Here is a 144,179-nt window from a genome sequence, read left to right as displayed (position 1 = left end):
GAAAAAAAACACTTATAAATAAATTAAATAAGGATCTGTTGGATAAAGAAAAGTCTTGCGGAGTCCGAATATTTTTCATGAGGGATTCACAAATACCTTGTGTCTTCATCAAAAATGACATTTCAGCATAATGTAGTACAAACAACTATCTACCAGCAGGCAGAAGCCAGCCTCCTTCTCTGCTCAGTGCAGCTGCAGAGTCATCAGAATACACACGGAAACACAGGCATTCTTTCATTCACCGAAACCGCTCAGGGATCCCGCGGAGGGTTACACCCTCACACACCTTCCAGACTGGAACACATTTAGGAAGAGTCATTTAAGACAGGGCTATTTGGAACAAAAGAACATTAATTAAGTTCCTGTGGCTCCTCTGGTGTGTAGCTTTGTCTGGTCCCCCTCTCCTCTCCTCTCTCTCTCTATTTCAGTTTCTCCTTTTGTAGCCTTCCAACTAGTTGGTGTTCCTCCTGCTACAGTGAACAGTCCCCCGTTCACTGGCGCCTTGGGGATTAGAATAGTTCTGAAGACGAGAGAGAGGTAAGAGTTGACCTGTCTCAGCCATGGCCATCTATCATCGTCTACATTTATTTGTCAACAAAATCCAAAAATGTCTTAGTGGAAAAGTTGTATTCCATTTTTTATTATTATCGTTTTCGTTTCAAAATGTAAAACCAAAAATGTTGGTTGCTCCATACACACTACAGAAAGTGTAATTACATGAAAAGATAATCCCGGAAAAGAACAAAGCATTGGTATATGACAACACAGCAGGCAGTGATAGCTTCCCTATGGGTTTTAACTGTGAATTCGGGTACAGTCAGAACCAGGTTTTACATTTCCCTCCATTCATTTGGCCGTTATCGTGTGAAACCTGATTGTGTTGCATCATTACCTCTCAGGGTGTTTCATTCCCAAGGGGAAATAGAGCTCTCTATCTCCACATTCTACACCTCCCCTACATGCCTTCCTGGGAGAAAGAGATCATTGTTCCTCCACCGACTCCAGAAGTAGCAGAAGGTAACCGTCAAATGCATCCTCCCGTAACCATGTGTAGCATACTGAAATCTGAAATCCAAGTTGGCTTATAGGAACTGATTACCTGGGTATGGTGCAACAGCCACAGGAATCCCAGCTAAACATTGGCTAATACAGACTGAGGCTGGTGGCTTGTAACAGACAGATGTGTTCTGTGACTGGGACTATTTAAAGCCACCAAGGCAGTAATGGTTCACCTTTTCCGGGTGCCTCTGCCTGCTGCCAGCTGTCATCATTCTCTGTATTTCTATATTTTCAATGTATCAACCCGGCATACTATATAAATAATACATGGATTGTATATAGCTAGGAAATAATTGTAATGAAATCCTGATGAATATGTGCATGGTGAAGAATTTCCTTCTTCTGTCCACTGTGAAAGACAACATTTAATGTTATGCATTTGTATCTAATACAGGCATTTGCCTGTTGCCTGCCCTTTTTCACGTGTTTCTCTATAAATATGACTGTCAGTCAATGATCCGATTGATACACTAAGGAGGATGGGGGATGGGGGATGGGGGGGTTGGGCGACAGTGTGATGTCACAGTTTCTGTGTTCTGAAATGGTTCTGGAATGCAGGCACTCAGCAGCTATCAGAGGACCAGAAGAGGTTAGGACAGGAGGACGATAAGAGGTACAGGGGTAGTGGTGGGGCAGACAGGCTCTTAGAAGAGAAATGTTGTTGTGTTCTGACTCTGGACATCACGTCCTCCATCCGTGACCCCACTCTCAAGTTGTGAAATATCGTATGTGCAGTCAAGCAGGGACTGTGTGTCCATGTCTTTCATAGTTCTGTAAAATGTTCATGTGTAAAGTGAGGTTCAAAGTGCTAGGACAATGTGTTGTGTGTTTTTGCTCTCTGAATACAGTTCCGACTGTCAGATTTAATTTAATATATCCGTCCAAAGATGTTAACACTTTATGTGCGTTGTCTCCACATTTTGGAACTATAAGTATTCAGACCAAATTCAGACCAAAAACAGATGTGTTCTTGTAGTTAGAGGTTTAGATTTTGGTCACACATTCCTAGAACAGAATCACATAATCACATAATATTTTAACTGTACCTACTTGTTGTAGGATGTGTCCTAAATGAGAAAATTCATGATTTGCCGTTCATTTATATACATCCTATAGAACTGTAGTGACTCCCACAGATACCTTCAAAGCTATCTGAGATGTTCAGGTGAGTGAGCATGTCTTTTCACACATCGATGCATGTTATTTCTTAGCTTGAAGAGCAGTGTGGGGAAAAGGCAGAATGGATATGCTTATGGAGATGGCTTGCCATGATCTTCAGCTCTGCCAAAGCAGAGATTGGGATTTAATGTGATAAGACAGGGCCGTGATTCAAATTCCATATGGAGAAATTGAGGTAGGGAGAACAAGAGGTTCAGTTTACAATCATCAAGATAGGAAATGTATCACGCATTATGTACCATGTAGTAATTGTATTGTAGAACTAAGGGACCACATACAAAACCTCTGACTACTTGAATACACATATAGTGACTTTGTCCAATGACTTTATGTCCCCTTAAATGGGGTGACTGTACCCTTTGTCCAATGACTTTATGTCCCCTTAAATGGGGTGACTGTACCCTTTGTCCAATGACTTTATGTCCCCTTAAATGGGGTGACTGTACCCTTTGTCCAATGACTTTATGTCCCCTTAAATGGGGTGACTGTACCCTTTGTCCAATGACTTTATGTCCCCTTAAATGGGGTGGCTGCACACTAAAAGTGCTGTAATATAAACCGTTGACCCAGTGTGGACTGTTAACCACATTGTCAGTGGGTCCAACCAAAACCACCAAGAACTGTTTTAAAAGTAGTTTAAAAAACATTGGAGGCACTGCTGGGGTTTTATGGGGAGGCGAACAGACATAGAAATAGACTAACCCGATGACACATTCTAATTCAATGCAAATGGCTTGTGGTAGGTTTCTGACTGACAACAAGAGGTGCCGGGGCCAGTCCAGATAGACTGATGGCTGGAAATGGCGAGCCGGCCCATGGGTACTGCCATGATGATACATCATGTGATGTCCATTTTTATTCCTGTCTCCTCTACATGCACCAGCAATGTCAGGCATGGAGGTGTTTTTGTTTATGTTTTCAAATCAACATGTTGGTTCCTCTCTGCAGGTGAACCCCATTCTATATTATTTAACTACGCTTCATGTCATTGCGACCAGGGGTTATGTTTTTCCTCTGCGACACTGTAATATTTAAAACTCTGTCTTATTTTTGGGCATTTCCCTCTATTTTGAATCTCATTTTAAACACCAATCGTTGCAGCCTTCTCAATTACATTTTATATATTAGCGGATCAGATCCTATGCCACTGTAATACAGTAAAATATGTCAGTGTGACATTTCTTTCTGCAGTTTTTGTTTCCCTTGGGCTCAGTGTTATTCTCCAGAGCTTGTCCTCTCTTTGTCTGGTCAGCAGCAGGGTGTGTGAGGCCCAGGGGCACAGGGCAGCTAGGTGACCAAGGTCTGAGCCCTGACACGGTCGCTGTGAAGCTTGGATTCTGAATGGTCCCATTATCCGGTCCGGGGAGAGACCTGGCTGGCGACACATGTACAGGTGTTGGAAGACATCTAGGCTACTGTATATGGGACAGTGGCTGCACAGCTCTCAGCTCACCGGTTCTCATTCATTGAATGGGATGAATACAATGCATTGATAAATTCATTAATACAATACAATCATTCCAATTCAGTGGTCCCACACTTATTTGCAGGTTCATATGATTTATTTCTCTGTTTGTTCACGCATAGGTCTCATGAGCTTACATTTGGTGATTTGATTATTGGTCAGCATATTTATCTATAAACATATTTTCTATATTTGTAAAAAAAAAATTTGGATTAAATTCACTGGTGAAATTATTTTGAAATAAATGTTCTATCTTTGAACAATCTTTCTATCAGCATAAAATACTAAACTTACAGTATTCCTCTGTTAGGCAATATACTGTATGTGCTGAATTGGTTATGATTATAATTAATACATAATAGCTGAGAATCACTGCTTTGTAATAAACAAGGCAAAGCCCAATAAACCCAACAGGTTTTCAAGGGAAACATCTTAATGTATCTGTTCTCTCACACAATGTAAATGAATACAAATTAAAACCGCCCACTGAGTTGAGACAAAAACAAAAAGTGGCTATGCCGAGAAAGTAATCACCTCATGATTCATAGCTCCAACAGAATAACAGACCCCAGATCAGGCTACGCTAATGGCCCACAGAGTTAAACAATTTTTTATATATCTATGGACAATAAATAACAAAGCCAGAAAAAGCTCTGCAGCTCACAGAAGAGGAAATGTTTGACACCACAAACGATCCCAGGATGGATGAAATACAAAACAAATTAACATGGAGAACACTAAACACCTCATAAATCAACGCCCAAGTGGATAAATATGTGCATACCCACGCCAGTAAATCTCTGAACAAATAAATGCAAATAGTAAGGGACTTTTGAAGAATCCTCGCTAGTCACATTGTGCCGTAGGTATTTGAGAAAGGAGTGTGAGAGAAAGAGTAGGCTAAGCCTGGCGAAAAGTGAAACAAAAGTTCTCAAAGATTTTTAACAAATGGCTCCATTTGCTGAATGAAAAAAAGAAAAGGGAAAGAAAACAGTGACTCAGACTGTCTCAGACCTTTGGTTGAGAAACATTTCTGATGGGGAGACTTGATCACAGGATTAGAGTTCGGGCTGAGGACCAGTGTCCAAGGAGTCGCTAGAACATCAACATTTGCCTAATCCGCTAGTAATGGAGGTTATGGGCTCCTGGGCCAGAAAAATACTCAGAGCCCCCTCAGCCTAAAGCAATTTGCATAACATTAGGGCTTTCCAACAAAGTGCATTATGCTCTTATTGGTTTAGTTTCTCACCAGGTCTCGTGTAACTTGGGTATCGCCCACAGAAGAAAGCCTCTAAACGTCAATGTGGTTGTAGGTGTTTTGTCTTTTTTAAGATGGCTGAGCTCTATAGGGCCATTGAACTGAGTGAGGCTCTACTCTACAGCTTTTTCAGTGGTAGCCCGAGATTCCATGTGCAAATGCCTCTAAATGCACATGCCCCTAAATGTCTAATAGAAAAGACCTGTGCTGTACTTTAAATGTGCTGGTTTTGTGTGTATGTGTGATTGATATTTGGTGTGTGTGTGTGTGTGTGTGTGTGCTAGGCTGTGCGTGATTGTGTGTGTTGTTTTTATTAAGCCCTTCACCAAACACATGATACCAAATGAATAGTTCAGGTTGTTACAGCCTTTTGAATCACTGCCGTAGTGATTTTAATGAGGTCATAAACTGTATTAATACTAAGTTTAAATCTTAACTCCACGGCAAAACAATTGCTTGCTATACATATGTCAAGACTTATTTGAATCCTTTATTTGGATGGAAATGTTTTTTCCTAATTCATTTATCTTTATATGTATTTTCAGTACCTATTTTGATGTCAAATTTTGACTGTACTTTATTTTTAAAAGCCTATTTGCAATTAAAACATAGTGAAAATTAAAAACTGGAATCTGATGTTTTCCCTCAATTATCTTAGTTCCAATTGTAGTAAAAATAATTACACAGCACAAATATGATGTGCATTTTGTTAAAATAAATAAATTTTGTTCAAACATATCTCAGTCATTTGATAAAATGCAATCTTTGGAATAACTCAACACTGTTCATGAATTCTCCTCTGTTTTATCAGCAGAATATCCCTGAGTAACTGTAAGTCAGTCTAAATGAAAATGCAGTAAGAGATGTTAGCCTAAACAAAGCATTGCTTATTTGTGCCATGTATCGAAAGGTGAACTGCACACCAATGGGACTGAACAGGAGCAACATTATTTGCGCTTCTGTGCCTAGTTTTAGTTTCCCATGGCTTTTATCAATTTTTTTAAATCTGAGAGTTTCTTCCCTTGGTTCAAAGACCATACTGTGCACAGTTGGGGGGCATCAAAGCTCCAAGTCGACAGAATTAGGAAAGAAAAGCTGCATCTTCAATGCCTTGGCTCACAAATATCACAAGAGCACGCAACCAGACACCCAATATTCCTCCCCTGAACCTCTTGCTTGATGATTTGGGGTTTTCTTACCTGAGTGAGTTCCATTTTAGCTGAGAGAAAATGGAGACACTTCTTTCCTCCTCAGTGTGGGCCAGCGGACATGTAGGATTTGGGATCTGAGCTGAACTGAGTCGGCCTTACAGTGTGGCATCCTGTTCTTTAGTGGCATTACAGCAGCGCTGGGTATGTTGAATCAATGACTTACTTCTGTGTTGCTGAGAAGGACATGCTCTGTCCGTCCATCTATTCTACACCACACCTAACGACCCACAGTCTCTAATGGCTCTGACTACAGGTAGGGTTACACTGTGATCTGTGCTTGCTTGGACATGCATGACTTATGCCACTGTATCCTACTACTGAGGAGTGTATGGTAAAAATATGTGACCCAAGTTAAGGTTAAAAAATGGGAACTGGGTGTTGTGGTCACAGCCGGGGAACTATGACATCTCTCAAGTCTTGATGCTTCTCTGTGACCCGATGCTTCTTAGGCAAGCTAGGACTTTCTATACATTTCTATGTTCTGGTTCTCTCAGTCTGTCAATAATACACATTTAGCGGTGGTGGGAGCAGGTTCATTTGGGAGGTGGCTGTATGAATTAGTGGTAATGCTTGGCTTACTCGCCATGGCACCTTGGTATATTGCTGAACCCTGTAGCTCATAATTATGCAGCACTGGTTGCATTGGGGGGGGGGGGGGGGGAGACGGGACTGTGACTGATGTCAAATAATTAGTGCAGTGAGATTCTGGCTGTATTTCCGCCAGCTCCGGATCAGTTCTAGCTGGGGTGTCGAAGTAGATTGCTACCTGACGGAGTCTTCCCTCTCCCCTGCCTGAATAATGAATGCAATCTGTGTCTGCGGTGTGTGTGTGTGCATCACAATGGCTCCAACACACTGACGACCCAATTATATGATCGTCATGACAATTTTACCTGCCAAGGTGACACGCCAGGCTAACAGTAATGGCGGCTCATTAGCCCTGATCTCTGTGTGTTCTGTTTTAGTCGGGGCGAGACGGCGGCATTAACAGCTGGAGGATGAACCTCTGTCAGAGCTGTTTAGTGGCAGCGGGATTAGCACTGTGCCACACTCGTGATGGCCAAATGAGGAAATACGATTTTCATGCGTAATAAGCTTCCTCAGACAAAACACGTACTATGACAAATTACTACACAAAAACAAAAGATTTGCCCCAGAAAATCATTTTAGGGACAAGCTTGGCCATGTGATGGTGAAATAATTTTTGAAATAATATACTGTTATTTAAGATTTTTTCAGAAACCTCAGGCAAACTTAATAGCTATTGTTGAAACAAAAATGGATTTAACAGAACATAGTCAACTATAGTCCTTTTTTCTCAATAATATAGTAAATAAATGTACAAATATCAAGGATTCATCATATATTAAACACATTATTCTTTCTGAAAGGGGGGAGGGGGGTTCAGAATGAAACCTCTGTAGCCATCCTATAATAATAAATACAAATTATCCAGTAAAATACATGTCAATATTGTCTGTCATTTACATTTTCCAAGTGCATTATCTTATTTAGAGATTTAATTCAATATCAAATTTAGCTTGGTTAATAACTGCACTTTCAAAAGTCTTTCTCTCCAATGTAAATATATAAAGTTTTCTAAATTGTTATGCTAGATTAATTCGTATCCAGTTTATATTATTATGGCTCAAATAAATTGCTGACCATTCTGCTCATTTATCTGTATTTGCTCTTCAATACATATGTGTCAATAATTCCTATGGCAATGTACATAAGGGACAATTATTGTCTCTATCTGTAATAGTACATTCTATTACTGTAATAGTACATTAATTAGAAATACTTGTTATTTATATGTTGTGTTATGTTAAGAAAATTGTTTTTATATTGAAATAGAATAACTATACTAAGCATAAAAAATGATAGACTACATTTCATATCCATACGTAATACCTCTAAGTAGCCTCATAACAACGTTATGAACAAACATAACAACGCTTCTTTGAAAGCGTTTATTTTTTTATTAATGCCGTTAATTAAGCCTTTTTGCTGTTGGCCTTTTATGCACCTGGTTATAGCTGACTTGGGTTTGGCTGCTCAGCGCTGACAGCCTGTGACATTACGACGTCAGCCATTCTCCATTATGTACTCTTCTGTTTCTCATGCTTTGGTCTGAACACACATGCCTGACTAGTTATGGTTGGATTCAAATTGTTTTTTTTGTTTTTTTACATTTGAAAGTGGAAGCGTGCAGTGCATCTGTTCACTGTAAGGACATTCAGTCTCAACATTTCAGGAGAAGCAATTTCTAAAAGTTATGTGCTGTTTTCTCTGCTATGTGTTCCATGAAATAGCACGGGCCATTGAAATAGATACATTAAAACACGCCTGTATTAAATCTGAAAATGCATAATGCAGTTCGTGTATTAAGTATATTTAAGTGGACACCACATGAAATAATGTGAACAGGTATTAGAACGAGTGCAGAGCAGTAGGGCAGACATTATGACGTATCAGGAGCTCTGGCCAATACATTATTCATACAATTCTAGATGATCATTTCACACATAAATGTCCTATGAGAGCTACAGGAAATGTAAACACACTGTCAAGAGGGCCTCTAATAAAAGATTCCAAATGAGATAATATAAATGCAGAATAAGAAAGTTGACTAAATCTGAGATATTGAATGTAATGAGATCTTCACTCTGAATCTACAATGTTGCGGGCCTAACAATTATGATTGTTTAGAACAATAGTAACCAACTAGTAACAAAGTACTACAGTCATAAACATCATTAGGGTTATAAGCATAGCTGAGGTGCCCTATATGTTGTGAAATTCATCACCACACCGTGAAAATAAATTATATATAAATTATATGTTTTTGACTGTATAACGCAATCAAAAACGATGTTTTAGTGATAATATTATCACACTATGAAGTTAATATAACACTCTGATATTCAGAAAATGAATACATTGCCCTTTATGCCTGTTCAGGTAGGATGGAACGTTTCCCCTACTTTGTGATGTCACAAACAGACCAATGACTGTTCATTGGTAAGGGGTCCAGTTCTACACCATCTAATCAACCAATCAGGGCATTTGAGGTAAATATCTTCACATTGGTTTCTAATGCCCACATGATTACACTCATGGCAGAGACTTATAAAAAAAAAAGAAAGAAATAATAACAAAACCTTATGTTTGGGTTTTTCATTTTAGAATCAATTTTCATTTGATTGAAAACGAAAAAAACTAACAGCGTATGGGAACTCTAAATATACTTTGGCTAATGCAAGAATACAAGCTGAATGTGTATTGTATATTTAAATGCATGTTATGCAAGGTTTATATTCCAATAGTTCTAATGGATGTTAAAAATGATAAACTATTTGGAATACATGTAAATTGGATGAATCGATGCACAACAAAAAGGCACCTTGCCAGATTAAAGCAGAATGGTTATTTAGAGCCTTACCATACTCATAACTGTCCCGTTCCTATCAGTTTCCCTGTCTTTCCCATCTTCATCTCATGTTCCAGCTCTGCTGCTTCAGCTCTGCCTGCTCTCTATTTTGGAGAGGCATGAGGCAAAACAGTGAATCAATACAGTAGGCTCTAAACTAACTCTGGTATTCTGAACCCAGCGAGCGGCGCTCCCAGAGGGCCTGCATTAATCAGTGCCCCTCTCCCTCCATGCGTGGAGGTACACAACCTTGGTATTGAACAAACAGCACACAACACCAAAGTCTTTACTACATACAAGTGTGTGCAAGCAGGCCTGTATGAGTGTGTGTGTGTGTTTGTGATTGTGTGTGGGTGTGTGTTTTAATGTGCAGTGGTGTATGGGTGTTTGTGTGTGTGTGTGTGTGTGTGTGTGGGGGGGGGTTCTTACTCTAATCCCAAGGTAGCATGCATGCAGAATGAAAGCAGATTACAGTTGTAGAGTGACCAATTCCAGGCATTCTAATGTTATTGATTAAAAACAGCAGGCGGTCCAGACACTGAGCTGGGCTGATACTTCTCTCACCTGCCACTACAAAGTCTGTCTGTATAGATACCATCTAATTTGCTTAGAGGTCTGTATGAAAGTGGCTTGCAAATTGGCTTACGGTTTTAAAGTCTGTGTCTGGGTTTAATTTGAATTTCTTTTCACTTCTCCATAAGCATATATATATCTATTTGAACTCACATATGCCATACAGTATTTTTTATTCCCCATTTTTATTCCATAAATATCCCACTATAGCAAGGACATAACGCATTATTTAACAGTGATGATCCTGCTAAACCCGTTAGGATCCCTCCATGTAATGTCTCAGTATGATCTGGTAATGCTGTATAAGTGTGAGCGTGTGTGCGCATGCTTGCGTGCATGCACATGTTTGCATGTGAGTTTCCGTGTGTGTGTATGTGTGTGTGCACATGCGCCATGGCATCTGTTCCTGTGAGGAAAGTGCATGGGGGTTGGGGTTCTGTTGGAGCGGCTGCTTGCGGCCTTCGCTGTGTGAGCAAACTCACTTTGAGGTTAGTGTGAACGCAGCAGGGAGTCCCTCCACAAAACCCATGGACAAATGTCATCAGTCCTAAAGCCTCCCCCCGGCCTCCCCCGGCCTCCCCCTTTCCTCCCCCATCCTCCCCAGCTTGCGGGGAGGGGGGTGGGGGGGGGGTGCTCCTGCTTAGAAAGGAGCGGCTACAGGCGAGAGACACACATGGCAAACCAAGGGGATTTGTGTTGGTAGTAAACAGCTGCGGAGACGATAAGTGAGATGGCACGTTGCGTTCAAGGAGAAGAAGCAATCACTGTAGTTATGTTCAAATGTGGCCTCTCTTCCTTCCCTCCTTCCTGGTATCTTATCTCAGAAGACCAAGACTGAGGCAGCAACAACAGGTGGAATTAGCTCTGCTGCAACAACCACCAACTCCAAGCTCCAAACTACTCCTCCATACTACAGTACACACTACTCCTTCATTCCACTCCCTACTACTCTATACTACTCACTAGTCCTCGCTACTATAACACTACTCATCCATACTAGATACTACTACTCAATACTACATATTACTCCTCTATACTACTCGCTGCTGCTTGCTACAACAACACTACTCCTCTATACTACACACAACTAGTCCATACTACATACTATTCCTCCATACTATATACTACTCCTTCATACTAGATGCTGGTTCATACTTGTCGCTACTCCTTTCTACTATAACACTACTCCTCTATAATACATACTACTCCTTGATACTGCATATTACTAGTCCATACTACAGACTACTCCTCCATAGTACATACTGATCCTCCATACTACATCCTGTTCCTTCATAGTACAAACTACCCCTCCATACTACATACTACTCCTCCATGCTGCATACTACTCCTACATACTGCATACTACTCCATACTACATTCTGTTCCTCCATACTAAATACTATCCGTCCATACTACATACTATTCCTCCATACTGCATACTACTCCTCCATACTACATACTATCCGTCCATACTACATTCTACTCCTCCATACTACATACTATCCGTCCATACTACATACTACTCCTCCATACTACATACTACTCCTCCATACTACATACTACTCATAATAGACACTCCTCCGAAACCACTCACTACTACTCGGTACTACCTTCACTGCTAGAAGGAAAGAATGTTGGCTAAACAGATACAGGGATAGAGGAGGAGTGCTCCTGGTTTTTACTTAACGATTATCTTTCATGTCGCTATAGCTAGCTAGCTAGCTGGCTGAAAACCCCAGTTTTCCTCTCTGGAAGCCAATTAGATTTCTGTTCACAAGTGTGTTTTAATCAGTAGTGGTGGTAATTGGGAACCCCTGCTGTGTGTATGTACGGCTGGGGAGAGAACAGAACGGTAGAGGCACAAAGCCACACATGGATGTGCAGGCGGCCATTATTGGCTTCAGATGGGAAAAATGACATGATGCTTGTTCACAAGAGACTTTAAACAAACGGCTTAGCTGTCTATAGTCAGATGGTTTGGTGGACATCAATAGAAGAAAAAATTGATGTTGTTGGCAAAACTTTCACAGTTCTGGGTAAAGTTTGAGAACTTGTGCTTGGGTTGCAAAACTGAAGTTACTTTCAAAAAATTCTCTGGATTTTCAGAAATAAAGATTGGTAGATTGTTATTAGGAGGAAATCTGCAGGAAATCCATGAATTCGCCATCTTATATTTCTGGATAAGATAGTCATTTAGGGATGTTTGCCAGTATTTTTCAAACCTACTTAAATTTTTTAGGAGGTGAAAGTGCCAGAGACATTTGATATTATGCTACTCTAAAGATGCTCACATTACTGTAGTATGCAAATTGGATGTATCCAAGACAACATTTTTCAATTATTTTTGTATTAGGAAGAGTGTAAGGGAGTGAATGTGTTCATAAAATAGTATTAAAATGAAATTAATAATATAAAGAGTGCGGTCCCTTGTCCTCCTACTCATACTAATAAATATTTACTATTCATTATCATGTTAGATAGGGTTAGAGAGAGGGTTTATCATGATGTTAGGGTACATCCCCACATTAGTGTTTATCATCGCTTTAGTGTTTATCATCATGGTTGGGTTATTTCATCATGTAAGGTTATTTCATCATGTGTTTTTTTTTTATCATGTTAGGGTTTATCATACTGTTAGGGTTTATCATACTGTTAGGGTTTATCATACTGTTAGGGTTTATCATACTGTTAGGGTTTATCATACTGTTAGGGGTAGGGTTTATCATACTGTTAGGGTTTATCATACTGTTAGGGGAAGGGTTTATCATACTGTTAGGGTTTATCATACTGTTAGGGGTAGGGTTTATCATACTGTTAGGGTTTATCATACTGTTAGGGGTAGGGTTTATCATACTGTTAGGGTTTATCATACTGTTAGGGTTTATCATACTGTTAGGGGTAGGGTTTATCATACTGTTAGGGTTTATCATACTGTTAGGGGTAGGTTTTATCATACTGTTAGGGTTTATCATACTGTTAGGGGTAGGGTTTATCATACTGTTAGGGGTAGGGTTTATCATACTGTTAGGGTTTATCATACTGTTAGGGTTTATCATACTGTTAGGGGTAGGGTTTATCATACTGTTAGGGTTTATCATACTGTTAGGGGTAGGTTTTATCATACTGTTAGGGTTTATCATACTGTTAGGGGTAGGGTTTATCATACTGTTAGGGGTAGGGTTTATCATACTGTTAGGGTTTATCATACTGTTAGGGTTTATCATACTGTTAGGGGTAGGGTTTATCATACTGTTAGGGTTTATCATACTGTTAGGGTTTATCATACTGTTAGGGGTAGGGTTTATCATACTGTTAGGGTTTATCATACTGTTAGGGGTAGGGTTTATCATACTGTTAGGGTTTATCATACTGTTAGGGGTAGGGTTTATCATACTGTTAGGGTTTATCATACTGTTAGGGGTAGGGTTTATCATACTGTTAGGGTTTATCATACTGTTAGGGGTAGGGTTTATCATACTGTTAGGGGTAGGGTTTATCATCACGTTAGGTGGAGGGTTTATCACAATGTTATAGGTCTGTCAATCATTACACTAAGTAATGATTCATCATTATGATTCACCATTAAACTAATGACTCAGGGAAGGTGATATCTTTGGTCTGGGATTGTAAGCAGGAATGCACATGTTACTTTTTTACACATAAATGTTCCAACAGACCATTTGGTGTCATGGTGACTTGTTATCAGATGTTCTCAGGTAGAACACATTTAAACCTTTTTTATGCAGAATTTGTATTCCTTCCTGAGTTTTTTAACCTAAAGTGTAACGCACAGTGAGAGGACAGTGAATTAAACGTTAAATGTTCAAGACCTAATAACAATGGCAATATAAAGTATTGAATAGAAAAACAGAACCCATACAGGCCATTCACACATGCTATCGTCCATCTTATAATTAATGTAATTTCCTCTCTGTTTCCTTCAGCTGTTCCTTGCTGCAATTCCTTACAACCCCATTTCATAATGGTATTAATAGTTAGTTGTTTGGAGAGCTATACAGCTTTGCCATTTATAATATTCAAGATTTAATTAGTTATACTCAACACACAATCATTCACCACTTGTTCTCTCTGCCAATTATGTATGTCACAGAGGACTTTGGACTGATGTCTGTGGCAGAGGGGGAAAATCAGGAAATCATATTATCACCTGTTTAGTTTTCACATTTTATTAAAGTATGTGAGGCCCTTTTACATTCATATGTTTAACCTAAAGCAGGTAAACAGTGTTACACGACCTGAATTTTACCCTCTATACCTGTACAATTTCACACAATCAAACGACATGAAAATGTAACATGATGTGTTATTTACAAGTAGATAGTCTTATGCATGTGAAAATAGTTACCCAGTCTGGTCAGGTCAGGCCTCGAGCCTTCCACACTAAAAACGCATACAGAATTTGTATTTATATGAAATTGTCTGGAGAGTAAGTATTGATTATATACATTTTTAATAAGAAATGGGCCCAGTTTTGAGCCAGCACTGCAGATACATTCTGTGTACTGGCTTTTTCAGGGCTATTTTGGTATGCTTGAAATGAAAGAGATGGTTTCAGCAGGCCCTTGTCACCCTACCCACTCCCCCACAACCTGCCCCCCTCCCCCCCCCAGGTCCTCACCCCCTCACACTCCAGGCCCTCCAAGTCGGGCTGCGTTGAACCCTTTATGTTGGCCACCGCACCATGTCTAATGGCCCCTGCTGAGACGAGCGTCCTGCTCCCTCCTGCTCCCTCCTGCTCCCTCCTGCTCCCTCCTGCTCCCTCCTGCTCCCAGGACCACTTGTCATCAAGAGGATTGCGGCTAAATAAAAACCATAGAAACTGGGACTTGAAATATTGGGGTGCAGCCTCCCCCAAAAGCCCCCAAAACCTTGAACCCGCATCTGTTGCTTGCTGTTGTCATGTACATGAAAGTTGATCACACAAGGGATAAGATGTGTTGCCCTCAGCTCCTCTGTGCTGATAAAACCTGTGTTTCCACACAAGCGTGGCAGAATATTTTCTTTCTTCAATCTCTTTATTTTATTTGTTTTGCCTTTGAATATCTTTTTTTTGTGTCCACACTGGAAATAACGCTGAGGTTTTTCAGGCCTTGGTTTGACATGCCTAATGGTGGCTTTCTCACTTGCCGGTAACATCCTGAAGAAGGTGAGCGTAGTCTTTAATCATTGTAGCATGTACCTTTGTTTAAACTGCACGTGTTACTGTTCCACCTCATTGTACTTCAGACATTGTATGTATAGCGTAGGTGGGGGCTGTACAGAAGAAGCAACAATGCTGCATTACATTGCTACTTACGCTAATCAAAATGGTGGCAATTTTATCTAATGGTCCTGCCTCCTTGTACCTCTCAGTATGAGACAATAGATAGGAACCTATTTTTAAGGGATTTCAAGAAGGGAATGAAGGCACGTAAATTTCGTGTCTGGCGTGCATTCTTGTCTGTACTATTCCGTCGCCTGCCAGCCTGTTCAAAGACTGTCTGTCTAATACAACTATACTGGCCTGCAGGAAAACAGTCATTAAAATTCTTGCAAGAACATTCTGATTCCGAATCTAGCTGAATGTCTCCTAGCATATAGGTTTTTATTTTTTCATGCAGGAGGTGGGTGAAGAGAGAGAATGCTGAGAATTAGACCCTTACTGCTGGCAGACAGGATCCCTCCTCCCCCATCCTCATCCCTAAACATACGTACACAGTGAGCTTGGAAGATACGTCAGACGGCTTTCACCCTCCGCTATTTGTCTCTTTGTCTGCCTGTCTGAAAAATTCTTTTAATTTTTAAGCGAGAAATCGCCCCACCGCTGAAGCGGTTTCAGTAGCCCAGCACTTTATTGTATGTAGTTCTTTAAAAGTGAAAAACAGTGTTCACTTTTCCTCAACGTTTCAGTTTTGTATCCATGTCAATTTTGCTGGCTAATCTTTGTGTGTGTGTGTGTGTGTGTGTGTGTGTGTGTGTGTGCGCGCACGCGTGTGCATGTGTGTTTGTGTGTGTGTGTGTTTGTTACAGACAGTAAAGGTGGTTGAAAATAGCCCCATGCAAATGAGGATGTCACACTCTTTCAATTAGCAATCACAATAAATCTTGAACCACAGTATGCAATTTACAGAATAACAACAAAAAGACATAAGTTAAATGTGCTATTTCTCTTCGGTATTAGAGGAGAACAGGAATGAGTTGATTGGAAAAGCTGTGCATTTATATACACAAATAAAGAAAAAGAAGGCATATAAAGGGTTGGGTTTTCTCATTGGATGAAAAATATAAACACAGATGAGTTCTGTCTTTGATTTGCTCGTGCTTTTCAGTCGGCACAGCAGGGATGTGCCCTCTTTGCATTTTGGGTAAATAGGCACCGTGGACCCTGCATGATGAGATTATATTCCCCCGTCTCTCTTCACACCTCGCCGTTTCTCTCTTTCTCTCTAAACACAAAAACTGCATTTCTGTTTCTCAGCACCGTCCCCGTGCTTCTTCTACCCCCCGTCATGCTTTGATACATTTTTTGGATGCTGTGCCACTACACAGCAAAATGTCATTGTTTTACTACTTCTGTCATGTACTGCAGTGGCTCGCTGCTGCTGCCTGCTACTGCAGCTGAGGGAAGGAAAAGATTCACTTTGTTCATCAATAGTCAGACAAATGTCTCCTCGATGCTCCAGCTTTAACGGCACTTAATCTAGTCAATCTAGCGTGCACGTAGCGAAATAACAATGTTGTTTCGAAGGAACAATGGAATTGGCGAGTCATTAACGGCACCAGCAAATACAATAAACATTTCTATTGAAATTAAATATTGAATGAAAAAATGCTTTTCAAAAAGTTATGTTTCTATTTAGAAGTTAGTAGGTCCAAATCAAGATCAAGTAGCCCCAGAATGTGCCATACCTATGTGGGTGAATTTCTAATGCAATTCTAACTATAACCTTCAGAATGGGACAAAAAATAAATAAATCACTTGAGACTGAAATCTAAAGGAAATAAGGAGTGTTTTGAAGCTCAAATCTCTTTTACGACTCAAACCACGTTCTCAACCAAAACATAAAAGTTATGAAAATATGGTTCTGTCATTGGCCTATGTTTATTTTTCTGTTTCACAATTCCAATCATGTTGGTTCCAATTTGTTCGCAAATTGCAGTGTGTAGTGATTAGCTCCAACAAAAAAGCACATAACAATGGATGTTCTGCATCACTCAGCCATTTTGTTCCTTCTATTTAAAGACAGCCTTATTGTGAATCTTTTGTTAAGGTTGTTGTCAATAGAGAAGTACAACATTAAAATAAATGAAAGGGATTTGATTTCTCAGAATGTGTTTTTGTTTTATTTTTTTTTACATTTGATCATTCTGCGTAATGGTAGAGCACATCAAGCATGCAGGTTTGAAAAAGTATAGGCTATTTCTTTTCTTTTTTTAATGCATATCCTGTGTCTGTCTAAGAAAGTGTAAAAGAGGTCTTTAAATAAGTAATAAAGGCCAGTCTTTGTCCCTTAAATGGATTAAGAAAACTGGTCAGACAGACATTAGAAGGCCTAAACTCTACCATTGTTTACATTGCTGCTCCATTGTAACCTCAGCCAGTTGTAAGCAGTGTATAAAAGGTACATTTTCTTACTGGAAACCCTTTACAAAGGATTCAGAAAGAGCCAATGCAGGGAGATAACCGTGGAGACAACTTCTTTTTAGAAAACAGTCTGATTGATACTTAATGAAGTTAGGCATTTGAATACCATACCGTAGCCTTACTAAACAAAATATTTAAGCGTATCTGTTAAAATATGCCACAGTCTGGTGATTTTGTCTGATAGTATGGGTTATTTTTCATTCAGAAAGATAAGCGTATCAAAAATAGCAACACTAAAGTAAATGTAATATTGAATTGCTGCATTTTGAACAATCAGCCATGTTACCTATATGGTGTAAAGAATAAATATTTAACTTGCTTATAGGAGAAAACAATTACAAAATTACATTAAGTTCAATTTTAACCAAGTTAGAATTCAGAAAAACCTAAGAGAAATTAGACCGGGCATTGACTTATAAACTGGTACCTATATATACACTCCTTTCTCTGAATACGAAATAATGTACCTTAGAGGAGTCAACCAGGTTGTAGGTTTCTTTTATATTCCACATTCGGGAAAGATATCTCTACTGCAACACAGGCTTGATTGAATTCAGTTCCTTAATGTATCATTTATTTATTTTTAACACGGTGTGGTAGTGAGAGTGACAGTAGAACAAATCAGAATTAATGGCATAATTGCAATAGGGTCATTTGAGTGCCATTTCAACAATATCTGTATCTAAATATGATAACTCCACACCATAGAACATTACACATAACAGTAATAGTTTCTCTCACACAACCAAACACCTTTTCCTCTTTATTTCTAATAATAATAATTATATATACATATATATATATATGTGTGTGTGTGTGTGTGTGTGTGTATATATCATGTGGACATTTCTAATTGAAGTGTTAGAAATCTTTGTCAACAGCAGGTACATTTTAAAATGCCACTTTCAGGGTTCATGTAATGTTTTAAAAACAGGAAAATTATCTCAATTTCTATCCACAGTTCCCCTAGAAACCAAAGCAAATTTCCAAGAATTATTACGGTTATCAATATCTGAGTGATACAGTAATTAGTATATTGTTCTGGTTCCGAATGCAGTTGAGATAAATATATAATTATTCACAAAAAAATGTGTATTTGTTATTAAGGCAGGGCGTCAATCAGGCAAAAAACCGAGCAGACTGGCTGACCCACACTTTAAGCCGTGGTATTGAATGAGGTTCAACACACAAAAGGATCCGTCCACTAGTCTGACGTTGGCGTTTAAGTAGCTTTACAAAGAAATATTTGCAGAGACTTTTGCATCTGATTTGTCAGAGGTGATGCAGTGTATCAACACTAAAACACTAACTGTGAAAATGGTAGGCTATTACGAAGAATGTAGTCATGCTGTGTTTGACAAAAATCTGAAACTATTTTACATTTTAACACAATTACTACATGGGAAATAATAGTAATGTATTAACAAGATAAGCATGTGGATAATACAGCCAGCTGCATTCAATGTATTTCTAGCTAATATTAGTTTTTCATTTCTTTCCCATATAAATCAATAGACTAAATAACATATATAGTATTGTAAATCAAATATTTACCTAACATTTTGGGTATTTTTAGGGGTATTTGTCTCAGTGCTCCTCAGAGGAGTAAGCTATTATGGAGGATAATAACTGGCTGGTTATGTTCGATGGAACCCTTAATATATGGACTAAGTGGAATACAAGTATTTTCTGATCACAGATTGTCTTTATAATTACATTCAATCCAAACAACAACTTTAGTAATTATGGACTTACCGGAACATTCACTGATGCAAGTCATCAAATTATAGGTTACCGGTGCTACGCATATTTAATAAAGACATGCTGTATTTAATAAAGACATACTGTATTTAATAAAGACATACTGTATTTAATAAAGACATTCTGAGGCATTACACTTTATGTGACATTAAAGGCCACATATACATGGTATTAAATGTGTGTTAAATTATTAAAGAACTTGATATACTATTATAAACAATAACTACACATTGCTAGCAGCATTTTCCCCAAAATGTCTAATGCATTGTAATTGGAAGCTGGCAATGCATTACAACAGTGGTATCAATGGGTTGGGATGTTATTCATTATGTACTGTTCTCAACCAGGACATACAATCAATTCCTCTATGTGTCAACCCGGCAACAGAACAGGTGAAAGCGGACAGTAGCAAACCAGCAGGCCCCTCTTTCAGCTCTCGTTCACTCCGAAGGACAAAAAACCAGTGTCCTGTTGGATTGAAACACTGAGCGATTTTACTGGTTTTTTTCATATTGCATGTAATATATTATGTTATGCTTGTCTATTTGTAGACTACCTTCACAAAAGTGAAAAGCAAACACTCAGTACTGTATATATTACTTGTATTATATTTTAATGTTAGGACAGGTAGATAGGTATTGTGCTCTCCTCGTGTCTTACAGAGGAGCCAAGGCCCTGATGGCTTGCCTTGCACCTATTACTATTGTCTCTCCCAGGATGTAGGATCAGGACCTTTGGCTGAGTAGAGGTCAAGGGACACAATCCTATGAGCACACAAGTGGGTTTAGAGAGCCTTCTCCTTTCACAGAGGAAGAAAGGAGCCCCTCCCCTCAGCATACAGCATCAATTCCATCAGCTTCCCAAGGGAACAAGTGCTTTCTCTTACATCCTAGTAACATTACTGTTTCTCACTTGCTCTCTCTCTCTTTCACATACACACACACACACTCACAGCTCAATGTAACCAATCATAACAGAGCCTGATGAGTAACCCCAGCCTTTCGAAAGCTCGCCTGGCAATGAGCGAGACCTGTGACTTCCCCAGTACTTGTGAAACCACTGGGAGGTAACAGGCATTGCATATATAATCTTGTCTCTATGTTTATCCCTGTTTTACATTGAATTGTTCCATAAGCGGGCAGAATTCCTGCTGATACACTATAGTTATTCTCAACCAAGGAAAAGCCTTATAAATCTGCACTGTGTTTGTGTGTGCATGTGTGTGCATGTGTGTGTTTGTGTGTGTTTGTGCACGTGTGTGTATGTGTGTGTATGTGTGTGTATGTGTGTGCATGTGTGTGTATGTGTGTGTTTGTGCACATGTGTGTATGTGTGTGTTTGTGTGTGTTTGTGCACGTGTGTGTATGTGTGTGCATGTGTGTGTATGTGTGTGTTTGTGCACGTGTGTGTTCTCAGTGGTAGGGTGTGTGAATAATATTGTTTTAGCCTCGCATAGTCCACGTTTCTCAAAATATGCCGTATGATCATGATAAAATCTCTCCCAAAAGGTATTATGTTACTTCGTCTTTTTTCTTTCTTTCTCATTGCACTGTAATTATATTTTCAGTTTCATTTTCACCTGATTTTTTTGAATAAAAAAGGTTAGTTACACTGAGTCAAAAAAATAATAATTATTACATGGAATGCAAACACAAACCACATAAAAAATGTCAGGGATGGATAATGCATCTATTGGCTCTTTAATCAATAATCATCATAGTATGTTCTTTTTAAAATATCCTCTAAGTGCTATTGTTTCCTCCAGAGTATAAACAACATTTATTTAGGTTGGTATTGTAACAAAAATACATTGTGTAGTTCTGATTTTTTTGTGTGTTAATTATAGATGTTTAATTTTCATTGTTTATTTCAAAATTCATGTAATTATTTATTATTTTCATTGCATAATTTTGTAGGCGTGAATCTACAATTACAATAATGTATTGTTGTCTATTTGGAATGTGCACACTTACTTTAATGCTGAATATAATTTCACACAACCTTGACTATTCACAAAAATGTGTTGATATAAAAACAAATATGAAAAACAATGTTGGAACAAATGTAATTTACCAGTGAAGTAGTTCCAGAATGATATTAATGTAAAATGTTATTTGCATGTAAAAACAACTGAGACTTAGTGTTGATTTTTCCTACAAATACATTGCAGTAACAATATTGTAAATAAATTGGACAATTCATGTCTATGTAAAACAAATGTGTTCACGTGATGATGGCACCTGAAGGTTACCTATGAGAGAGAGAGAGAGAGAGAGCTGTTTGTAAAGTAAAAACATTAATGTTTTCATAATTATTTGATCACTTGCAAACATCTGCTTCAAGCCAACTCTGAGACATTGCTTTCTATTCTGACAGGCCTGAGGTCTGACAATGGACAGTTTGATAAGAAAGTCTGGCACATTCCCATATTGTGCAGAGAGTAATGTTGTTACGTTATATGGTTATGTAACTATCAACTCCCTACATTTATAATTTAATAAATTCATTACTTATATTTGAAAATACTTTTTGAAAATGTCAACATTTTTAGTAAGACTGTATAACAATTTCTTGCATTGAGATGAAAATGACCCCAATCCTATTTCCAACCATGAAAATAATGCTCTGTTTGACATAAACAATCAGATATATCTTACTAATTTAAATATTGCATTCTCAGTTGTGAGAGTCTGGTCCACTAAAACTATATGACATAGTATTAACAGATAAAAAATACAAAATGAAATAACAAAACATTATCAAGGTCATTAATGCATACTGTGAGTAATGACCTATGCTTCATTATATAGAATTTAGTGAATCATTTTAGTTTTCTTCTTGGGGGGTCAGGGGAATGCATTTTCAAAGTTTCCTCACACTGCATTTTAAAACCATTTTGAGCAGTGGAGTGCTATTTGCTTGGCAAAGAGAATGGATTTTCAGATGAGTTGATGCTTCTGAGAAAGAGTTTTCTATACCATCCAATGACTTCCGTTTCTAATGTCTCTGTTGTTTATTCGGTTGAAACTATAATTGATGTATGCAATAAAAAGTCAGTTTAGAGATTTCTTGCAAACAGATACTGCAATTCGTGTTAGAGCATTATGTCCTTTGAAGAACTCTGCAGTCCAATCCATAGATGCATTCCTGGTCTTCGTCACAATTTATGGAAAAGGTACATGCCGGACCTTCATTCCATCTGGATACATGCGCATATTTTATGATCGGGATCTAATGTAAATTTGTTTATTTTATTAAATACAATAACTTATACTTTTCAAAAATGTTTTTCAAGCCTATTCATAACATTTTATAAACGTAGATTAATTTATAGTTTGATAAAGACTATTAAATGGTATCTATTTTATTCCAACACGCGGCAGGATATAGTTGCCACAAGAATTGTAATCCGGTCCATTACAGTGCGACGCCATCTTAAATCCACTGATTCAACAGCAGCAGTAACCAAGTTGTTCCTTGACTGCGGAGGGGGTGGTCGAAGGACTTGCTGGTGATTGTATTTTAACGTATTTTTCCCCACGAGGCGTTGGTTTTATCCACCTAAACGTGAGGAGGCGGATTTGTGGCTTTTGACAAGGGTAGGCACCTTCGTTGAATAACCTAATTTTAATATTTATTTTTATTTGGAGCTCATATCGAATGGAATGCGTTGTGTGTGGTCATTAGCTTATATGCTATCGTTAGCTAGCTAGTTTGTCGGCAGGAAAATGGTTTTCGCTCTCAATTCTGATTGCTTGCCATCGCATATTTAGCTACGATATTATAGTTGTTCACGACAACTAACTTAGCCGTACCGAATTTGTGGGAATTAATGACAAATGTGATTTTAGCAGTAACTTCGGATCCCTTGTTGAAAGCTAACGTTAGTGTAGGTGGATAACGAGCTAGTCCATGGCCCGGACACTCCCCACTAGTCTGCCAGCTAGCGCTAGTTGCCCTACTAGACAGGCTAGCTAGTTAAGTCAACATTCCAGCGCTCACTGGAGCGAGTAGTTGTGGGAATAAACTGGTTAGTTACTAATATTGATACACTTCTTTGAGGAAGGTAAACGCGTAACTAGCTTAGTAACGATACCTGGATAAACATTAGTGAGCTGCTGTATTGTATTCAGATTGCTCAATTGTTTTGAACTAGTACTCTGCCACTTAAGCAGAGTAAATGAGCATGGTTGTTGGTCAACTAACGTAAGATAGTAGGCTAATTAATAATAATCCTATTTATTTACGGTCAAGCAGATGTTGGTTGGCTACTTAATGTTTTCATTAGTGTCCAGGCATTAACAAGTTGAACTGCTATATGGTCTCGTGTTCACCTGGTATTAATTTATCAACTGTCCCACGTTCAGCAGCTTTGTGCTAATTTTCACTACTTTGTGTACGTAAATAATAACGTAGCTTCCTAGCTTGGCTCAATACAATATATGAAACCTAGTTGGGTATTCTAACTATCGTAACTTTTTGCGCTAACTAGCTAACATTAGCAAAGTTCACAAATGTTTCCTTTCAACAAATTGTGTAGCTTTGCCATAATTAGTTAAACCATCGTTTTTTTTCCGAGAAACAGGCTAGACAGTTTTTTGGTTTTTTTTAGGGGTTCTTTTAAACAAAGACCGACAAATTCCTCGGTCGTTGTGATTTGGAGGATGTTGTTGAGGAGGAGCTTGACTGAAATTTGAGTCGATGGTGTGTTGCTCATCGGAAATTCGGGCAGCCTCAGCCTGGAGTGGACTTGGTGGTATGTGGGGGTGGGGAGCTAGCTCGCTGGTGGAAGATTGTTCTGCGTTTGCCACTGATCTTCAGGAAATCAAAGCGGGACTACTCCGGAAATACCCAATACAGACAAAGCTACTTTGTTTTTCATTCGGAATCCTCTTACCACCCATGCAATGGATACGTTCACAGAAGACTGTTAAACGTGCCGAAAATATTTTGGTTAGACATTGCCCGTAGGCTCTTGCATTTTCCGTGATTTTGTTTACCACTAACATTTGCATAGTTTCCTAGAGGGTTGTTGACGTGCTAACTAAATAACAATCTGTTTGTGAAACGAACGACAAGCACCGACAATTTGCTAGAGCAGCAAGGTATGTAAGTTAACGGAGTACGGTAATTTCTGAAAGACCCGTTTAAGAAGTAAATTATATTTTGTATTTGACGCCTTGCGGGTGTGGGGCATTTCCCAGTATGTACAGAGAACGAGAAAACTGATGCTGGTAATTGAGAAACACTAGTATTTTTGTTCCCACACAAATATTGGGCTCCGTTTGCAAGTGTATGATTGAATCATTAGTTCTGATCTGGCTAGAGCTGCTCTGTTTCTGTGGTCATGTGGAGAAACGGCCCGGTCCTCTAGTCTTGTTTTTGGTTCTTGCAACACAATTTGAGGTACACGTTTAGCTATGGTTTGCTTTTGGTGAACGTGTCAAATTGTATTTGTACCCGTCTAACAGTTTTGGCGATATTAACGCCGTTAATGTTTTTAAAATGCCGTTTTATCTGGGTATGGTTTTAACGGATTAATCACCCTTTCAATTAGTCAGTGTTATTTGCTTCGATTCTACTAAAGTTGATGCCAGCGTATTCTAACGTGATTAAAATACTTTTCTAAAACATTGCCTTGATATGGCCGGCAAAAATGAATTAACTTAGCCTTATTCTTGTGTTCGGTTAAATAGAACATGCCTTTATAATACAGCTTAAGCCCCGTAAACTTGTTTTGTGTACCGTAGTCGAGTTGCGCTGTTTGTGCTGCCAAACTGCGGGCTAGGATTGTTATTGACTGCTGACCCTGCATTGGGGGGGAGGGGGGTTGCTGGTCAGAATTCCGCTCACAGTACAGCAGCAAGCCTGGCTGTTGAATGGTTGCACCATTGAAAATGTATGTTTAATGTGGAATGTGTAGCCTAAAGTTTGTGTTAATTGGTATAAGGTGGTTTATTTGTGGAGCTCAGTGCATCTATCTACTGGTGGTTTATGAATTATTGCCCCTTGCAACTATTCCCGGTGTGTGTTGCCCTGGGCAGTAGTGCAGTGTTTTGGGCCAGACTTGCACTACCACAGATGTCTGCCATTTTGCCTACTAGCGTCTGCCTCTTACTGCATGTCTTGCAAGCTGATGTGCTGAAAAATCGTATATGTGGGAAAGACTATTTCTGTTAAACATCTGGCTGTGATACAAGTATCCCTACCCTTTTACCAGCACTGCCTTCAAAGTGCTACATGAGTGTGCTCTGCATTTTAAACTGAAATTGACATTTAGATTGAATTGAAACAAGTGTTGATTGGTGCGCTTATCGCATGCTGCAGTTTTGTAACCAGACTCATTGTCTGCTGCATTCTAAATGACGCAGATTGATAATTGAGCTTGAGCGCGCAACCTCTGCTTGTCTGCACCGGTCTAGTGTTTCCCCTATGATCATTTTCTTCACTGGTGTCAATGGGGGTGGGGGAGGTTAGCTTTGCTTACAATGGAACTCCTTTTAGGTGTTCCCATAGACTACTTCTGTAGTCCTTGTGTTAAACGTACCAGGAATGTTGATTTATGGCAGTATTTCTGTACTGCTGTTTTCTTAAAAATAGTTGTATGACTGCATATTGGGTTAAATGATGGATTTAGAGGTTTCTTCATTTTTGCTGCTACTGGCCATTTATACTTTGGTGCCATTTATGAATGAGCTGCTATAATAGCATTAGTAATCCTCTGACCTGGTTTGTCCATGGTGGTGTACATTTAAGCTAGTTAATGTATTTGTTTAAATTAGTTTATTTTGGCATAGCTATAGATTCCTTGTTATGATGACCTTTCTGATTGTGAAATGTGGCTGTGATTTGGCTGGGTCTGGCTATAGGGCAACTCTAACTCAGCATTTAGTCTTAAGCAGAGGGCTTTCATTTTATACTGCTTACTGACCCCATATTGGGAGCATATTTTCTTTTGTCTTGATTTAAGAATTTGGCTGATATCTACCCCAAAGGTCTTTCAGATGACCTGTATCCCCTCTAATTCCTTGCCTACTCCCCACTGTTAATTTGGCCCCTGATTTTCATTGACATTTGGCCTCTAAATTAGCGGTTCATTTGATGTCTGATAGAAGCAGCTCTGATATTATAGTCTCGTCCCCCCTGCTGGAATTTATCCGGCCCGATGAAAGGTTTCTTTGTGGTGTATTTGTTTTTGGCATGAGCTAAGGTGGAAATGAATGTATGAATGAACTCTGCTGTTCTGTTGCTTTCAGATCTGGAAGCTGTGCAGGCTGTGGTTTTTGAAAGGAACATGGCTTCCCAGTGTAAGTATTTAGTGTTTTAGACTTCTTCCTTTTTGAATAGCTAACTTTCTCTGCCCCCCAGTTTAATTCCTGATTGTCTAATGCTCTTGGTTTTCTCTAAATTCCAGCTGATCTGATGGAGCTCGACATGGCCATGGAGCCAGATCGTAAGGCTGCCGTGAGCCACTGGCAGCAGCAGTCCTACCTGGACTCTGGCATCCACTCAGGGGCCACCACCACTGCTCCTTCCCTGAGTGGCAAGGGCAACCCGGAGGAGGAGGACGTGGACAACCAGGTGCTCTACGAGTGGGAACATGGCTTCAACCAGTCCTTCACAAATGACCAGGTGGCAGGTATGGAGATGACACTCATCCTTACTAATGTATCATGGAATCTCAGGGGTCAGGCTGGACCTGAGATTTGGGGGGGGGGGGGGGGGGGGCTGGACAAATGGTATGAAGTCAGTTGGTTTTGTGGTGTCTCTAGTTCAGTGGAACAGCTTCTATTATTGAAGATTAACCTACTCTGGTCGTCAATGCTGTGCCTTCACTGCCATAGTGGTTTGGCTTATTGTTGGGATACATTATGTATGGTAATAGAATACATTACCCTGTGTAAAAATCTGACTATGAAAACAAACTATTAGAATCAGGTGTGAGTCGGAAAGAGTCGAATTGTAGCTTTATAGTAAACCTAGTTAGTGAACTAAGGCAAACTGTTTTGATGAGGTTTTCTTTTTGACGTTTAGCTGCACAATACATTCCAGCCTACACAATCATGGTGTCACCAAGTATTCTTCCTAATCTTACACAGTGCTCTTTTCAAAACAACTTTAGAAGTTATCCCTAATTCCGGTGTGCTTAATAAACCTGTGCAATCACAATCTTGTAGCAGTTAGCTTGAACTGATGTACACTGACAACATTACTATTAAAATTAATGGATTGACTGGATTTCTATTGCAGAGTATATTATAGAATTGGTAAACCCTACTAAATGATCCATCAATAAGAGTAGTGCTGTAAGTTACCAATTGCTGCTTGACTAAACAACTCTAAATACACCAGTAGGGTAGGGCTTGGTGATATCAACAATCAGTGTCGCAAATAAGTGGACCCAATTACCTCTAACAATATATCACAATAACTGTTTTAAACAGCTGAGTACAATTGTGCCATACTCCAATGAGGGTAAGACATTCTGCTAACTGAGTGCAATTAATATTAAGTTTCTCTAGCGACGTATATTGTTATCGAGGTAATTGGGTCCGCTTATCACTATACTTTTATCGCCCAGCCCTTCCAGTAGCCCACCAGTTTGGTGGCGCTAATGTTCCGTTAATGTACATCCCTAGGCTGGTCCCAGGGGAAGACTCGTGTTGGTCCTTGTGTTATTTGACAGACAAATTCATTAGGTATGTTTCATTAGTGTAGTTAATGTAAAGCTCTACTGTGCCTTCCAGGTGAACCATGTCTCTGTTCAGAATGCAACTCATGCCATGAAGACCAACTGAAACTGTTTGAAAGGAATACAATGGCTCACTTGTAGACTGATGTATCGCGCTGAGCCCTCAACCTATATTCTGAGCTGTCTCTGTTCTGAGGTGTTGAACGCATTACTGTCAAGCTCCTGTGCCATGAGAGTTGAGCGTTGCTGCTTTCCCCCCTGCAAACTCAAGTCTTCAGTGTAAATTGCAGATTTCAGTGGTTTGTCTTTCCACTGGTGTAACTGCAGCCTCTACTGTCTAAGTCTTTATTTATTTGGACCTAACTGATCGATAATGACATTTGTTGCCAGCTATTTTTCATTTGGGATGTTGCGAAGTTGTTGATTCAGGCCCTAATGTGAAGTGGCTGTTAATGTCATTAGATTCCAGTCTCTTGTAGCTCAGTCCCAAACGCCAGCTTTTTGGACTCCTGACTGTCAGCTCTGACCTCTGACCTTTCCCCTCAGATATTGACGGGCAGTATGCCATGACCAGAGCCCAGAGGGTGCGTGCTGCCATGTTCCCAGAGACCCTGGATGAGGGCATGCAGATCCCTTCCACCCAGTTTGACGGCGCCCACCCCACCAACGTGCAGCGGCTGGCTGAGCCCTCTCAGATGCTGAAGCACGCCGTGGTGAACCTCATCAACTACCAGGATGATGCTGAGCTGGCCACACGCGCCATCCCCGAGCTGACCAAACTACTCAACGATGAGGACCAGGTCTGCCCGCACACTGCTTTTAGGATACGCACCCAGCTTGTTTGCCTTTCAGTCAGAGTTTTTGTTGCTGCCTTGGTTTTTGTGGGCCTGACCTCCTTCCCTTCCTCCTCCAGGTGGTTGTGAACAAGGCCGCGGTGATGGTCCACCAGTTGTCTAAGAAGGAGGCCAGCCGCCACGCCATAATGCGCTCCCCCCAGATGGTGTCGGCCATCGTGCGCACCATGCAGAACACCAACGATGTGGAGACGGCCCGCTGCACGGCCGGCACGCTGCACAACCTTTCCCATCACAGGGAGGGCCTGCTGGCCATCTTCAAGTCCGGGGGCATCCCTGCCCTGGTCAAAATGCTTGGGTATGTCTGTCTACCCCTGGCTTCAGAGACCTGACCTGGGCATTCATGACTGACTTTGTCGTTCTTTCCTTGCATCTCAGTACTCCCTAATTACAAGTTGTTAGTCTCTGACAGTTGTCACTGCACTGCCTACCTTTGTTTCCAGTTGACCTTTTGGCTCTTGTAAGTCAGTATTTTGTTTTAGCTTGGCTCTGCCATGTAGTGAATCTGTCAATGTCCCTGTCCTCAGCTCCCCTGTGGACTCTGTGCTGTTCTATGCCATCACCACCCTACACAACCTGCTGCTCCACCAGGAGGGAGCCAAGATGGCTGTGCGCCTGGCTGGGGGCCTGCAGAAAATGGTGGCCTTGCTCAACAAGACAAATGTCAAATTCCTTGCCATCACAACAGATTGCCTTCAGATCCTGGCCTACGGCAACCAAGAAAGCAAAGTAAGGAACTTTTGGGGATTTTAATACCATTTCGATTTACTTGTCTGTTTAATGTAAACATCTTAGCCGCTGCTCTTGGTTTTACTCATGAACCGCTCCCCCCCGGTCAATCTTGTCAGCTCATCATTCTGGCCAGCGGAGGCCCCCAGGCCCTGGTGAACATCATGAGGACCTACACGTATGAGAAGCTGCTCTGGACCACCAGCAGAGTGCTCAAAGTGCTCTCCGTCTGTTCCAGCAACAAGCCCGCCATCGTTGAAGCCGGTACGGTGACCGTGAACCCCTGTCTGAGGACATTGTACTGTCTCTGGGAATAACGGGCTGGCTAGTTTCTGACGCTCCCACTGGGCTCCTCCTTGCTGTGTTTCTCCAGGTGGCATGCAGGCCCTTGGGCTTCACCTCACAGACCCCAGTCAGAGGCTGGTCCAGAACTGTCTGTGGACCCTCAGGAACCTATCAGATGCTGCCACCAAGCAGGTGAGGAGGCCCCGCCCCCACACTAGCTAGCACACCTCTAGTCCTCTGTCCTGCGTCTTTCCTGAATTCTTCCTACATAAGAGCTCTCTTTCTGTCTCCCTACCTTTTCCATGGAGAAGACGACCTTAGCTGAAGTAGATGTGATGCAGGTAAAAGTAGTCATTCCTGCCTTTATCTGTGTTGGGAGCTGTGGCTAGTTTGAGCCAACTTCATCTACAGCCAAGCTCATCTTACCCGTAGAGTTCAGCTCTCTTACTAAAAGGCTCTCATTAAAGGCTCAGTGCACTCAACTGTTTTTCTTATGCTATTACACAACAGCTACCACTGAAAGGGTGTACACTTGATTTTATTTACTGATAGTTGCTTGCTAAAATCTATTCAGCTAGTTTGCATGGGTCGGTGTTTTGGCTTTTCATGATAAAGCTCAGTTAGTGGAACTCTTATTGGTCTTACCTCCTCACCCCCCCCTTCCCTCAAACAGCCCTGCAAAATCCTTGCTTTGTGTTAATAATTTTGCTGTTATGTTAAAGATGCATTTTAGTGGACATTACTTTCAGGGTTCTGTTACAGTACAGTAATTGCTACCCAGAAATTATTTAATATTGGTAGAAAAACAGCTGCTTTGGGCCTTTAACCTGAAGGATGTCTTGTCTCTAAAGGGTTGAACTCAGCTAGTGTGTAAGCATCTTCCCCTGAGAAGGAGACCAGTGTAAGGCTTTGTGGTGTTACAGTGTGATAGCTGTGTCCCCTTCCTCCTCTAACAGGAGGGCATGGAGGGTCTGCTGGGCACCCTGGTCCAGCTCCTGGGCTCCGATGACATCAACGTGGTGACGTGTGCCGCTGGCATCCTGTCCAACCTCACATGCAACAACTACAAGAACAAGATGATGGTGTGCCAGGTTGGGGGGATCGAAGCTCTGGTCCGCACAGTGTTGCGTGCCGGCGACCGCGAGGACATCACAGAGCCCGCGATCTGTGCCCTGCGTCACCTTACCAGTCGCCACCAGGATGCTGAGATGGCCCAGAATGCAGTGCGACTTCATTACGGCCTGCCGGTGGTGGTCAAGCTGCTGCACCCCCCCTCTCACTGGCCCCTTATCAAGGTTAGAGCCTGCTTAGCGCCGGCCCAGGGCACCCGGGGGCTGTTCTAGTTCATTTAGTCAGGGTGGATGGTTTCACGGAAGGAACCCAACTTGTCGAAAAATCAACAAAATATTGGAGTTTTTTTGTCCGATAGGTGTGTGAGAACGCGGTCTCATTTCCCTCTTTCAGGCCACCGTGGGACTGATCCGTAACCTGGCCCTGTGCCCGGCAAACCACGCCCCTCTGCGGGAGCAGGGAGCCATCCCCAGACTGGTGCAGCTGCTGGTCAGAGCCCACCAGGACACCCAGAGACGTACCTCCATGGGGGGCACTCAGCAGCAGTTTGTGGTGAGACCAGAACCCTTAGGGCACCAAAGCCCCCCAACCCCCCCTCGTTGCACGGTCTCCGAATGAGAGTTGTTCTCCAAATGCTGTCTGTGGTTTCTTAACTGAGTTGTCTGCTGTAGGAGGGAGTTCGCATGGAGGAGATTGTGGAGGGCTGCACTGGAGCTCTGCACATCCTGGCCCGAGATGTCCACAACAGAATCGTCATCAGGGGACTCAACACCATTCCACTTTTCGTCCAGGTAAACCCACTTCAACACCAGAGTCTTGATGTGGCTGGATGTGGGATGTGGGAGACTCATTTCCTGTCCTCCGTGTAGCTGCTGTACTCTCCCATTGAGAACATCCAGCGTGTGGCTGCAGGAGTCCTGTGTGAGCTGGCCCAGGACAAGGAGGCGGCTGAGGCCATTGAGGCGGAGGGAGCTACCGCCCCGCTAACAGAGCTGCTGCACTCCAGGAATGAGGGAGTGGGTGAGTCAACAGGCCTCTTCCGTCCGTCACTGCGGAGCTCTACGAAAGCCCCAGTCAACACTTAATTACCAATGCACCTCAACCCTTTTTACCCGTTTCCCCCTGTAGCCACCTATGCTGCTGCAGTGCTGTTCCGTATGTCAGAGGACAAGCCCCAGGACTACAAGAAGCGCCTGTCTGTGGAGCTCACCAGCTCCCTGTTCAGGACAGAGCCCATGACCTGGAATGAGGTACCCAGCATTTTCTGCTGCCATCGCACCTTAGCATCTAGTCATTCATCCAGAGCCCCTTACAGTAGTCAGACACTCTGGGACTACAGAACAATGGCACCCTATTCCCTGTAATGGCCTGCCATGCCTTTTGGGAAGAAGCCTGGGTAACTCCTTTTGTCTGATTGCCAATGGTTAGGTGGTGGCAAACTAAGAGCATTTAAGAACTGCATGTCAGTGGAGCACAGGTGCCCTGTAATTTTCAGATTTGAGTGTTCATGTCACAAGACTCTTAGGGACAGAAACTCTGCCGTTTGGGCTGTTCATGATGTTCTCCGGTTCCTCTTTCAGACTGGCGATCTGGGCCTGGACATTGGCGCTCAAGGAGAACCCCTCGGCTACCGCCAGGAAGGTAGGCACTGAAACCTGGTAACCCCCGGGTCTGCTGGCTGCTCTGAAACTGCAGCTCACGCTGAACACAACCCCCACAGCCGGCCCCTGGCCGCCACACTAACTCCTTGCCACGCCCCCTGGGGCTCGCTAGTAGAGACCCTGCAGTTGGTCATCTGCTCAGCAGTTGGTTTCTGATCGCAGACTGAGTTTTAGTTGGCTGTCATGAATAATTTGTGGATTGGAACCAGGCTTGGCTGAGCTGTTGAGGATGGCTTTAATTTTCTCTTCCTCCTACTACTGTGTGGCGCTTGTTACTGGGCTCTAACGTGCGTGTGCCCTCCCAACCACTCATTTGCAGACCCCAGCTACCGCTCCTTCCACTCCGGAGGATATGGGCAGGACTCCATGGGCATGGACTCCATGATGGACCATGACATGGGTGCCCACCACCCCGGACCCGAATACCCAGTCGACGGACTGCCTGACCTGGGCCACGCTCAAGACCTGATCGATGGGCTGCCCCCAGGCGACAGCAATCAGTTGGCTTGGTTTGATACTGACCTGTAAATAAACTACTTTTTAGGTAAGACTAAACGGGGTGTCTGTGTTTGGGGCTTACAGGCTGGTGCATGTTTTCACTGACTAATGAGTGCGTGTGTAGTTCAAGGCCCTGGTCCTTCTCTTCATGCTGTGTGGTCTCATGGTAATACTGGTGCCCTTCTCTTCTGCAGCTGTATCGTCTGATCTGAATGAACCTGCATTGTGATTTGGCCGGAAGAGTTGCTGAGAGGTTTTTGAAAGTGGGCTAGTATCTCAGAAAGTGCCTGACACACACTACTAAAAGCTGAGTTTCCTATGGGAACACGGAGTGGAAGTTAAACTTTGTGCTGGTCTTTGTCGAAGTTAAAACTGCGTTAAAGGAATTCCTGGAGTTGGCTACTCGAAGAAAAGAATGCTCAAGAGGTGGATCTAAAGATGGAATTTTAAACCTTTGTCTGTATTTTTTTACATTTTATTTTTTATGATTCTTCAGTCTCTGTAATGGTACTGATCTAGCTTGCTTTATTATACTCATCTTTTTTTTTTTCCTTTGGCAGTGATTTGTATACCTTACGTCTCATAGTGTTAAGTTATATAGTGGCAATGCTCCATCAATTAACATTTTCACGTTATGGTGTAGAACACTAATAATCAGTTGAATTGTATTCTGATCAAGTGTAACATTGTGTAGCTTTTGTATAAAACCAAGAATTGGAAATGGTCCAAATATCAAATATTTTCTTGCTTTAATGAGGGTGCACTGTTTGTAGTGTCACAACTGTTCCAAAGGGTCTGTAATTGGTGGGTCGGGGGTGGGCGGGCAGGCAGGCAGTTATTTTGATCTGTCTTTTTTTTGATGGTAGCTGTTAAAGGTAGTGAGAATAATGCCTAATTATTGTAGCCTGCTGTGCTTATTGGAGACATGGTATGACATGGCTAAACAATAAAATGGACTTTAATTTCAGCTGTCTTGGTCGTTTGTCTGACCAGTCCTTGGTTAACAAATCTGGGCATGGTTGCAATGTGTTCGCATTTGTTCCTCTGATACCGATTGGCCAGCCTAAGTTGAACTATTGTTCAGTGAAATTAGTGGGAAGTAAAACAACAAGCCTGGGTGGAATACATTTTATTATAAATAAAGGGATATAAAAAGACAAGGCACAGGAACACTGGCAGTTGATGTCTCCTGATCAGGGATCCTTCCAAAATCCACTACCTTGTTGCTGTGAATTAACCAATGTTCAAGAAGCCAATCCCAGTCAGGATCTCTGCTGCCATGGAAGTCACAGCATCATCGGCATGGGACCTGGGATGACAAAGATACCGGACAGACATGAGGTCTCTTCCTCAGACCTTCCCTAACCATTAGTCATTTGGCCCAGTGAAGAGCAATTGTCTCATAGTGATTTCTGTAAATTAATTTGACCAGCCGAATATCAGTCGCAAAGTCAAAATGATTGTATTGTCTTTCTCCTAGTAATTGCTATTTTAGACTGCTGTTTCAAACACTGTTCTCTCATTAAAGTCTCAATGATGAAGCTTTGTGTTCCTTACTGATTTAACCCATGTTCTAAAGGCCAGCCAACTTGGACATCAATCTTTGCATTTGGCTATTTTAATTAGCCTGACAACTGACTTGGTGAAAGTTACTCTTGTTCTTAAATGTGTCTTCTGCACTAATAAACATGTTCTGCCCCTCCAGTTCTCTCATTCTGTCACCCTACAATATTCTGTTGCTGTAAACAATCTCAAAAGAAAATAAATTCCCCTTAGTTGCCATGGTGAGTGAGGCCGTGATCTAGTCAGTCCTACATGGAGAGAAGTTTAGAATTTCACCACTTCGCCCCAAACCTCAATATTGTCAAAGCTCTGCTTCATAAGCCTGGCTAGGCAACTTCAAAGGGATTTTTTTTTTTTCATTTCAGAAAGGGGAGTGGGGGGGGGGGTGAGCAGAACGAGAGGGAGGGGTGAGAGGCCTCTAGCAGCCCAACAATGGGCCACTATCCCCGGTTCCAGACGCAACGGCTCAAGGAATCTTTCATCGCACAACCCTGCCCTGGCCTCCCACATGAATGGATCAAAGCAGAGCCCCGATGACAAAGCTGCAGATCTACAGAGTGAGGAGGGAGCGGGAGACTGTTGGAAACACACCTGGCAGCGTGACTCAGTCTCTGAAGAACATGGACCAGCTCTTGACCCTCCGCCGTGCCGCACCACAAACTGTCTGTTGTAGCTGTGATCTGGGAAAAGCAGACAGAAGGACAATGTTTTAGAGCCAAAGCCCTCAGTAAACACACACACAAACACAGGATCAGGTTTCACAACTCGTTCTATACGATGTAGCCCGGCCTAGCTAGTACTACCGCGCAGATCATTTGCTACTGGTGCTTAAAATGCTAGCCTACTTTGGGGCACAGACAAAATGGAGTCCGATAAAGGAGGAATGTACTAATGGAAAACAGGTGTTGTGTGTTCCCCTCCCCTGCCTACTGTGCCATTTGAGGCTCTGGTTCTCCGCTCTCATTGCTCCACAGACGCCACACCAAACCTGGGCTCAAATACTGTTTGTTTTCTTTCAAATACTTCAGAGCACTCGACTGAGCATGCCTGGAGAGCCAGATGAGCAGGAGTATTCCACCAGTCGCATTGCACCAGCAAGCACAGCTAGAATGCTACACAGTGAACCAAATCCTATCTGGTCCAAGTTCTGGGAGTTAGCAAGACTAAAACAGACACCTGGCATTCAGTGGAATACCAGCAGCCACAGTTCATCAACGAGCGGCCCCTATATTTGGATCTGGGGCCTTATTACAACAAGAGTCTTTCAAGTGTAATACCATCTCCTCAGTCCAGTTGGGAAACAAAGAGGGGGTAGGTTACCTAGTTGACAGGAGAGGTGCGATACGGTTTAGTGTTTCTGCCTGTGATCTCCATCTTAGTGTGTACACTTCAGTTCTGCCAGATTCCCATCCTGGAGGACGGTGACACTTGCGTTTTTTGTTTCTATCTGGTGGTAAATTGTACTCACCTGGCATCCCAAACCTTGAATTAGACCCCGTTTAGAGGAAGAAGGCAACCAGAAGTTTCTGGGCCCTTCAGGACTGGAATGGGAAAGCCCTGGTGTAAGAGTCTGGGTCTAGGCAGGCAGACAGACAGGCTGAGACAAAGGAGGCTGACGAAGGAAAGGGGGGGGGGCGGGGGTGTAACCCAGTACAGGGTTTAGGGAGTCAGGGCCGGGGGGGTGGGTCTCAGTATCATCTCTGACAAAGGAGCCTGGAGCGATGGAGCTTTTCCAGCCAAGGCAGCCAGGGTCTGAACTCTCTCCTGCCTCTACCTGTCAACCTGAACCGGGCCACCAGACGCAGTGAGTGACGCCGTCTGGGAGACTGGGACTTGAGGCTTGGTTGGTTCACAGCTTCAAACACAAGAGGGGTCAAAGAAGGTGGGAGGTTTGGGATTAAGGCTGAGCATAAATTGGAATCTGCCGCAAACTTTGCTTGAGGGCGGTTTTAGCTGCAATGGACGCTGTATGCCAGCAACCATCCACCTGAAAGAAATCTTTCTTGCTTTCCATTCTCAGTGAGCAAATCCCATTTCGCTGCATCAACACTACTTCAGTTTGGGGTTCATGTTTTGGTCTTTCTAGATGACACTCTCTACCCTCTCAGATCATCTTAACCCAGAGAGGTGCTGCAGGATGAGTGGTGAAGTCTTCCACGTGGGCCTTGAACATGAGCTGCTCCTTTTGGTTGGATGGGAAAGGCTGTGACAACGCATTGCTGTTTAAAGCGGCTGGACGACTAAGCCAACTAGCGGGGGTAATTATTACTCCGCTGAGTTTATAAAGCTGCAAATGGATTTTCATTGTAATCTCCTGTGATATCGCAAGCGCCTTCCGCTCTCCGCCAGTAAAGCACCGCCCGTTGCCAGGCAACAGGGTTACGTACCTTGGAGAAGAGACTTTCTCCTCCACAAAAGCACTGCTCCCAGTTTCCCTAATTCTATCCACAGTAATCACTGTATAATGCCCGGGTTGCCTGCAACCCCCATGCTATTCTCCACAACAACACAGTTCTCCCACAATGGATTTCATAATCAAAACAAGTTTATATTTCCCTGGTCCTTAACATCCAGTCTGAGACCTCGATCTAAGCGGTCCAGAGTGGGACCAGTACTTGGCTATAAGACAAAAACAATCCCCTCATTCCTAACAGACCCTGCCTGCCTGAGTAAGCACACCTTTTCTTTGCGTGCAATTAAACACCATCAGACTAAGTGAGTCACTGAAGAACTATGCTTGGCTAGAGCTGTCAGCGCTGTACAACAGTGGGAGAAAGTGGGTTGCGTGCAGCACACACATTGGAGAAATGCAGGCTTAAAATAGCAGGCAGTCACAGCGGGGAGCGCTTTTCAGCACCTGACAAGCAGTGTGGTCCTCATCTGAGCTGGAGCATGTTGACGATGCTGCGGCTCTCACAACCTGGGTGTGTGCGACGGGGACAGAGACAGGAAGACCAGGATTTCGATCAATTAAGAGAGGCATTAATGACCCCCCCCCCCCCCCCCCCCCCCAAAATAAATAAATAAATAAACACAGAGAAAGAGAACAAGCGGAGGGGAAAGACAGACAGGGAGATTGATGGAATGAACAAGACAGAGAAACAGAGCAGGAGACAACAGAGGAGAGACAGAGCAGGAGACAACAGAAGAGAGACAGAGCAGGAGACAACAGAGGAGAGAGAGCAGGAGACAACAGAGGAGAGACAGAATAGGAGACGAAATGGGAGACAGACACAGAAGACGGGAGAGACAGAGAATGGGGAGAGAGAGCAGACAGGGGAGACAGAAGATGGGAGAGTTATGTGGGTGGTCCCACCGTCCTGAATTCTGACTCCACAGTAGCACATTATCAGCTAAACTGGACAAACCGCTAAAATTAGATGTGTATCTGGGTGTAAGCCGCTTTGGACCACAGCATCCAGTGAGTCGGGGTTAGCCTTCCGCTAGCTCACTGTGATAAACGCTAGAGCCAAACCCCACAACCCACCACCCCTCCGCAAACAAGTGGACTCTTTAGAATGTTAAACAATTTCCCACATCAAAGTTCTGACACAGAACGGTAAAACCCAAGTCCTTGTGATTGCCGAGTGAATGAACGTGGCTGTGAGGACATTAGTAAAACACAATCAAAGATACGTTCTGAGGGGATGTATTTTTAAAGCACATGACACACTATGAAGGGATGAGAGGGCCAAGGTGAGAGGACCTGGATTTGAACCCATGACATTGTGTTTTCAACCACTGCATGCTAATGCACTGGCTAAGAACCAACACACATTCTTACTATCGTACACACTCACACAGCACATGAAACTGATTTGGAAATTAAAATGATAATCCTTTCATGAAGATGATTCGCAATCCCTGATGTAGCTATCTCAAGATCTAAGACCCCTGCGTTTGATTAGATATGTACCACAAAACGTGTTGAACTTTGTATTCCTTCGCCAGGAGATTACAGGGAGTACCTTTTTGGTGCTGCTCTTAAATCTGTGTGAAATCTTAGCAGCCTGAGTTCCGGGAGCAGTTGATGAAGAACCAGTTATAGCTTACCCCTAAACTTAACCCTAACCTAACCAAAAAACAAACCTTAACTACTAAACCGTGACCTAAACACCAACACCAGTCCTAAATGTCCTAAATTATATAGGCTGGTTCGAATCCTGAATGTTGACTGGTTAAAAGCCGTCATATATGAGACTGTATACCACAGGTACAGTAAGACATCACATAACTTTTTACTGCATCGATACGTGGTTTATAAAAGCAATACGGCATCTCATGGGTTTGTGATATTTTGACAATATACCACAGCTAAGTGCTGTGTCCAAATTATTGTTCCAATATATTGCTTTTTGACGTGGTATACCACACCCCCTTGCACCTTATTACTTGATTACAACTGTAATCCTAACTTAAAGTCTAAAATAGCCTTTACATTTATTTTATTTGTGAGGCACAATGCCCTTACTTTACATTAATTGCCATGGATAACTACAGATGCTACAGGTTTATACACAAATGTAAAGCGTGCACACATGCACACACACACACACACACACGCACAAACAGACTTCTGTGTGTATGTTCTAAGTTACGTTTGATGATCATGACCTTAGATGCACTGAGGGGAATCAGAGTGTCTCTGCAAACACCTGACTGCTGAGAAGAGGAGGGCAGGTCAGACTCTACGGCTCTGCTGCTCTCCACCAGGTCCCCCTGCCCCAGATCATAGTGTCAGACACAAAGACACGCCAGAGAGAGAAAGGAGACACAGACCGAGTTAGAGGGAGAGTGAGAGAGAGAGAAATGAATCAGGATTCAAACACGCCAGAACATCCAATTATGGAAAGTTTCCCTCTTTTCTGAGGTCCTTTTGTAACCTCAATTCAATTAGTGTTCCAAGTCGTCGAATGAATATTGAAGCCATTTTTGGATTAAATGAATTCAAAATGCAAGGGCAGAGTGTGCTAGGGGAGAAAACCTTGGTTAGGCATGCTAATCAGCAGCAATGCTCTTCAGCCTTGGTCAGACCACGGACCCAGGGGACCGTCTGTGACCATGGATGAGCCGGTAATCACCACGTTTGGCCCAAATTAGCTAAATAAAGTCTTGTTTTATGTAAGTCCAGTCCTGACTGAGACAGAATACAGGATGTGAACTGTGCTACACACTCACGTTCTTCTTCCCACTGAATGTAACACGTCTGTCACATTCGCCGAGACCATCACAACGCCGAGACCATTCCGGATTGGTGCACTGTAGTGGCAACTAGTTATGCTGTTACATATTCTGATGTTATTTTTGGAAAACCTATTATCTTATTATTTTGACAAAATCACACTATCGTTGAGACAGCTGTACCTGCAATATTTCTCTCTGCAGAAGACAAATGAAGAGCAACGGAAAACCGAACTGAAAGAATTATTGTCATGGTAATACATGTCGTATATGCAGCTTACAGTTTGGACAATATCGTCATGGTGATACATATAGTACAGGCAACATAGAGTTGTGAAAATATCGTCATGGTAATAGATATGGTGTAGCCAGCTTAGAGTCGTGACAATACTGTTGCGTGAGGTCCCTGCCATGCCTTTACTTCACTTTGACTGAGGAGATCAAAACACACTGGAATTTATATTCGGCTACCTTGTAAAACACAAACAGGGCTGATTAGTTGTGGTCCGTCTTCATGTGGTCTGTCACATGGAAAGAATGTACTTGAAATGGTTTCCATCTGCTTCAGCTAAATGCCTGATGACATTTCATTAGCTCCTTGGATGAGTCCCAAAAATCATATGGCACCCTATTCCATTTGGTAAATCTGGTAAATTTCTTTAACAAATTCATGAAATCCATATACCTCACTGTCCAAGTGCTTACACAATAAACATAGACCTAATGCTTCCTAGGTCTAGCGTCAATGGACATTTACATCCACAAACTTGTTTGAAAACTGTGGGTTGTTGTCATGCTGAAAGCTAAATCTTAGCCCCAATCTGAGGTCCTGTGACCTCTGCATCAGCTTTTCTTTTCTCAGTCCCTGCCACTGAGAAGCATCCCCATAGCATGATGCTCCCACCACCATGTTTCACCTTTTTTACACCAGACATAGTGCTTGGTATTGAGGCCTGATTTTGGTCTCATCTGAACAGAGAATGCTCTTAGGGTCCTTTTGGCAGACTCCAGGTGGTATGTCATATACTATTTACTCAGAATTGGGAAATGCCTAGCCACTCTGCCACAAAGGTTTGAATGATGATGCAGCAGAAAGAGTTGTCCTACTGGCAGGTTCTTTCAGGTTCAATCTAAAGCTCCATTAGAGTTGTCTTTGGGTTCTAGTCACCTTCTTGACCAAGGCCCTCCTGCCCAGTTACTTAGTTTGGCCAGACGGGCATCTCTAGGATTAATCTTGGTGGTAACAAACGTCTTCCATTTCACATTGATGGGGCCCACTGTGCTTCTAGGAAAATGTTCCTTGTCTTCATGGCTAGGTTTTTCCTCTGACATGCACCATGAAGTGTGGGCCCTTAAACAGACAGGTGTGTGCCTTTCTAAATCCGGTCCAATCAACTGGAAAGTGCCACAGGTGGACTCCAATCAAGTTCTAGAGACATATTGAGGATGATCAAGGGACATAAGATGGATCTGAGCAAAGTTGGGAGGGGGTTTGATTACTTATGTATATCAGATATATGAAAATGGTAAACATTTCAAAAAATTGGGTTTTTGCTTAGTCATTATGGAGTATTGTACGTAGATTGATTGGAAAAATAAATACTATAATAATATATAATCAAACAAGTTGGTATTATTATTGAATTGAACATCCTAGGTCATCCAGGATTAACCTTGTTTTAATCCGAAATGGCAGCCTATTCCCATTAAGTGCATTACTTTTGACCAGAGGGTTAGAGTTATAATATAATATAAGAGGTTATAATAGGCTATTATTCGGAAGCAGACTGAAAGTGCCTCCATGTAAACCCAAACAAACCTTTGTTTCCCTTGACACAAACCGTCCCACACTCCTATCCTCCCTCTTTTTTGAAGCGCTGTTTGAAGCGTGTGCTGCTCGGACGCCATTTCTGACATTATGAGGCAATTAGCAATTTCTTTGATGAAGTGCAGATAAAAAGTGGTTGTGCATTAGATTGGTACAGCAGTGAAATGAATGCATGCTAATTAAGCAGCTCTTTGTTGCATAGAGAGTGCCGGGAGAGATGAGAACACTCTACATCACTCTGTTCTCTGTGGGACAAATTGAACACCCATTGTCAACAGCTCACTCAGGTGTAAATGAGCCCTCTGTTATTTGTCAACAAGATATATTGTAAAAATGGATGATGTGCAACATACATAATCAATGAAAGCTAGAAATGATAGAGAGGTTCTGGCACTGCATTACTCTGTCTGCCAACCATCACAGTACCGGCCAATAGAATGAAGGGAGAGGCTGCCACAGCGGACAGAGAAGACAGGAGACTGACAGCAAGAGACAGAGAGGACAGGGGGACTGACAGGAGACAGATATGACAGGAAACAGAGAGGAAAGAGGGATGAGGAGACTGGGAGAAGTCAGAGAGGAGACTGGGAGGAAACCAGAGAATAGACTGGGAGGAGACAGACAGAAAGAGGAGAGACACTGAGGAAATGACATGGGGAAGAGACAGGGAGGAGACAGAGAGGAGACTGAAAGGACACTAAGAGGAGACAGAGAGGAGACTGCATGGACACTAAGAAACAGAGAGGAGACTGAATGGACACTAAGAGGAGACAGCGAGGCTACTACATATTGTTTCGGATATCAACTGGAGGAGTTGTCAATAATATAGACTGACTTCACCACATAGTGAACAATACTGAACTGGCAACGACAGCACACAGCAACCACACCAACTGTTTAATGATACAAGCCTGCACAATGTAACACTTTCTATGTCTCTGCATGGGTCGTCTCCCTCTACAAAGCCCATTCCCGATGCCTCAATAAATAGCTGAAGAACTATCAAACTGTACAGACGGGGATCCCTCCCCCAGAAGAAAATGTCCGACAGCTATAAATCTTCCAGTGTCCACTGGACTGTCACTCAGTGAGGCTGGGGGCAGTTTTTGGCTCACAGTGGCATGCCAGAACCCTGCTTCCCCGTTCCTGCTTGTGTGGCACTGTGTTTCGGTGTGTGTTGGCGTGTGTGATTACCACCGCCTCTTGGCCCCTGGCCCTCTGTCAGCCCTGAGCCTGGCTGCTTTCTGTCCCAGTGTTCCTCGGTGTCCAGGCAAACGAAGCAGGACCTATCATCCAAAGTCATCTCCCACAAAGAGCTGCAGGTTGGGCAATGGACGCGCGCACACACACTCTCTATCTGGTCAGCAAGCCCCAACAAACCCCCCAGGCTCCTATGTGCCACCAGGCTTGTCCCCCAGAACACCAACAGAAAAGAGCAGTGGTTTATCCCCACACCATATGGCTTCATAGACGTCCAGCCCGTCATGTGATGGGTAGATCACTGTGCTGTCCACTACCAGACAGTAACTCTGTCACAGTTTCCCCTGCATGGCATCCTGCATGGCGTCTTTGATTATTACAACTTAACTCTTAATATGTCATCCCGGCACATCCGAAGAGGACTGGTCACCCCTCTGAGCCTGGTTCCTTTCTAGGTTTCTTCATAGCCACTGAAATTCAACACAACTGTTGTTTGCTCCTTGGGATTTAAGGCTGGGTGTTTTGTAAAAGTATTTTGTAAAAGCCAAATAGATTTTGTGACAATTGCTGATGTAAAAATGGCTTTATAAATACATTAGATTGATTGCCACTGTTGACAAGTACTGGAGGAACATTTAATGACTGACAAAATTGCTGCTAGTAAAATCCCTTTTTGCTGAGCATGTACTGAATGGCTGATAATGGAACCACAATATTGTTTTTGCAGTGATTACAACATTTTAACAAACTTTTTCATCTTTGTTTTCTCTCTTACTCTTATAGCATGCCTATTTCTCATCACAGGGTTTAAATAATGATGAACTACATCATTGAACTACTAATTAAACGTTCACAAGGACTTTGGATGACCTTAATGGGATCTAAATGCATACTAAATAATGTGCTTAAAACAGTGCAAATTGGGATACAGTATTTTGTGGTTACTGGACAGAAGAAAGGGTGTGTTATTTTGACCCAGCTAGTTGGGTTTGGTAACTTACCTAAGAGGACAGGCTGTCCGGATGACTCTAACATGGCTTCCTTTTACAGTCCATTTATTTTTTGTTGGGTTGGCCCAGCAGCTAGGCCTTTTTAAATGTAAACCAAATTGTTTTCAGAGGGCACATTGTGTTTTGGTGCATTCGGATTTTGGCCACCTACAGTGGGGAGAACAAGTATTTGATACACTGCCGATTCGCATTGTAGGATTTTTAAATAATTAATTTGCATTTTATTGCATGACATAAGTATTTGATCACCTACCAACCAGTAAGAATTCTGGCTCTCACAGACCTGTTAGTTTTTCTTTAAGAAGTCCTCCTGTTCTCCACTCATTACCTGTATTAACTGCACCTGTTTGAACTTGTTACCTGTATAAAAGACCCCTGTCCACACACTCAATCAAACAGACTCCAACCTCTCCACAATGGCCAAGACCAGAGAGCTGTGTAAGGACATCAGGGATAAAATTGTAGAATTGCACAAGGCTGGGATGGGCTACAGGACAACAGGCAAGCAGCTTGGTGAGAAGGCAACAACTGTTGGCACAATTATAAGAAAATGCAAGAAGTTCAAAATGACGGTCCAATCTGGATGATCCAGAGGAGGAATGGGAGACGGTCAGGTGGTCTGATGAGACCAAAATAGAGCTTTTTGGTCTAAACTCAACTCGCTGTGTTTGGAGGAAGAAGAAGGATGAGTACAACCTGTATTGAGGGGAGGATGGATGGGGCCATGTATCGCGAGATCTTGGCCAACAACCTCCTTCCCCCAGTAAGAGCATTGAAGATGGGTCGTGGCTGGGTCTTCCAGCAAGACAACGACCCGAAACACACAGCCAGGGCAACTAAGGAGTGGCTCCGTAAGAAGCATCTCAAGGTCCTGGAGTGGCCTAGCCAGTCTCCAGACCTGAACCCAATAGAAAATCTTTGGAGGGAGCTGAAAGTCTGTATTGCCCAGCGATCTGGAGAAGGTCTGTATGGAGGAGTGGGCCAAAATCCCTGCTGCAGTGTGTACAAACCTGGTCAAGAACTACAAGAAATGTATGATCTCTGTAATTGCAAACAAAGGTTTCTGTACAAAATATTAAGTTCTGCTTTTTTGATGTATCAAATGCTGTCATGCAATAAAAGGCAAATTAATTACTTAGAAATCATACAATGTCTGGATTTTTGTTTTAGATTCCATCACTCACAGTTGAAGGGTACCTATGATAAAAATTAGAGATTTCTACATGCTTTGTAACTGGGAAAACCTGCAAAATCGGCAGTGTATCAAACCCTTGTTCTCCCCACTGTATGTAAATGTAATTCCCAATATAAAATGAATGACAATTCATTCATTTTGTTTTTACCTTCACCAACACTGAGATGCAATGTTAGGACATATATTATTAATTGGGATTTGTAACTCTTCTTTGAAGTATGATACACTGCAGGATCTTACACTGCTACTTCTAATTTCAAACAACTTCGTGCACTATGGATTGATTAATGGAACAAATAAATTCGGCCTGGATTCGCTCAATTCGATTTGATGGAGTAACACATACATTTTTCATTCCAAATCCAAATCTGTTACTGATGGAATTCTGAAAATTGGCCAATGAGATGGATAGGAATGGCTCTGTGTGTGTACTAAAACAACTTGCAGCAACGTTTTACTCTTTCTAGTAATTCTATATGTTGTCAATTCTAGTTCACTCCTCTCCCTGTATACAATTGTGCTCAAAAGTTTGCATACCCTTGGAGAATTGGTAATATATCTACCATTTGTAAATAAAACATGAGTGAGCAGGCAAATCACATGTCTTTTATTTCTTATGGGATTCACATTCAACTGTAGGTCATAACAGAATGGCACAATCATAAAACAAAACATAGCAACAAAGAAAATAATTAACTGACCTCTGTTCAAAAGTCTGCATACCCTTAGTTCTTAATACTGTGTAGTGCCCCTTTAGCATCAATGACAGCGTGCAGTCTTTAGTAATACTTGTCTATGAGGCCCCGCATTCATTCTTGCAGGTGGTATAGCTGCCCATTTGTCTTGGCAAAATCCCTTCAGGTCATGCAAAGTCTTTGATCAACTTGTATGAACCGCACGTTTGAGACCACCCCAGAGTGGCTTGATGATATTAAGGTCAGGAGACTGTGATGACCACTCCAGAACCTTCACCCTTTTCTGCTGTAACCACTGGAGGGTCAACTTGGCCTTGTGCTTAGGGTCATTGTCGTGCTGGAAAGTCCAAGAGCATCCCATGCACAGCTTTCATGCAGAAGAATGCAAATTGTCTGCCAGTATTTTCTGATAACATGCTGCATTCATCTTGCCTCCAATTTTCACAAGATTCCGATTTCCAGATCAGCATGTATTTCTCCTGAGGTTACCTGTGAGTTTTTCTTTGTATCCCAAACAATTCTTCTTGCAGTTTTGGCTGAAATCTTTCTTGGTCTACCTGACTTTGGCTTGGTATCAAGAGATCCCTGAATTTTCCACTTAATAAGTGATTGAACAGTACTGACTGGCATTTGCAAGGCTTTGGATATATTTTTATATCCTTTTCCATCTTTGTACAGTTCCATTAACTTGTTATGTAGGTCTTTTGACCGTTATTTTCTGCTCCCCATGGCTCAATATCTAGCCTGCTCAGTGCATCCACGTGAGAGCTAACAAACTCGTTGACTATTTACACAAACACCAATTTAAAAAGCCACAGCCACATAAATTCACCTTTAATTGCCATTTTCATTTGTGTGTGTCACTTTGTGTATCTGTAACAAGGCCAAACATTCAAGGGTATGTAAACTTTTTATCAGGGCCATTTAGGTGATTTCGGTTATCATTATGATTTAAAAAGGAGCCAAAAATCTATGTGATAATAAATGGCTTCATATGATCACTATTCTTAAATAAAATAATTTTTTTGGCATGATCAGTCACATTTTCAAAATCAATGGCAAAATGTCAATTTCTGCCAGGGTATGCAAACTTATGAGCACAGCTGTATCTTACTGACACTCCACCCCCTGCACAGCAAAATCGCCCAGTGTTGATTCATCAGAGGAACATTTCGTCTACTGATTCAAGCGAAATTCACTCTGCCTAAATAAAGATAAAAAGCATGCATTTTTTAAAACCAGTCAAGATTGCTCAAGATTACTCTCTGTTCTAATCCTCTTAGATCAATCGGTGTCCAACCACCACATCCTCTTGGTGCTGGGTGTCTTAAGCCCTTAACACCCTCGGTTTGTCTCCTACTTGGCAAGCTGCTCATACCAGGTAACGTGGATTTGAACTGTAGATTTCAACCAGCTCCCCAGGGCTTGGTTTCAGGTCCTCTCATTTCCTCTCAAATCCTCACATGGTCTCCAATATCACTGCTGTGAGTAACACCCAACTACCTTTTCCCTACCCCTGACCCCCAGACAGGCCACCCGACTTCATCTCTACCTTGACAAGACGAAGCTTCCTTCTGGAGAAGGCCTGTCCACTCCAAGACAACTGTTGGCACCTCCACAGTGTCCCCTTCCTAGAATGCAAATAACTGTAGACAACACCCAGACGTTCTCCACAAACGACAAAATAACCATTGACAGCACCTGGACGTTCTCCACAAATGACAAAATAACCAGACAACACCTGGACGTTCTCCACAAACGACAAAATAACCAGACAACACCTGGACGTTCTCCACAAACGACAAAATAACCAGACAACACCTGGACGTTCTCCACAAACGACAAAATAACCATAGACAACACCCTGACGTTCTCCACAAAAAACAAAATAACCGTAGACAACACCCTGACGTTCTCCACAAACGACAAAATAACCATAGACAACACCCTGACGTTCTCCACAAACGACAAAATAACCATAGACAACACCCTGACGTTCTCCACAAACGACAAAATAACCATAGACAACACCCTGACGTTCTCCACAAACGACAAAATAACCATAGACAACACCCTGACGTTCTCCACAAACGACAAAATAACCATAGACAACACCCTGACGTTCTCCACAAACGACAAAATAACCATAGACAACACCCTGACGTTCTCCACAAACGACAAAATAACCAGACAACACCCGGACGTTCTCCACAAACGACAAAATAACCATAGACAACACCCTGATGTTCTCCACAAACGACAAAAAACCGTAGACAACACCCTGACGTTCTCCACAAACTACAAAATAACTGTAGACAACACCCTGACGTTTTCCACAAACGTCAAAATAACCGTAGACAACACCCTGACGTTCTCCACAAACGACAAAGGGTGGTGACTCACTTTGTAACGACTTAGAAGACAAAGCTTCAGGACCACGTCATTACATCCCAACAACGTAAAACATTCTCAGTGACATCCCAGGACCAACTAGATCACCTAGACTGACTGGCAGGCTGATCTCATCCAGTCTCTTCCCTACATCACCCTAGACTGACTGGCAGGCTGATCTCATCCAGTCTCTTCCCTACATCACCCTAGACTGACTGGCAGGCTGATCTCATCCAGTCTCTTCCCTACATCACCCTAGACTGACTGGCAGGCTGATCTCATCCAGTCTCTTCCCTACATCACCCTAGACTGACTGGCAGGCTGATCTCATCCAGTCTCTTCCCTACATCACCCTAGACTGACTGGCAGGCTGATCTCATCCAGTCTCTTCCCTACATCACCCTAGACTGACTGGCAGGCTGATCTCATCCAGTCTCTTCCCTACATCACCCTAGACTGACTGGCAGGCTGATCTCTCTGATAACAAGCTGCTGTTGGGGCATTATTGGAGATTGTCATGTTGAAAACAGAGATAGTGGGCCGAGTCTGAGGACTGTTCTATATTGGCACACACGACAACGTGAAGATTCAGCCGATCTGTCACAACATAAACATTATAAAGAAAATAGGGGCAGAGGAAGTGAGAACAGCTGAATGTGTGTTACTGACAGAGCTGGGTGGCATACAAACTAGCAGCTGCTGGCTGCAAAAGTGAATTGCTGGGACATCTATCTTCTCTCAAGGAGAATAGTGTGAGAGTAAGCAAGAAACATAAATTTATTAATGATCGATGAAAAGCTCCATGTGAAATTATAGAAGTGAGAATAAATGCAATGCAATCATGACCTAAACAGGCCCAATTGAAAAATAGTGTCTAACAATATTCCAATTTTTTTCATACTTTGGAAAATACATTAAATTCATACTCAAAGTTTTACTTTTGTGGATTTCTAAGACTATATTGCCATATTGCATCTTCCATTTTCCAATTCAAGACAGAAAAAAAAATGAATGCAAGTTCATGGTGCCCATGAAAGTCTGTGCAAATCCCTTGTTGTGAACCCTGACCGCTGCCCTGAGGCACAATACCTGGGTCAATACCCTCTCAGCTCCACCGCCAGCAAGTGAACAGACCCATTGTTGTCTCTGTCATGGAGAGAGAGAGAGAGATTAAGAGGGAGAGAGGGAAAGGGAATATGAGATAGAGAGAGCGAGACTCTAGTCCAGTCCGTCCCTAGGACTTAATGAGCACCAATACTGTGTCTCCAGAGAGAGGGTTCACACTGTGTCTCCCTGTCTGCTACACTGGTGCACTGTCCCTGTTCTGAATTATTCATCGGCTCAATATGGGGAGCCACTGACTCGCCTCCGTCTTCCTACCTGCGGCCCAAACTGAACCCTATCCCCCTGTATAAAGTGTTACTCTTCATCAGGGCCCGGAGGCCGCAGTTTGGGACCCCGCCTGTGTCTCTGTCCTGGGAGTTCCCACTAGGCCCGGCTAGACACAAGATGGCTGAACGAGAAGAAAGGGAAGAGGAGAAGAGAAGCGGCTAGCAGCATCCCTGGGTCACAGGAGTCAGGATGTAACATCTGGAACCAGGGACTGGGAGTTATGGAGGGAGGGTGAGACGGCGGGAAGGGAGAGGTGTGAATCCAGGACCAATCAGGAGGGCCAGCTAGAGGATTCAGACCGCATGAGCTAAGATTAGAGAGACAACACGGCGTTGTCAAAATGGCAAACAAATAATCAGCTGTGTTTTCCTCTTAGAGGGCCTTCGCTTTATTGGTTTTTCTCCGACCCAACCAGCCTTCTCCAATTATCCAGTTAAATGAATAAATAAATCCCCTTGCCAGATAAAGCCTGTTTATTCCAAAATACAGTCAGACATTTTGTGTATACATTTTAAAGAGTTAAAAAATAGATAAGATCATACATAAAGAACAGTCGCCTGGTTTTCAGGGTGAGACACACTCCCCTGTCATACAAATCCGTATCTTGGAATTGCAGTGCCAAGCCAACGGAGGCAGCACGCCGGTGGCAAACATGATGTCATAGCAGCAGTTTGCTCTGCGTTCCTTTTCCCCACAGTCTGTCATGACTGCACCCGACGAGCGGACTGGAGCGGACTCACTCGGCTGTTGCTGAATCCATAGTGGATCCTAATGCACCTACAGCTGTATTATAGGCCTGGCTGAGGTAGTTTCTGACCGTTTCAGTTCATCTCTGCCGTTGGGTACCTAGTGGATATGACCCTGCATTTCTAGACCTGCTTGTGATAGGGCGAGGAAGCCTGAGTGGGCTCAGCTAGGCTAGTAGGGAAAGCTAACGTCATTCTGTCCAGACTAGAAAAGGGGGGGGGGGTGATTAAATTCTACCCTGTAATGTACGATGCATTCAGAGCAGTGTGTTGTCCTGGATACTGGTGGTGGTTAGGTGTAGAATGTGTGTGTGTGTGTGTGGGTGGGTGTTTGGCCTGCGTGCGTGAGGAGGGAGTGAGGCCAAGTGAATAACGCCAGGTCACTTAATTCCATTAACACCCAGGTGGGAGAAGTGGCTGTGTGCTAATTAAGACAGGGACAGGCAGAGCCATGAATCAATAGAAGCTGCTTCCTAAATCCCACCCTTCTGCCCATTTAGTGCACTGCTCTTGTACAGGGCCCATAGGGTTAAAATGAATGCACAATTTTGGTAATAGGGTGCGATTTGGGAGGTGGCCAGAGAGTTCAGCCCCCCTCCATATGAGACGTATAATCCGCAGCACCCAGCTTTACACAACGCAGCGCAGCCCATCCTCCTGCCCGCCCACCCCCACGAAGCCTCACCGCCTGACGGGCTCCAGCCCATCCTCCTGCCCGCCCACCCCCACGGAGCCTCACCGCCTGACGGGCTCCAGCCCATCCTCCTGCCCGCCCACCCCCACGAAGCCTCACCGCCTGACGGGCTCCAGCCCATCCTCCTGCCCGCCCACCCCCACGGAGCCTCACCGCCTGACGGGACCCAGCCCATCCTCCTGCCCGCCCACCCCCACGGAGCCTCACCGCCTGACGGGACCCAGCCCATCCTCCTGCCCGCCCACCCCCACGGAGCCTCACCGCCTGACGGGGTCCAGCCCATCCTCCTGCCCGCCCACCCCCACGGAGCCTCACCGCCTGACGGGACCCAGCCCATCCTCCTGCCCGCCCACCCCCACGGAGCCTCACCGCCTGACGGGACCCAGCTGATGGAGTCCAGGCCACGACTATGGGGAGTAGAAATGAGATGTGCGCCGAGATTGGTAGAGGTCCTCCAAACCTGGCTTGAATAACGTCGAACACAACACCTTTTATTGACTGCACCCCTTTTAAATTGCTACAAATGTCTGTGCATACATATGCGTGCGCACGCACGCACACACGCACGCACGCACAATCGAGGCAAACCCATAGGTGCACATTCACACATACAGAAGAACACACAGCACATTCATCACAGTACTTTTTAATTGAACACTAAGGAGGTCAGACTAGCCGGGCTGGTTCTCTCTTACGCCCACCAGGGCAGGTGTTCTCAGGAGGAACATCACGACTCGGCCCAAACAACAACAACAAGAACGTCTGCTTCCCAAATGACAGCTCTTCTCTGATTCTGCATCCTAATGACTAACGAGGCTAATTAAGCTCTAGCGTTAATGGTATATTCAGCTTGTGTGTGTGTGTGTGTGTGTGTGTGTGATTTGGGTGTTGACTGCAGCAGTCAGTGCTAAGCTCAGCCCCATGATCAGACAATTAAAGAGAAAAAAGCAGGGACTTAGTGAACAACACAATGGTGGAGGACTGACTTGCCAGGGAAGCAGGCAGGGAAATAATGATGAAACACAATCTGTTAAAAAGTTTCTGCACAGATTAGACAGTGACTACCAGAGAAATATAATGATTATTTCCATGGTAGCTACATCCTTTAACTGTTTTCCAAAGGAAGGAAGGCTGGAGATAGCGGACGGCAGACCCCAGAGCTAGAACAGAGCTGGAACTAGACCAAGGGACTCGGATTTGAGCAGGAATGTACTGACATTCACTTTATCTTCAACAGAAATAAGCAGCGTGTCCAAGGTACATGACAAGCCCGACTCAGGTTGAGTAAACAAAGTAACAACCAACAGGGACACATCCAAATACTGCGTTATAGCGGTGACCTTTGTGGCGCCAACGCCGTGCTATTCAAGACAAAGCAGCGCTGGGAGTAGCACTGGGTCGAGCCCTATATATAACGGGGGGAGAACCATGATATTTAATTCACAATGATAAGAGCACACTGTAGCTCATTAGACAAGACGGAGGAGATGGCAGGAGAAGATCTCGGATGGATTTCTCTTCACTGAGCGCGAGGAGCGTCCAGAGACTACGGCCTGTAAATTGTTTATAACCTTTCATTGAGCGGGAGAGCAGCAATTGAAGAGCGCTGAGTATAGTAACATGTCGGATGAGAAATTAGCCCTGGGCCCCTTGTCAAATATTAAAGTGAGAAAGAGCCAGGTGCTCGGCATAGCTCCCGACTGGGTTAATCAGTAATAATGTTACCTAGAAACCACTGAAGGAATGACACGGAATTCTGAGATACAAATTACATTTCATAATGGATAAGAGATTGGTCCACATTACCATTGAATTACACTTATTGTTTGTCAGGTTCCTCTAACAGCAGGCTATATTCTTGCATGTTTACCTATCAAAACTAAATCTAGCCCACCTACAGAAAATTAATAACTAATAAAATGTATGTATCTTCAAAACGTCACAGACCATTAGACATATTGCATAAAATACTAGGAATATTTAGTAATATTTACTGCCAGCTACATTTGATTATACCAATCCATTATACTCCTGCATAAAAACGTAAGAGGGGGCATTTACCAGCAATACCTTGGAAGGAATTAGTGAGACAGGCAACACACAGCGTTATATTCTACATCAGGGGTGGGCAGACAGATGTAGCTGCAGGCTGACTGTTGTCAGTGTGGATGGACAGGGACTCAGAGCATAATTAGAAACATTACCCTACAATGATTTGGATACTTCAAAAGGATCACGCTAAGGGTAAGAAATATAGATTATAATACTTATAAATGATAATTATAAAGAATAATACATCATTTCATAAAGTATCAAATGATGATCAAATGTTTTTTTATTTTTTATTTGCAGGAATACTTTATATTTGCATGGAGATCTAAATAAAAGCAATTTTCAGTTCCTGGTGATAGGCTTTTTGAAGCATAATTTGAATCTCAATTATTATTTATATTCTAAATCTTTAACCGGCAGGTTTCAGCTGTACATTTTTGATATATTTAGTATATTGAGTTTGGCCTTAATGTTTTGTAAATAGCAGGTTTTGTCAAACATGTTTTATACACTGTCAGAAAACGAATCAAACTTTAATGAAGCAATCTACAACCATGTTGTTTAAAATGCATGCTAAATCAATAACAAATAAACAGTCACACAGTAACTGTATAAAGACTCCAAACACCATGATGAGAAATAAAACCAAAAAATGCAGTGCACCTACTGTTCAAATTATTTGTAAACCCAAACGTAATCCCTAAATGAAAACCCTACTGCAAACCCTAAATGTAAGTCCTACTGAAAAGCCTAAATGTAAATCCTACTGTAAACTCTAAATGTAAATCCTACTGTAAACTCTAAATGTAAATCCTACTGAAAAGCCTAAATGTAAATCCTACTGTAAACTCTAAATGTAAATCTTACTGTAAACTCTAAATGTAAATCCTACTGTAAACTGTACTGCAAGCCCTCCAGTAAACCCAAAAGGTACACTGAAACACCTAATGTGTTTTTTTAATCTGAATTTTGGTGCATGTTTTCAGGAGTGTTGTGAAAACACTTTTGGGGTTTCAGTGCATATAAAAAAGCAGCATAAAAAGTTCAGTAAAATGCTAATACAATAAAAATGTTAAATGCTGTTTATAGCCTTATATTGATATAGGCCAAGTGTTATGTTCCCTATTTCACAACACCCTCCAGAATAAAAAAACTAGAGGGAATAAAAAATGGGTTCTGGAACGGCGGGGTATCAACAGAAATTTGACTTAAAACTAATCAATATACACTAAAAGATAACCACTATGAATGCCAACTACACCTCCCCAGAAAAAGGCTAACCAAAATAAAAACCCACATGTAGGATAGGGAATCAAATCAAAAGTAGAGCAAAACAAACAGGCAAAAGGAAACAAAGGTTTCAGCTTGGGTGTGAACAACTGAAGGTGCCGCTTCTCTAGGGGTTTTCATTCCAACAGAGGCAATGTACTTGCAGCTATTAAAAATCAGCTTGGCCTGCCTAGGTAAAAAACATCCTGGCTGAAAAGGTTGACCGCACAGGCGAAATATACGCCAAACAACCAAGTGAGTCTGAAGTTAATGCTAGCAAATAATTAGACGTAACGAATAAAACCTTTCAAGTAACCACAACCCATGAAACCTTTCAAGTAACCACAACCCATAATAATAGGAGTCAAGGAGAATATTTTTGGTTAACCATAATTTTTTCAAATTATTTTTTTCTTTTAGAGAACACTGCTAAAAAATCTTAAAACCTACTATTCAAATTGTAAATAAAATTGCACCAAACCCCTCACATTGATGGCTAACTCTTCCACTATTCAGTACTGACAAATTCCCTTACAGATTTAGAGCAGCACATTCTTGCAATAGCTAGTAAAACGTCTTGCGTCTTAATTCCCTGGTCCCGCTTAGGCAGCATAACACCCAGATGTTTGAGCGAACTGCTTTGATTGAAAGGATCATGTGGTGTTAAAACGGTGACAATTAAATTGTAATGTTTGAAGTGTTATTTTTCCTGTTAGTTAGATTAACACTTTTGATGTGTTTTCTTTGTTGCATTTTTGTCCTCAGGGTAGCCTTGCAAGGGAGACCCAAGCCAAAATGTGTTTCCTATGAATAAGTGCAATGACATTCATTATGGGAATTTATTGGAAATATATATATATATTGAAATTAACCCAAGTTAGTGTTGAAATTAACCCAATTAATACGTTGCTCAAAATTTATATTTTGTCTATTGGCAGAAATAGTATAAGGCCCATAAACCTCGAAAAGCAACTCTTTGCACTATTAATTTCTTCCATAGTGGATTTTTGGTTCCACATCAAATAATGTCTGTGTTTCATGTTAGATTATACCCCCTCTGTATGTCTGGTGCATAAGCTTTCGAAAACATGTCGCTTGTAAATGTAACCAACTGGAATGACTTTGCATGGAATGGTGTAAACCTGTGCCATTTACAATTCTGCTAAGATACACCTTTTTATGCCTTACGATCCATCAGGAATTGGCAGGAATACAATAAGGTTCCAGCAGCATACCCTAATAATAAGACCTTTTCCAGTTGTACTCCAGTATGATATGTTTCAATATTCCAGCAAACATTTTAAGGTTTTATATCCTTTAAGTAGCTGGCATCTCAGATGCCACTAGTTTTGATATTTCCAAGCAGATTGAGCCTATTTAGACTATAAAAATTGTAGTGACCACAATTTAATTTAAACTTGTGACATCAGTAGCCGTGGAAGTATCTGTGTCGGAAAAGTGTCCCCATGTTACCTCGCTAAGTTGCATGTGACAATGGACTTTTTTACCCATGTATTAAATAAAAAAAAAGGTATCTCTGACACAAATCTGGCAGCAAGTCTCATTCATTTAAATATCATAGTGTAAAAACGCTCTTGGATTTAGTTGTGCAATGAGACAAATAAAAACCACAAAAACAACTGCACATGTAACATTAAATGACTACACACACATCAACAATTGTATTGAAATAATAAGCCAGCCTAACAAAAAATATTACTATATCAGTGACTTAAATATATAGAGAATATGATGTCTCCCAAGTTGGAAAAGTTTTGGTGCAGATATACAGTGTTGGGTAATGTTATTGCTATATGAAGCGGATGGTGGAGTGAGGACAGAGACGGGCTGAGGATGTCTCCATCTCTTGGGACTCTAAACTGAGAAGCAGTAGGACATCAATGAGAGAAAGACAGAGAAAGGGAAAAAGGAGAAGAGAGAGTGAGGGATGGCAGGGGTTGGAGGTTAATATAAGAGAGACAGAGAAAGTGAGAGAGAAAGGGACAGGGATCCAACAGAGACAAATAATAAAGAGTGAGGGAGGGTGGATATTTATTGGACAGTCTCTCTCCTTACTTATTTTTATTGCTTTTATTGATAGTAGTAATCAGATGGAAAGAGGTTTAATGGAGACATAAAGCTGAAGGGTGGAGACGGGTATTGAACCCTGGCCTCCGGTGGAGAGCTGTGTATGTGAAGGAAGTCGGGTTGTGACTAAGGTTTAATTTTATTAAGCCCTATACTTTAGATTTGTGTAGGCAAAAGGCTCTTGTGTCATTTAGTTTATGCTGTAACAAATAAAAAATGAATAAGACCTTAAGAGATGATCCTTGACTTTCTCAGTATAAATATCACAGATTATTTTGCCTAACGAATGCAAAAAATATAAAAAAAAACACTACTGATGCCCTTCATGGCTCTGAATCTCCGGTAGATGGGTTACAGTTTTTAGTGGAGAATAATAAAATTCCCTTTCTCTGAATCACCACAATAAGCAGGTTATCATAAATTAAGGACAGTCGCAATTTTAAAAGAGGAAAGGACAAAGCTGCATCTTTCTGTCAAATGTAGGCTCAAACTAAATTAATTTCCAATAGTCTGCATGTAGCCTAGCAACCTTTTTATAGTTTAATAGTTAAAACTAGCCTACATAACCGAAAAATTGTGTTGACTTTGAGAGAGCTCTGAGCTAAGTTAATATGACAAATTCAACTTTAGATCCATCTTCTTCAAAGTGGCATGATCATCTGATATATTTTGCTGACATTATGCTTTTAAATGGCACAGTCTTTTCATGCAATCTTCTCAGGAAACATATTTAGCCGGTTGTCTAGAAAATATGAAACCTTAGCCACAACCATGACCACCACAGTTTTTGTAAAGTGATTTGGGCAACGAGCTGCGTATCTGAGTGCTCCTGGCATCGGATTTTTGGAGATACGTCATCGTTATGCAAATCACCAGCTGTGAACGCTCCGGGATACTGGAATGTCTTCCATGTTGTGTAACCAATGTTGGATCCTAAATTACCCTGCACCATTCCCAGTCAAACGAATGAATCCCAAATCAACACAGTCCCCCCCCCCCACCCCCAGAGCTTCATTAAAAACAAATGACAGTTTGAGGGCAGGGCTTGTTTGGAAATCATTACAATACATTTTAGTTAAATTGATCAAAGTTCTGTTGTCCATGTTGTGTTTGTGGGAATAAATGTTTTTTAAAAATGCCCCAAACTATATTTAAGGGAATAATAGTATGGCTAGACCATTTTTACGTACATGATGTACACCAGGCTTACAGCAAACAACGATGCTTTGGAAGTTGTGGCAGAAATGTTTTGTGTCCCTAGTGGGTTCTATTGAATAACAATGGCTTTTCAGTACTGTTATATCAATTTGGTGGCACACGACAGTTGACATTTTCAGTTGTGTCACAAAAATGTATGGAAAACCTGTCTGAGGTCAACCAAAAGTGTAAAGAAAGATCCTTTCAAATACTGCACATATAACATTGAATGAAGTGATGATTTTCTTTAAGCCCACTCATCACAACTGTATTCGGCTCCTGTACAGATTTACCTGCAATGTTTCTCATTAATTTCCACCCAGGAGTTCTTTTGGAATGGACAGACCCACCAATTTCCCCACCCACCAGGGAGAGACACAGGCACAAGGAAGCAGGGAGGTCAGCTGGCTTCCCATTCCTCCAGGCCAAACACTGGTACAACAGCAGGGGTACATGGCCCCCAGCCACCCAACCTATCCAATATTGAGTAGAACTTGCAATTTGGAACGTACACAAAAAAGCATCTACCACAGCACACAAACACACCTCTTCGCTTCTTGCATTTTCTGGCTTTCCCTCTCCCTTTGAAAGTGCTGACAACTGACAGCAGTGTTCTATAAAAGGCTGCTGATTGCAGAAGTATTTCCAGAGGATCAACAGGTCATGGATGTATGGGGCACAGAAGGTGAGATACATGAAACTTCCTCATCTTCCTTTCCTCCTCTACAAAACCACACAGACTGCAGTTTCTGGCCTCATGTAAATGATTACAGTGCGGTGCCAAAATGAAACCAATACATAACAACTGGTCAAACCTCACTTGAAAATATGCTTTGCACATCATTAGAGTAGGGGGGATTATTTTAAGATGTGAATATAGACAATGACCCTGTTGCAAAACTGATTTTCTAATGGGGGATACGGTAGCATTAGTTTTCAGACTTCCTGCAATACTACAGAAATACTACTACTACAACTACCGTTACTATGGCTACTACCACTATTAATACGAATCCACTTGTAGTACTAGTACTACTTGTTACTACTACTACTACTACTACTACTACCACTATTCTTACTACTACTACTTCTATTGTTACTACTATTATTGTTACTCCTACTAACGTTGCTATTGTAACTATTACTATTACAACTACAGAAACTACTACTATTGTTACTACTACTACAAATGCTATTACTGCTACTGTTACTACTAAAGGAACTACTACAACAAATCCTACTGTTCTGCTCCCCAGAGGCGTGTGCGGAGCCATCTCCTCTTATCCCTGTTCACAGAGAAATGTGTGGCTATGTCTTCCTTCACCTCAGTTATCAAGTATGGAATGGTAGGCAAGACCTTAAGCAACAATATGACACCCTACAGGGCGGAGGTTAGATCCCTGCTGGACTGGTGCCAGGTAAACAAGCTCTACCTCCATATCAAAAACCTACAAAGGAGCTGATCTTGAGAGGACGACAACTGCAGGACGACAACTCAACTGCACCTCTTCAACCTCAGCCAGCTGAAGACTCCAGCATGTCCCATCAGACCACCTCAGATCGAACACACTCTGGTTCGGCAATGCAAGCGTCTTCGGTTATATGGTGGCGTCAGGTCAACTTGCCCATCCACACCACAAAGATCATCACGGACCACGGCCACCAGAGCCATGGAGGATCAGAACCAGGACTGAAGCAAAGCTCCCACCCCCAAGGGGCTACTAGACAGTTAAACTCGAGGCCTGTCTGCCCAGCACTCTGATCTGTACTGTAGAGACCTTCTGCAGATTTACACGGCAAATTCACCTCAGCTCATTTACACATGCTCAGTAGCCAAACAATCAAACACACACACACACTCTCCATGGACACACTCCGTCTCTTGTGCTCACTCACACTGTGGTGACGCACAAGCATTTAGCAGCATCTGTGACCTTTGCTAGAATGAACTTTGAATGTACCACTACTACTGGCTTAATTAAACTACCACTACCACTATTACAACCACCACTACTACTCCAACTACTCCAACAGTGGCAGCTTCAAGATGACGCCGGTGGGCGGGTCCTCTACTCACCAGGCGCCTGATGATGCGGAGCAGCAGTCTCTGCTGCCTGGGCTGTGTCTGGAGCTGTAGCGTCTGGCTGAGTCTCTGGAGGTTCAGCGGGCAGAGGGCCGAGGGGCCGTCCCCGCCGTACAGCTGCATCAGCAGGGACAGGCACTGGCTGGCCTCCTCGTACACCTCCACGTCACCACACGGCAGCTACGGGAGCGGGGGGAAACAGAAAGCCACCAACACGTTACCCTGGTGTGCCGCCGCTAAAACAAGGCAATTGTTTTGGAAAGGTGGGTTAATCAAGTGCTTTCTGCACTGCTGAGGGTCTACAAGGAAATCCTAGTGGGGTTATGTTAGGTGACTGCCCTACTGAGCTCCGCAGTGCCTCAAAAAGCGTGTTCACACTACACCTTAGCCTAGGGCTGTGAGGCTCCTAAGCACGGGGCTAAGCAAGTGTTCACACCTGCATATTTTGATGTGGGCAAGCACCACCCTAAGTCTAGGGCTAGCGGGCCCAGCCTGGAGCAGGGTTAGCACTGACTTTTCAGGGCTAGCCCCAGAAACAAGGTGACAGATTAACCAGTGAGAAACAGGGTCAAGAACAAAACCATAGAACATTTATTGCCCAATCACAAAACCTGCCCTTTCACCAAATTTATATACGCTCTTAACGTGCGCTGTTACCAACAGTTCCGTGTTTCTGTTTCGGTCCTTTCACTCTACAAACGTTTGTTGTTTCATAATGCCCGCTAAATCTTAGCAAATTAGATACTGCAGCTTGCTTTGGATGTAAATCTAGCAAATATGTCGAAAGAATGAAGGTGGACTAATGTTTTTCTCTTTCTTTGCATAGTTTTACCAAAGTTGTCAAAGCAAACACTGACAGGGTGGGCATCTTGATTAACCGATGTCATAAGGTCGTTAATAGAATCACGGTGGCGTAACATTGATCGTCAGTGATGTACTGTAACATTATTCACACGCCAGAGAACGTAACATTGATCGTCAGTGATGTACTGTAACATTATTCACACGCCAGAGAACGTAACATTGATTGTCAGTGATGTACTGTAACATTATTCACATGCCAGAGAACGTAACATTGATCGTCAGTGATGTACTGTAACATTATTCACACGCCAGAGAACGTAACATTGATCGTCAGTGATGTACTGTAACATTATTCAAATGCTAGAGAACGTAACATTGATCGTCAGTGATGTACTGTAACATTATTCACATGCCAGAGAACGTAACATTGATCGTCAGTGATGTACTGTAACATTATTCACATGCCAGAGAACGTAACATTGATCGTCAGTGATGTACTGTAACATTATTCACATGCCAGAGAACGTAACGTGTGCAGCTAATCATAGAATGTAAAATGGTACTGTGTCGTTCTTGGCAGTTTTTTGTCGTATTTGGGCTTTGGAATAGTGTGAACCCTAAGCCTGGGATAAAACCTTAGCCCAGGGTTAAGAAACTATTGTGTGAACACAGGCTAAGCTAACACAGGGCCAGTTTTAACCTGGGGCTAAGATTCTCCAGGGCTTAGAACAAAGCATTGTGAAAAGGCCTTAACAGTAATACTTGTTGTGCCTTTGTGAAGTGTCAATTCTGACTCATACACCTGCCTTAAGAACACAACTTATAAACCAGGTGTTCAAAACTTGAATGGCGACTGGCTGAAAGACATGGTTTTAAACAAACTGCATTAGCAACCATTTAGTAACAGCAAAAAGGCCCCTCAGGGGTTGTATATGGCCAATATACCATGGTACACCACATCCCCTTATTGTTTAGGTGAATAATTGTGACATGATTAGGCTGACTCATCGTCAACTGGCTCTGTTTCTGACACAAAGGCATTTGGAAGTCACACTCTGGTCGAACAGACTTCAGAGAATCAAGATATTAACAAACCAAAGAGGTTTTCTTCAAAGACATCTCCACGTGGAAATGATCCTTCAGCCAGTAAACCACCTATCCGCGTCATTGGGCTGAAGAAATATTTCCTGATAAGCATCCTGCTTTAATTTCACTGCATTCATTGGTTCAATCTGTGCTCAAACTGAATTTGATTCGTCTATCATTCCCCTGTCATCGTCTCTTTCTTCCCTTTTCCTTCATTTCCCTCTAACCTTGACAGGGGAGGTGTCAGAGGCTGCTGATAGTGATACAGACTGACGTGGCAGACAGCTCTATCAGAGGGAGAGATCTCCATGAACTGTCTCGCATTACCTCTCCACATTACCTCTCCTCTCCCTTCGGACCTTTTTAAAGCACAGCACTGGGTGTCTCCTTCACGGATAGCCCCCCATTCCCTGCGCCTCCCTGCGCCTCCCTGCGCCTCCCTGCTTTTAAACAGGGCCCTGGTGACAGCTAGTGCACTGTAAAGAAAACGCTGTTCCATTTGAGACGCAGCCTGCTGTTGTTTCATTTACATAATAGCAATTTAACAGACATTCTTGGACAGCTCTGCCCATATCGGTGCAGAATCAGAGCCTAGATAGAGATACATAACAGAGAATTGTCATAATAAGGCAGTGTGGACCGCGGTGTGACAGGGAAACGTGACAAGCACTACCATCCACCCTGTGTTCCTGTGCAGACATTACCGTATGTGAAACCGGCCGTGAGAGGACGCCATCGGTGGAACTACCCGGTAGACTGGTGTCTGACCTTATCGGGCTTCACGGCTAACTAACTCTTAAAGGCAAAAAAAAACATGTGGGACCAGGCTAGGTATAGTGGCCCTGCCCCGATGAGAGTGCCTGGAGGTCTTCGAAGCTATGGCCACAGAGAGCAAGCCACTTTGGCTCACAAGCAGTGGCCTTCCAACTCATCTCGTCACGGTGGCCCGGCGCTAAAACCACGATGCCATCCCAGGGCTTCACATCCCTCCCCTCCCAGTCTCCTGTGTCAGTAAAAAGCCAGGGGCGTAATCGCACAGGGTTTAGGATCCTTTCACCCTGATCCGTTGCTGCCCCCTTCCACTCAGCCTCTGTCCCTGGGGGGGGCCTGAAGGGCCAGGGAGAAGGGGCACACGGGGCCTAATCCTGCCCCTCTTTTGTTAGCGACGGCCACCACTCAGCACAGGCCGAATGCCCGAAAAGCCTCAACAATGATCCAGAAAGAGCCCGCCCCCCCAGCTCTCCTCCTTAAGGGCCATCATTCTAAACTCCTGTGCTCCGGCCAAACCCACCACTGAAAGGTTCTTTAGTGTCACTGTGCGCTCTTGCACTGATAGTATTGTTCACATGCCAATACCCAGTCAAAACAGACAAGGGTTAACACCTGCTTAGCTGGCTTTATATACATGTCCTGTTTACTCAACAGTGGTGGTCGATGCATCTGAAGGAGAATAAGAAATCAAATGCAATGAATCCAATACAAGGAATCAGAGGGATTAAAGAGAGGGCTGAAAGAGTGGAGGGGACGGACTGGTGGACTGACGTGAAGCAGTGCTGCCCTCTACCCCCGTCCTCACACAAAACACCCCGCCAACCCGCTGCTTCTCAATCCTCCCCCCGGGGACACACAGCTGTTCCATGCAGAAGATGTATTCCAGTGCTGGCACACGTGAATCATCTTCAAAACGTCTCGTCAACCACTTGATTCACTACTTGATTCAGGTGAGCTGATTCAGGGTCACTACCAAGAGGGTGTCCGCTTCGTTTAACTAACATTTACATACATTTAAATACTATTTTCTGTCCATACTATATAGGGGGAAAGTGTCGCTGGGCCAGAGGTTTTGCGTAGCCAGCCTCCCGTCCTGTTATTTACCTGCTAACTAACATGGCATTCCACACTGAAATGCTATTTTTCTGATATTCCAGTATTATTTCTGTTTATACATGGACCGTACCAGACTTCATATGCCATTGCTCACTCCACTCCAACACACTGAGTGACACATTGTCTGTAGACCGCTGTTCTTACCCAAGTAAATGTAGCACTGCCGCAGCAAGGCAAGCACACACACATAAACAACACACACACATAAACACACACACTCTCTCTCATAACCATGCTCCAGTTGTGTGTCAGGCTTTAGGTTTTAATATCACTGACAGGCAGTGAGAGTGAAGCAGAAGTTGTACTTACTAGGACACCTGCCTGTGTTGTAGGTGTTAAATAGGGCTTCCATTTGTCTCTAAAACATGTCTGGATGCACTGCTGGTGAGGAGCGATATTTATGCATAAACACCCATCATGTGGAGAAAATGGTAATTTGCTGATTTAGTAAAAATGCATAGTATCAGGCATAGGGGTTGGCAGCTCATGTGAAATTGTATGAGCATAAATTCACATGAAATCCTTTGCTATGGCAGTTCTGTATATACAGCAGCATTTCACTGAGGAGCTGCTCTGGTTGTTCATGGCTGGTCTGAGTTTGCTGTCTGTTTGTGGCACGGCCCTCCCCAGCCCCGCCTCTCCACACGGCCCTCCCCAGCCCCGCCTCTCCACACGGCCCTCCCCAGCCCCGCCTCTCCACACGGCCCTCCTCGGCCAGGCCTCTACGCATGGCTATCCCCAGCCCCGCCTCTCCGCACAGCCCTCCCACACCCGCCTCTATGCACGGCCCTCCCTGGCCCCGCCATTATGAATGCCCTCCCCAGCCCGGCCTCTACGCACAGCCCTCCCAGACCCGCCTCTCCACACGGCCCTCCCCAGCCCCACCTCTAGGCACAGCCCTCCTACACCAACCTCCACACACGGCCCTCCCTGGCCCCGCCATTATGAATGCCCTCCCCGACCCGCCTCTCCACACGGCCCTCCCCGTCCCTGCCTTTACGCACAGCCCTTCCCGCCCCCACCTCTCCACACGGCCCTCTCGTGCCCCGCCTCTACGCACAGCCCTCCCAGACCCGCCTCTCCACACGGCCCTCCCCGGCCCCGCCTCTACGCACAGCCCTCCCAGACCCGCCTCTCCACACGGCCCTCCCCGGCCCCGCCTCTCCACACGGCCCTGCCACACCCGCCTGGAACAAAGCCCAGTCAAACAGAAGGTCAGACTCAGAGGCCGAGTGTGTTTCATCTACGGGGAGCTGACTTCCAGGCAGGCACTTGGTCACTTTCACAGTTCGCCCATTTGTTTTGTATGCAAAAAGTTTTGACACAAGGCTAGCAGCTTGGAGGGGCTGGGGGGTGTGGGGGGGTGATTGTGGTGCCGGGGAGAGGTGGCTGAACAGACAGGAGCAGCCAGCCAGGCAGGGGGTGCTGAGCTAAGTCACTCCCCTGAGGCTCAGAGGGACAGCTTGGCTGGGCCGGGGCTGAGGGATCTGGTGGTGGATGAACCTGGGCTGTGTGTGTGTTGTGTACATAGAGAGGGCTCCATGCGGCACCACAGGGTGTTCTGGCGTGGAACAGTCACCTTCCCAACGGACCTGTTCTGCTATGCCATCTGTGTGATTTACACGGCCGGGGGGTTCGCTCGCGGAGCCTGTGTGTGAGTGGGTTCATTCACTCAGCTAAGAAATACCATCCAGACGTATGGTAAACCAGAGGAACACAAGAGGGAAGGAAATCTGGTGTGTGTGTGTGTGTGAGGCACATATGTAGCCAGTATGTGAATGTGTGTTTACGAGTATACCCTTCCTCTGTGTACCGTGCGTGTTTGTGTGTGTGTGTGACCGTGTGTGTGTGACCGTGTGTGTGTGACCGTGTGTGTGTGTATATTGCAATGCAAGACGGATACAAACTGTCCATTGGAAGTGTTGAATCATTCAAGCCCCTGGTACTTTTTAAATTGACTTACCTTCTCCTAACCTCAAGGCCAAAGTAAGCAGTGAACGAGAAATCATTCTGAGCAACACGAAGGCCTTCAAAAATCTAAAATGCTATTTCGTCCCTGTTTAAGCCTATTTCACGCTGGGATGATGGGGCTAATAATACAACTAAGTATGGAACGCAATATCTTCCCAGTAATCCCAACTCTTCATTTTAAAAACACAGGAGTCTATCTTCATCTTCAGCTATCATCATCATTCAGAATATATTAATATAGATTCTTATACAATCGCGCAGAACTATCAGAAACTGTTCATTCTCAATGTGTCGTCCATTATTGATGATTTATGTTGTATCATCAACAAGTCACGTATCAGGGCCATGATCAAAAGCCATAACGATGGAAATGCTACTTCATATTTGACTGATTCAAATTAATTATTTCAAGCAGACTATTTCATGAGTTATCGTCTGACTAGCTAACATCATTTGAAATAGAAATGGATAAACAATACCTGGGATTGAATCATGATTATTTGATAGCCTATTTGGGTCATGGGGAATACTCTCAGTATACCACTATATTATTTGGTGAATATGCTAAGAAATGTACCAGCATTTACCAAGCAGAGGCTAGCAGGTTTTCTCACCCCCCCCCATTTTAATAAGTATCTCCATCATTTGACATCTGTTATAGAGGAATGGTACAGTTTGTTGAGGTTGTGTTACACTGCAGCAATTGTAGACCTTATGACCACTGCCTTTATATGTGAGCAACCATAAAAACATACTGATTAAACACACAGTACTAATGGACAGACAGACAAGCAGGCAGGAAGACCAGTCCCGTCTTACCATCTGAACGAGCAGGGAGGTGAGTCCTGTCTTACCATCTGAACGAGCTGGGAGGTGAGTCCTGTCTTACCATCTGAACGAGCAGGTAGGTGAGTCCTGTCTTACCATCTGAACGAGCAGGGAGGTGAGTCCTGTCTTACCATCTGAACGAGCTGGGAGGTGAGTCCTGTCTTACCATCTCAACGAGCAGGGAGGTGAGTCCTGTCTTACCATCTGAACGAGCGGGGAGGTGAGTCCTGTCTTACCATCTGAACGAGCAGGGAGGTGAGTCCTGTCTTACCATCTGAACGAGCAGGGAGGTGAGTCCTGTCTTACCATCTGAACGGGCAGGGAGGTGAGTACTGTCTTACCATCTGAACGAGCAGGGAGGTGAGTCCTGTCTTACCATCTGAACGAGCGGGGAGGTGAGTCCTGTCTTACCATCTGAATGAGCAGGGAGGTGAGTCCTGTCAGAGGTCTGTTGATGAGAAGGAGTTCCTCAGCAGCTTGCGTCTCCTCCTGGGAATCAGCCGTCTGTGTCTTTAGGATAGTAATACACAGAAACACACACAGATTAGTCCTCAGCTCAATTAGATCTGCTGATGGACAACTGTACAGTTACTGTTGATATCCCACCAGTACAGAATATGACAGCATTGCTGTAGGATCCAGGCAACAGAAAGACGAGTAAAGGATGTTGAGTCAGACAGACAGAGAGAGAAGGATGGACAGTGAGACACAAACACACATACACTGACATACAAACAGCCAAGTTGAGCTAGGTTTCATCACAGCTGCTAAATAATGGCTGAGAAGAACCGAGAATAACCCAATGCAGGTGTAGACTTGGGTAGTAACACCAGCCCTGTCTGACAGCTGTAGCGGAGTTATTTAGGCTACTTGACTAGCCCTTGACAAAAGAACGACTGACTGGTCCTAAAAGCCTTCCTTAACAACACCCTCTAGGAGATTAGTTATCATTCCTAAGTCAAACTGACGGTTTACTTTGGCAGACAGAAATAGATGCAGAACAATTTAAAAATACGACTAAAGTCATTTCCAAAGTTGTGTTTTCCCCCAGAGTCCTCATGCTACTGGGCTGTGCTAGACTGAATGTGACACTCTCCGTCTGGTTCTCTGTTGGTTTCTCCCCCTCCTCCTCCTCCTCGCTCCTCTACATGCTCTCTCTTTCCTTCTGAGGGGCAGCTGGCTTATTTTAGCAGGGTTTTTCTGTCAGCACAAAACTTTGGGAAGGAAGATTGGCTGTCTGCAGTAAATGTGATTATTTTTTTTCAGCTCTTCTTTTGCTTAATTGCGAAGCATGTAGCACTTTCTCGATTAACTTCCTCATCCATTTAAAATATTAATGCTGAGTGAATCTCGGAGAGAGAGGGAAAGAGAGAGGGAAAGAGAGGGAAAGAGAGAGGGGAAAGAGAAACAGAGGGAGAGAAAGTAGCAGAGAGGGAAAGAGAGAGAGAGAAGAAGAAAAGTTCAACAGAGAGAGAGATCAACAGGATGGTTAGTGAGAGACAACCTGAAGAGGAGGAAGACGCTTGGCAGTGGGGCACGTATTCTTCCGTATCATTATTACTCAAATGATTTTGGTTTGTGCAGAAGCCCTTTTAATGAGCATTGCATTTTTTCTTCCCAGTGAGTGAATTGATTTCCATTACGTTATCCCCTCTGCTCCCCTCTCCCAATGTCCGGGCAACATAAATATGTATGCCAGGAGGTGGAGGGAGACTCTGTGGAGGACCAAAGATAATGAGGGCCAGTGGGAGACAACGGAGCGTCCCTGGGGGTGGGGGACCTTGTGAATCCTCAGTGTCAACAGAGATGAACTTCAATGGGACATCCATTCGCTGCTCAGCACTCGCCCTGCTAGAAGTTCACAAGAGGCAAATATAACTCCTTCCTCACGCGACTCACCTAGATGTGACAGACTCTCTCTCTCACACACACACACACACACACACACACACACACACACCCACACACAACCTGGAGCCCCTCCACACACACACACACACACACCCTGGAGCCCCTCCACACACACACACACACACACACACACACACCCTGGAGCCCCTCTACACACACACACACACACAAACCCAGGAGCACACACACCCAGGAGTGTATAGCTGGCACACCTGGACGGCGAGGCGCACCACATAGGAGGTGCTCTTCAGTACATTATGCAGGGTGTCCAGGAGAGCCAGCAGGAGGACGTGGCTACTCCTCTTCCCGGGGCTCTCCTCCATCTCGGCGTACAGGATGGCCGCCTGGCTGAAGACACTGCAGACCACCTCCACCAGACCTGTCACACACACAACACACAGCATGAAGACAACCAAACCAAGGCCACGTCTGAAGGCATCCTGTTGACTACACAGCCACTACACCGCCACTACACCGCCACTACACAGCCACTACACAGCCACTATGGGCCCTGCTCCAACATTTAACACTTAATAGAAGGGTGCCATTTGGGACCAGTCAGCTTAAATACTGTAGGTGCAGGATGACAGATATTTCTTTGCACACAGATGCTCCTCTTGACATTCTCCTTGCATAACACGACATCGTTGAGAAACAAATCATCTCTTCTCCATACCAATTATTAAAGAGCAGAGTATCTCAAAGATATCAACTCTTTTCGCTGACACAAAACCTTTGCCTTCTCCTGTCTAGTGTTGTTTCCCCTCGTGCCTTTTGTTGAAATATTAAGAGTGAAGCATGAATAATCTGCTTGGTCTTTTAAGGCAGAATAACCTTTTCAGACAAGTTCTTCAGAGCGTGCGTTCTGCTCCCGGTGACCTGTCACCCTGGATCGGGCAGGTAGTTGCTCTGACCCTGTGCTGCTATCTGAGAGTAACCTTCTTCACATTAAACACCTGCCTATTTCAATGGAACAGTCCAGCTTTCAGTAGACAGATACTCTTAAAGAAGGATGGTGGTGTGACAAATAGGCATCATTATGTCATCAGGAAGACATGGAGAAGTCACATGACAACAACAAAACAAAAAAAGTCCCAGTACAAATGAAAGAAGGGGCAGGACTAGACTTAGGTACAAAGTAGAATTGTCTCCAGAGAATGTCCTCAAGATCACGCAGATGTTGGTATGTGTGATTGCTCAGCAAACGGGCACCGGCAGGACGGCTGTATTAGAGCTTCCTCACAGGAAAGGATGAAAGGAGAAGACAGGACAAGCGCAAGAGAGAGACAGACGGACAAAGCGGGAGCGGGAGGGATGTAAAAAGAAAGTGATAAGACAGAAAGCTCTAATGCTGAATCAATAAACACAACAGGATGAACCTGATGCCAAGGAGGTACCTGATGCCAGGGCGGAACCTGAAGCCAGGGCGGAACCTGAAGCCAGGGCGGAACCTGATGCCAGGGCGGAACCTGATGCCAGGGCGGAACCCGAAGCCATTGACATAAACAACAACTAACAAATGACACGCTTAGGAACACGACACAAGTACAGACAACGAACAGCTGCTCCCATGCATCAAACTACCCAGAATTACTGCTAATTACAAAGTAAATTGGATTCTACACAATTCAATAGTTGTTGCATAGAGCTTTGGGCTTCGGTGATCTGGTCCAGTAGGTACACAGCCAGGCTTGTATGACGGCAGTGAGGCAGAGACCGGCGGAGCTCCACCACAGTCTTCAGTGTCGCCTCCTGAAGTGGCTCCTCTCCCATTAGGAAGTCTGGCTCTCCTCTAATAAGCATGTCTGTTTACTGTGAAATGGAAGAGGGTGATAACCATGCTAATGAGTCTTCTTGACGACCCTGCTGAGAAACACACACTCACCACGGAGCGCGTATGTGCAAACAATGTGGAAGGGCTGTATTTAAACCTCTCCACGAGAGGCAGAGGTCTGGTGGCAGTGTTGTGTGTCTGATGACCCCAGGCAACAATACTGTTTATCACCGTTTACCACTCCAGGCTTTTTGGAGGGAGATATTTGTATATTTCGTGTCTCTCCCTCTCTGCATTTCTGAAGATAACTCGGGGACGTCTCCTCCGCGCCTTGCATTATGCGCCACAGACAATATAATTACGATGGTGAATGCAGCCGGGCAGACAGGACATTGTCCTTTACAGTTCAGGGAAGCTATCCAGATCCCAAAAGAAAACTTAAGCTGCCGCAGTGAAAAGAAATCAGATGAGTGGCTGGCAGCAATCAAATGACTTGCATGGCTGAATAAAGACCCTGTGAGAAACAGATCAGGTCACTCATACGGCATGCAACATATGAAGACACGATCCTGTTGTTCACTGTGAACATCAAACCGACTCAGCTGGCGTGTTTAAAATCAGTCAGCAGCATCGCCACCTGACCCTAGGCCACGCCGCTCCGGCCCCGTGGCACAAATGCCTTGTCCCTCCCTAGTGCACTACTTATCACCAGAGTCATGTGGGGAATAAGGTGCCACTGAATAAATGACTTCAGTTGACGGGGGGGCCAATTGGGACGCGGGCTGTTGTGCCACTACTTCCTACAGCACGGCCTCACAGTGCTAGGCACCGCGCTACACAGCACTCCCAGGGGTCTCTTATCTCCTCGCTGGGAAATCTGGCCAATTATAAAACTCCTCTCATCCGCTCGCCGGCTGGCTCCCGCTCTCTCATACACACACACACACACACACACGCACACACAATCGGCCCTGCCGCGTTCCTTCCCTGTCTTCTCTCTAACAGTCACACCTTAAAGAAGCCAATTATGCCCGTTTTCCCCTGCCTGCCTATTCTTGAGCCTGATCTGGAGTGGGCCACGGTGCCAGAGAGAGCAGAACTGCTAGAGATAGCGCTAATTGCCCAGGTTATATTTAGTGCTGGGTCAACACATTCCTGAAAGGAGCACCTGATTTGTGCATAATGATGCTGACTTCATAAACTCACTTGCAAATGACCCTCATGTAATGAGAAGGGCAAAGTGGGAAAGGGAAGAAGTCGAGCCCTACTCAGAACAACGGCCGGGCCGGCCCCGGAGTGGAAGTGGCATTCCTATTTTGGTTTGTTGACAGGGAGGTGGGGGGACAGGAAGGGGAGAGGGGCTTTTGTTGTCAGACTGAGGGATTTCCTTTTTCCTGTTCAGCAGGGTAGCAATTACAGCCAGGAACCTGAAAGCTTTCTGACACCCACACCTAGAATTCAAAAGGCCCCGGCCTTGGCATGATGTAACATGCAGACAAAATACTGTTACTGACGCACACAGGGGCTCGAAACGGTTTGCCTCGCCTGCAAAGTTCCACCGCAGCGGCAGAGCAGACACTTCTCCCGTGGCTAACAGCTAACCCATTTCCATAACACTCTGCATACATTGTCCTGGGAGTAGGCGCTACATGATGTGCTGCTCCGCGGTAACATGTTGACTAACAATTCAGCCTTGTCACTAAGCAGCCCAGGTACCCAGGGCGAGTGAGAAGCGGTGGCAAAACACTGTGTGCTGATATCGCTCTCACTCACCACCACATTCCTCTTCCTCAGAGCTCCTTTCTTCTGTACAAATACATCAGTGTCTGTTGTTGAATAATTTCTGTGTTTGCGATTAAGTAGCCACATCTGTGCTCCTCTCTCCGCCAATCTAGACCCCCCCCACACACTCTCTACCTGGACTGCAAAAAAGGTGACATAACATTTGTCATTCATATTTGCTAGCGTTCCTTACTGCCCAGCAAATCAGTACACTGAGAATGTTCCTTGTCGTTTACAGCATGACATTAAACTCACTTGGCTGGAGAGGATTTGAACAGTGAAGGTCGGTTATCTAAAGTGTACTGGAACTCATTTCATTTGACCTTCTATCTGAAGTGAAGGGGCACTCGTTTCATTAGGCCTACTATCTAAAGTGAAGGGGGACTCATTTCATTAGGTCTACTATCTGAAGTGAAGGGGGACTCATTTCATTAGGCCTACTATCTGAAGAAAGGGCACTCATTTCATTATGCCTACTATCTGAAGAAAGGGGCACTCATTTCATTATGCCTACTATCTGAAGTAAAGGGGGACTCATTTCATTAGGCCTACTATCTCTAGGGGAGGGGGAACCATTTCATTAGGTCTACTATCTGAAATAAAGGGGGACTCATTTCATTAGGCCTACTATCTGAAGTAGAGGGGGAACTATTTCATTAGGCCTATTATCTGAAGTAAAGGGGGACTCATTTCATTAGGCCTACTATCTGGAGTAGAGGGGGAACTATTTAATTAGGCCTACTATCTGAAGTGAAGGGGCACTCATTTCATTAGGCCTACTATCAGAAGTGAAGGGGCACTCATTTCATTAGGCCTACTATCTGGAGTGAAGGGGGATTCATTTCAATAGGCCTACTATCTGAAGAAAGGGGTCTCATTTCATTAGGCCTACTATCTCTAGGGGAGGGGGAACCATTTCATTAGGTCTACTATCTGGAGAAGAAGGGGAACCATGTCATTAGGCAGGAGAGGAGCCTGCTGGATGTTGAGCCTGGCTGTGAATCTATGACTCACTCCTGAGCTTGTGTAAAAACACAACAGAGTAGACAGGACAGCCGTTCTCAGCTTGGCACAACATTATGAGAGAGACAGAGCGAGAGCTAGCGTGTGGCGCTAACGGTCTAGCAGAGAGACTGAGCCTACTGATAGTGAGAACTGTCAAAACAGCAGAGCACAAAGGGAATCTATTACTCAGTCAGCTGAGCATTAACCCATAAGGATACCGGAACATGCCAAAGCAGGAGAGGTGAGTGGGTAATAGGCAGACAAATGGCTGCACAGCGGAAGGGTTCATCAGATCCCAGAGTGGACATTTGTGAAGGAACAGGGAGATGAGCTGATAGAGCTGTCCCTAACCCCCCCCCCCCCCCACACACACACACACAAACACACACACACACACACACACACACACACTGTTTAGTCATAAACAGTGAGCCATTCTGGGTAACAAAATGCCCTAACATTTCAGTAAATATTTTGTAAAATCCAAAGTATTACAACACAATCCTCTAGTAAATATATTTTGCTGGTGTCAGGGAATAACAACACCCACTATCAGTTAGATAAGTACCTTACTAGATACTTTGGCGGGTAGCCAGCGAGCTTACAATATTTTTTTTTTGTTGTTGCAAAAAACATTATCCTGGCCAATCTATTAACATAAACCAACAATACAATGTCAAATTATGACTCATCCTCTAATCCCAGTCCCACAGGCTTGATTTGCTCATGCAGAATATGACAGAACTGATGCTCTTGCTTAATGTGCGTAGGCTACATGCAATTAGGTCCGAAATTAATTGGACACTGACACAAGGATTGTTATTTTGTCATATTTACCAAAACATATTAAGTTACAGTTAAATAATGAATATGGGCTTAAAGTGCAGTCTATCAGCTTTAATTTGAGTGTATTCACATCCAAATTGGAGGATGGATATAGGAATCACAGCTCTTTAATATGTAATTTGGTCCCCCTCTTCATCAAGGGACCAAAAGCATTTGGACAATTGACTCAAAATCTGTTTCATGGACAAATGTGGGGTATTCATTCAGGTATATTTTAAACAATTAGCAGATAACAGGTCTGGAGTTGATTCCAGGTGTGGCATTCACATTTGGAAGCGGTTGCTGTGAACCCACAACATGCGGTCAAAGGAGCTCTCAATGCAAGTGAAACAGGGTTCACCACAAGGTGCAAACCATTCATAAGCCTCAAGAATAGAAAGGCCAGATTAGTCTTTGCCAGAAAACATCTAAAAAAGCCAGCCCAGTTCTGGATCAGCATTCTTTGGACAAATGAAGCTAAGATCAACCTGTACAAGAATGATAGGGGGGAAAAAGTATGGAGAAGGCTTGGAACGGCTCATGATCCGAAGCATACCACATCATCTGTAAAACACGGTGGAGGCAGTGTGATGGCGTGGGCATGACTTCCAATGGCACTGGGTCACTAGTGTTTATTAATGATGTGACAGAAGACAGAAGCAGCCGGATTAATTCTGAAGTGCATTGGGATATACTGTCTGATCAGATTCAGGCAAATTCAGTGACGTTGATTGGACGGCACTTCACTATACAGATGGACAATGACCCGGAACATACTGCGAAAGCGACCCAAGAGTTTTTTAAGGCAAAGAAGTGGAATATTCTGCAATGGCCGAGTCAATCACCTGATTTAAACCCGATCGAGCATGCATTTCGATTGCTGAAGACTACAAATAACGCAGAAAGACCCATGAACAAACAACAACTAAAGACAGCTTCAGTAAAGGCCTGGCAAAGCATCACAAAGGAGGAAACCCAGCGTTTGGTGATGTCCATGCGTTCCAGACTTCAAGTAGTCATTGCCTGCAAAGCATTCTCGACAAAGTATTCAAAATGAACATTTTATTTATAATAGTGTTAATTTGTCCAATTACATTTGAGGCCCTGAAATAAGGACTGTGTATGAAAATGGTTGCTATTCCTAAACGTTTCACACAATATTTTTGTTCAACCCCTTAAATGAATGCTGAAAGTCGGCACTTCAATTGCATCTCAGTTGTCTCATTTCAAATCCTTTGTGTACAGCTCAAAACTATGAAAATTGTGTCAGTGTCCAAATATTTCCAGACCCAACTGTACATTTTCAATTGACCTGATGAATGAGCATGGCCGGTGTGTAGGCTTCGCTGTTGCACTGCTTCTAATTGCCACACAGCATAAATAGCACAGCTTCACTCAAAACTGTGCCTGTATTCGCACACCTAATGCCACGTTTTATCTAATTACATGACATTCATGTAATTTGATAATAAGAAAGCCCATTGCACTGAAAACCTCTCTCTTTTTCCAAAGACCCTAATGTATAGTAACGTTAGTCAAGACCTCCAAATAATTTTGTCTTGTTTGAATCAACCAAAATGAACACTTTTTATTCAATTATTGGTTCGTCAATTGCCACTGAAACATAGGTTTAACAAATATTTCGGTCACTATTTTTATTTACAAAATGAACACTGAAAAAACACATTTGCCTTCGCATCCTTTTGGGGACCTACGACTTAACCCTGATTCAAAAATCCTCTATTCTCCAGCCCTAAACCTAACCTTATCCTTAATCTAAACCTAAACCTAACCTAATCTTTAACGTAACCCGAAAATGTTAAATAGTACACCCAACACCTAAACCTAGACCTAACCTTATCCCTAATCTAAACCAAACCTTATCTTTAACCTAACACGGAAAATGTAAAATAGTACACCCAACACCTAACCCTAACCTCATCCTTAATCTCAATGACATTCATGTCTACATATTCTAACCCAGGAAATCTAACCTAGTAAACCTAACACCTAACCCTAAACCTAACCTACCTAAAGTGTAATGGAAAACCTAAAAGTAAACCCATTTGGAGTAGTATGACCAATTGTACTAAACCTAAGACACCTAAGCCAGAAAATCACACTTTTCCCCTTGGTGACAGGACAAAAAATAGATTTTGTGGACACAAACACACACACACACCGGGCAGGGCTTAAGGCACCCCAGGATCCCAGTGCAATCAGTGGTGTGAGACGAAGGCAAAGAGTGGACATTAATGGCATGGAAAACACACTTCAGTAATTGAAAACAAAGCCGAGGAATCAATACAGGCCATTTGGTACCTGTGCACAATGCTTTTAGCAGATGGGCTTCCATACATTACAGAGCTGTATTATACCATCAAATACAGTTAGGTCCGGAGATAATTGGACACCAGCACAAGTTTTGTTATTTTGGCTGTTTACCAAAGTATACTCAAGTTACATTTAAATAAAAAGGAGCCAAACAACTATGTGATAATAAATGGCTTCATATGATCACTATCCTCAAATAAAAGACAAACAGTCCTATTTTCAAAATCAATGACATAATTTCACAATTTCTGCCAAGGTACGGGGACTCATGAGCACAACTGTTACCGACTGAACAGCTGGAGGTCTAGGCAGGGTGGGCAAAGTGTCCCCTGTACACGAGGGAAAACTGGCACCAGGACAAGGCACGTGCTTGGGTGAGGTGGCGCACCTTGCTGGTAGAAGGGTTGTAGGTCGGCATCCTTCGGTCCAGTCAGATTGCTGAGGAGGGCCGTGGCATTCTGCATGGTTCCGCCCAACAGGTTGCCCTGGTGCTCCTGAACACAACACAGGAGACAAGGACAGGAAGTGAGGGAACGGCACGCCAATCGACCTGGGGGTGAATCCTCACATATGGACATCAGCAGAGCCTTCAGATCCTTCTTGTTTAGACGACTGCTGAAAATGAAGTACACCAAACTGTAACGGTGTACTACGTGGTGCTTCATTAGTGCCTAACATTAGCCAAGCTTTCCCCTGCTGAACAGCTTTGGCACTTAGATACACCTGTTTGTTCCTGAGAGTGCCTGGAACTGTGGAGAACTGTGAAGAAACAGCTGAGATTTAATGGAACACATTCATTAGCATTTCAATGTGTGAGCGGAGGAGTGTCTTCCAGACCTGAGGGACACTTTCACCCACCTCCTGGAGCAGGGGAGGTGGGGGAAAGAGAGGAGGTGGGGGGGTGTTAAGGTTAGGGATGTTGAGGACAGGGAGCAGGGGGAGAGGGAGGTTTGGGTAGCAGGAGATTGGGGTAGATGGAGGTTTGGGTAGCAGGAGATTGGGGTAGATGGAGGTTTGGGTAGCAGGAGATTGGGGTAGATGGAGGTTTGGGTAGCAGGAGATTGGGGTAGATGGAGGTTTGGGTAGCAGGAGATTGTGGGAGGTGGACATTTGGAAGAGGGAGGGTGGGGGTAGTGTGTGGTTAGAGAGGTGGGGGTAGGGGGAGGCTGCAGTGGAGGGAGGGTGGAGTAGAGGGAGGTTTCGTAGAGGGAGGTGGAGGTTACTTTAGGATATGGGGGATGATGAGTCTTGGCTGCATGCTGCTTGTGAAGGTTTGGTAATTATCTGGTGAGGAGGACACAGGGGGCAATTAGGAACATAACAAGTAGGCAGGCAATGAATGCCTGGGCTAGGACACTGGGGTTGTAGATCTAGGCCAGAGTGAACACACACACACACACACACACATAGGCGTGCATGCACACATACACAAATTCACACAGAGAAAATCAATGTGTGCCATAATTAGGGGCCCAGACAAGGCTTTCACAGTTTTACAGGCTGACAAGCAGAGAGGAGTAGAGAGGTGGGCCAGCAGCTCAGGGATCCTCCTCGGTCTCCTGGATGAGTCAGCATTGGAATGCCAAGGCCCAGAACCATCTGATTTTTCAATAGATTTCCCTGCTAGGCCGCTAGAGAAGAGCAAGGGTCATGCATATATCAACACCTCTTAATGAATAGATAACGCAGTCTGAACCAAGTAGCTGCTGAACCATGTTCTGCTGCTAAATATCTCTACTGTAAGATGTACTGTTGTTGTTGGCCTCTACTAGGGGTTTGTTTACATTACATTACATTACATTTTCAGGGACATATCGAACAAGACTTGAGGCCCTAGATTATTTTGTTGTTGAGAAAAACTGCAGATATCAATAGATCAAAATGCCACCTGCCTAGGTAGCATGCAGTTAGAGCCCTCCGAGAGTTTCGCAAGTGTGTCGACCAATCTGTCAAAACCATATAGTTTCTGTGCAGTGTGCACACATTTAGCTTGATTTTCCCGCGACTGACGTCCACAATATTGCGCGGTAACACACCAGTGTAAATTCAAATTCTTTGGAAATGATTAAGCAAAAGAAGATCATTCTAATGTAGTAATGTGTAATTCCCTATTTCATAATGTAAACAATTCCTAATCTGACACAGGATATTGTATGGCACTCCTGCATGTCTTTCAGAGAGGTTGATAAGAAGCAGGATCCTTTCGGTTGAGTCACTTCAAAGCAAAACACGGGTACAACAAAGTACAGTCCGACACGTCAGCTTGCTCCATCCAACAACAACCACAGTATAGGTAAATGTACAAGAAACAAACAGAAACAACCCCCCCCCCCCCCCATTTTCGGTCAAAGCTCTGAAAACTAGCGTTGCAGAAAAACAAAAGGTTGCGTTTATGTCTGCTATATTGGATTTTTTTTTCTAGGAGGTAATTTGGTATAGAGATCAATATTTGTCGCAGTGCAGCCTTTTCTTCTCTTCGGTTCTACTACTAATGAGAATGGGAGGAGAGGACCCGCATTCGTCCAACACCGGCAACAGCAATATTGCAATCAGAGCTTGTTTCTCTTTTTCTTTTAGAGTACAAACACAATACACAGAGTCCCCCCCCCACCATCCCCCCTCCTCACACACACAGGCAAATGGATTTTCTACCAATTTCATTTGCACAGTCAGATAACATCAAACTGGGCAGTATGGCACCGAGGAACCACAATTGGGGAGGTAGAGACTCCTGGGGCCCAGTGCGAAGACATTCTGGAAGAGTCTGACGATCGACTTAACTGACGTCTTTGTTCCCCAGCATCTAAGCAATTATGACGTTCAACTAAAAGCACGTTGTCACAACATTAGATGCGGGGGCTCCTAACACTGCCCCGTCTTGATCCTCGGCAGAACACTACCATTGTAGCAGCAGCAAACTACTCGAGACTCATTCAGGACTCTCGTTGGACCCAGAGTCAAGTCCCCTCAGCACCTGCCTAAGGAACAGACGCGCTAATGTTGAACCAAACTCAATCAATGCCACTGCCAATCACCACTGGCTTCCTCGCCACACTCATTAGTGATCTCCATTATGGCTCTGTCCGCGGATCACTTTCATACCGTCTCTTGCCCTGAATCAATGGCAGCCCGTGAAACTGCTGAACTGGCCTTGAAGGAAATAAGCAGACAGACATTACTACTGCAGTCTACACTAGCTGTGGTCGTGAAAAGGCAAATCCGATACGATCCCAACCTATTGGCTTCCACAGAATGGAGAAGCCAAGCCATTGTAGTTTAGAGCGAAGTTAAAGGTTTGGCTGTGTCTCAAAGGGCAACCTAAACCCTGAGTAGTACACTACTTCCCATAATAAATCTGCAATGCACAGGAAATAGGGCCCAATTTAATACACAACCACGGTGACCACAGTACAGTGGAAGGAGATAATTTAATATTGTCAGTATCTATAAAGCCTTGTGTACTAAATGCCTCTGGCCAATGAGAGTAGGGGCTACGCAGCTTCTCAATGGTACACCCTGCAGCGTTGGTGTGGATGGAAGAATACAGCATGCGAGTAGTGTGTAGACTGGCCCTTTATTAGACACAGCAGTTAAGCACTTGACCTGGATGACACACTGACTGTATTGTCTGGTAATGCACTCTAAATGTCTCTCCTCCCTGCGTGGCCGTGTGTGTGACCCTGCAATGTACTGTTGGGATGAGTTCTGTCTCACTTCCCCTGCGTAGTACAGTACTCCATCTCACTGTTATTAGGAGACATCGAGAAAGCCGAAACAGGTACATGTTGAATGTTACATGTGCATTCTTTAATCAGACAGCCACGCAAGTCAAAGACAATAGCAATCAATCCAACGGCTGAATGATGGCGTCTCTGTGATCTCTCTCCGTCTTCTTGCGCGGCGCCGCGGCGCCGTATCCAAGAAGTCACCCAAGCAAGACGTTCATTAAAGAGAGCAGAGCAGTTACTGGCGGATTCAGGTCAAAGGGGAATTGGCTGTTTACTGGTAAAAAGTGTTCTGGTCTGATGAATATGTAACCTGCTGTAGGTGCTGGCTGGCGAGGAGAGCAGGACTCCACGTCCTCACTCCATTAAGCACAGCGCCTCCAAAAGGCTGCTCGGCTCCCTCAGACACTCAATTACACAATGCACCGTGATGGGTCATCACCGCATAGCACACTCATTTGCATAATAAATCAATAAAGAACCCTCGCAAATGAGAGCTGCTGGTGCAAGACGGGCTCGGCCTGAAATTACAGAGAGGGAGGGAGGGAGGGGAGAGAGGGAGGTGAAAAGGGAGGGAGGGAGGGAGAAGCCAGCAGGCAGTGTGTGTGGGGATTGGGGTGGAGGGGAGGCGTTTTTTACGAGCTAAAAAGTCTGGCCCAGCAGAAATCCCCACACATAACCACCTTTGAATTATGTTCCAATAGCCAAAAGTCTTCTCCACCCCAATATAACTCATATATTTTCGTGACAGACAAGAAAAAGAGAAGGGGGTAGGGTAGGATATAGAGGGCTAGTTTGTAATATGGCTTTCATCCTAACATTCCTTTGCACTATTTTCCTCCCCGGGCCATCCTGACAGAGTCACACACATATTGTAGCTGTAGGTGGAAATTTGACAAACCACTTCTTTTCAGGAGAGATAGCTTTTTACGTGAGCTTGGAAACGAAAAGCTGGGCAGAGAGAAGAAGTGAAAAGAGAAATCCGCATAGCAAAGCAGTTTCCTGGAAACCATTATTTAGAAAAAAAATATTAAGTGGGGCTCTTAACTTACTGCAATGACTTGAAAGATGGCTGGAAGTATCCTGCTGTCTCTGACCAGCCTATAGAGGGGGGGGGAAACACACAGGGACAATCAGTTACCTCCACAGAACAGAGAGAGGTTTAGTTACCTCTACAGAACAGAGAGAGGTTTAGTTACCTCTACAGAACAGAGGGATGTTTAGTTACCTCTACAGAACAGAGGGATGTTCAGTTACCTCTACAGAACAGAGAGATGTTTAGTTACCTCTACAGAACAGAGGGATGTTCAGTTACCTCTACAGAACAGAGGGATGTTTAGTTACCTCCACAGAACAGAGAGAGGTTTAGTTACCACTACAGAACAGAGGGATGTTTAGTTACCTCTACAGAACAGAGGGATGTCTAGTTACCTCTACAGAACAGAGGGATGTTTAGTTACCTCTACAGAACAGAGGGATGTTTAGTTACCTCTACAGAACAGAGGGATGTTTAGTTACCTCCACAGAACAGAGAGATGTTTAGTTACCTCCACAGAACAGAGAGAGGTTTAGTTACCTCCACAGAACAGAGAGAGGTTTAGTTACCTCCACAGAACAGAGAGAGGTTTAGTTACCTCTACAGAACACAGGGACGTTTATCTACCTTCAAAGAACAGAGGGCCATTTAGATACCTCCACAGAACAGAGCGACGTTTGATCTTCATTAGGTTCCACACGTGGCCTCGTCTGAATTTGAGGCCTACACTATGTATGCACGGGAGCATTGCAGGTTGTTTGTGTGTGTGTGTGTGTGTGTGTGAGCGTGGGTGTGAACACACTGTGCCATGCCTCTAAGATCAGTCATCTGGAAGAAGAAATCTCTACTCCTCGGCAGGGAGGAGAGCCTTCAGACACCTCAGCACCAGGAGTAATGTATGTCTTTATTGGAAATGACTCTTCACTGCTGCCTTATTGATTAAGCCTTTTGATTCACAACCAATTACAGCATGTACATAGAGGGGCTCAAAGGAAGAAAACACAGTGGCAGGTGGGTTAGACACATTTAAATAGAGGTCACCCAAAGAACATTGATTACAGAGTCTTTATATATATATATATATATATATATATATATATATATATATATATATATATATATATATATATTTATATATATAACAATGATTTATTGCACGGTTGGGAAACATTTATTTTTCAATTTTCCATACTTGGTGTCTGTCCTCTACAGACCATTTCATCAAATGTTTCCAACATAGTGGCACTTGTGTGAGCCAGCCAAGCTATTGTGCTGAGTACCAGATAACAGTATATACCAGTGTGAGTAACAGTAAATCTCCCAATACCGTGCAGAGGGACAACAAAAGCCTGAGATTAAACACAGAAACAGTCTCTTGAGGTTGAAAGTCACATAGAAGTCAGCAGGCAAACTGAACATTCTGATGCGTGGCTACTGAAACATGACCAAAGTCGGGGATCCAAATGAAAATGCAAAAAGTGACCAAGACTGTTTGTTGTTGTGCTTTCCTGCCCCCCACAGTGGAACACAGTACCTTCAAACTAGGGCTGCAACTAGCTAGGAGTTTGATCATCGATTAGTCTATGCATTAAATTAAATGCATAATGACACATCAATTGACCCAAATTATAAACAACACTTATAGTCTTGGTCGGCTGTTTCATGAGCTGAAATAAATGATCCCAGACATTTTAATATGGGCATATCTGTGCCAGACATGTGAAATCCATAGATTGGGGCCTAATGAGTCTGTCACTTCACTGATTTCCTTTAATGAACTGTAACACAGTAAAATCACAGAAATGGTTTCATATTACGTTGATATTTAAGTTTGGTACACTAGGAACAAGGTAAAGAAAAACAAATAAATCGTAGTCCAACTGTTTTCAGGGCCCATGCTGGCATACCCACTGTCTGAGACAGTACACTGTTGACTGGTACAATATAATATACTGGTACAATATAGATGTAGATGTTCTTGAAAGAGCAGCCAAGGAAATAAGAGAAGGGAAAAAGTCCATCTGAACAGCAGCAAGGGATAAAAAAAGATTCTGAATGACAGTGATCATTCAGTAGCTCATTGATACAAGAATAAAACCAACGTGTGCCTGCTAAAACAGTACCTGATAGAGTGGCAGAGGCACCATGTGTTCTCTGATTATATGTTGTCTGAGCTTCCCAAGCACAGAAAAAAATATTGCCCTTTCAGTGAGCTTACTCACCTCACTAACATCAAATGCACAGAGCGTGCCTGTGAAAACAAAACAACATCCCTGTCGCAGAGGACAGGTCAAAAGAATGACGAGCAGGGAAAGTGATGTTGAACACAGAGAGCTATATATCCGAATGTAGATACACACATAAGACGAACAAAACCCCGACTCCATTAAACTCTTCTTCTTTTTACAGGACTTGATTGGTTCGAGTCATTTAAGAAAAGCACATTTATTATGCCAAATACCAGGGGCCACAACACAATATGGGAGAGTTCTAGTTTTTAATTTTACCCCATGGTGGCTCAATTCACTCTTTCCCCACGCTCAATTTCCCCACTGCCCGGGACAAGCTGTGCAAAGAGACGACTCTTTTGGGGCAAACTATACTTTCAAGACTGTTACATTTAAATGATTTCTGAATATTTCCAGGGATTCACAACATCCCAAAATAGATATACATTTAACAGAAAGAATACTAAATTTTTCAATGACACAGTGATGTTAAATGTAAATGTGTAGGCTTGCTACTGCCGGCAGCCTCAGAAATGTTTCAGTTATGTTTACTGTTCCAGTTGGCACGTGACATTGTTGTGCTCACACTGAGTTGCATATGAAGGCAAATAGGAGGAACATGTATGTGACTAATTGAAGGCCAAAAAGGAAGTCGACAGATTTTACTAGTCGAATAAGTCAACTTAGTGGAATAATCGCTCCCAACTTCAAACTAACACCATTTCCCTTTTCAATTGGTCATTAATTCAGTTCAACATCGTATGGGTTTGGCACTCATCCTGCACATCCACTAACCATTCATACCACCGCGACTGAGCGGGAATACCGTTTCTCAGGGCTAATGAATGCCAGCTCAACCTTAACATTCATTCTCATTACGCACTGAGCAAAATGTGTGCTTCCAAGGCAAAGCATGGAGAATGGCAACTATATTGGCAACTTGACTGCAACTTCAACCTTCCACTTAGATTAGATTCAACTTAACTGGCATTGAACAGTACAACTACAGCACAACAATATGCAGTTAGGATCTAAAAACAAGCACAAATAGAGGAGGGCAGAACATTGTATATGTACATTACCAGTGGAATGTGGAGATGAGCAACACTAAATGTGCAATAAGGCAAATAGAGGAGAGCAGAAAATAGCATTTACCAGTGTTAAGTATATGTACATTACCAGTGGAATGTGGAGATGAGCAACACTAAATGTGCAATAAGGCAAATAGAGGAGGGCAGAAAATAGTATTTACAAGTGTTAAGTATATGTACATTACCAGTGGAATGTGGAGATGAGCAACACTAAATGTGCAATAAGGCAAATAGAGAAGGGTAGAAATTTTACACAAGTATTAGGTATAGTGTTACAACTGGGATAATAGTTACAAATGGCAATTTCAAAATAGCATTCAAGATGTGCAAACAAGGCAAAAGAAGGAGTGATGTATTAAGGTGTATATCTACACCTGAGATGAATTAAGGTACCTGAGATGCAGAGCATCTACCCGAGGAAGACATATGTGGTAACAACTGGAAAAATGCAAGCACAATGGCAATTATAAATGTGCAAAGAGGCAAACCGAATGTACAAGGTCTATGTGCAACTGAAATGCAGGGATAGCAGCGGTGAGGTTCCTGAGGTAAACACATACCTTTAACAACTGAAAACATCCATTATCAAGCATAGCAAGGCAGTGTCAGAGTAGTACAAGGGAGTAGTGCAACAAGGTACCAAAGAGGCGGGGGGGGGGGGGGGGGGGGGGGGGTATGGTAAGTGATGGGTAACAGAGTTCTCTGGGTCATAGGATTCAGCAGGATTACAGTAGATGGGAAGAAACTGTAATATAGAAGGTCCGTATTTGGTGAATACCTGAATACATGAAAAAACACACATCTTTTTGACTCATCTGTTCATAGAACATGTCTTGAACATAGAACAGGTGCTTCAATGCGTTTTTTGGCAAAGGTTAGTGTTTTGAGTCCCATTACGTCATGGGTCCCATTACGTCTGGCAAAACCCAAATGGTGCATTCCATAGAATTGAACCCAGATCAAGGGGCAAGCATGGTGTTGGTAGTGTGCTGTTTTGGGATGTTCTGCCACATAAGGCCATCATAAAAGACTTGCCATCATACACTCACCTAAAGGATTATTAGGAACACCTATTCAATTTCTCATTAATGCAATTAACTAATCAATCAAACACATGGCAGTTGCTTCAATGCATTTATGGGTGTGGTCCTGGTCAAGACAATCTCCTGAACTCCAAACTGAATGTCAGAATGGGAAAGAAGCAATTTTGAGCGTGGCATGGTTGTTGGTGCCAGACAGGCCGGTCTGAGTATTTCACAATCTGCTCAGTTACTGGGATTTTCACGCACAACCATTTCTAGGGTTTACAAAGAATGGTGTGAAAAGGGAAAAACATCCAGTATGCGGCAGTCCTGTGGGGGAAAATGCCTTGTTGATGCTAGAGGTCAGAGGAGAATGGGCTGACTGATTCAAGCTGATAGAAGAGCAACTTTGACTGAAATAACCACTCGTTACAACCGAGGTATGCAGCAAAGCATTTGTGAAGCCACAACACGCACAACCTTGAGGCGGATGGGCTACAACAGCAGAAGACCCCAACGGGTACCACTGAACAGATCTCCACTACAAATAGGATAAAGAGGCTACAATTTGCACAAGCTCCCCAAAATTGGACAGTTGAAGACTGGAAGAATGTTGCCTGGTCTGATGAGTCTTGATTTCTGTTGAGACATTCAGATGGTAGAGTCAGAATTTGGCGTAAACAGAATGAGAACATGGATCCATCATGCCTTGTTACCACTGTGCAGGCTGGTGGTGGTGGTGTAATGGTGTGGGTGATGTTTTCTTGGCACACTTTAGGCCCCTTAGTGCCAATTGGGCATCGTTTAAATGCCACGGCCTACCTGAGCATTGTTTCTGACCATGTCCATCCCTTTATGACCACCATGTACCCATCCTCTGATGGCTACTTCCAGCAGGATAATGCACCATGTCACAAAGCTCGAATCATTTCCAATTGGTTTCTTGAACATGACAATGAGTTCACTGGACTGAAATGGCCCCCACAGTCACCAGATCTCAACCCAATAGAGCCTCTTTGGGATGTGGTGGAACGGGAGCTTCGTGCCCTGGATGTGCATCCCACAAATCTCCATCAACTGCAAGATGCTATCCTATCAATATGGGCCAACATTTCTAAAGAATGCTTTCAGCACCTTGTTGAATCAATGCCACGTAGAATTAAGGCAGTTCTGAATGCGAAAGGGGGTCAAACACAGTATTAGTATGGTGTTCCTAATAATCCTTTAGGTGAGTGTAAAGAAAATCAGTTTTTCCTCTGAATCACAGCACACCAAAAGAGAATGTCAGACAATCCATCCTTCAGCTGAATCTGAAGCGCACCTGGCCAAAATGGCTCCACAAGAAGTGACTCCTCTCTCCCCCATCCCCTCCACTTCCCTCTCTCTCCTCGTTCTCTCACATTCCCTCCTCTTCTCTCAGCCTCACCTCGCCCCCCCCCTTCTCCCTCCTGCTTCATCATGTTCATCGGTGAGCCTCACCACACTCGGACCTCCTCCATCTCCATCCGTTTGACCCTGAGCGATGACACATCACTAAGATTCAATTGGGCCCATAAAACAACAGCTAAAGGCAAGCAGAGGATCCTGGCTGCAATTACACTTTGGTTCCAGAGAGTACACTAGACGGCAGTGTAACCAGACATGATGAATGGCCAGTCTTCATCTTCCGGACAGGGTGACAGAGGAGCACAAATAGCCCGGCACCCACGCCAAGGCTCACACAGACACACCTGCTATGTCCCCATTTGACCAACAGCAGCCTAGTATTCATGGGATAGGGCGCCATTTGGAATGCAGTCACAGTGATCTGAAGTGACATTAAATTACAGCCACAGGCAACCGGTACAAACTGTACATGCGGCGTGGTGATGACTCGCATAGCTTTCATGCCAACCATAAATCACAGAAATCGAGGGGTGTTTATTGAGACAAATCAGGTCCGTCTCAAGGGTGGGAGAGTAGTCTCATCACCAGTTAGCTCTGCTACGGGGTGTTGTTGTGCGCTGGTGCCTTATCCACCAGCCATTCCTGCTTTCATATCAATCTGGAGGCCTGCATCAGCAGAAAGCAATGCAATGAACAGCCATCCACTCCAAAGCTCCTAACAATCAAGATAACAATGTAGGCCTATTAAAGACATGTCAAAGACAAGGTGAAGCTAGCCTGAAACCATGTCAACAGCCACAGGGGTTATCTGGGTCAAACCCATGGCTTTCCAGACGCTCCGTCAATTCCTGAGTTGTTTCAGGCTTTTCCATCGTGGACATCGGATGTAGCCTATGGAAAACTTCGAACCATATTCCTCAATCTACAGATTGAGCTTGAACCACGTTAGGGGAATAAAAACGACAATTTTCATACGGGAAGTGGTATTTACACAGCCAAATGTCATGCCGGAGATGCTATAGGGGCAAAATAATAAGAGACGTTGTGCCCACCATCTCTATGGCTGCCGACAACCTTTTGATCTTATTTCTAATCTGATGAAGCTAAGAGTGTGTCCGAGTACAGCTCTGATTCAACCTGCCACGCTGCCTTAATGACACAATGTGTGGATGACATTTAACTCTGCCTGCTGCTATCACAGATCCTCGGGCAGCTGCCTGGGAGAAACTAGCAATGCTATTTTAAAAAGCCCCTTTTCACCCGATACAGCCAGTGCTGTCTTGTCTTGCCACTTCCAGTATTTAAGATTAGATAGATACATATTTTCGGTACATTCAGTTATTCAAGGTCTTAAAATGTGAAGTGCACGTTAATAACCTAAATTAGTGCCATCCTGACATCTTCTAAGCTCGTTCCCTCTCCATTTGAATATCTACGACTCATGTCCCCCTGTTGCCACAGGTCATCTCTGCAGGCTGTCAGAGAGGCTGAGGCTGAATGGACGGAGATGCTGCCTGCCATGGAGCCACATCAGACAGACCCACATGGGTCATGCCCAGTCAGCCCTTCAGACTGCCCAGTGACACTGACAGTACCAGGTAACACTCACATCCTCCTACACACACAGCAGCTGTCAGAGCTGATTACCCGCACATGAATGCACTCTCTCAAACACACACACACACACAATCTGTCAAACAGCAAATGCACCACCACACGCAATACACACCCAAACACACACCGCCATCTGAGTGGAAGGGCAAACACACCACACACACACACACACACACACACACACACACACGTGTGTCTACACGCGGACACATTCATAGAGTTCACAAACATAGCCAGAGCTCAGGTTCCGCTGCATTTCTCTGACAGCGCTCCTACTCTGCTGTCCACTCCAATAAGCGCTGAAGAGCAGAGGTCTCCAATCTATGCAGGCAGCACAGGTGGCAGAGAGCGGAGAGGACACTCAGTGCTCCCGGGCTTCTAACGCGATGGCCTGAGATCCCAATGGCATCCTATGCCCTTCACAGTGCACTACCATGAACATCTACCACGTACTATGAAGGGGATAGGACAACACCTTGGACACATTCGATGCAACACCCACGCCTGTCCGTCTTACTGACCAATCACTTACTCTGTCTGCACTGACTACCAGGGGGTGATGCTGCATGGACCAGCGGCGCTTTAACAATCCCCAGTCAAATCAAAACAACGCAAGAGCCTAACTGCCAACCGCCTTGATCTAGTCTGTGTCTAACCTGTGTTAACCTGCTTATTAAAAAAAAAAAAAAAAGGATCTCGTTTTCATCAGCGGCAGCATGCAGGCTCACTGTAGCTGTGCGGGTGGCTTCTGCTGAGATAAAAGCGTTTGTCAAATTCCTGCTAATCAGAGTGTAAAAGCGTTTACGCAGATAGCACTGGTTTTGCTTGACTCGCTAAAGCGAGCACAGTTAGGCAGAGCGACTGAGCCCACACAAAGGCAACAGCGGGCAAAGGTTCAGATAATTGGAAAGTTTGAACTCGGTATCAAACCTGATAATGAGGGGGAAAAGACACATTTTATGTAGCCACGTTAATGTCCCAATTTGCAATCTAATTTAGGCAAGAACCCATCAAGGAGAGAGGTCTGCACTTTTTTAGGACTTTATCAAGCAGAGGCAAATGCAATTTTATTTCTCATTGTAAATGTAATAGCTCGCCTCAGACAAGGGAAATACCACCAACAGGAGTGTGTAGAAGATTGCTGACATCAATTTGAATAGTTCAGTTCACTCTTTCAGTGCCAGATAGACAATGTGAAGGGAGGTGCGGGGGTTGCCTTCAGAGCCTTGAGAGAAACAGCAGTGTGTCTGGGATGTCATGGAGATAAGAGAATAAACCGTGGAGAGCACCCAGCTGGTCTCCATGATCACCTTTTCAACCAGAGGCACTGGTAAAAAACCAGGACCCCAATGTAGGCCAGGGGTTGGCAACTCTGGTCCCAGAGATGGCTGTTTTTCATCCTCTCCTTTTAGGACATTTTAATGTGATTTTTACTACAGTAGGTCTCTGTTAAAGCAAAGGTCAAATAAAAAAGAATTAGGTGCTGTATTTTCGAAATGTGTAGTTGTGTTCTATCTAGAGCCTATAGCAAGTACAGAAGTTAACTGCCATTTTTGAAGATAATCCAATCCAATCATCCAACAGTGATGGTTTTTATAGTAAATTCTGTAGCATACTTTATTCTGTACTCTACAGTGATGGTTTCCATAGTAAATTCTGTAGCATACTTTATTCTGTACTCTACAGTGATGGTTTCCATAGTAAATTCTGTAGCATACTTTATTCTGTACTCTACAGTGATGGTTTCCATAGTAAATTCTGTAGCATACTTTATTCTGTACTCTACAGTGATGGAGATCATAGTAAATTCTGTAGCATACTTTATTCTGTACTCTACAGTGATGGAGTTCATAGTAGATTCTGTAGTATACTTTACACCCGTATTCTGTCGTGATGGTGTTCATAGTTAGTTTGATTGCATCTTTAGGTAACTGCATGCTCCAACCTCTGTACAATCACAAACTCAAGCTAAGTCTGATCTTTCTTCAAACTACTTAATTGTTCAAGCTTTGCCTGTCATAAGTTTAAAGGACAGTATGGTTGTTAGACGAACACTATATTAAACAAAACACCGAAAAATTGCCGAATTTGGTGATTTTTTGATATTCTGATGTAAACTTGCAGAGTTGTCTTTCTGCAAGTCTACATCAATGGACATTCTCCTTAGATTTGATCAGAGACAGAGCAGAATTCATACCTTTAATGAATGCAAGTTGTCTATATCTTGAGGCAGAAAAGCATTCTGCATCATCAAAACTATGCTTGACCGTTGATATGGAGTAAATAATGTGGACTGTGCTGTTAGATTTTTCCCAAATATAACTGGGCCAATGTTGTTAAAAATGTCAGCGGAGGTTTGACAAGAACGTACTGGAAAACTGGAAGCACCTGTCAAAACTATTCACGACTCCAGTAAGAATGTTCTATGGACAGACTGAGTCAAAATAACAGATTGGAAAGTGGAAAGAAATGTACAGACACGGGCAAAAATAAATCAAATAGATTTATTAGGCTGTGTAATATACTGCCAATCAAAAAGCTCAATCAATGATTTCCTTTTAAAATTAAGATGAATGTATATAATTGTATATATTGTTCTTTCCCTTTCAACAACTGGAGCAGGTTGTGTAGACCTGTAGAAAAAAATCACGGAAATACCCTCTTCTAGACTTTTTGAGGCAGAAAAATGTGAAGAGTGAGGCTGGGGTGTGGAGACTTCCACCAGACACTGTACAGGGAATAGAGAGCTCTGTGAGATGTAGACATCGACCTCAAAGAGGGTGTGATGTTTAAGGACAGTGTACTCTCCATTTCTCTTTGAGAAGTAACGTCACTTCTTGCTCTTTGTCATGTGGTTCAGAGTATTCTGAAAGTCATGGAGTGGGATGACAGAGGGAGTGAGTGCAGAGGTGTGTGTTGCCACTTGGTGAAAGGCTCTTTTAAACTCCCCCGGGAGCTGTTAACTCCCCAGTTCTGTTCTCTATCTATAAGCTTTACTGTTCTCCCCCGAACAGCAGCCACATGGCGCTGACATGACACCTCCTGTAGGCTTGTATTAGATCACAGATCAGCCAGCTGCACAGTGGTTGGACATCCCCAATCATCAATCAATCAATAACTTTACTCCTTCTTAAGCAGAGTTTGTGTGCTTTTGTGTGTGTGTGTGGTGGGGGGGTTATAAAGTACTTTATAATAATTTTGCCAAGAACTTGTGTGTGGGGGGCCCTGGCAAGCAATGCAAACAAGGTGTGATCCGAATTATAAATATGTCATAAATGCAGAGTGCGTTTGTGCCCTGAAGCTACAGGGGGAGAAGGGATATCTACTTGTGTTAATAATATCCCATTCACACCAAGCCTAAATGCCGACAATTCAACCATGTTATGAATTATGTAAGGATGTATATACACACACACACATATATATATATATATATATATATATATATATATATATACACACAGTGGATATAAAAAGTCTACACACCCCTGTTAAAATGCCAGGTTTTTGTGATGTAAATGAATGAGACAAGGATAAATCATGTCAGAACTTTTCCCACTTTTAATGTGAACAATTCATTTGAAACACAAACTGAAATTTTTGAGGGGGAACATTTTAAATAAAAACCTTACAATAACCTGGTTGCATAAGTGTGCACACCATCTTATAACTGGGGATGTGGAGAAGATTTAGACCATTAGTTACAATAATACAGCACTTGTTTGGCGCAAAAACAACACTGCACATCACCCAAAGAACACCATACCCACAATGAAGCATGGTGGTGGCAGCATCATGCTTTGGGGCTGTTTTTCTACAGGTGGAACCGAGGCCATAGTCAGGGTGGAGGGAATTATGAACAGTTCCAAATACCAGGCAATTGTGGCACAACCTTCAGGCGTCCGTTAGAAAGCTGAAGATGAAGTTTACGACAACGACCCAAAGCACACATCCAAATCCACAAAAGCATGGCTTCACCAGAACAAGATTAACATTTTGGAATGGCCCAGCCAGAGCCTAGACCTAAATTCAATCGAACATCTGTGGGGTGATCTGAAGAGGGCTGTGCACAGGAGATGTCCTCGCAATCTGGCAGATTTGGAGTGCTTTTGCAAAGAAGGTGCCATGCTAATGTTATAATGGCATCTAATGGCAGTGCATGTTATAATAACATCCTATGCTCTCCAGCAATCTAGCCTGTTTGGGAGCTTGGCAAGAATGCCCCCCTTGAAACTTGCTAGAAGTGTGGCCAAAAATACTCAGAGATTCTGTGCAAAAACTGGTGATCTGGAGAAGTGGCAAATTATGGAGATGTGGCAAAAACTGGTCTGACAAAACATTTATGGAAATGTTTGGTCTAAATGCAAAGCTTTACATGGCACATTAAACAAATAACAATCTCTACTGTGAGTGGTGGTGGCAGCATCATATTATGGGGCAAAAAAGCTAACTGGGACAGAACTTTACGTTCAAGCAGGACAACGACCTAAAGCACACAACCAAAGCTACAGTGGCTAAGGAATAAAAAGGTAAATGTTATTGAGTGACCCAGTCACAGCCTAGATGTCAATCCTATCAAAGATTTGTTGTGCGAATTGAAGATTGTGGTCCATTGATGCTCCCCAATGAAACTGCCAGTGGTGCTTCTACCAAGTATTCACGGTACTGGAGACTTTTCCAATTGTGACATTTAAAATTTGTTTTTACGATACACAATTTAATTTGACCCCATGCACATTTTGACCCGATGCTCATTTGACCACATGCAAAGAGATAGTCCTATAAACTGAAATATATAAGCTGAAAATACATTTTTATGTTTGGTCCTATAAGCTGAAGTATATAAGCTGAAATAAAAGATCCCAGACAATATTTTACCAGTCATGTGAAATCTATACAAAAGGGCCTAATAAATTAACTTAAACAATGTAACCACTATGTATAAAATGTATGTGCACATTACATTGAGTTATGTGCAGTTATATTTAAGTCATGATTGCTCAATAAGCTTTTTTGATATGTAGTTTCTTTTAAATAGTGGTTATTTAAATAATGTGCTTTTGTCAAAAAAGAGTATACAGCAGGGGTATTCAAATCTGGACTTTGAAGTCACCTCCACTCCATTTTTTCATTTCAAACCTCTAAACATGGATTTATTACTTAGACAAACCCTTATATACTGTACATATATTTATAAAATGGGTGCTTAGAATCCTGAATTATGATAGCCATGGTATATGACACGGTATACCACGGGTATGACATTCAATAACTTTTCTCTGATCTAATTGCATTGGTTACCGGTTTATAAGAGCAATAAGGAATCTTGCGGGTGTGTGATATCACCAATACAGCACAGCTAAGCATTGTGCCTAAGAACAAAAATTATATAGTGGCCTTATACCACACCTTCTTATGCCTTAAGTATACACACACGTGTGTTTGTGTGTATATGTATATACACACACACACACTTTATATTACACACATTCTGACTATGAAGGAATTTCATCAACTCCAGGTTATTAGCAGAACATATTACAGTGGCCCACGCTTGACTAAGCTAGTAACAGTAACTAAGGAGAGCAGGACCTACAATTCAGATAAAAAAATAATAATTCAATTCAGCTTTGAGTTGACAATAACAGATGGGTAACAAAGCATATAATAATTGAATTTGGAATAACTATGGTTGTACCAAGTAGAAAATAGTGATGGTGGGGTCTTTATATGTCTCTGTGTGGTTCAGAGGTTGCTGTACCTGTTGACAGGGGTACTGTGCTCTGTCAGGGCCACCAGTAGTTTGAGAGCGTAGACTGGTACTGGATCAGGCTCCAACAGCAGGGACTCATACCTGAAACACCGGAAAGACATCAACCCCTCTTTATATGTAAGATAACTACAGGGCCCTCCCTCCACCCAAATTGTTGCTGGTCAGCTTGTAGTGTTAGGGTTGGAAAGTCCTCTGCCTGGATATGATGTAGTGTATTGTTATTTCATAGGTCGGGCTTGAATATTGAATTGAATAATTATTTAAATAAATAAGTATTACTGTTATCTGCAAAAAATGTCATATACAGTTTGCCCCTCTTCACACGGTCATCGAGACCCAGATTAACCCTGGAGATTGGCTATTTCTCAGTTTCTGTCCTTTAATTAATCCAAATCTGAAAAGTGTAGAGAGGCAGTTGAGGACAGAGAGGCACGGTGGGAGAGGGTAGAGGAGAGCAGAGGGAGAGATGGGAGGTGAAGAGGAGGGAGAGAGGGTAGAGGAGAGCAGAGGGAGAGATAGAAATGGGGGGTGGGGAAAGAGAGAGACATGAGCGTGGTGAGACAGAGAAACAGGGGTTGTGAGAGAGGGAAGATCAGAGAGGGACAGAAAGAGAGGAGGGAGAGAGTGTAGGAGAGACGAGGGAGAGAGGGTAGGGGAGAGGAGAGAGAGAGGAGGGAGAGAGGGGGGAGTCAGAGATGAGCACTCACTGTGGAAGAAGGGCTTGGGTAATGAGAGTCAGAAGTCTGCCGGTTGAAGAGTTGCACACTCTTTCCCTCTCCTCCTCTCCGTTTCTCCTCTCCTCCTCCTCTCTCTCCCCCTGCTCCTCCGCTCTCTCTCCCTCCTCCACGGCCTCTTGACTCAGCAGCAGCAGTGCGATCTCCGACAGAACCCGCAGGCTGACGACACGCCACTCCACTACAACGCGCAGCACAGCGGTGAGCACGGACGCACACACGCACAAAAACACACTCCCACAAACACGCAAACACAGACATGCACGCACGCACACTCATAGACGTGCACACGCGCACACAACACCAGTGATCCGTGCAAACCGCCAGCAGTGGGAGAGCTGATGGTTTCATTATTTACAAGTTAAAACATTTGCTACGATCTCCAGTATAAGTAACTGAGTCACATGCAGTACATGCCTGCAGAGCGGCCAAACATGGCCATTATGCCAATTGATCAACTTTGATTAGATAGCAGTTGCTTCCCTACCATTTTCACTGAAGGCTAGGGAAGTCAGTGGAGGAAGAATGCAGTCAACAACCTTAAAAAGAATGAAAATAATTAGATATAAAAAGTCACATTTGACTCCTATTATTCATCACCTACAAGTTACTAGTGACATGTAGATGTGTAATGATGTCTTCTCTTTAAAGTAAGTTCCCAGTGTATCCAGGTTTCCATTCGGTTTCTGTACATGTGCAGGACACGCCCCCGGACAGTTTCCCCTCTGCTCACTCAAACTGACTCCACCGCCACTTCTATATGAACGACGAAGATCCAAGAAACACGGTTCTTTGTTGTAACAGCAATCTACTGTAAATACAGGCACAACACCAAGGCAGTCTAGATATGTAATGTTTCATTTTTTCAGGAGGGAGGGGGGAAACCTAGATGCAGCAATTTTACACGCAACATAATGCCGGCAACTTAACACAATTTAAGACAAGGAAGCACCAGACTCAACAATTCAACCCCTTTTAAACAATGTGTGTTTATGTGTTTATGCTGTACTCTTCTGGGCCATTGGATGCCTACACATTTTCATCTAGTTCTTTTGTTTTTCTTACAAGCCACACAAAAGCAGTAAGAAGGTAAGGAGTCCTACAGTATTAGATCACTGGACATCCTAGGACTTGCTTTCACTGGACATCCTAGGACCGTTTCACGCTGCTGTCAAACTCTCCATGCCGCTGTCACTGACGAGATGGATTTGAATTTCAGACCCATCAAACCATTTCTGTACTTTTTTCTTTATTTACTCCCAGGTTATAATTTAATGGACGTTGCTTTGTCTGGACCTTTGCCAACACAACTCATGAATTCAATTGTTTCACACATTGTGACACACGTACAGTCCTGGATGTAGTGCTGTAATGATGTAAGGCTGAACACGAGGGCAGAGCAAGCAAGTAAATGAAACCGTGAAGAAAATAAATGTACAGTGTGTCTCTGGGAATGGAAGCGGTAATGTGCAATGATCTAGATCTATTTGGCAACTCCAGCTATATTGCAGAACAACAAAAAAAGATGACCTAACACAAACTGCTGATAGTTAAAGCCTCATGCAGGTACAGACTTTTGTCTTTTGTGTGCATTATATAGAGTGCCCTTTGTGATTATTGGGACAGTTTATTGGGACACTCTACTAAAGCAGTATGGATTAGAAATAAAACAATAGATTTTCTGCTTTGGTTTCTGGGCCAGTTTTGGGAGGTTCCTTATAAAGACCTAAATGACCAGGTAAAGGGAGTTTGTTTGTTTGCCCCTTGGGGTTTAAGGCCAGTTGTTTTGTAAAAGCAGTTTGTGACATCTGCTGATGTAAAAGGGGCTTTATAAATACATTTGATTGATTGAAATAAATAAATGGGACTGATTGAAAATTATCCAGTAACCTGAATTGATAATTTTTCACAGTTTTTGTTGAAATGATCACTGGTTAGTTATGATCAATTTACCTGGTTATTTAGGACTTAAAATAAGTGACTGAAGTCGGAAAATAAGTGACTGAAGTCGACAACTCTCTGACCCCACCGGACTCTGGGTCCAGCGATGTTCTGCCAGACCTGTACTGCCGTTGTCTTTAGTTGTTGTTTGTTTTGGGATTGGATTTAAATCTAGAGATTGACTTGCCAGAAAATAACTTTTTGCTTTTCTGGACCTGAAAAACTCCCAGGTTTTCACAGCAGTGCGTTTGAGGTCATTGGCTTGCTGTCTAGTGAGTTTGAAGGAGATATGTTTGTACTTTAGACAAGACGTTTCTGTACACTTCAGAATTCATTGGGCTTCTGCTGTCAGTGGCAGTAAGCCAGTTCCAGGGGAGCCACAACACCTCCTCCACCATGTTTCACAGATGAGGGGACGTGCTGTGCATCTTGGGCAGTTCCTTTTTTCTCCACACTCTCCATGTGCCATCACTACGGTACATGGTCATCTTTCATCTAACCACAATACCTTGTTCCGCAACTCCGCGGGGTCTTTAAGGTACTTTTTAGCATATTGTAATATTGGCCATTCTGTTCTGGAGGCCAACTGGTGACCAACTCATCTACACCCACGTCTGGGACAGTGTTCTTCATCTGTCGGACAGGTTTCATGCTTTTTGGGGTACACAGCCAAAAGAAAAAGAAATGCTTTACCTTTCCAATAATTACAGAGGGCGCCGTTTTCATTTCATCGGTTCAACAGAGATAACAGGCTACATCATTGGTTAATCAAATTGGTTGAGGGATCACAAGAGGGTAGAGAGAAAGGGCAACATGTCCAGAGCGTGACCCGGATTTCTTAGTTCGGAGAAAGATCTTTTCGGAGGGGCGGTCCAGGCAAGTCAGAGGGGTGGGTGCCTCTTCCCTACCCTCTCTCAGTGTCGCCACTGTCTTTTTCCAACAGTCTGTTGGAGAAGGACATTCTCCACAACAACAAAAAAATACACAATGTATTCTTTGGGGCCACAAACACGAGTGCGAGAAGAGCGAACAACAGCATCTGGCTATCTGACCTAACAGATTATTCGTTTTTTAAAAGTACAATTTTCACTGGGCAGTCACACGTCGTCATCTATAAAAGCTAGGCGCAATGAAATCAAGCATTTGTGGAGCTTCTCCAATGTCTGTGTAAATACGATGTTTCCACTGTCCTTTGATCAGAGACACCGCCTGAAGAAAAACACCTGACGTGAGTGCATTGTGTAATTACAATGGATCCATCAGCATTAGTGTGATTACTATTTCCATAGAAACAACAGTAAACACTGTTCTGTTCTAGTCTGAAGAAGGACGTATCGGAAACAAAAGAACCCATTTAAATATGAAGCCTGAGGTGGATATAAAGGATGTTAAGACACTGTGTCTCCACAGAGGCGTCAGAAATATCAACGTAGACCCTATACAGGGTATAGTGTGTCATTTAGAATGCATCCAGTGAGCCCCTTTAATGTTTATTAGACTACACTGTACATCCATCAAAAGAGACTGTTGTGCTTTGCAGAGCATTTTGTGTTGCTGTCGCCCATTTCCCATTAGATTTACTTTAACACATATTCTACCTCCGTCATAAAAACTGCTTTCAAACGGGCTGCCTGACTCAGAAGGATTTCTGCGAACCAACAGCCAGTCAAGCGTATAAATAGGTGTACAATAAAAACAGAACATTATATCTGATATGGTTGTAGTTCACATCTGCAGAGTTGGTTCAAACAAAAGGAAACATGCAAACTACGCATAGGTGCATGTGTGTGTGTGAGTATGTGTGTACACGTGTGCATGTGTACACATATATGCGTGCATGTGTAAGTGAATTAATGTGTGTTTGTGCAGTCGTGTGTGTGTGTGTGTGTGTGTGTGTGGATTACAGAGTGTGCGTCTTCCTTTCCAAAACCCATCCACTGACAGACAACGCTCAGTGGAATCTAGCCACTAGTGTCAGACAAGTAATTAAAGTGCCTTCCCTTATTACTCAGTATCAGAGGAGCAGCTCTTCTTCCTCTATTACTATCCCCAGAACACGCGCTTCTCTCTTCAACTTCACATTTCCTGCAGGCGTCCCGAACGGCACCCTATTCCCTTTGTAGCGTGCTACTCTTGACCACGGCCCCACAGCAACCAGGGAACAGTGAGGGCATTTGGGATGCAGCCCGTGCCTGGTCCAGTCCTCCATGCCACCTCCTCTAGGTCAATATTCATTACACTTCCTCCTCAGACCTAAACTCAGCTGGATCTCCTCTAAGAACAGCTGATTATCTGAGAGCCTGATGCTGCCTCTCTTCAGCTGCAAACACAATTACTCCAGGTCAAGCCCCCCCAACGCCAGGGCCTGAGTTGAGGTGAACTACTGGACTGGTTAAAAACACTGATTGACTAGTCTTTAGCCCCTGAGGCTGCAGGTCCTGAAAGATGATCCCGACAGCATCAACATTTCTCATGATGTGAGCGGGAGCATTCAGTCAAACATGCATCGGTTATTTGTCTAAAAATGGGATCTGTCATTTTTCTGCATACAATGTAATCACAATGTCAACAGGGCTCGAAACCCATGTTACAAAGTTCCATCCTGACTAACCTCAGCAAACCAGTTTCTAATGATATGGCTAAGCAGAGTGCGTTGAGCTTGCTAGCTTACAGACTGGAGCTCCGGGGCTACAGAGTCTAACAGGATGATGTGTCTTATTTAAGATATTCTTCATAATCATTTATTTGTTTCTGCTTCCAAATTGGTCCTCTCCTAAAAGGTAGATTATATCCTGCAGCGAAAAATTTGCAAAGAAAGTGCCTGGCTTTTCTTTAAGAAAAATAATATGACCATGCTTTCACTAATGAGCTAGATACCAACTTGTTAACCACACGTTGTTATCAGGTTGTCAATAGGGTCTAAATCAAAGAACACGTTGGTATCAGGTTGTCAATAGGGTCTAACTCACAGAACACGTTGATATCAGGTTGTCTATAGGGTCTATCTCACAGAACACGTTGGTATCAGGTTGTCTATAGAGTCTAACTCACAGAACACGTTGGTATCAGGTTGTCAATAGGGTCTAACTCACAGAACAGGTTGGTATCAGGTTGTCAGTAGGGTCTAACTCACAGAACACGTTGGTATCAGGTTGTCAATAGGGTCTAACTCACAGAACACGTTGGTATCAGGTTGTTAGTAGGGTCTAACTCACAGAACACGTTGGTATCAGGTTGTCAGTAGGGTCTAACTCACAGAACACGTTGGTATCAGGTTGTCAATAGGGTATAACTCACAGTGCCGTGATGGGGCGTCAGCAGGGCTGGGTGCTGGGTGATGGCTTCCACAGCCGACAGAGTATTCCTGATCAGTTCCTCAGAACCAACTTGTCCTGGGAATCAAACACAGCAGTAAATGTAACAAATGTACTGTACAAGACAGTTGCCTGTATTCAAATGAAACCTTCTGAACCATAGTGTACACTACTAAACACCAGCAGGCAAACATTCACTCACCTATTGCACTGCCCAGACTGGTCTCACTGGCATCAATGGATGTTATGTGATTCTGAAATACACAACATAAGTTAGATACTGAGAAGTGCAAAAGGCAATGGGACTACATCGCTGTCTCAAGGACTTACCAGCAATGCTCCAAATTTCAAGAGAAACTCCTCAGTCAGAACCTGTGGCCTGAATATCTGTAGGGAGGTGGGGAGAAAGAGATATTTACACTGTGTGTTCCATTTACAAAGTTATCTAGCTATCTCTCTGACCTCTGCCAACCTGTCTTCTTCTCTAACTCTTAATTCCCTTCCAACCACAGCAGAGTATTGTTTTATTTTTATCTCACCAGGTCCCATGGTGCAAACACGCGCGCACACACACACACACACACACACACGCGCAAACACGCACACGTGCGCGTTCCTTTTAAGCCCCGAACGCCCTGTGTGGCTTACAAGGACTTCCCCATATGTTGATGAAGAGCTCCAGGGCAGCGAAGTGACAGGCACACACCAGAGCATCAGTAACTCCATCACAGCCCCAGTTCCATCTAGCTTTAATATCATCATCTTATTACCCACGCATGGCAAGGACCACAGCTATTAGGGACAGCTTTCTGTCACAACACAGCTAAATAACAGGAACCCCATTTAACAGACTGTTAAATGTAACCTTCTAAAATGAGGTACAGGCAGTCGAAATAGGGGGGGGGGGGTACTGTCAGAGTGACAAGTTATTACTTTTCAGATGAGATGTCTCAATTGGCGCCACCACTCTGGTTGCGTGTGTTTGGTCATAGAGAATGGCAGGGGAAATAGAGGAGCTGGATTTAATCAGTCCATGGTTTCATCTCCCAGACTGCTCAGTGACAAGCATCTCGTTAGGATTTATTCATTTTAAATAATTTCTGCTCAATTGAGACTGTCACCACTAAATCCAATTTCCCCACCATTTAGAAAGCTGGCAATAATCTGGCTGGGAGGCAGAGTGGGGTGAAAAGTATATATAAGGAAAATGAACCTAAATGCCGTTTTGAAGATGATTATATGACAACTCCGGGTATTTGTAATCATGGCTTTGGAAAATAAGGATTATTTAAAGTTTAACCTAAAATTCTAGTTAAATAGTGTATCAGCTATGACGGGTATCTACATCTGTTTAGTCACAGTAACATACATACTTTGACGTCAGATGAATGGATGTGAACCTTTAACCTGGTCTTTGTCACCCTGGTACACATAATGCCCACCCACCTGTCAGTGTTCACCTGTCTCTAGTTATTCAAATGGTCTAAAGCTCTACTGGTATTATTCTCCAGTTAAATAAACTCTGAGTGTATACATCTAGGTCTTCAATAGCTCTAATTAACATAATTGCTAGGATAAACAATGAAGGCATCATCAAACAGTATATGGTATGTCAACATTAAATGAAGCAAGCTCAATTACTTACGAAGGTTAACCCGAACAAGGTTGATCAACTGTCTGACAGATGTATTTTTGGGAGCCGAGTGAGCTAATAACAAGATGTCCTATAAAAGGGCAAGCTTGTTATAAATACTAATGCAAAACCGAGTTCCACACTCGTCAAGTAACCTCGTCAAGGCCCCACTGAGCAAATGGGGAAAGGTTTCGGTTTACATCATCCCAGAAGAAGCTGTCCGTCTTGAATGGATCTCTGAGCACATTCTCCCTGGCACTTTTCAGCATTTTTTTCCAGTTCCAAAAGACCTGTGAAGCGGGGCCTTTGTGTGATGCCTTATTAATGCTAGCTGTACACAGCACTTGACGCTTGAGAGAGGTGTGTGACCGGGTGCATGCATGTGACTTTGACTGCAGCGCTCTGATCCAATTAGCCATGGCTCTGCTCAGATAAGTCATCGTCTCTGGCACTGTTCTCCGCTCTGCCTCTGATAAAGTTGATTAAGATCTCAGCTCGTTTGGATGAGCAGGGAAAGACTCGCAGCTCTTAAAGCTGACATCTAACCCCCTGATTCCTATCTACTATTAGATTGGCTTTAGGTGGTAGGAATAGCTGCTTTTCTAAAATATTTTTTTTTGCTCAAGTTATCAATAGGCATCAGTTGAAGCCTTTAGGCGGCGCGCCGTGTGCACATATGTCTTATGATGGACATATTTCTATGAGACCGCTGCAAGATGTTCAAACAGCCAACTGACAGTTGTTCAGCTGTGTCAGAGAGGCACCCCATCAGGGCTCCTTAATGAACCTGTGTATCCATTTGGACATATTTTCAGCTGGCGTTAATGCACTGCAAGTGTCAAGTGCACGTTAGCTGGTAATTAGTACTGCTGCACATGGATTGGTAAGTGAACTGTCACAGGGACTGAAGGGAATATTTCTGGTGTCTTCAAGACTGCGTTGCAAAGAGCTATTTTGAGGCAGCATGTTGGCAGGTACATTTAAGACCAATTGAAAGCTAATGTTAGCCGTAACGCAGTTGGTTTTAGTTGGTTTTGTCATGCATTCTGAAAGAGGTAAGGCTTTCTGTGCTGCCCATATATACACAAAACACAAATTTCATAAGATTTTGAACAAACAGAATTTCATACACAGTGAGGGGAAAAAGTATTTGATCCCCTGCTGATTAGTTGATGTTTGCCCACTGACAAATAAATGATCAGTCTATAATTTTAATGGTAGGTTTATTTGAACAGAAAAAATCCAGAAAAAAGAAATAAGTATTTGATCCCCTCAATCAGAAAGATTTCTGGCTCCCAGGTGTCTTTTATACAGGTAATGACCTGAGATTAGGAGCACACTCTTAAAGGGAGTGCTCCTAATCTCAGCTTGTTACCTGTATAAAAGACACCTGTCCACAGAAGCAATCAATCAGATTCCAAACTCTCCACCATGGCCAAGACCAAAGAGCTGTCCAAGGATGTTAGGGACAAGATTGTAGACCTACACAAGGCTGGAATGGGCTACAAGACCATCGCCAAGGAGCTTGATGAGAAGGTGACAACAGTTGGTGCGATTATTCGCAAATGGAAGAAACACAAAAGAATTGTCAATCTCCCTCGGTCTGGGGCTCCATGCAAGATCTCACATCGTGGAGTTGCAATGATCATGAGAACGGTGAGGAATCAGCCTAGAACTACACAGGAGGATCTTGTCAATGATCTCAAGGCAGCTGGGACCATAGTCACCAAGAAAACAATTGGTAACGCACTACGCCGTGAAGGACTGAAATCCTGCAGCGCCTGCAAGGTCCCCCTGCTCAAGAAAGCACATGTACAGGCTCTTCTGAGGTTTGCCAATGAACATCTGAATGATTCAGAGGAGAACTGGGTGAAAGTGTTTCAAGTACTTTGGCATCAACTCAACTTGCCGTGTTTGGAGGAGGAGGAATGCTGCCTATGACCCCAAGAACATCATCCCCACTGGAAGGCCATTCCATAACCATCCATTTCTTCTTTTTGAGCAATTATGTTGTACCTTTGCTAGTGTGTTTTGTATCATTGTTTGTTTTGTATGCAAGATTCATGTTCGGTTTATGTTTTTGAAAGATGAGCTCAAAATTGCTACCAGAATTCTCTGGTCCCCAATAACATTTAAAGTAACCTTTATGAATAAATGTGGTTGGAATTCTGCTCAAATATCCATGAAAAATATGTAAAAATATGTAAATCTTATTATTTCAGACATTAGTTAAATAAAGTTAGTCACATTCCCACACCCCCTTGTGAAAAAGTAACAGCCCCCACAAAAAAACGGGTTACACCACTTTTAGCATCATGAAGTGCATCACTCTCACAGCGTTGTGGAGGAATTCTGGCACTCTACTCCATGCTGAGCTGGATTAACCCTGTGAGCTTTGTGGGTTTTCGAGCAAAAACCGCTCATTTCAGGTCTTTCCAGCAACTTAATTGGGTTTAGGTCTGGATTTTGGCTAGTTTAGGTCTGCACTAAAATGTCTTGTTTTTTCATTCATGGATGTAGAATTGTCTGATACAAAGCAGAATTCAATGACAACAAGCTGCCCAGGTCCTGAGGCAGAAAAGCATCCCCAAACCATGACAATTTGTCAATTAACATCTGCTAATTGACAAATGTCTGACAAGCCCATACTCAAGCATTTCTCAGAAGGCCTAGCCCCTACACCAGTCCAAATGCTATGAGGCCTAGGCATATTTACTTATTAAAAGCAGTGGAATCACTTAGAACAATATGTACTAAACAAGCTAATGTTATTATAAAAAGTAGCTAACGAGTTGTGGACACATGGAGGTCACCTGTGAAGTTAGGAGCTGGAGCACCACAGTCATCATGGGCAAACTCTGCTTCAGCTGCTTGGCCTGGACAGTGGAGGGGTGCTTCCTGCCGACCACACTCCCCAGGGCAGACAGCATGTCATCTACACGGTAAAGAGGAGAGGGCGGTTACACACACACAGCCACCCACCCACACAAACACACACACACACACACAAAAACTCTTTATCTCCTCCGTCACCCCCTCCCCCTTTCCTGTCCAGCCCTCTCCTTCCTCCCCATTATGTTACAGGAGGAGGAGTCCTCAGTGGTATGAACCTGTAGGGTCTGGCCCCAGTCTGAGAGGTGCCATGGTTAGCACCGCTGATTTCCAAATGAAACGGCAGGAAAAGGTCGATACCTGGCCGGGTGCTTTAAAATTCAATCAGAAAGGTAATTAAAGAGAGGGGGGAATCAAATTGGCTCGCTCCATCTAGCCATTAATGCAAGTTCCTCTTTTTGCTTCACTCCGTCTCCTGTCCTCTCCGCGCTGTGTTTTTTGTGTTATTGTGATTGATTTACCCAGAATGTCTGGCAGCTCCAGCACCATGTGACGAATGAGCAGATCCAGGCATTTTGACAGGTATTCATTGTTGCTTTGTTGCTCTTTCCCTGGTGTGGCCTTTCTGATGTCTCTTTCAATGTACATCACCAGCCTGCAAGACGAGCCAAGAAGAGATTATTATTCACCTACATCCCCCAATCTACCCTCGAGCCGGACACAGCCGGGATCGATACAGCCCATTGAAAACAGAATTAGTAAGATGTATTATAGCAAAATAAATTGCGTTCATTAAAACAATTAGGGTTTGAAAATAAAGGGCAACAGATTCAGAGATCAATGACGACCATTAAAACGGCCTCAAGCAGCAACAAGAATTTTGAGCTCAAACACATACAAGTTGGAACAACCCTCACAGACGGGAATAATGATTGGCAAAACTCAGCAAAGATGTGCGAGTGCCAAACATTGCCATTAAACTGACAACACCAGTGTACGCAGGCACAGTACAACACACAGGATTGGAGGACAGATGTCTCTTAATCAGTCCATATAAGCTGCAAGTATTGCATGTCAGTCAGTTAGCAGATACAGCTGCAAAACCAACACTGGCCCACACAGCCCCCGGGCCTGGGCTTATTAACAGGCAGTGTTAATTAGACCCGGCTTGTTTGTCACCAACAGAACACACGTCTGAATAACGCACTCCATCCGCGGACGTCTACCCGGCAGGCATCCCATCCCCTGACGGAAAACACCTGGCTTCCAAATTAGACACAGACGAAAAACACGGAGAAAATTGAGAGAATCACTTGAGCGGGAAAAGAAGCTCCACTTCTGTACACCCGATGTGTTCCACGCCAAGGACTAACTGGTACTTACATGGTATAATTGTCACGCAGATGATTTATAGTAAACATGGACTTTAAAACACAAGAAAATGTTCAAATTATCACAACAAAATTATTTGAAAGACATATTCCAGTATAGTATGGAACCTTGGGGCCATAGCAGTACATCCTTATTGTGTGTATTATTATATACAGGAAGACACTTTTCTCCAGTGTTACAGGAAGATATCTTTCCACGGTGTTACAAGAAGACACCTTTCCTGAGTGTTACAGGACTTTACAGTTGGCCTAGCCTTAAATCAGTCTGAATGCTATGTAAACTATATACATATTTACATATTAAAGCCATAGAAGTACTTAGTCAGACCACTTTAATTTCTCCACATTTTGTGTTATATTTTAACATTTATTAGATGCATTTTATTTCCCATTAAACTACACAATACCTGAAAAAGACAAAGCAAAAACACTTGTGTGCCAATTTATTTAAAACAAAAAACTTAAATATCTCATGTACATAAGTATTCAGATTCTTTATTTACTTTGTGGAGGCGGCTTTGGCAGCAATCCCAGCTTCAAGTCTATAGGCTGTAGTATAGTATGCCTCTACCAACATTGCACACCTGGATTTGGCCAGGTTTTCCCCATTCCTCCTTGTAGAGCCTCTTAAGCTCTGTCAGATTGGATGGGGAGAATGAGTGAACCACAATCTTAATGTCTTCCCACAGATGTTCAATGGGATTCAAGTCCGGGCTTAGCCTGGCCCACTCAAGGACATCTACAGACTTGTCCCAAAGCCCCTCCAGCATTTGGCTGTGTGCTTTGGGTCGTTGTAGTGCTGAAAGTTTGATCTTCGCCCTAGCCGGAGGTCCTGCGCCCTCTGGATCAGATTTTCCCCAAGGGCCTCTCTGAATTTTCCTCCGTTCATCCTTCCCTCAATCCTGACCAGTCTCCCAGTCCCTGCTATTGAGAAGCACCCCCGAAGCATGACGCTCCCACCACCATTCCTAACCAGGTGATGAGCGGTAACTTGCCAGACGAAGTGCTTGGCATTTACAGTGGTTTCCCTGCATAGCCAGTAACAGACTCAGAATTAGTTGGTCAGAAATATTAGTCCAAATCGAATTAACGATATCTTCTAGTGAACTATTGACAGGAGAGGCACTGGTCTGTCAACTACTGATTTGATCGGTTGCTGTCTGTCCCAGTGTGCTGGTTGTGCTCATGTCGAGACTTCAGTGAATCATCAGTGTTGCCAATCGAATCGTATAGATGAAAGACACATTTATTTATCCTAATTTGCATTCTGGAAGATTTCTTGACAATTATCTACGGATGAAATATTCGATGAAGACGGCGAATAACTGAATCCTCATTCTGGTCCAAAACATGATAAAAGAAAAAAGATTGCATTGTTATATAAGCTAATGTTAAATCAAAGATATAATCCTTAAGACTATCAATTTAACCTTTAATTGATTTTTCAAGAAAGTCTGGGCTATAAGGTTTTAACCAGCGGAATTCACCAATCTCTTCCTTTATTTTCAGCCGCGCTCAGAGGTCAAGCTGCTTTATGAATGGATCTTCTTTCTATTAACAGTGAGAGCTGACTGTATTGATTCCTTTAACTATGTCCTGTGGGATTATGGTGTTCATTTTAAATGTCTTTCCTTAGGTTACTTGTTACACTAATTTGGTGCTGCAATTCATGTGAGCCAAGCCTGACTCTTATTTAGGATGTACTATATCCCAAGCTACATTATTAACAAACTTATTAATATGTCACCCATTGGTTGAATGCAATATCAAATAAAGGCCTCAATCTCCCCCGAAATTCTACAAGTAGTACTAAACCTCCAGCTACTTTTCTCAACGTTTCCAGTCGATCTATAAAAAGACACGTCGACAACTCAACTTCAGTGCATATTTCACCCTGCATCGCTGTCAAAGCGCGGCCTACAAGTGTCTCTCCGTGTCTTCCCAGACCATTGAAAACACATCACACAAAGCAACAAACTTGACATTTCCACAACAGGGACGCGAGCGCTAGGCTGCTTCATCAGAAGGCATGATGAGGAGGAGGAGCGCGCGGCGCACCACAGTGGAGCTAATTAGAGGAGTGTTTGGGTGAGTGCCGCCGCCTTTCTGCAGACGGTCCTCACGTTGGGAGATAGAGTGGGGGGTCAGCACTGACAGGGGCCGCACTGGGAACACTTGTAAGAGTCTGAGAGCAAGTACAAGCCAACATCAACACATGGCCAGGGAAGAGCGATAAGAGAGGAAGAGGCATGGACATCCACAGACGTGGCTGGTCTGGCCTGTTTAAACTGCAACTAGGCCAATTATTTTCCATTTTTAAATGTGATGGGCTCACACAAAAAAGCACAAATGCCTTTTTTTTTATTTGTTTTTTTTTACAAACGTTAGAACTCAAACTTTCATAAAAACATTCATGAAAACTTCACTTTACCGTGTTATGGAGTTTGTATAATTGCGAATAAGCGCTTTGATTTCTTCGCAGTTCAATACTAAATTACCCAGACATTATCAACTACTCAGCACCAATTTCGTAAAAGTACAACAAGAACAAAGTTACTGACTACAGAAATGATGTCCAATCTTTTCTACTGTGCTTGGTGCTTGTGAGACAGAAAGTTGCAGACAACAAAATGTTTGACCCTTATCAAAACAGCCATCTCTCCACTTCTCAGTTGATGGTGGAACCCGCCCCATTTCCCACACGAAAGGACTTCTATCTCACACCTGGGGCTGAAAAAGCATCATCCCGACAAATTGTTTTTTTCGATTTACCTTTCGCTTCAGCAAACTTGAGTAAACTTTATTACAGAATTCAATTTCTCTGGTTGGCGTGTCATTTTGACAGAACTAATTTGACAGTTTTTTTCCCCCCGTACAACGTCACACTTTGATACTAGTTAAGTTCACTGAGTCATTGAGTTCATTGTCAGTTCCACTCTAGTCGTCCTTTACAAAGTGAATCCCCTTGCATGCTCTGGGACACTGCTCATCATGTGTGAGGACTGATGTGTGTTTGTGTAATAGATCTGTTTATACCTGGAGTTGCAACAGAGCAGCAGCATGTCCCTGTTACTGGACAGGACCTGCAGGAGAACCAGGAAGGCCTTGGCTCTGATGATGGACGACGGGCTCTCCAGGGAACGCATTATCTTCAACACAAAGTCCTACAACCACACAGACAACAACCACTTGGTGAGCTAGAGAGTTCCCCCTTTTGAATTACGATACAGTGTGATCGGTCTTACGTCCTCCAAAAAGAATTATAGCAAGGAGACTGTCGTATTGGTGAATAAAAAAAAACTCCTTTTGGATAAAACAACAACACGCTTGGGTTAGTACAGAAATAAGCCATCCCTTTAAGCCCCACTCCATTGTAATGGAATCAAGTGGGGTTGGCTATAAGCGGACCCCTGGAGTCCGACGTGGTGTTGACCCCATGCTGACTGAGCTGGAGGGCTCCCTACGGGCTGAAGTGCTGGCCCAGGTGTTATCATGAACACGGTTTGGTAGGTGCTGCACTGGGAGCGACAGCCTCTCCAAATACACTTATCATGAAACCAGAAGTTAACAGGACTAATTGGCTGAACAGTATTTACTGGGCAACAAATTAGGCAGAATTGATTAACTTTCCCTATCAGGAGCAAATGGAAAAGGCCAGACCAGACCAATCCTAAACACTGTTATTAAATACTGGCTGTTGTGTGTGCGGTTAAGTTAATTAATTTCAAAAGCATCTAGTCTATTCGGCTACAAAAAAAATGTAATTACATCAACAGTATTCCAAGCTGCACTCCAAGATAGTTGCAGCTCCTTACCCAATTAGTGGAGTTGCTTAGAGATTCATTGAAATTAACATTCTATGCAAAGACAATGCATGAATAAACACATGGCTTTCTGGACTTCCATTTGTCAAGGGAATTAAGGAGGAAAATGTATAGCATTTTATAATTGGTGCAGAGGTTATCCAGTAAGTTTTATGCACTCAAAGACTTGTTTTCCCCAGTTAAATTGGAAATTTACATATAAATTAATTCAGGTCAAACTAAATTACCAATGGTAATCATACAGAACCTTGAAGGCACCAGCGTACAGCACCTTCTTAAATCAATTTCACCGGCTCGTTTTCCAATTGATTACCACTTCAGATAATGTGAGATGCGCTGTGTTATTAAAGTACAGTATAATGTCTCATTTTAGACAAATTGGTGCTCCTTCAGTTCATTTCTGTCAAGAAGAACTGTACCAAGAGGGAGGGTCTTGTTTGGGCATTAGCAGGCCTAATGCTGTTAGGAAACATGACTGCCCCTCTAAGTGGAGAACTCTGAAAGCAAGATGAATATACTTAAAGATAATCATCACTAAGAGGAAGGCATGTTTGTTCAAGTCTCTCTGACTGTGAGCCAAGTCAGACGATAAAAAAAAAAACAGCGCCAGAACTCCTGTCTTTGAAGAAAACTATTCTCCACCGGGCCAGTTGGTGAGGGCCTAAGACAGATACTACATCACACGCATCCACATCATCCTCTTCATCACTCAGGTCTTAACATCATCTTCCTCTTCGTCGCCGAGGTCTTAACCGCATCTTCCTCTTCGTAGCCCAGGTCTTAACCGCATCTTCCTCTTCGTAGCCCAGGTCTTAACCGCATCTTCCTCTTCATCGTTGGATGGGACCGGCGGTCTTGTACGGCTAACGACCTGTCAGGTGTAGTTTAGGGGATGTCTGCGGTGTGGGACAGACGGGACTTTTGGTGCTAAAAACGTCCCCCCAAAAACACCTGCTAACAGGTTTACAGTGGCACAGTATGGAGGGAATAGGGGACGGCACGTACCCGCTCCTGCACCAGCCTGTGGAGGTGTGCGTGGGCCCCAGAAGACAGCATGGCGGTGAACATGGTGAGTAGGTTCTGCTGGACACGGCTGATGCCTGACACCAGCCTGGCCAGGATGGCCGGCAGCCCCACCTTTTCAATCACACTCTGGAAGGCGCCGACTGAGTGGCGGGTGATTCTGCACAGGGCCTGAGAGAGGGGGACCAAGAAGGCACTCAAAATGGCATTGTTTCGAGGACTTTCAAAAGCCGTTGTAGAAGTTTGTCCTAAACCCCCGAATCGAAACAGTTGAAAGCCGGTCACACACAATCAAACTACCGTAGAAAGTAACTTGAGCGAGTTCGTGAGTGTTTTTGAGTTAGCTAAAAAGAGCGAGTTAGTTAGTGCTTTGAGTCAGTTCATTGGTGAGTTACTTGGCGGGGTCGCTACTCACGGAGATGGCGCTGACCCGTAGTGAGTCGACGGTGGAGTGAGTGAACAGGTACCAGAGCATGGGGCCGATCTCCACGGTGATGAAGCCTTGGGCGTGGTGGGACAGGGTGGTGCACACGTTCTCCACGATCTTACATGCTATGTGGTTCACCACCAGCTCCTCCTGGACAAACACACACGCACACACACACACACACGCACACACACACACACACACACACAGGAAACAAGAACGTCTCAAACTCAGGAAGAGTTCTTACACTGCGTGCATTGTCAATAGAGCAAGGCTTTTCTAACCTGTGACTCTTTGAAGATGAGTTAAGCCAAATAAAACACAACTATGAATCCTACAAGAGCACGAAGATCGCATACAAAAGAAATCAAAACAATCAGCGGGTAGCAATTTGCTTTACACAAATCATTTCAATGGCTGAAATGGTGAAAAGGGGGCATAGAGAAAAAGCTGCACGGGAATGAAATGCTGACAACACAGGCGGAATGGATTTTTCAATTATGCAAGCATTCTAAAAAGGTTAGGAAAAAAATCCCCAAATGAATTTTGTCACCTTGTTATCCTGGTTACAATGTGTTACATCATAGGCCTATTATTGCTTGACTAGACTGCTCAATGCACATGGGCTACACAATCTGAATTAAAATAACGAAACACTGCTGCGGCTCAGCTACATCGTTTACCCTCTTTATCCATGGCCTAGCAGCCCTCTGCCAATACAGAGAGAGAGAGAGAGAGAGAGAGAGAGAGAGAGAGAGAATAGAGAGGGACTAGGTCCTGATCTAGTTGAGGAGCTGAGTAGGAGGACACCAGTGCTGATTGACAAGCTGCTGGAGGGCGAGTGAGGAAGGCTGAATCCCAAAGGAAACCTGTTTGCCCTAAATAATGCACTAGTTTTGAGTAGAGCTCCATGGGCCCTTGTAAAAAGTAATAAGAGAGCAGGGTGCCATTTGGGACACACTTGAAGAATGAGCGCTGTGAGGAGGAACTTTCCACTCAGAAAGCCATTACTGTATCAGTTAAACAAAACCCGACAAAATAAGTGTAACTAAAGTCAAACTACCCAACATGGCACAGCAGCGTCGAGGTTTCTCTTCTCTCTGCACACAGCAATGCTAAATCACAATGAAGAGAAATAGGCTTTAAACAGAACCAGCTGACTGAACAGCTCTCTCTTTTACACACATGCACATGCAAAAGACTCCCTCTTCACAAATGCCTGTCCCACTGCAGGCTGCCGCGTAGTGTGTGCCATAACTCTGAGAAACATTATAACCTGATATCACTAAAACATCAGATCTAGAGTAGAACAACTATAACAGAACACAGAAAGAAATCACTGGAGTCTTGCAATTCATCACTACGGGGAAATTTTGTGAGAAAGTGAAGACTGAATATCGCACAGGTTGCTCTATAGAATACAAGCAGTGCCATTCAAGTAGGGACAGCATTATGCTATGTTTCACTCCTTATCAAAAGGAAATTGTCCTGGGAGATTTTGGATATAGCTAAATCCTCAATGTACTGCTATGAAATGACTTGACATAAATTGATCTGGCTCCTTTCACACCCCCTTGAGAAAAGCTGAATTAGTCCTTTCCAAAGCACACTGTGCAACCTTGGCTTCCACAGCCAACTTATTCCCTTGTGTGGGAATTACACAAAACTATACGGGTAGAAAACTATGACAGTTGTGCAGTCCTTTAAGGCTAATTCAGCATGAGACGTGGTGAGGGTCTATTTAAAGCATGTCTACACAGTAATACTGGAGTCTTAAAAATAAAAACCAGTACACAATACTTTGAGGACAGAACTATTAGAGTAGTGCAGTCCTTAGAATCTTCACCAGTTGGAGCCTGTACTGTATGTTTCCTCAGAGTATCAACAGTGTTTGACTGTGAGGAGCCTGGCAGTCTATCTTGTGGTTTTCCCAGCTTACAACACGTGCTTCAGTGTAATTATTTCCCTTTTGAAGCAGCACAGCACCTGGACAAGAAGAAAGCTGTATGTAAATCATGACTGCCATCCAAACCTTTCATTACCAAGCATGTTTTCATCTTTCCGCTTAGAACTAAATCGTATCTGTTTAAATGGCATGTTTAATAAAGAGTGATATTAAAACAAAAACAAAACGGGTTTAAACTCTGAAACGCGGGCTTAGAAGATCACAGAAGTACGCAAAGATGGAGCTTGCGTGTAGCATTTCGTGAAACAGCAAACTGACAATGTAAAAAAGATCTCTCAAATGATTACAATTAGGTAGTGCATTCCTTTAATACACCATCTGCCCAGAGGATACGAAACACACTTTTAATCCTATCAACCCCCCTTTAAAATACTGTGTGTGTGTGTGTGTGTGTGTGTGGTACAGACTTGGGTTGTACCATTGATTTTTCTTGTTGTTCTACATCCGTATGCCCACCATTAGTCTGTCTGATAAATGGAGGCTGAGCTGGAGAGAGTGTTTTCTGAGAGTTATTTCTCAGTGATGTTTGACCTATAAACTACACAAAAGACATCCCTGAAAAGCTGAGACTCCCACATACATGTAATCTATACTTCTTTAAAATGCTCACAAGCTACAAAAGAGCAGTTAGATGATGCTGTATGGAGGTTATGTTACATGAAAGATTATAGGAAAGTCAAGAAAATAATGTCTATAATACTGTATTTAGATCACAAGTTGTTGTCAAACTCGATATTCCATTCCACGGTCTATTTATTCAGTCCTTATAGTGTTTTTGTTCTTCTTTTTCAATCAAATTGTTTTAACATTTACTTATAGACAAGGGTGTTCTGAAAAGAACACAATAAAACATTTCAATGTGGGACAAAACAGGCCAGTGTGATAGTCTTCAGCAAAAAAATAGGAAATATAATCTATCTTTGCACTACGGACCAGGTCAACACTGCAAATGCAAAAAACCTTCTGGAGCAAAAAAAAAAGAAAGTATCTGCAGCAGTCATGACTTTACACTACATTTCAGAAGTTCCTATGTAGAAATATAGAAGGGTGTGATGTACAGTAGCAGGATGTTATGGCAGTCATCCAGAGGTCACTCCCTATAGCACACTGCTGTTGACCAGGGCCAAATCTAGTGTGCATAAGATAAAGGGAACCATTTGGGATGCCGGCTGTGCTACAGAGGGGTTAGATTGGACTGTGGCTGATTAGGAGGAGAGCATTCCAGTAGTTTCTGTGTTGGACTGATAAGTGTGTAATGGGAGTGGTGGAGCGCTGTGCAGAGTGGTACTGTGGCCAGGAGTTGCAGATAGAGTAGGAGGGTTGAGGCCCTCGGCTCTCTCTCCCTGGTAGAGATGCAACCACCGACACAGCCTCCATCTCTTCCCAAATACATCTTTCATCATTGGCACTCTGAACATCTTCTTCACGCTCATAAATATTTCCTGCAGGCAGCTTAAGTCTGGCCTGGAAACCTCGCTTTCGCACTCTGGCTCTGCCTTCTCCTCCTCATCCTTGTCTCTCTCTCTACATTCTCTCATGTTTTCTCTCTCTCTCTACATCTCTCATTTTCAGGACCCTGTCACTCTCTTTTCCCACCCTCTCTTCCCACCCCTCCTGAAGCATTTGCTGATGCTGCAGTGTTATGGTATGTTGGTAGTGGCCCTTAACAAGACAATAAGCTACAATCTTCTAGAGATCTTATTCCCGCTCTCAGAATCAGCTCTAGTCATCACATGCAAAGTTAGAATACATTTAAGGCTGTGAATTAAATTATGTTATTCTGTTGTTCCAAGAAGTCTGAAGCTTCTCAAGGCATCTGCAAATGTGTGGCTACTTTGCAGCCTCTGCTCTATTTAACAGCCTCTGCTCTATTTAACAGCCTCTGCTCTAATATAACAGCCTCTGCTCTAATATAACAGCCTCTGCTCTAATATAACAGACTCTGCTCTATTTAACAACGTCTGCTCTATTTAACAGCCTCTGGTCTATTTAACAGCCTCTGCTCTATTTAACAGCCTCTGCTCTATTTAACAGCCTCTGCTCTAATATAACAGCCTCTGCTCTATTTAACAACGTCTGCTCTATTTAACAGCCTCTGCTCTATTTAACAGCCTCTGCTCTATTTAACAACCTCTGCTCTACTTGCGAATGGCGTTGTTTAATAAAGTTAGATAACAGTTTAATTAACGTCTGCTTGATAATATTATTATCACAGTACACTGTGCAACAAAACTGAATATAACAGCAGAGCAGTGAAAGTGTACTGAAATATAAATACACCACTGCATTCTATCATGAATATTTTAACTGTAAAATTATACAGCATAATTCTACAAAGGTATTAATTAGGTATTAATATTACTTTTCTAAGAGTTCTATTTTATACAGGGAACTAAATGTTTTTGGACAATGCAAGCTCAAAAATGTTACTCTGTATTACAGTACTTCGGATTTAAAATGATAAAATAACTATTGGGTTAAGAGAATTATACATTATAGGCTGTAGATTTTGAGTTACCATTTTGGTGTTTGACATGCCGACCATAGAAGTGTTAATGCAAGTCAAGCTGCATGTCAAGTCAAGTCAAACCATCATAAACCAGACATAGCCAAAACATTAGGCGTGCCAGAATGTACTTGAAAAAAGCACTGGAGAGCACAGCAATGGCAAACAACCTGGTAAGTTCTTGACAGGTCAAGTCAATAACGCAATCAACAGTAGATTGTTGAAGAAAAGACTGAAAGCCACATGTCCCTGAAACCAGCCATAACTGAGGATGGGTGTGTTGCAGGCCTGGCAGAGCGTCACCAGAGAAGACGATGCCTACAGGGGCAAGGCATTATGGCAATCATTACAGGCAAAGAATGAGACAAAATGTGTCATATGCATTCTTTAAAAGACAAAATAGCTATAATAATCAAATTACATCTTTAAAAACAATAATGAAGGCCCTATTGTCAATCTGCAGCAGACGTTTGGAACATGAAATAACAATAAAATCTTAGTGTGAAATCGCAAAACTGAAAATTGTTAAAATCACAATTTCTATCGGCAAGTATGGTGATATATTGTTATGAGATTCATGGCATTTCTCCTTGACACTAAACATCCTTTTCCTTGATGTCTCACTCATTAAATTACATTTGCGATTCCGGTTGCTCATTCTACTGAGAAATGCTGATTGTGCATACATGCTTACATTAGGTGTAGAGAACGCCTAATGTCATAGAATCCCCCCAAACATAAGACAGGTTACAGGACTTTCATAAATGCATATTTTTATTAGACCCACTAGTTAAACAGATGAAGCACCCATGAAAAGTATTACAAATTGTGATGACTGGCTCTCAAATGTATTAATTCCCCATTTTATTGTTAAAATTGAAATCAGTATTTTATAACTGATCAACACAAAAATAATAACATCAAAATGAAAAATAAAATCTAAAAATTGTTCTAAATTAATTACAAATACTGGGGTGAGAACACTCCCCCGCCTGCTGAATCAGCATCATACAAACGCCCCCACAGAAGGCTGGCTGGTTGCCAAACCTTCCGGGGCCAGCCCCGCCCCTATACAGCTGTTCCCTATTGGGACCTCATCAGGAGAGTAATTTAAGGGCTCCCAAGAAGCAGCTCGGGGGAAAGGCCTACAAAGATGAAGCGAAAAGCCATGCGGCCCTCACTGCTGCAGAGATGTAGCAGCCGTAGGAGAAAGACAGTCAGGAAATGGAGGGTTCAGGGGTCACAGAGACTACAACTGCCCGCACTGATTCCTCCCAAACATCCACCGTGAGGCTACCCTGAAGACAATGCAGCCAACCCAGGAGAGTAGTTTGTGTGCTTTGGATTATCCCCTCTCCTCTTCATACTTAAATAAAATGCCCTCAAGGCCCCTAAACCCTTGTCCAGTGTCTGTTCACGGTGTCCTACCTGTTAACAACATAAAACATAAAATAACTATTGCATAAGTTTTTATCCCATTTGCTATGCCATACCTGAATGAGCTGTGGTGCATTCAATTGAATTTTGTGCTGCAATCATCTTTTTTGTTCTTAAGACAGTCCGACGTCACTTTGGCCTTGTGTCTGGAGTCATTGTCCTGCTCTAAGGTGAATTTTTTTAGAAGTTTTGGCTTTTAGCCGACTAAAGCAGGTTTTCCAGCAGTATTTCCTTGTATGCTCCATCCGTTCTTCCTTGAATTTTTACAAGATTCCCCGGCTCATAAGAAGCATCCCCACAGCATGATGTGGCCAACGCCATAGTTCACTGTAGGTATGGTGTGTCTTGAAACGACCAGTGTTAGGTTTTTATACACAGAGCCCTAAGAATTTTGTCTAAAAAGCTCTATTTTGGTTTCCTGACCTCAAAACCTTTACCTACATTACAGCTGGGTCACTCACATGCTCCAACACATGCTTTCAGATGGCATTTCTTGAGCGGCAGTTTTTTTCCTTACCACCCTCCCATATAGGCCAGTGTTATGCAGAGATCTTGGTATCCACTTTCAACCGTAATTCCATAGCTCCATCAGAGTGTAGCTTATCTCACAAGTCTCCTTCTTGTTTGAGCACCGAGTCTTGAGGGATGGCTTTTTCTTGGCTTTGCCTGGTAGGTGTAATACAGCTTCCACGGCCTGATCATTGATCCAACTGTGCGCACTGGAATATCCAAAAATGAGTATATTCCTTCAAACCTTTTAGAAAGGGACATGGCCCTGCATATTGTGCTGTCTTTCGGATGGGACGTTGAACAGTGGCCTGACGCTCTGGTCACTAAAGATCTCATTACACTGATTGTAAGAGTCGGGGTGTAAACCATGGTGTTATGACCAAATGCCAACCTGGCAACTTGATCATCCTTAGCTGTCAACTGACTCATCCATTCCCTTTCCTGCACCTTTACCGATTCCCCAGGTTGTTGCGGAAAACGAGAATGTGTTTTCAGTTTACCTTGTAAAATAAGTGTGAAATATTCCGAAAATAGATGTCAGAGGTTGTTTTGTCAGTTCCAGCCATAGCCTCGAGTTTAGTCCATTTGTAAGATGCTTCGACAGAGAGCTGGCTGGCAAATGAGATTACACAGGGAAATCAAATTAGTGCAACCAGTGTTTTAAGTGAAATGTACAAATATATTCTTCCATAAATAACATATCAAAATCTCTAATTGCCATATGTTCTTGTTTACGAAGATGTGTACCGACTGAATAATTTCCAAGGCCGGGATTCATCCAATCAAAACTTTTAGCCAGAATTCCCTCCCTATTCTAAAAGTTCTACTTCAATCTGTGTTTAGCTGAGGGGCTTCTCCCTAGAGAAGTAGGCAAGTGTCAGTCATGGCAGACATCATAGCTCAATAGAAATAAATAAAAAAAAGCCCCCCAGTAGGCAGCGCCTTAGTGACAATAGGAGTCAGTCAGTCCCCCCTCCTCTCTAGTCTTCCCTGATTACTGTCCTTTCTTATTAGAGCTGGGAGCTAACCGCCAATGTTTATAGCACTACACATCCCAGAATAGACCATCATGGTGTGTGTGCGTGTTTACTGTGATTCCTTTTCTCTGTCATATCCCCCTCCCGGCCCTCTGGGAGAGGAGACAGTTATTAGTCAAGGTGGGTGGTGAAGACACACAGACTTGTATAGCACTGACTCCCAATGCCACTTCCCTGATAGAATTATTCTCATTACAGAACAAAACCTTTAATTAGCCCACGTCACTTCCCAGTGCATATAGTGCCTACAGAAGGCCCCTACAGAACTCTCCTAGACAATGTTGTCAATGATGCCGGGAGAACGTGCATTAACAGTCCCTCTTTCATTGTGGGAGGTCCCTAGGTGTGAAAGTGACTTTTCTCAAATCTACTTACCGACAACAATATGACAATGCTTTTGCAAAACCTTCGAGGAAATATGCGTGTGAACACCAGAATAGATGAAAATGTGCTATAAGTTTCTGAAAGACATTAATTCACAAATTCGCTGTGAACTGTCTGGAAAAGCGTTTTAGTCTATTACTTTAAACAAAATGACAGGAGATAAAAGCTTATTTTTAGGGTTGCAACTAACAACTGTTATGGAATAGTCCCCCCAAAGCATTTCGATAACATTGTGATCTGGGCTTTGACGCTGCCATTCCATAGCCGTCCAAAACCCTCCATTTGAGACATTCTATTGCAGCTTTGCTTGTGTGTTTTGGATCATTGTCCTGTTGCAAGATAACTTTTCGGTTCAGTGTCTGCTTTCTAATAGATGGTCTCATATTCTCCTTAAGAATTAAATGAAATAAATTAGGAATTCAATTCATGATTTACTTAATGATGGCAAAGCAGCCCCAAACCATAATGCCACCACCTACATGCTTTACCGTTTTTCGTAATTCGTTTTTTTGGTTCAAAGGTTTTTCATTTTCACCATACCTGGCATTGCAGCAAAAGAGGTGTATTCTGTCAAACATCAGTCCTGTCTTCATATTCTTTTTGAAAAGAGGCCTTTCCCTTCCTGACCTCCCATGTAGGCCAGGTTTGTGCAGTCTCTTTCTGACAGTTGACTCAAGCACTTCGACAATGACAGTGGAAAGAGAAGCCTGTAGTTCCTTTGATGTTAACCTGGAGTTCTAAGTTACTTCAATGAGCATCTTTCAGCCATCTCTTTGTCTGCATTTGTTGGGATGACCTGTCCTAAGTAGATTGCCAGTGGTCTGGAATTTTGATCTGTTGAACAGTGGAATGATGCCCTTTGAGTTAATTAGAAATGGCTTGGTAACCGCACCCATTTGATTAATACCAAATCAGATTACTCTGTTGATTTTCAAAAAATTTTCATCTGTTTAGGTGACCTGATTCTAATTGCAGCAATTTTATGTGATGGTAAATTTAAGGATGTACAATATTTGATTGCAATATACATGACTGAGTTATTTTAATTAAATATTTGACAGCTGAATTTGTAAAATATGTTACATTATGTTAGGGTAAATATCAGCCGCTAGGGGCAGTGGTTAGAGCAGTTTGACCTAAATACAGTGGATTTTTGGAAGGTTGGGTTTTGGACAATAAATGGGCAGAAACACCCCATGTTTCTCGTGGTCAGAGTCTTTAGGCGCTTTGTAGCAAATTCCAAGTGTTCTGTCAAGTTACTTTTATTTACTGGCTTCTGTCTGGCCACTCTAACATAAAGGACTGATTGGTGGAGTGCTGCAGAGATGGTTGTCCTTCTGTAATGTCCTACCATCTCCTCACAGAAAATCAGGAGATCTGTCAGAGCGACTATCGTGTTCTTGGCCTCCTCCCTGAACAAGGCCCTTCTCCACCAATTGCTCAGTTTGGCCTGGAAAAGTGTCGGTGGTTCCATACTTCTTCCACTTCATAATGATGAAAGCCACTTCCTTCTTGGAGACCTTGACGGCTGCAGACATTTTTTGGTACCCTTGCCCAGATCTGTGCCTCGACATAAGCCTGTCTCTGAGTTCTACGGAAAATTCCTTCAATCTCATGGCTTCATTTTTCCTCTTTGACTGTCAACTGTGGGACCTTATATAGACAGGTGTGTGCATTTCCAAATCATATCCAATCAATGGAATTTACCACAGTTGGACTCCAATCAAGTTGTAGAATCTCAAATCTCAAGGATGATCAAGGGATGTACCTGAGCATAATTTCAAGCATCATAGCAAAGGTGTCTGAATACTTTTACACTAGTAATTCTTGTATGTACTTTTTCTTTCTGTGTTCTTTCTTTTTATTGGCCAGTCTGAGATATGGCTTTTCCTTTGCAACTTTGCCTAGGAGGCCAGTATCCCAAAATTGCCTCTTCACGGTTTCCATTTAGACTAGTGTTTTGCGGCTACTATTTAAAGAAGCGGTCAGTTGAGGACCTGTGAGGCATCTGTTTCTCAAACTAGATACTCTAATGTATTTGTCCTCTTGCTCGGTTGTGCACCGGGGCCTCCCACTCCTCTTTCTATTCTGATTAGAGCCAGTTTGCGCTATTATATGAAGGGAGAAGTACACAACATAGTGCAAGATCTTTAGTTTCTTAGAAATTTTGACGAGTGTCAGAAGAAAGCTCTTTGTTTCTGGACATTTTGAGCCTGTAATCGAACCCACAATTTTCACTTAGGGGTGTATTCACTTTTGTTGCCAGCGGTTTAGACATTAATGGTTGTGTGTTGTGTTATTTTGAGCTGTATAACAGTGTATAACTCACTAATTTACATTGTAGCAAAGTGCATTTCTTCAGTGTTGTCACATGAACAGATATAATCAAATATTTACAAAAATGTGAGGGGTGTACTGACTTTTGTGAGATACTGCATGTATGTGGGATGATTTGAATATTGACTGGTTTACCATTAATTGTCCACTTAAAAATATAGTGAGTATTTTGCCGGACCGCGTAAGCAGAGCCGGCCAAGAAGAGCGAATCTCTCTGAGTGAGTGAGTGACTACCCCTTGTTAAATAGCATAGTGTTTAGAGACGTGGACTAGCAAACCAGAGGACCCGCGTTCGAGCCTTGTCACAGTCAAAATAAATGATGCATTCAGATTTGTTCAGGATAGTCAGAAACTTTGCTGGCTACAACCTTCAGTAGCTACGTCATAGATTTTTACGGTTATATTGCGACTATTTCTGGTGCACCTTCGAAGTATGCGTCCGTGCATGCTTTTTGGGTCAGGAATGACAGAAACTTCGCTGGCTACAACCTTTAGAAGCTACATTATAGAAAGCCTAAAATAAAACCTTACGGTTATATTGCAACTATTTCAGGCGGATTTCCGAAGTACGCATCAGTGCATGAAATTCAACATTACTGTTGTTTGCTCCTTGGGGTTTAAGGCCGGGCATCTCTGTAAAAGCACTTGGGGACAACTGCTGTTGTAAAAAGGGCTTAATAAATACATTTGATTGATTGATGCTTTTTGAGGTAATATAGGCTAGATAACGACTCCTTGGGAAGTAAGAGTTGGGGTTTCCACAGTTATTGTCACCTATATTGATAGTTATTGTATCAATGTCATTCATGAATGAAAGAAAATGCTCTACATATGACACTCAGCAAATGCATAGTTCTGCGGCGTAGTGGTTAAAGACACAGTCTCTCATGTGAGAGACCCAGGTCCGAATCCAGCGAGAACAACAACAATCATAATTTCTATTCACGTGCTGTCTGAACTAGTCTTGCCTGGTTCCTTTTATGTTTTTGTTTAAGAGAACAGGTTACCTAACGACTGTCAGCATGCATATAGAGAAGGACACTCAACTTGTACTGCAGTCATGTATGCTAATGTTTCCACACTGAATTTCAGAACCCAAAGCCAAGTGAGGTCACTGACTGAATTGGTGATGAACAACGAATAGCCCTAAATACAGCTAAAACTAAGAACATTCTATTCAAAGCATTCTTTAAGAACTAGAGTTCTACTTAAATGATTGAAGGCCATGGATCAAGTTAAAGACCACTGATCAAGTTGAGGAAGCTAAACTCAGAGGACTTACAGTGGATATAAAAAGTCTACTCACCCCTTTTAAAATGCCAGGTTCTTGTGATGTAAAAGAATGAGACAAAGATAAATCATGTCAGAACTTCTTCCACCTTTAATGTGACCTGTAACGTGAACAATTAAAATGAAAAACAAACTGAAATCTTAGAGGGGGAACATTTCAAAACAGAAAAGAATAACCTGGTTGCATAAATGTACACACCCTTAAACTAATACTTTGTTGAAGCACCTTTTGATTTTATTACAGCACTCTTTTTGGGTAGGAGTCTATTAGCATGGCACATCTTGACGTGGCAATATTTGCCCACTCTTCTTCTCAGGTTGTGAGGACATCTCCTATACACAGCCCTCTTCAAATCACCCCACAGATGTTCAATTGGATTTACGTCTGGGCTCTGGCTGGGCCATTCCAAAGCGTTAATCTTCTTCTGGTGAAGCCATGCTTTTGTGGATTTGGATGTGTGTTTTGGGTCGTGGTCGTGCTGAAGGGTGAACTTCCTCTTCATCTTCAGCTTTCTAACGGACCCCTGAAGGTTTTGTGCCAAAACTGCCTGGTATTTGGAACTGTTCATAATTCCCTCCACCCTGACTAAGGCCCCGGTTCCAGCTGCCTCCACCATGCTTCACCGTGGGCATGGTGTTCTTTAGGTGATGTGCAGTGTTGTTTTTGCGCCAAACATAGCTTTTGAAATTATGGCCAAAAAGTTCAACCTTGGTTTCATCAGACCATAACACATTTTCCCAAATGCTTTTGGGGGACTTGATGTTAGTTTTTGCAAACTTCAGCCGGGCTTGGATGTTTTTCTTTGTAAGAAAAGGCTTCCGTCTTGCCACTCTACCCCATAGCCAAATCATATGAAGAATACGGGAGATTGTTGTCACATGTGGCACACAGCCAGTACTTGTCTGAAATTCCTGCAGTTCCTTTAATGTTGCTGTAGGCCTCTTGGAAGCCTCCCTGACCAGATTTCTTCTCGTCTTTTCATACATTTTGGATGGTCGTCCAGTTCTTGGTAATGTCTCTGTTGTGCCATATTTTCTTCACTTGATGATTGTCTTCAGTCAAGCTCTGTGCGGACCATGGCTTTTGCTCTGTGACACAACTAAGAACATGTCAGGAAAATCCTACTAGAAGAGCTGAACTTTATTTGTGATTAATCAGAGTCACTTTAAATGATGACAGGTGTGTAATGACTTCTATTTAACATGAGTTTGAATGTGATTGGTTAATTCTGAACACAGTCAGATCCCCAGTTATAAGAGGGTGTGCACACTTATGCAACCAGGTTATTGTAAGGTTTATATTTTTCATTTTTCCCCCTTGAAGATTTCAGTTTGTTTTTCAATTGAATTGTTCACATTATAGGTCACATTAAAAGTGGAAGAAGTTCTGACATGATTTATCCTTGTGTCATTCTTTTACATCACAATAACCTGGCATTTTAACAGGGGTGTGTAGACTTTTTATATCCACTGTACATTGGATGGGCATTTATTATGGCTAAATAATATTGACAAAGTTGTTATCCAGAGTGGGAGAAGTATGTTAAAAAATATGTTCTGCATTTTACATAAAGATGAACTGTATTCGTTTTTTCAGGTACTGGTCTTATCTCAACTTCTAAAACAGTATGGGCAGTTACTGCAAAAACCTTACAAAGCTGCTATTGGCTCTAAACACAGCAGCTCGCGTTACCCTTAACAAACAGAAAACTAACATTGACAATGGCAAGAATAACATTAGCATGAATTCCAGTATTTCTTGGCCAAACGTAGAGAGACTTTTGTACCACTTATTGGTTTTATGAGAAGTGCCGTATTATTGTAACTAATGGCCTAAATCTTCTCTAAACTCAAAATATGAAGCTCAGTTACCCACAAAATATATTTCTTTCCACTTTCTTACACTAACTTACACCATAATTACCCAACCAGGGGTTTTGTCACAGTCCCCAAGCCTAGAAAAGAAGCAAGGAAATTAAGAGAACTGTATAGTACTCTTAGGTCCAACAACATAACAGCAACTTGGACACCAACTGGGTCAACTCGGACACTAAATCACATACTCACTCACAGTCACACACACAGTCGCAGATACACACACAGTCACACACACAGTCGCAGATACACACACAGTCACTCACACAGTCGCAGATACACACACCGTCACACACACAGTCGCAGATACACACACAATCACTCACACAGTCAACTGACACAGGTCAAACTAAGCTATCCAAATTCTGGACTTGCTCCAGAATTTAGGGAATTCCCATAAAATTCTGTCCTTAGTTGCTGTTATTTTACTTTGTTTACGGTCTTGTGTGTAATATGTGTACCTTTCCCGTTCCATGTACTGTATGTAAATTGTATCGTTTTGTTTACTTAATGTACTTTTTGTTAAGTGCTGGAACCCAGGAAGACTAGCTGTCGCCATGGTATCAGCTAATGGGGATCCAAATAAACAGTCCTATGGGCAGAATGACTATCTGGGTGACTGCCACACTACTAGAGACAGCCTGTGTGTGTTTGTGTGTGTTTGTGTTGTGTGTGTGTGTGTGTGTGTGTGCACGCGAGAGGGAGCGAGCGTCTATCCACCGGGCCTTAATTGCCAGCGAGGTCACGACAAGGACCCATCCATCCGGGGCTGTTTTGATGCAGGTGCATGACAGGGGCTGATGACTGAGTCGGCTGCATGCCCTTGACTTGCAGTTGGCAAACAGCGCCTGTAGGGCCCGGCAGGCGGATCATTACCGCGCAGAACTCCCCCACCTCTCCACCCCCCCCAGCCCAGCCCCCCTGCCGAGGCAGGCGCAGTAGTCTTACCCCTTCCCGAAGGCACCTCATTAACACTGTGTAGGCGGCAGCAGGAACGACCCACAGCTCTCCTGGGTGCTCTTTCTTCTCCTCCTGCGGGGAGCGAGGGGAGGGGTGGGAGGAGAGGGGCGGAAGGGGAAGGGCTGTGAGTTGAGACTACTGTGGGAGGACCTCTACTGTGGCTCATTGGGGGGACAATTAGGGCAAAACAAAGCAATGGTAGCAAGCGTAATTAGGCTAAATAAATAAGCCCCAATATTCACAAATGCTGTAGCTAGCTGACACATTTGGAACTTGGAAATTCCTTATGTAAGGGAATGTGTGTTGATGTAGTTGTAAACCGGAGACATATAAAAAAAAAAAATCTGAAGCATTGGCTTTGGCTTAAACACTACAACTACACTAGTTTTCAGAGGGCCTGCTTTCACCTACGGTCTGTTTTATGGTTTTGTTTTCATTTCAAGCAGTCTAATAACTTTTTGGTTTTATGCAGTCAGTGCTGTTCATTTTCGCTACGCCGGAGTTCTTCCATTGCACAAATCAGCACCACGCTCCCTTTCTGCTATTTTTTCCATCATCAGAAATAATAATTTTAAGAGCATTGAAAAAAAGGATGCTTCTCAAAAGTTTGCTGGCTTCTCTATATTATTCTCTGGAGATGTTGCAAAAATTCATAAGATTCTCAAATTCAACATAAAATGAGCAATAGATAATTTTTGGGTGTGTCAATATGTTGTGGATCCATTACTTGCAATTCCTTCAGAAGTACTTTTCTTCAACTACTTTCTATAACTTTGAAACCACTTACATCCATATTGGATTTCGCACCAATAAAGTCAATGGCCACTGTAGGTGTCTTGCACTGAGTGACCCTGACAAACTGGAAGCGGAATTAACACTTAACACAGAAATTATCACAGAAACAAGTGGCCTCTATTCGTTTTAGCATCACTTTCAAGTGCACCAGCAGAATAAGATAGGACACTTTAAAAAGTAAAGGGGGAAAAAAATACCATACATTTTCAGTTAAATAATAGGCAAACATCAAACTAGTATGAAAAGCTAAGTAAAACTTGTGATATGCCAATATATACACATCCATACAAAGACTGCAGCGAGCATTACAGAGCATTAGAGTACACACATTATACACAATTGCTTTATGGAATTTGGATTTATTTTAATAAATTTTCAAGTATTTTTTTATTTTATTTATAAAACAGAGAATTCTAGATTTAAAACCTTTTTACTGTCCACCTTCATGTCTATGTGAGGACAGTATAGAGACCAGCATTCACTAAACACAAAAGTAATATTAGTAATAAAGCCCGTTGAGAGAAATTATAATGAAATGGACTTTATTAAAAACATTTGATTTATTCATTTAACAAAGGAGTGAATTAATGGTTTAAAAATGCATTGATTTCCCAGAGTAGTTTAATTATCACAGTAGTATAGGGTAAACAAATAGTATAGTATAAAGGGCACTGTTTCTGAGTATAATACACCAGCAATGCTTCTCACCTGTGTGGCAATGAGGTACAGTAGCTCCCCTAGAGGCGGCAGCAAGCACTGCTTCAGTTTGCTGTTCCTGAAGTTTTCCCTGATCAGCTCAATGAACATGGCAACAGCCTGGAAGTTTAAGAATAAAAAAACATCAGTCACTCACTCACAGTTGTGACATCACTTCTGACCCTCCCCAGCGTGAGGCTTTCTTCTGAATATTTCACCTGTAAAAACCGAATATGCACTAGTATTGGGTATACTACTTTCCATTTTAGTCATCTAACAAACCCTCTTAGTCAGAGCAACTTATAGTTAGCACATTCAACATGATTTATCTATGTGTAAAAACTACACAACCCTTTAACAGCAAGTAGACCTCACTCAATGAAGTAACTATCCCCAAACAAATGCCAGGAGGAAGAGAAAAAGAAATGAAAAAATATTTTTCAAGAATTAGTCACCCATTACTGACCCAAATAATGCATCAACGGGTGGACTTTTTTTATTCCAGTCATTTAGTATGTGCTCTTATCCAGAGCGATTTACAGGAGCAAATTACAACGTTAAGTGCCTGACTAAAAAGCAACAGCTTTTCAGGTACGGGTCTGATGACCAAACCAATAGTCAATATCTGCTGAAATTACTATAAGACATGTTTACTTGATAGGCGATCAATGTAATCGAGTATATCCTGTGGTGTAGCGTAGGGTTAAAGACAAATAAATGTTGTTCACTCCACATTCTTGAGCAAGACACTTCACCAACCTTTAGGAAAAATCCAGAGAGTAGAAAGCGCTACTTTTGTCCCACACTGACCAGCGATCAGAGTTTACCAACCTCTATCCTAACCTCTACATCACTGACTGAGGAGACTGAGAGGACCAAGGTAGGAGAGCGGACCATAGAAACCACATAGCATAATTATGGTGTTATTGGAAGGAACCACATAATAATAACCTCCTCGGTAAAACACAAACACACACATTCACATATATGCAAACGCACACCCTAACCGGCTCATTTGTGGAATTAGCATTTTCCTTGTCTCCTTCTCCTCAGACTTGAGGAGGATATGACGGCCTGACTGCAGCAGCGCTCCCGGCAGGGGGCTATGCAAATAGGCGGCACACTCCGAGCAAGGCTGGCTCCGGCGCTGCCCGGTAAATAACATAAATGATGACTTTGCAAGGAACAGATGTTTGCAGCTCACGTTTGATACGAGAGAGAAACACTGCTTTGGCAGAAGACACGTCCTGCAACTGAGTGACAATTTGCTCTTCAGGAAAACAAACAGGCTAAGTTGGAGCCGCACCACACGTCCATTTCCCCCAAACGCATCATTATCGTTTGTGCACTATCCCCCCCCCCCAACCTCTACCCCACACTCCATCTACCTATAAAGCAGAGCTTTAAAACTACTGAAGCTGCAGGCAGTTGAAGGCCACGCAACATTAAGCATCCCATAGAGGCTTGGGGAGAGAGGAAGTGAGTATGAAACAAAGAGACTGGTTTTCTCAAGGCAACGGGAACTCACTTTGCTCCAAAACCAAGGTTTTCTCCCCCACCGTCATCACCATCAGATCTCACCTCGGGTTCAGCACACAACGCTGGACCACAGCCAGGCAACGACAAACCAACTCAGCGGGCACGAAAAACTAAATCACACCAAGTGCTGAGGAAATCTTTCGGGACGTGACACTACTGCTTCATTCGGGTTGGGTTTCGAAATCTAATTTAAACGTCAAACAAATGCAACCGATCGAAGTCATCAACGAGATGTCCATGGAGCGAGTTAGTCTACTGAATGTATTGTGAGTTGGCCGTTTGCATCTTCCAGAATGGTTGGCATGTCGACCGGGCAGACCGATAGACGTGTCCTAATGTCTTATTGATGGAGGAAGCCAGCTGATAACAAACAGAGATTGACTAAAGGTGACCTGCCGCGCTGTAGCGTGGTGGATCAATATCCCGCAGGCGTTTGATGTAGGGCTGAGAGGCTGTGACACACCTGACCTCAGACCTTCAATTTCTTACATGAGCCTATGGTCACCGCCTATGGTTTCTGCCTAGTTATCAGAGGGACATACGACTGATTGCTTTGACCAGCGAGCAATAATTGACTCAAACCATTACAGATGTGTTGATGGTGGATAAAACATGAATACCAACTCACTCTACATATAAAAGGTTTTTGGGGCAATGGATAAACAACCCAAAAATGATTCAACCAAAAGTGATTTAATAAAAATCCTTACACAATCCTAGTTTGCAAAAGACACATTAAGTAAAACCCTACAGAATAAACAGCAGTGTTTATTGGCCACAGCACTCTGTTCTTTTTCCAGAGCTGAGGAGGGAGGACTGTAGCTCCCAAACTCCATCTGTGGAAGTGGAACAGGCTAATTCTCCAGCTCTGATTAAACACAATAAGAGGAGGGAGAGAGGGAGGCAGGAGGCCGTCTGTTCCACTCGGCAGGGATGGCCAGCACGGCGCACCGGGCCAGTTTCTAGGGGACGGTGGTTGGAAATAGCAGAGGCAATGTGTGCAGTACTATTGACGTGCTGCCATGAGAGAGAAAAAATGTCTGAATTGGGGCTTGATGGTTGGTGGTTTGGTGGCACAGGAAAGTACTGGCTCTGCCAGAGAAGATAACACTTAATTAGAATGATGTTGGAGTCTCCATAGAGACGGACAGAGGAAAGCGGATAATAGTGAACTAATTTCCCTCTTCCTGTTCTAACTAACCCTACATTACGACTAGAAATTAGCACCTGCATAAATCGCAGCTTGCTGATGTGCCTGAGAGACATCTGGGATCGTCCAAACGCCGTAGGACCAAATTGATGCCCGATTCAGTTACGCCGACGACAGAGCATACTAAAGCGCCACATTCAGCCCGGACGGTAAACTTTGTATCGGCGCGGTATTGTACCTTGAGATTTTTATCGTGAGAAAACAGCTCAAAGGAACAAGGAAAATGACAAAAGCCCAGATCAACAGAGGGAAAGCATCTGGTCTCACAGTGGCAGACTTTAACCAGGACGGTGGACGACCACTGAGATCCACCGCGTGGCGGACATATGGAGGCTGGGGAAACAAAAGCCCAGCCCTGGTGCACAAATCGCCATGACTGCGGCTGACCGTCAGACACAGAACCCCTGCGGAGTCTCTGGGATCTGTGACACCAGTAATATGAGCTATCTGTGCCCAGAGTGGTGGTGGCAGGGAGGGCTTGGGGGGTGGGGGCACAAATAAAATCCTCAGCCATCTTTAGAAAAGAACACTGTGGAAACTAAAAAAGTCGCTGCGCCATACTGTGGTGTTTTCCCGACCAACAGCGGCCATTTTGTATAACGGTCATATACCTCTTCCTCTGTACCTCCGAGCCTATAGTTTATAGCCGCAATGGGAAGCCAACCAACGGCTGCAGAAAATCGCGGTAAGCCATGGATCAAGGGTGGGGGCGCCGTATCTGACATTAAATACAGTCCTGTTTATTTAATTGATTCAACCGCAACGTCGTTGTCGTGCGTTTCTTTGATGGTTTGTTAATGGCTTCATAAACATGTTTGAGCAGGTGGGTCGGTGGGTCGATGCTGCTGGGTTACAGTGGCATCTGGTGATTCAGCCTGGTACTTCACCACACTCCATCCACACTGGTGATTCAGCCTGGTACTTCCCACTCCATCCACACTGGTGATTCAGCCTGGTACTTCACCACACTGCGTCCACACTGGTGATTCAGCCTGGTATTTCACCACACTCCATCCACACTGGTGATTCAGCCTGGTACTTCACCACACTCCATCCACACTGGTGATTCAGCCTGGTACTTCACACTCCATCCACACTGGTGATTCAGCCTGGTACTTCCCACTCCATCCTCACTGGTGATTCAGCCTGGTACTTCCCACTCCATCCACACTGGTGATTCAGCCTGGTACTTCACCACACTCCGTCCACACTGGTGATTCAGCCTGGTATTTCACCACACTCCATCCACACTGGTGATTCAGCCTGGTACTTCACCACACTCCATCCACACTGGTGATTCAGCCTGGTACTTCACACTCCATCCACACTGGTGATTCAGCCTGGTACTTCACACTCCATCCACACTGGTGATTCAGCATGGTACTTCACACTCCATCCACACTGGTGATTCAGCCTGGTACTTCACACTCCATCCACACTGGTGCCCTTGCTACGGGCTACGCTCACATGGCGCGACTGTCAACAGCAACATTTGCTGTTGTTGTTGTCTTTCACATTACTGAAGTTGTGTCTGCGTGCAAAAGACTGACAGGCATTTGGCATTATGACCTCTAAACAGACTGCTCCGGTCTATAATGGCTTTGATACACAGTTCTACATTTGACCCACAGAATGAGCCCCGAAAGGCCAACCAATTCCCTAAACAATGCCACTACTTCTATAGATTTCGGGACAAGCACGCCATTAGCGAGCGGGGCCCAGATGCTGTGACAATAGCATGCAGGGGCCCGGCACAGGGCAGCTGGATTATGTCAGCCTGACAGTTCCACTAACCTCGATGACAGGGGCCTCCTCTCGGAGTTCACTGCAGTGGGACGCCAACAGACCCAGAACTCGCATCACCCTGGTCTTCCTGGAACACACACACACACACGTCAAACATCCATTCAAAGTGGATAACGCTGATGGTCTTCCTGGAACACACACACACACGTCAAACATCCATTCAATGTGGATAACGCCGATGCTCTTCCTGGAATACACACACAGGAGCCAGTTCTAACCGTATGTAAAACAGCTACAGAAATAATTCTATAGAATTGAATTAAGTGTGAATTAAGTAGTAAGTATACGAGATGGGGGGGCTGCAATTATACCGATCTTTTTTCATTCAATCCTAAACATTTAAAAAAAAATACTCAACTCAATTTAAATAATCTAAAGGTTGTTAAATTAAATCCACAACAGTGATTCACAGCATCCAAACCTGGCACCAGATCTTAGGGAAGGCTAGTGCGGCAGGTTACAGAACAGGCAGAACATTCCTTCCGTGCACTGGCCTACGGGGATGGCGGATTTAATGTATGTAGGGGCTGGACAGATGGAAGTTAAAGGAACTCACACGTCCCAGTTAGGTGAAATTCGCAGCTGCTGGGTCAGCACAGGGAACTGTCACAAAGGGAGAGGACAGAAAGGCACTTGGTTAACACATAGCTGCCAATGTCTAGGGCTGCATCTCAAATGGCACCTCATTTACTAGACAGTGGTCTGGTGTACCTGCGACCAGGACATTCTACAGAGTGAATTAATAGGGCGCTGTTTGGGAAGAAACTATAATATGTAGCACTTCCTGTATATGAATGTTAGTCTGTCGAGTTGTCCTTGTTTCAGAAATTCATTCATTTCACTTCTCCGATTCAGACTCAAATCAGTCATGGTGCGTGCGTCAAGGTCAAGGGTAAGGGCCGGCCATAACGTCAGAATTCCTTTGGAAACACTTGTCCAGCCATCTACCCAGCTATGCTTAAAACACCAATGTGTAAGGATTGGAGTGCTTTGTCAGTTTAATCTGAGTGAGTAATGTCACTGGTAGGCCATCTAGTGGTTGAACTTTATCTTCCAGATGGAATTATGACGCCCGAATCAATCCTTAGTCTAGACATTTCATTAAAAATGAATAAAGAGATTTGAGGATTACATTTCACCAGATTAATATCCCACATGTCAAAACTCAATGACATAACATTGGCAGCAGAGTTGGTCTTTGGGTTCTCATACAGTACATAGCTAGGGTCTCTGAAACCAAGCAGATCTCTCTGGACGCAGCTCTAGTCACTGATGAAAGGACAGGAAATGGGAAATTCATTTTCTTATTATGTTGAGGAAATAACAGCATTAACTTCCTGGCCCCACCTAGCCGGCTACCGTTCCAGCCTCCCGTCCAGCGCCAGAAGTGGACACGTACCATGGCGGAGCTGAGCTCGGGTCACGTGACGCAGTTTCCCTCTGGTGGCTTCGTAACGCCACCGCCTTTTGCCTCCCTAACACTTTAAAAACCTCAGCCAGGCCTGAAGGGCGTCCAGTGATCCTGAGAATTCTCCCCTGGCAGCGTGGCCTAAGCCACGAACGCCCCCATTCGCCCCCAGGCCTCATTAGAACTGGGGTCACCGGCAGCGCTGGTAGGAACGCCAGGCACGCCGGGGCGTGTTGTCGGCCCGAGCGGACCGTGAGCCTTCCCTTACCAGGCGGGAGTGGACGATCCTGGTGGCTGTGTCCTTGTGGGCAGCGATGACACACAGATAGCACAGGAGGTTGAGTCTGGAGCGGGCCCCTGGTGTGGTCTTGTCATCAGGGGCCTCCAGAGAGGAGCCCAACAGCTGCAGAAACTTCCTCCAGTCCTCTGGGCTCATACAGGACAGCTTCTCCGCTATTTGGGGGGTCAGAGGAGCTTGGTGAACCAGCAGCAGACCCTAAGCTGTCAGTCGGACTCTAGCGTGAATGCATGTGCATGCGCATAGATGAGCTAGCACTAGTGTTACTAAAGTCTTGAGGACTCCGGATCACACGTGTTTACCTGAGTACGCCGGGACACACAACGTCTTTGGGTCATATCGCACGGGAGCAGTCTTCTGAATCTGATTCAAAAGGAAAGACGAATATGTGGTCATGAATAAATACTTCTTAGCTGGAACAATCTTTGTCTGCTATCGTTGAACCCAGCGTTATGTACATCCACAGTTACATGACGTATTGAGCGTCTGCCTTGTACCTTGGGGTTGTCCATAATCGGTGTGACAGTCAGGTCAGAGTCAGTGTACACCAGGTCCTTAATACAGGATCTGAAGCCAGTTAGACCACTGACCACCACACTGTGCTAGAGGGGGCAACCACAGTGATGTATATATGATCGGTATGTGAGGAAATATAAAACATTATTCACACACTAAGCGTGCACAAATGTCATAATTGGCTAAATGAAAGTCTAGCATATGATGACAACCGCAAAGTCAACCGGACAGAATAATAACTGAAAAGTTGCAATGCTTTGAGAATGCTGTGGAGGGAGACAAAGGCTCACTTGAGGTAACGGTGACTTGTCAGATGTATCTCCTGCCCTGCAACTCATTCTTGGACGAGAGCTGATTGAGGAAAAATATCACAAAAATTGTATTTAAATTTTTTTTATCACTGACAAAAAATTACAGTTTGACTAATTAAAGCTGTTAATCAGATAACATTTTTATGAAATATAATATTAAATGATCAATACAACCGGAGATGACAGCAATCGTCGGGCTTGATTAATAAATGATAATTTTGTACAACTTTACTTCATTTCATTATAGACATACAATAAGAATTTGACTAAACACAAATGACAAATGCCTAAAATGAGTGGCTACACTGGAAATGACACTCCGCTGGTCCTGAACATGATGAAGATGAAGCCTAGGCTCTTTATCTGTAATAGCCGATCATAGTTCTGTCAAAATAAACTAAACTGCTTATTGTTGTTGAAAATACATGGTGGTCATAAAGAAGTCTTCTTTTTTGCAGCAGCACCAATTCTTTTGAGTCTGGAGCGGTGTGTTTTTCCAGCAATTCTTTTGAGTCACCAAACAGTGTGTTTTTCCAGCAATTGTATTTTGAAATTCACGAAAGACAAACTGACAGCCTCAACCATAAATGTCACTTGGCATGGCAGGTCTGTCTTCCATTACAATATACTGTGTGACTACAGTCATAATGCAAAAGCCCCGTTGTTCTACGGGGCTCACACGCTGCCCAAATCACAACATTAATATTTCTTCATTAATAAGGCCCATTATATCACCCCAGCTAATCATACCTGAGGAGAAATATGGATTCCCTAGCATCTTTGTCCAACGCACTCTTTGGTCTAAGCTCCGTCAGATTGTCTAGGAAAAGAAGAAAAAAACATTTTAACACACAGCAACTAAACTTGTCATCAACAAGTCTGCTTACGGCATCCCTAAAACATTACCTAATCGGAATGATTTGTTGGGGTGCATACAGACAGGCTCCTCGCCCCCTGCAGTCCCTCCCAGAGTCCCCCTGTACTCCTCTCCTGGACCCAGGGAGGAGACTGAGACTGATCTCACTGCTGATGACTGGCTAGAGGAGCAGACTCTTCGCCTCTCCACACTGCAGCCAAAAGATAAGTCACATATAAGTTAGTGCACAGAAACTAATATCTAACTCCACTACACACAGTGAACCTAACCACAAATGTACTGAAACACTTCACCATACACTTACGTAACTACACCTTAATAACTGTAGTAATGACACGGAAACATGTGGAATAACAGGAACTGATTACCTGGAACTGAATGAGACATCATCCTCCAAGCTGGTATGGACCTCAGAAAACGCTCCTTTCCAGAATGGGTGGGCCAGTAACTGAGTCCAGTTCATCCTAAGGAAGATCCCAAAAGAGCAAAGAATAATAATTCCGCACTTGTATGTCAAAGGTTACAATATGATTTGGTGTTGGAATGTCCCATACCTCTTCTGGGGGTCTTTTTCAAGCAGGCCTTTAATCAAGGATTGGAACTCTTCTGAAGGCTTGCAGAGGGACACCCCTTTAAAATCAATGTGATATGGACATAGGTTGCTCTTAAAGTAAAAGTAATTTAAATAACACAAACATTTAAAATCAATGTGATATGGACATAGGTTGCTCGTAAAGTAAACATAATTTAAATAAAACAAACATTTAAAATCAATGTGATATGGACATAGGTTGCTCTTAAAGTGAACATCATTTAAATAAAACAAACATTTCCACTGAAGAAGTTTTGTTAGCCAATGTAACTGATTGCTATACCCCTTTGCATAGGAGACGGGGGATCCATGTGTAATATCAGCTCAATCAGCACAGAGAAGGTCTCGGAGAAGAATGGCGGTTTCCCTGAAAAATGACCACAGAACAAGACAGAGGTATTTAGCTACTGAGATGATACTGTTATTCTGTTATAAATAGTAATAAATCAGGTGATTTGATAGCCAAAGCGCCAGTCTGTCTGTGCTAGTGTGCCAACGGCCACACTAACAACTAACTAGGTTGACAACTGAGTGATAAAATGGGCAAGTGCACAGATCTGGAAGCAGCCTAGTGATTTGATGATCACCTGAAAACATCTCATAGAATATACATCCCAGAGCCCACAGATCACTACTGACAGTCAAGTCCCCTCCATTGACCACCTCTGGCGCACAGTATATTGGAGACCCTGAAGAAGAAAGCCAGACACATGAGTTATCCAGTATCACTGAACACAGTGAAATATTATTACAATATATGATAAGTTATGGGATTTAGATTTGCACAGTAAGGGTGACCTTGGATTCTGTTTTTGATATTTCTTCTAGATGTATTTTCTCTGCTGTACCCTCCATCTGTTTCTTCTGCTGTGACTAAAGCAAAAAACTCCTCCAAATTCTCCCCCTCGGCTTTAGACAGACAGAAGTTAGAGTACTTCAATGTGCCAGGACCATCCAGCAGGATCTGTGAGGAAACAGAAACACTGTTACCAGTACTGATCTGTTGAGTAGGAAGCTTCCAGTGCGCAAAATAGTTTGGATGGTTTTATCATATATACCCCTGTGATAGTGGACTGTCAAATTATATGTAGAATTAGAACATATAGACTGTACCACACCTTGGAAGGACTGAGGTCGGAGAACACGATGCCAGCATCATGTATGTATCTCAAACCTTTGACCATATTGATGCCAAAATCCCTCACTACATCTTCTGACAGGCATTCATCCTGTGCGATGACTGCCTCCAGCGAACCCCCTAAAATATAGAGAAATGATCAATGAGTGTTGATTTACAATTGATTTACAATCATAATTACTGAAGTTCAACATACTCACAATTAGCATCTCACCTGTGCACAGCTCCACCACGATCCAAAGATGGTTACTGGTTTCATACCACTCATAGAAGGTTACCACATTCTCGTGTTTTAAGTCGTGGGTTAACCTCACCTTTTGAAAAATAACGTGGTAAGTGAAACTCAGTTCTCAGTTGAAAGGTGTGAGTAGGAAATGATAGATACTTACATGGTTTGTAATTTCAGGTTTTTTTGACTTGTCGCTGCAAATAATTGCAACAAAATTGATGCTTCCTTTCCTTCTCCCCTTATAAACCACAGACTTGCTTCCTGTTCCAATTTCCTCATAGAGGATGAAGTTTTCCATCGTCAACGGTTATTTCTGAAATTGGGATGAGTGGTTGATCACTTCATGGGAATGAATGGCAATTTTATATAACCAGGTTCAAGTAAACGTAAAGCAGTTTATCATATGTACATTTAAACCACATGGCGTATGTATGTAGACCATATAACTAGCACCAGCAAACATTTTGCTACCTAGTATTCAGGTTCGCTAGGTAGCTACAGTACTGTAGACTTGTAGACTTACAGAAGCAACAGATGGACATCCAAAGTTAGCTTCGCGCACAGTCAAACAGCCTGAGAGCCAATTCCCAAATGGGTTAAAACAAGCAAGAATCCATAGAATTATAGGTACTGTATCAATACGTAGTTATATTGATAGTAAACTAGCTAACGTCACATATAACGGTTGTTAACTGTACCTTACAACTTCCTTTCAAACTCAAAGCGCGAAGTTTGTTTCCGGAAACACTTTTGGATCATCTCATTCCTACAGTAGGGGACAAGGAATTTACTAAGTATAATTTAATAAGTAAACTATAAATATTGATGAATGTATGGATATTTAAAATGTGGCAATATATTAGTAGCGTTTGCCGTGTGTATAATCTTTTTACATTTTTTATTACGTTTGTATTATTTTCTTTTATTATTTTGTTTGAATCCCTCCCACTGAGCTAACCTACGGTTACTAGGATACCAGGGAGGACGCAGAACAAAAACGACATCTGCGCTGTGATGTGTAGAAAGTTATTTTCCTGTGCTCAGACCGTAAAAAGGATGGTGCCTACTCAGGTGGAAATAATTGCTTGCTTTGGCAAACATGGTAATAAGGATTAGATTAATCCCTTTATATGATATTTTGTTCTATATCATAAATGTATACCATATTATTTATATTATATATTTTCTAAAAGTCTATGTCTCCCTTGGCCTTTTCCCAAGAGTAACTTCAGTATAATCTCCAACAAAACGTTTCTTTTAGGGAAAGCTGTATGAGGGTGTTAAAATTCACTTGGAAGAGCACTTCAATCTGAAAAATATTTTTCTTGATGTGGCGATATAGTCAACTCAACAATTTGGCACCCCCCATGACCTATAGCAAAAATAAAGAATAAACACATTCTCACTAATTTTATTTTAGTAGTACAATTTTCTTCTGCAAAACATAGGTTTAAAAAATAATGGCAGCCCTAAAGAATATATAAAATAAAAACATACAAAAGTTGTGTCTGTTATGAAATTCAATGGTTTTTAGTTGGTCTCATTGTCCAGGAACTGTATCGAGACCTTTCACCTCTTCCTGTTTCCATGGGGTATAAATACAAAGCAGCACAAAAGTAAATTTCTTTGTCATTGATCCCCATGGGCAAAACCAAAGAGCTGTCAGCTGAAAGGTGCCAGATGTTGTCGACCCACACAGGTCTGGTAAAGGGTATAAAAAACACAAAGAGTTGGAAATACCACTAAGCACAGTCAGGACAATAATCTAAAAGTTGTAACAGTTGCAAATTTGCCGAGAAGAGGACACGTTGTCCCCACTCACAATGAGAAAGATGGCAAGGGAGGCAAAGAAGAATACAAGGATCCCAGTTTCAGAACTGCACATCTAATGGAATCTTGGAGTAATAAAGTCTCAGAATCAACTATTTGACACCACCTCCATGTCTGGAAAATCTCAGGTGCCAATGCCAACTTGTGCCCTTATTGAGTAAGGCATGACCGTAGTTACAGTAATATGCTTCGAGTAGGGCCTACCATGCCATATCATTGACCACTCTTTCTCTCTCTCTGTTTGAGAAACAGAGTGTGAGCAATTTTGTCGTTTTACTATACTTCATACATTATTAAGGGAAATCAACAAAAATGGCACATTTCTCAAAGTATACATTTATTTCCACCAGGATTTTCTGCATTACGTTTTTCCATTAGTGGTTGGAAGTTGGCTTTGAATAGGGAAGGTCATTGTTTGCACTTGTTATTTTGAAGTGCATTTACATCTTCTTAGCTGTTTGTAATCCAAGATACCACAGCATAAAGTCACCTCCTAATATGTGAAAGTTGGAACAACCTAATCAATCAATGTTCCGTAGGCCGTAAACATATTCCTTTAACGTTAAGTACAGATTAGGGTGTAATGATTTTCAACTAGAAGAATGATTATCACTGCAGGCTTAAGTGTAGATCCAGAAAGTGATCCCATTCAACATATACAGTAACTCACATCACTAACAGAGAGCGTCACTATCTGCTCCTGGGAGGAGAGATGAACTCATCCTTGGTTACTCTACTGAATATTTATAGAGCAATCAACAATAATCCCACCGTTTTCAAACATCCTGGCCCTTATCTTGGATATCTCACAGACAAAATCTGATTGTCAGCGGGGATCGATATTGCCTGTTGGACCAGAGCTTGGATAGATCTTCCTCCCACCATGCCCCTACCTCTAAATCAAGAGTGTTTTTGATTATGTACATCAAAAATAGTACACTATTTGATGTATGGAGCGTTTATTTGAGTGAACTACATCCTAATTTACACTAAATAACTCTCTTACCATAATAAATTATCACATTTTGATATGCAAACACAGACTTACTTTCTTCTGGGAGACATTATGCCAAATGAGATGGTGTGGACAAGGATTCACCCATTTAGTCTTGACAGTTTGGATGTGAGGCTTTCTGTCAACCAATATTTGTTTTAATCAGGCACAGCCCTATTGTGAAGGCTTAACCCTCCTCACAGAAGCAAATCAATGTAATTATTTGAAACCTGAACTCAAAATGTTGTTTGAAACCAATGACGATGGAGATACTTCCCCAGTTTTAATGTGGGAAAGTATGGGCTGTTTCAAATAAGCATCCAAAAAGAAATGATACAGGGCAGAATTAGCCTAACTAGAAAGACAAATTTACTTTGAGAATGGTAGTCATCCAATCAGAAAAACGCTAACATTTAAACATTTGAATACAATTTCAGTAAATAGTTTCTGGTGGTATGCAAATGTCTCGTTTTGGCTTGATGACACCCTGAGTTCATCCAGGTAGCTAAGAATGGAGTGAGGATTGCCAGCCCAATTCTATTGGCTCAGTGTTCACACCCTGTATCTACAATGAAACGTTACTTTATCCTGAGAAATCCATATTTAGATCAAATCTGCATTTGGATTAAAATGAAGGCCCAATTTAGCCCTAAACCACTGTCTGTCCTGCTACCAATAGCAAGGACGCCTTCGCCTCTTCTAACCTAGATTGTGCCTTTGACCACTGTGGACAGGTGGAGCTTCAAACCATAGGGGAAGTGACTTTTACCTCTGACAAAACTCAGGGTGAGACCCGAAAGCAAACTCAGGGAGACTGATGCAGGTGTTGGGTTCAGTTGAAAGGTAAATTATCACAGAGGAGAGACAAGCAGGCAAGGTTCCATACACAGTAGGCAGAAATGGCAAAGCAGGCAAGGAGTGAGCAGGAGGAGGCTGAGGCAAGCAGAGGTCAGTACACAGGAGGTTTGAGGAAAAGCAAGGCTGGGGACAAGGCATGAGAAACAAAGGACCACCTCAGGGAGACCGCAGGGAAACCACAAGACTGGCAACCAGAGCAAACAGAGTAGACAGTTTAAGTAAGCAGGAATAACAAAGGGATGGGAGACACCTGGTGGGGGCGACACAAGACAACACAAGTGAGAGCAATCAAAGGGTGAAAACCTGTTAGGGTCTGACAATCTCCTTCAAATGATGAAAAGAGAATGTCCTTAGACTTAATTTATTTAAAAGTTTGCAGATTAGAGACTATGTACAAACACCTCTTGTTTTCATATTTCTACACTTGATTAGTGGCTCAAAATGTTCGTAACATTTAAACAGGAATAAGGGGAAATCTTGACAAGGTTCATAAATGAGTTGAGTTATCGTTTGACTGTCTAAGCTTGCCGCACTCTCACGCAGGGAGACTGGGCTCGAGCTTGTGTTTGAGTAACACCATTCTCCCCTCACTGAAGTGCTAGATACAATATCGTGGAATGACAATAATCTAATGGGAAAAATAATAGTTTTTTAACAGGGGCAATACACCACTGGGGAATTGCAAATCGACTGACGTTTACATTTTATTTGATGCATTTCAGATTCCCAAAGGCACATTACTAATGTCCATTTGTTGTTGGTCACAGAGTAGGTTGGCGACATTAAAAACATACAAATGGGGGATGATCTTATCTCATGAATATGATCTCTCCTATCTTTGGTATGAGGATGACACTCAACTACGTTTCTGCTTCCTGTCCCTTTCACACCCAAGCGGCGACACAAGTTGTTTTATACTTCCGCTGTCTTGCTGACAGGTAATGTTTTCAATCAATCAATCAAATTTATTTATAAAGCCCTTTTTACAACAGCAGTTGTCCCAAAGTGCTTTACAGAGACACCCGGCCTTAAACCCCAAGGAGCAAACAACAGTAGTGTTGGATTTCAGGGGCTAGGAAAAACTCCCTAAGGCCGAATTTTAGGAAGAAACCTAGAGAGGATACAGGCTCAGAGGCGTGACCAGTCCTCTTCTGGCTGTGCCGGGTGAGATATTAAGAGTCCAATTAGAATAATTAATACATTTCTCTGGGCTAAATCCAGAGTCTATTTGATTTTAGACTAGGTCAAAAGTATGACCAGGTGGACAAGGACAGGGACAACAACAGGCCCCCCAAACCAGGTACTCCGCAGGTGTGGACCAGGACCTCATCTCCTCCTAAAATTTTAAACTGGAGGAGACTGAGAAAAGTTATAAAGTGCATTCCTCATATCACCCAGCACAATAATATAGCAGCGTAACACCTTGGAACTGAGACGGGGGGGTCCGGCGACACTGTGGCCCTAACCGGGGGAGGCCCCGGACAGGGCCCAACAGGCAGGAAATCAATCCACCCACATTGCCAGGCATCAACCAAAGGGACACCCAACCGCAACCACCCTGAATGAGTATTGCCAGCAGCGTACAGCCCAATTGCACAAGTGCGCAACAGAGAGCCAACAACAAGCCAGTGACTCTTCCCCCGAAAGGCATTGGAGGGAGGGCATCCCAGTGGCAATGAGAGCCCACCTGGCAAGACAGCAAGTGTGGACAGTATCAAGCCTACTGGTCACCTTCACGCCCCCGGGCCAGGCTACACCTAATTATAAACCGTGCTGTAGAGATGAGTTTAAAGTAGACACTTGAAAGTTTGCACATCAGTTTGCATTTCTAACAATAATTGGAAGATCATTCCACAGTAGTGGAGCTATATGAGAAAAGGCCCTGCCGCCTGCTGTTTGTTTAGAAATTCTAGGTTTTTAAGTTGATGTTTCAAATAATATGTTTATACAAAATTAGATTTATTTTAAAATCTAATACTCACTTCAGACTGTTGCAGTACCACCCTTCTCACCGTCCACCATCCTGAAAGTAATACTATTGCAGTATAGTTTGGGAAGGGAAGAGGACTAGGTGAGACAAGTTGTGTTATGGTTTAGAGGCAGGATTCTACACAGTGCCTCTTTAAGCTCAAACTTAATAAAGAGGACCCCTCTAAGACCTTTCCACCAAGGTTGGCAACTTCCCCTCACCTAGTGCAAAGAACCTTGATGTGACCCTTCATTACTTCTGAAACCCCTACATTTTAATTATCAGTTAGAATTATAACACCTTCCTTTTTAGGGTAAAATAACTCGTTATTGAATTTTGTTAAATTAATATAACAACATTCCAATGTCGTTCAGCATTATATAGCGTTATGTAAAGATTCCACAATTTGTGTCACTTCCTAAACGGAGCTTTTATTTTGAAGGCGCAACGCAAGATGCATTCTTTTAGATGCTATTTTGGCTAACCCTTTATTGTGGTCAGTTCGAATAGGTTCGACGGATCACCGTCCAGCTGTGAGGAGATAGAAGTTTCGTATTCCACCATGCCTGATGCACTCAGTAGAGAGTAACCAACCTACTGTAGCAAGCAGCGTGGATTTGGATATAGCCTACTCACAACCGGCTTTCTGCAAATTTGTTCCGCCTTGATCAAATCTACTAGATTCCAACCTTGTGTTGTCATGCTGCATTCTTTTTACAGTACTTATCTTTTAAGACACTAGTTAAAGCGAATGCTGAACCAACCCAGATCAAACTCCGTAACCCGCGCGTTAATTTCGTCAATAGACTGCATTTACTTTAGAAGGTTTTTGGTTGTTCGGGAACCCTGTTACTATTTTGTTATGCAGTTTGGTCTTTTTTTTGGAAAACAATCCATTAGTGCCATTGACAATTTCCATTTAGGATATCTCGTGGTTTTTACGACGGAATACAATTTGCGACTAATTAAACTTAGACGACCGAGAGTAGGGGAAACTTGATTCGCCATCTGCACATGACTGATTCTTCAGTGCTATTCGCTTGGTAAGTGCCAATTTTGTAAATAAATACTGATTAATATAATTAGTCTGGCTATGCACTGGAATGATTACTGATTGAAATGTTGTCTGGTTACTATGCGCACGATAAGTATCTTTTTGATTACTGGAACCTGACGATATGACATGCTGATTCCATGTATAGCCTACGCGGACTCCCTCGGCAAATCAACATGCATTTTCAATGGCGTGGATCTAACGGCAGGGTTTAATAAGCCTGCTTATACCACCAAGCAGATTAATTATATCCGATTACATTCAAGCTTTCATTCTTAAATGTTTAATTGATTCAAGACTTACTGTAGAATTGGCTAGTTGTCTTGAAGGTGTATTTGCCTGTTTCTCATGCAGTGTCTGGTGGTTTTAATAATGGTTTACTATATTTAATAGCCGAGTCTGCTTGAGGGCCAAGATTAGGTTCTTGAGACGACAGCTCTGCTAGTAATGTCACTCGTTTATTTCAGACATTTTAATATTTCTAAACATTTTCAATACGTTGTTTGTATCATAATTACCCTTTACTTTCGCTTGGAAAAGTTAGGTATATGAGATTAACATGGGGCAAGCATAGAACAGTGTTTCCCTTTCTCCTGAT

The 144,179-nt window shown here is 43.0% G+C and overlaps 2 protein-coding genes across 7 annotated transcripts; one reads left to right on the top strand and one right to left on the bottom strand.

Annotated features, from left to right (window-relative positions):
- The first annotated feature begins 23,030 nt into the window (after positions 1–23,030).
- Positions 23,031–34,915, top strand: ctnnb1 (catenin (cadherin-associated protein), beta 1). Of its 4 annotated transcripts, none has more exons than XM_010884683.4 (17): positions 23,031–23,183; positions 26,841–26,891; positions 26,999–27,223; positions 28,823–29,076; positions 29,190–29,428; positions 29,658–29,859; positions 29,979–30,123; positions 30,233–30,336; positions 30,456–30,485; positions 31,101–31,439; positions 31,609–31,767; positions 31,887–32,006; positions 32,085–32,235; positions 32,344–32,465; positions 32,796–32,856; positions 33,196–33,420; positions 33,569–34,915. In XM_010884683.4, the coding sequence occupies exons 2-16, from the start codon at positions 26,879–26,881 to the stop codon at positions 33,402–33,404; spliced, it is 2,373 nt and encodes a 790-aa protein (XP_010882985.1). In that variant the 5' UTR covers positions 23,031–23,183; positions 26,841–26,878; the 3' UTR covers positions 33,405–33,420; positions 33,569–34,915. The 4 variants fall into 4 exon arrangements, with proteins under 4 accessions (XP_010882985.1, XP_010882987.1, XP_019896722.1 ...); XM_010884684.4 differs by lacking the exon at positions 23,031–23,183 and adding an exon at positions 24,394–24,689; XM_010884685.4 differs by lacking the exon at positions 30,456–30,485.
- A 406-nt stretch (positions 34,916–35,321) lies between these two features.
- On the bottom strand, positions 35,322–142,629 carry ulk4 (unc-51 like kinase 4). 3 transcript variants are annotated; one of them, XM_020041164.2, is made up of 38 exons: positions 142,541–142,629; positions 137,575–137,642; positions 137,400–137,449; positions 137,037–137,189; positions 136,862–136,961; positions 136,628–136,767; positions 136,308–136,473; positions 136,097–136,198; positions 135,793–135,876; positions 135,472–135,547; positions 135,286–135,381; positions 134,947–135,107; positions 134,791–134,860; positions 134,020–134,080; positions 133,711–133,815; positions 133,516–133,576; positions 133,184–133,368; positions 132,064–132,110; positions 131,496–131,574; positions 126,965–127,072; positions 125,450–125,533; positions 111,148–111,309; positions 110,715–110,903; positions 108,922–109,049; positions 105,016–105,149; positions 104,476–104,597; positions 100,360–100,416; positions 100,232–100,283; positions 100,013–100,107; positions 95,262–95,313; positions 94,748–94,955; positions 94,029–94,121; positions 80,943–80,991; positions 76,554–76,659; positions 68,658–68,824; positions 66,946–67,044; positions 59,953–60,138; positions 35,322–35,617 (listed from the first exon to the last, which is right to left on the bottom strand). In XM_020041164.2, the coding sequence occupies exons 4-38, from the start codon at positions 137,172–137,174 to the stop codon at positions 35,378–35,380; spliced, it is 4,002 nt and encodes a 1,333-aa protein (XP_019896723.2). In that variant the 5' UTR covers positions 137,175–137,189; positions 137,400–137,449; positions 137,575–137,642; positions 142,541–142,629; the 3' UTR covers positions 35,322–35,377. The 3 variants fall into 3 exon arrangements, with proteins under 3 accessions (XP_019896723.2, XP_034144689.1, XP_012994689.2); XM_034288798.1 differs by lacking the exons at positions 137,400–137,449; positions 142,541–142,629 and having other exon boundaries at positions 137,575–137,623; XM_013139235.3 differs by lacking the exons at positions 137,575–137,642; positions 142,541–142,629 and having other exon boundaries at positions 137,400–137,563.
- Positions 142,630–144,179: the final 1,550 nt, after the last annotated feature.

Source organism: Esox lucius, chromosome 20 (assembly GCF_011004845.1).
Source record: "Esox lucius isolate fEsoLuc1 chromosome 20, fEsoLuc1.pri, whole genome shotgun sequence".
NCBI classification, from domain to species: Eukaryota; Metazoa; Chordata; class Actinopteri; order Esociformes; family Esocidae; genus Esox; species Esox lucius.
This window is presented reverse-complemented; position numbering and strand designations above follow the sequence as displayed.

Excerpts from the sequence above, each read along its gene's own strand:
- ulk4 (XM_020041164.2), bottom strand. The coding sequence starts at position 137,174 with ATGGAAAACTTCATCCTCTATGAGGAAATTGGAACAGGAAGCAAGTCT. Across the intron at positions 131,575-132,063 it reads ATTTCACCTAACTGGGACGT|GAAGACCAGGGTGATGCGAG; the intron begins GTGAGTTCCTTT and ends TGTGTGTTCCAG. Across the intron at positions 94,122-94,747 it reads ACCCAAGCCCTTCTTCCACA|GTATGAGTCCCTGCTGTTGG; the intron begins GTGAGTGCTCAT and ends CCGGTGTTTCAG.
- ctnnb1 (XM_010884683.4), top strand. Across the intron at positions 27,224-28,822 it reads CACAAATGACCAGGTGGCAG|ATATTGACGGGCAGTATGCC; the intron begins GTATGGAGATGA and ends CTTTCCCCTCAG. Across the intron at positions 32,857-33,195 it reads CCTCGGCTACCGCCAGGAAG|ACCCCAGCTACCGCTCCTTC; the intron begins GTAGGCACTGAA and ends ACTCATTTGCAG.